General features: G+C 42.0%; 10 protein-coding genes, 2 long non-coding RNA genes, 1 other non-coding gene and 1 pseudogene across 38 annotated transcripts; 6 read left to right on the forward strand and 8 right to left on the reverse strand.

Moving 5' to 3' along the window:
• Positions 1-1,577: 1,577 nt before the first annotated feature.
• On the forward strand, positions 1,578-8,041 carry LOC9269643 (uncharacterized). Of its 21 annotated transcripts, none has more exons than XR_010737582.1 (13): positions 1,578-1,928; positions 1,997-2,201; positions 2,286-2,356; positions 2,424-2,512; positions 2,778-2,876; positions 3,220-3,471; positions 4,510-4,642; positions 5,029-5,153; positions 6,029-6,158; positions 6,302-6,393; positions 6,508-6,565; positions 6,667-6,725; positions 7,798-8,041. It is a non-coding gene; the product is annotated as an uncharacterized lncRNA (long non-coding RNA). The 21 variants fall into 21 exon arrangements; XR_010737591.1 differs by having other exon boundaries at positions 3,225-3,471; positions 6,302-6,332; XR_010737581.1 differs by having other exon boundaries at positions 3,265-3,471; positions 6,503-6,565.
• Positions 8,042-31,994: 23,953 nt separating this feature from the next.
• LOC107279275 (uncharacterized) lies at positions 31,995-33,972 on the reverse strand (annotated as a pseudogene).
• Positions 33,973-36,399: 2,427 nt separating this feature from the next.
• LOC107279431 (uncharacterized) lies at positions 36,400-36,995 on the forward strand. The gene is made up of 2 exons (XR_001541280.3): positions 36,400-36,673; positions 36,787-36,995. It is a non-coding gene; the product is annotated as an uncharacterized lncRNA (long non-coding RNA).
• Positions 36,996-39,991: 2,996 nt separating this feature from the next.
• LOC4349896 (BURP domain-containing protein 17-like) lies at positions 39,992-43,952 on the reverse strand. Its single transcript, NM_001423168.1, is given in 2 exon segments — positions 39,992-41,995; positions 43,855-43,952. Coding segments are annotated over 2 exon segments (1,758 nt in total). The 5' UTR covers positions 43,894-43,952; the 3' UTR covers positions 39,992-40,276.
• A 4,813-nt stretch (positions 43,953-48,765) lies between these two features.
• LOC107278558 (uncharacterized) lies at positions 48,766-49,611 on the reverse strand. The gene is made up of 2 exons (XR_003239204.2): positions 49,476-49,611; positions 48,766-49,037 (listed from the first exon to the last, which is right to left on the reverse strand). It is a non-coding gene; the product is annotated as an uncharacterized protein (transcript).
• Positions 49,612-50,998: 1,387 nt separating this feature from the next.
• Positions 50,999-53,508, reverse strand: LOC136351197 (uncharacterized). Its single transcript, XM_066305413.1, has 2 exons — positions 51,939-53,508; positions 50,999-51,621 (listed from the first exon to the last, which is right to left on the reverse strand). The coding sequence occupies exons 1-2, from the start codon at positions 53,506-53,508 to the stop codon at positions 50,999-51,001; spliced, it is 2,193 nt and encodes a 730-aa protein (XP_066161510.1).
• Positions 53,214-61,372, forward strand: LOC112936831 (uncharacterized). 3 transcript variants are annotated; one of them, XM_066305943.1, is made up of 4 exons: positions 53,214-54,197; positions 54,366-54,431; positions 58,419-59,811; positions 60,313-61,372. In XM_066305943.1, exons 3-4 carry the CDS (start codon positions 58,616-58,618, stop codon positions 60,320-60,322), a joined length of 1,206 nt encoding a protein of 401 aa, XP_066162040.1. In that variant the 5' UTR covers positions 53,214-54,197; positions 54,366-54,431; positions 58,419-58,615; the 3' UTR covers positions 60,323-61,372. The 3 variants fall into 3 exon arrangements, with proteins under 3 accessions (XP_066162040.1, XP_015615989.1, XP_015615990.1); XM_015760503.3 differs by lacking the exons at positions 53,214-54,197; positions 54,366-54,431 and having other exon boundaries at positions 58,263-59,811; XM_015760504.3 differs by lacking the exons at positions 53,214-54,197; positions 54,366-54,431; positions 60,313-61,372 and adding an exon at positions 59,900-60,213 and having other exon boundaries at positions 58,263-59,811.
• Positions 61,373-64,564: 3,192 nt separating this feature from the next.
• Positions 64,565-68,290, reverse strand: LOC4349897 (fructose-bisphosphate aldolase, chloroplastic-like). 2 transcript variants are annotated; one of them, NM_001404448.1, is made up of 6 exons: positions 67,318-67,603; positions 66,417-66,686; positions 66,131-66,240; positions 65,936-66,026; positions 65,565-65,834; positions 64,565-65,226 (listed from the first exon to the last, which is right to left on the reverse strand). In NM_001404448.1, exons 1-6 carry the CDS (start codon positions 67,462-67,464, stop codon positions 64,948-64,950), a joined length of 1,167 nt encoding a protein of 388 aa, NP_001391377.1. In that variant the 5' UTR covers positions 67,465-67,603; the 3' UTR covers positions 64,565-64,947. The 2 variants fall into 2 exon arrangements, with proteins under 2 accessions (NP_001391377.1, XP_066161154.1); XM_066305057.1 differs by having other exon boundaries at positions 64,608-65,226; positions 65,561-65,834; positions 67,318-68,290.
• Positions 68,291-68,411: 121 nt separating this feature from the next.
• Positions 68,412-70,357, reverse strand: LOC4349898 (integrator complex subunit 3 homolog). Its single transcript, NM_001404447.1, has one exon. It carries the CDS (start codon positions 69,938-69,940, stop codon positions 69,212-69,214), a length of 729 nt encoding a protein of 242 aa, NP_001391376.1. The 5' UTR covers positions 69,941-70,357; the 3' UTR covers positions 68,412-69,211.
• Positions 70,358-71,209: 852 nt separating this feature from the next.
• Positions 71,210-75,881, reverse strand: CPK24 (calcium-dependent protein kinase 24-like). Its single transcript, NM_001404449.1, has 8 exons — positions 75,292-75,881; positions 74,528-75,201; positions 73,427-73,570; positions 73,188-73,340; positions 72,962-73,077; positions 72,237-72,404; positions 71,763-71,987; positions 71,210-71,676 (listed from the first exon to the last, which is right to left on the reverse strand). The coding sequence occupies exons 2-8, from the start codon at positions 75,129-75,131 to the stop codon at positions 71,545-71,547; spliced, it is 1,542 nt and encodes a 513-aa protein (NP_001391378.1). The 5' UTR covers positions 75,132-75,201; positions 75,292-75,881; the 3' UTR covers positions 71,210-71,544.
• Positions 75,882-82,768: 6,887 nt separating this feature from the next.
• Positions 82,769-88,731, reverse strand: LOC4349901 (uncharacterized). Its single transcript, XM_015760051.3, has 7 exons — positions 88,226-88,731; positions 87,788-87,984; positions 87,638-87,697; positions 84,680-86,650; positions 84,431-84,581; positions 83,431-83,816; positions 82,769-83,304 (listed from the first exon to the last, which is right to left on the reverse strand). Exons 1-7 carry the CDS (start codon positions 88,509-88,511, stop codon positions 83,017-83,019), a joined length of 3,339 nt encoding a protein of 1,112 aa, XP_015615537.1. The 5' UTR covers positions 88,512-88,731; the 3' UTR covers positions 82,769-83,016.
• A 5,021-nt stretch (positions 88,732-93,752) lies between these two features.
• Positions 93,753-98,163, forward strand: LOC4349902 (probable LRR receptor-like serine/threonine-protein kinase At3g47570). Its single transcript, XM_015759610.3, has 6 exons — positions 93,753-93,951; positions 94,040-94,184; positions 94,364-94,426; positions 94,616-97,305; positions 97,455-97,823; positions 97,906-98,163. Exons 4-6 carry the CDS (start codon positions 94,632-94,634, stop codon positions 97,935-97,937), a joined length of 3,075 nt encoding a protein of 1,024 aa, XP_015615096.1. The 5' UTR covers positions 93,753-93,951; positions 94,040-94,184; positions 94,364-94,426; positions 94,616-94,631; the 3' UTR covers positions 97,938-98,163.
• Positions 98,164-108,120: 9,957 nt separating this feature from the next.
• Positions 108,121-109,924, forward strand: LOC107276962 (pectinesterase). The gene is made up of 2 exons (XM_015760630.3): positions 108,121-109,003; positions 109,085-109,924. The coding sequence occupies exons 1-2, from the start codon at positions 108,193-108,195 to the stop codon at positions 109,792-109,794; spliced, it is 1,521 nt and encodes a 506-aa protein (XP_015616116.2). The 5' UTR covers positions 108,121-108,192; the 3' UTR covers positions 109,795-109,924.
• Positions 109,925-111,353: 1,429 nt separating this feature from the next.
• On the forward strand, positions 111,354-118,293 carry LOC9270785 (receptor kinase-like protein Xa21). Of its 3 annotated transcripts, none has more exons than XM_015761875.3 (7): positions 111,354-111,635; positions 111,941-112,283; positions 112,553-115,346; positions 115,436-115,805; positions 117,042-117,124; positions 117,833-117,933; positions 118,117-118,293. In XM_015761875.3, exons 3-5 carry the CDS (start codon positions 112,676-112,678, stop codon positions 117,082-117,084), a joined length of 3,084 nt encoding a protein of 1,027 aa, XP_015617361.1. In that variant the 5' UTR covers positions 111,354-111,635; positions 111,941-112,283; positions 112,553-112,675; the 3' UTR covers positions 117,085-117,124; positions 117,833-117,933; positions 118,117-118,293. The 3 variants fall into 3 exon arrangements, with proteins under 3 accessions (XP_015617361.1, XP_015617363.1, XP_015617364.1); XM_015761877.3 differs by having other exon boundaries at positions 117,858-117,933; XM_015761878.3 differs by having other exon boundaries at positions 117,858-117,933; positions 118,028-118,156.
• Positions 118,294-122,908: the final 4,615 nt, after the last annotated feature.

Genomic DNA, 122,908 nt, shown 5'->3' on the forward strand with positions numbered 1-122,908 from the left:
GTACAAATTGCGGAGATTCGCACCCGATCGGAAACAGGCCATACGAGAAGAACTCGACAAACTTCTCAAAGCTGGTTTCATCAGAGAAGTCATCAATCCAGAGTGGCTCACCACTCCAGTAATGGTACGCAAAGCCAACAGAAAGTGGAAGTTGTGTGTCAACTTCACCGACCTCAACAAGACGTGTCCCAAGGACTACTTCATTCTTTCCTTGAATAGACCAATCGGTAGATTCAAAAGCCAGTTGTGAGCTCTTAAGTTTTCCTAATGCTTACTCCGGCTACCACCAGATCAGCATGGCAAAGGAGGACGAGGAGAAAACAGCGTTCATCACACCCTTTAGTGTGTTCTGTTATATGAAGATGCCGTTTGGATTAATAAGTGCAGGCAACACATACCAGCGCGGGATCCAAGGAGCACTTGGCGATCAGCTTGGACGAAACGTCGAAGCATATGTGGACGACATCATCGTCAAGATCAAGACAGGCGAATAACTGATCGATGACCTAAGGGAAACGTTCGACAACCTCTGAAAAAAAAAGATATTCGAAGTCATACTTTAGTATGATTTATCACTCACCTGTAGTCATTGTTAAGAACCTTCGGTTTTCTTAGAAAGCGGAAGAAACTAATATTCTGATGTGCTCAGATTCATATGTGACGGGTGATTAGAGAAGGTTCTAGTTTTAGCAGGATTGAGATCAAATGCAGTAGCTACTAGGACTGCACGGTAACTACTGCACACAATCTGAGCCCTCTATGTCAAAATCTAACGGCCAAAACGGATTTGGCACAGTAAAATCAGAACAGTACCTTTCCATCACTACAGTGTTTTGCTACAGTGCTCGGATATATCTGGGACGTCCATTTTAAATCATGCGATGCTAGTTTGACTGCTTATTTTGCAGTCCCACTGGCTACTGCACCTGAATCGGATCCGTTTTAGCATGCAATATGTAAAAGTGAAAAGAAAATGAAATAGTGCTTTGTTTTATAAGCTCTTTATTGGTTGGTAGATATGCTGCTTAAATAAAATTGTTACGGTGGTAATATACTACCTCCGTCCCAAAATAAGTGCAGTTTTGCACTATTCACGTTCAACGTTTGACCGTCCGTCTTATTTGAAAAATTTATGAAAAAATTAAAAACATTTAGTAACACATAAAGTACTATTCATGTTTTATCATCTAATAGCAATAAAAATACTAATCATAAACAATTTTCAAATAAGACGGACGGTCAAACGTTGAACGTGAATAGTGCAAAACTGCACTTATTTTGGGACGGAGGGAGTATTAGATATCTTAAAGGTGCTGGATTAGCTGCCCTCCTAGCGATTTGGGAAGCCAGCGCCCACTGCGACATCGACATGTCATAACAAGCAAAAAAAATTTAATAAGCGTTAGATTAACTGCAGGCCCCGCCGACCCACTCATTGATTTTTGCAGAAATCCCCTCATTATTTCGGTATTTCCAGTCGAGTCCACTGAATCAGAGCCGTTCAACCCCACGCGTGGACACAATCTGACCATTCGTCTCCTATCTAGATGGCTCCGTCCTTACCTACCCGTGGAATCGGTCGTCGCTCATCTCCCCACGTTGCATCCCGTCATCCCCATCGAGCGATCCCCTTCCTCCTGATTTCTGTCTAGAGGCGGCATCGATGCTCCTCGCCTCCTCCAAGATCTTCCATCGTAGGTCGTCACCCACGACGGCTTGCCATCTGCTATCCCGTGCCCAGATGTTGGATGCATGATCTCCTCCGTCGGCACAATCCGTGTAGCCGCATCCATCGGCGTTCGTCTCCCCGTACGGTGGCGACCGGATTGGCCACTGACCAGTGCCTCATCTCCGTACACGGGAGTGGGGTTTTCTTCTGTTCAAGCTCCCTCCTCGGCTGCTCCGTTCATCTTCTCTGGATTTCTCTGGTGAGTCTGCTACATTCTTTGCCTTCTTTTATCCCCTTCCTTCACCCTTCTCTGGTCAACTACATCAGTGGCTGCAAGCCTGCAAGATGGAGCTGAGTTGGGAGGCTGAGCAAGCAGCAACAGGAGGAATCAAGGAACAAGGGGGAAAATGTGAGGGAGGAGGAAACTGGGATACCTAAGTAATTTGCTAATGCGTTTTTAGGCTACCTATTCCAATCCCTCATCGTATGGTGTACATTCAGATTCAGATATGATTGGCTTGATATTTAGGAGGTAGGTTCGTGCTTTGTCCTAATTTCAGTTATTTGTTTTTATTTTCACAAAATTGTTCAATTTGGATATACCTAACTTTTTCAGTCTTTAGAGGCCAAATCAAGGAATGCAAATAACTATAGAGTTGTACAGGGTTCCTTAAGCCCTCTATTAAGGTAAAGAACATGGAAATCTACCAAGTAGAATAGAAGTTATCACAATCTGAACTCTGTTGTATTGCAGTTCAACCATAACTCGAGCTGTCAACTTGCAAGGGTTTTCATCCTGTCTATATGGTCAAATATTGCCACTCTGTAACTAAATGTTGTAAGGTATGTGATCCTCAATCCAATGTTTGCGTATTAATTTACTTATTGTATCAAGCTTTTCTATTAACAGAGTTGTGGTTTCTTGTTTTTCTTGTTCTGTATATATTGCAATTCAATATTTTTATATCAGCTACTGGATGACAATGATTTTCGAAAACTGACATGGCACCTCACTTGGTCGCATTAACGAATCTAGAGTCATGTTCTACTTAATTTCAGCGATATGTGCAGTTCATTATGATTTTCTCTAATATATGATGTGTCTCAGCCTGTGAGATAGTTGCCAGACACTTATAATCGGTAGGTCATCCAAGATACAAGTACAAAGCAAGAGATATTCATCAAAGGGTACACAACAATTTTGTAGGTAAGTGGCTTTCAGTTTTGTTGTAAAAAAAACTTATGGGAAATTTTAGATGTGCTACTTTATTCGCTGAAGTGTTATCTGTATAGATTAGTTTCACCTCATTATACACGAGTTCATGCAGGACCAACACAAATTATTGCCATGCATTCTCTATATTCTTCACTGTGTATGATACATAACGATATAAGTGATATGATGGCATTAAACTATTGAGAACTGCGGTTTGGTATTATGTGCCAGATTACCCATTTCAAAATTATACAAATGAAACATCCTATTGCAATAGCTATTGTTCGGCTTTAAATATCTGAAGAGGATTTTACCAAATTGTTCTTTCGTCCAGGACAGCCATGGTATCTGATTATTCTCAATTGTTCTTGATCTTCAGACAAGTGAAAAATCGTTGGTCAGTTTGAAGGAACAAATTTCCTCTTGCAAAATACCTATTCCTGTCTAGAGGGCCAATGCACTATCCTCAGCTCAGGAAAACATAATGGATGAAGCTGTCAATTGTTCCACTGAGAAACAAACACAAGATAAGATAATAGTGAACATTCATACTGCATTGATCTCTGCTCTGAGTTCTGAGCAAGAGGTAAACCTTATGAACTTTCTTATTTGATTTATTTCTGAGATGTGCTTATTAAATTTTTGCATGGTGGCATTAGTAATGTTATATGGACTATCAGGTCAATCTTGACGCTTCTTGAATTGAATCAATGCAAAAAAAACACGATAATTATTTTTGCCCTTTGTATCATGGAGAATTAGTAGACATTTTATGTTCAGATATTATAGTCATATGTGTTTACTTAAAAGCCGTGGGATTGGTTGAAGGTTAGGGCCGCCACGTCAGCAAATTTTACAAAAAAGACCCTGTGTTTTTGTTAATTACATACTGGTTCCCACCAACATCGTCCGTTCGATCTCGCGGTAGAGCCGATCTAACCGTCCACGTGTCCACTGTGGCGGCCCTTTCTCAGCCGTGGGATCGTCGAATTGGCAATCAACGGCATAGATTTCGTCCGGCCGGACCAAACCCTAGCCCCATCGCCCGTCTCGGACGCAGCCTGGCGCACGCCTCTCCCTTCTACGCGACTACGCCGCCACGCCGTCGCCTCTCGCCGCCGCCTCGCCCTTCTTCCTTTGCGCGCGCCGTCGCCGCTGCATCCTCGCCCTCCTCCGGCCATCCTCGCCCTAGCCGCACTACCAAGCCCCGCGTGTGTGACCTCGCCTGTCGCCGCCGCCGCTCGACTGCCGCCTCCGCCGCCGATCGCCTGCCGCCGCCGCCGCCGCCGCGGCTGCTCGCCTGCCGCCGTGCCGCTCCCCTCGCTCCGCACACCAGGCCACCTTCTCCCCTCTTCTCCCCTCTCATCTCCAGGCCACCCACCGCCTCCCTCTTCCTCTCCCTATCCTCGGTGAGCTACAGATCCGGTTCGGGGGTCATCGGAATCGATGGTCTCGGCCATTGGTCTCCTCGTTGGTGAATCATTTTGATACCCCTTTCAGCCACAATTGTTTTGTGCATACATTTAGCACAAAATCCACAAGGTAAGGCAATGGTTTTGACTCGCCATTGAGCATTTCCATTGCGTTTGCTGGTGTTTTTACATGATCCCACATCTTGCCTTAGGTTCTGTGGAGAAATTGATGGGCTAGGATGAGGTGTTGGTCGCAGATTACAGAGAGGACGACTTTTATGCTGCGCATCTACAGTCATACTGAGCAAATCCTCTCTTAAGCAGGGCTGCGATATTTAGATTATGGTGAGTTTTTCTTGGGTTCAGATTATTTCATATGAATTTAGCTGTCAGAAGTTCCATGGTTATTGGTTTTGTTGCTGCATTGTATGGCACCCCTTGATAGAATGACGTCAGGAAGGAAAAAGAAAACCATGCTAGGTACTACAAGGCTATAAGTATAAGGTTATATGAGAGTATTCTGCAAACAGGATATGCAATGGAAGGATATTCTTTTTATTAACTTTGCTAAATACCTGCCAATAGCCCAATACTGACATCAAAACCCCCTAGCTCTAATACTGGGAGCATAACACGCCGATAGACAGTGTGCAAAGCTTTTACTGATGTCTAATTTGTTGCAACAAAATTATTACTACACCGGATTTATGTGGTTTGTTGTGTTTGTCCAGTTCAACAAAGAAAGTTGGTAGGATCATGGAGGAAATGAATCTTATGGTTATTTTTTCATTGCTTGGTGGTGTTTCAGACAACTCAGTCTGCTGCCATATATCCATAAAACAAAACGTTCCGACAGGTAGTTATTTAGTACTATCCTACAAACTTACATTCTGCCAAAAAAAAATAACTTTCAGCGTGCCTGTTATTTTTATAATTTAATGTGTAAATGATGAAGAGTGCAAGCATCTTTCTCCTCTGCCTTGACACAAGAGTTTAGGCCTCTAGAATGTCCTAGCAGCACTGAAAGTACTCTATGCATATAAGCATATAAATTTTCCATGTTGCAAGTCACAGTTATGCCAGTTTGCTTCTGGTTATGTCCACAACATATTCAATGTTGCAAAATAAATATAATGTAGCCATGCTTCAGGTTACAGCTTCCAATCCACTCTTTTAATATTATGTAGTGTGGCATATGCTTATGAAAGTAATCCATAATACTACTATCTTCTGTTAGGCTTTCACATTTAACTATTTTATTTTGTTGACATCGTTTAACCTGGTTTTTTTTCCCCTTTTCCTAAGTGGTTGGTTGATACTATTCCAATAGTATAGGTGCATACCGCTTATTGGTTTATTTTGGGTAATCACATACGCGATGTGCCTACTTCTACATTTGACTATTAGACCATGGTTTAAAATGCTATTTACTTGCTTACTTCTACATTTAAATTATCAGGAATTGTGTTCATCTTTTAGAAATAACATTCTGTCAGGTCAGAGATTTCGGATGGTAGTTTGCAGTTTGCTCATGAATTTGCTTTGTACTTCCTCCGTCCCATAAAAACCAACCCTAGGGAACCAAACCTAGGGACGTCCTAGGGATGAATCCGTCCAGATTCATCCCTAGGTTTGGTTTTTATGGGACGAAGGGAGTATAAATTAAGACTGTCATTTTACTGCAGTTGGCCTGCATTCATATTGAAAGATTTAACACCATCTTACCCTTAGGATCTGTCGAGTGACTGATGAATTACGATGAGGTGTTGTTCATAGATAAGAGAGATGTCTTGTGTGGTACCACTCTGTTGTGCCATCCTGCCGAGGGACCCATCTAGCTTTGTCCTCACTCTTAAGCATGGTATGTACTATGCAATATTCAATCGATAATCTCCTTGTGAAATTTGTCAACAATATTAGATGCACTACTAGACCCCAACAATTTCCTTCTTTTTTTTTGTTTTTAACTACAACCCAGTGATTCCTTTTATTGCTTCCATGTAGTATGGGGAAGAATATTCTTTCATGCAGTAAGGCAAGAAATCATTCTGTCATAAGTTAATACAATTCTCTTATGATTATGTAGTATGCACTAGGTTAGTTCATTCTCTCTCGACTAGATTGTTCGCTGTCTAGGATTAACTAGGATTAAAAGGGATATCATATTCCTTAAATTAATGTTTGCTTCTTTTGGTTTGTGGCAAGATCAGATTCATGTTCATGCTCAGTTTTGTGGATTCAAGTTTGAAGAACACAAACAATATGCAGGTGCATCGTTTTTTATTTATTTCCATATTGTTCATGTACAACATTGTTTAATTTTAGGAAACACTAACTGCTTCATGTTGTTCCTACCTCTATTCTGAAAGAGGTACAGTTTCAGCAGGGAGATTCATCTTGCAGGACACAATTCATCTTCTTTACCACAGTACGGTTAACAAAAGCTTAATTATATTATAATGATCATATACAATTATGCTTCACTTCTATTAAGGGAATTTTTCTTTACTTCAGATTATTTCATATGAATTCAGTTGTCAGAAATTCCATGTTTATTGCTTCTACTGCTACATTATATATGGTATGATATGGTGGTGCCACCTTACCTAGCTTGATAGAATGACATCGATGGCAAAAAAAAAAAAAAAAAAAAAAAAAAAAACATACTAGGCATCACTACAAGGCTATCAATAGAAAGCTTATATGAAAGCATTCTGCCAACAGGATATGCATTGAAAGGATATACTTTTTATTAAGATTGCTAAGGTTTCTGCCAGAAATGACATGATGCGTACAATGCAGATATTATAGATGATGTACATGCTATTGTTGATGCGCGATTAGATTAGTTTATGGGGTTTGTTGTGTCGGTCCAGTTCAATAAGGAAGGTTGATAAGATCATGGAGGAAATGAAGCCTATGATTGTTTTATCATTGCTTGGTGGTGTTTTAGATGACTTTGCTGCTCCATGTTTGACAAATAGGACATAAGCAGGTAGTTATGTAATGCTGTCCTACAAACTTATATTCTGCCCAACAAAAAAAATTTTAGAAGATAGCTCTTATTTTTATAATGTAATGTGCAAATGATGAAGACTACATGCAACTTATTTGTCTTTGCACCACTGTCTTTGCCTTGATCCAAGGGTTTGGCCGGGCCTCTAGAATATGCTAGCTGCACCAGGAATGTTCTATGCATATAAATTCTCCATGTTGCCGGTCACCAGCAATTGCAATTATAAGATTCTATCTTAAGTTCATGACGGAATACTTCTCTTATGCTTACTGTTTGTGCCACTTCTTAATCCATGGCCATCATGTGTTGATAGATGCCATATTTCTCTTTTCTTCTCTCTTCGTATAAAGTAGCCTCTAACGCTGGAAGTACACATCCCAGTAACCTATTGTTGTGTGTATATTATTCCCACAATTTTCATTAATTTTTGCAATAACATTGCATCATCTTTTGCAAATCAGTTTTGACTATTCTTTTTTTTCAGGAGATTCCTTTCTGATGTATATAATGGTGAATAGAGAAACTCATGCAAGAGCAATACCACCTCAGTTACTGCCAAAAGATCAGAGAATCGCCTTTCAAAAGCTGAGCCAGCATTGCTGCTCTTGAAAAACACATCTATTTCTACTATTTTTGTTTGGTGATATTTGTATCCCAAAACCTATATTTAGACTATATCATGGTGTGTATTTTTGTGCCGTTTTGGTAATTGAGACATTTTTTCTCTATTGGTCATGATTTATGCTACATAAAAGAGACTGTACATGGGAGGCCTCTCTATATACGATATTACTTCTCTTATTTTGTCATTAAAATCATTAGTACAGTTGTAAGTTACTCCTTGGCAAACTCCAATGGTTTATCGGCTTTACAAACACTGTACAACAAACATTGCATAATCTTTATGATCTTCTGCTTAGGTAGTGTATCAGATACTGAAATATGCTTACGCATATTCTTTGTTCTGCTAATGCATTATAATAATACTTTTTATATAAAACAATATGTTTTCTCAATAAAGTTATATTCATGTGTATGTGGCCAGGTGCTATTTTATACGCTTAGTGCATGACATTGTAGCATAATGGTGGCATGTGCATCATCTTCAAACGGCGCAGCGTAGTGCGCATTTCTTTCTAGTATCTTTGGAATGGCAAGACAAACCTATACCCTTTTAGGTGCTAAGCTATACATAATTACTTTTATGTTACTTCAAAGATGCAATTCACAATATTTTAGGTTTTGAAAATTGGACATACTAGAGTGCTTAGGATGCAATAACATACAAAACCTTCGTTAGCCGCATATGATATATAATATAATTATGTTTTCAGATGGGCCAAATGACATGCATCTGTAGCTCATCTCCTGATGAAGGTGGTCATCCCAGAGCTTCAGTATTGTGCGAGCTATTCTGAGATACACTGCCACTGGAGTCGCTCAAATGTAAGTAATTATTTTAAACAGTTATGTTCTACTTGTTTGGTTATTTGTTTAAACAAGTACTAACTGCCCATTCACTTTATATTTGGGGCTCCCATGTAATATTATCCCACCTACCATGGCAAGAGGCTGTCTCAAATATAGCAATGCTCACGCTTCGGCCACTCTTTGTTTTGTGGTGGGAAGATAAGACCAAGGATATGTTCTTCTGTATTGGCCTGGGGATCAACCAACTGATGTTCTAGCTATTGCTAGCTCACCATGTCTAATAGGCAAACACTAAATGATTCGTATCGCCGATTCATAATATTGAGCTTCTAAAAATTATCCCTACAAAGGATTGTGCATATTCAGTCAATGGTGCTTGCCATTTCTGAAACCTGCAGGCTACTTTCACTAAATGGCACAAAATGCCCCTTTGTGTTATTTGCTATAGCTGCAACTGTTGTGATCGGAGATGTTTTGCGATATAGTTACTACATGTATTGATTCTTCCATGCTATATATCCCAGCATGGCACATCACTCTGTAAGGATATAATGCACCTCCAACAGACTGTATGTAATCTAAGCATGAGAACATGCTTACTTACTGAGTGCCTGAATCTAACAGGAGGTGTACATCCTTAAATCATAGCAGTACGTCTATAAGAGCCTAAATTTAAACATAAAACCAATCAAGCTCATTACAGCTTGAAATGAGCTACTTGTTCTGTTGTCCCACACAGGCTAAATTGCCAGCTAAATATAACACTTTCAGTAAGCTCCAATAACATGCGTCTTAGGCTCTTTTAGACACGTCTATTACACCCGCGCGGCGTAGCGCGCGAGACCTTTCTAGTGTAGTCAAAGTGTCCAGGCATTTCAAGTTTGCCATCATTCGAGTTACAAGCTTCTAATTATGTACCTAATACATTTGATATTACCTTTTCAAATCAAATGAACGAAGGGAAACACTCAATCAATAAAAACTATTTGGAATTAAATTTTTTCTTAAACCGTATTTGTTTTGTATGCACAGCTGACCGCAGCGTTACGCCGCACATCCCCTTCTAGTTGGTATTAATCTAGTAGTAAATCCAATCACCGGTCCCTAAACTTGTATACTTGTACTGTTGTGTTATCTCGGTCCCTAAACTCGCAAATCGACCGTTCAGGTTCTCAAACTTGTTCGACTGTGTCATCTCGGTCCCTAAACTTGCAGATCACTTGTTTAGGTCCTCCAACTTGTTCAGTTGTGTCACCCCGGTCCCTAAACAGGACGGTCTAAAAACTTTATATCAAAAAATAATTCATAACTTTTTTATGTGAACTCTAATGAAAATAAACTTTATATCAAAATTGTAGCCCTCGACGCGACCGACAACTTTATAGTTGAAAAGTTTTTGAATTAAAACTGTTTAGGGTCCCAAAATATTGTTGCATGTTTATAGATTTTGAAATTTTAATTAAATTACATTTTGGGACAAAAAATGACTTAAAATTAAAAAAAAAATTCAACTACAAAGTTGTAGATCGCGTCGAGGGCTACAAGTTTGATATAAAGTTTGTCTTCATTAGAGTTCACATGAAAAAGTTATAAATTATTTTTAAATATAAAGTCTTTAGATCGTCCTATTTGACCCAGATGATATTCAAATCCAAGTTTAGGGACCGGGGTGACACAACTGAATAAGTTGGAGGACCTAAACGAGTGATCTGCAAGTTTAGAGACCGGGATGACACAATCAAATAAGTTTGAGGACCTGAACGGTCGATTTGCGAGTTTAGGGACCGGATGACACAACGGTACAAGTTTAGAGACCGGTGATGAACTTTACTCTTAATCTAGATTTGTTCAGCTCTTCAGAGACATCATCTGGCTTGCTGGAGCTGTGCTGATACGCGAGCTTATGGGAGAAACTGAACTTCTTTCAAGGCCGGGCTGCGGACGGCAGAGTTCGAGGAGAGTTTGCCCACGCCGTGCTCACCAACGACCGACGTTCTTGACTCGCCGTCAATTCCAGCCATTGCTGTCCAGGTGCTTTATTTTTTTTAAGACAGCTAGGAAGGAAACCCGCGCACATGCGCGGGCACTTATTTAATGGGTTTGAAATTTTCTTATGAATGTTTTATGGGTAACCTTTTTATTGAAATGTTTTCTACTCTATTCTAAACATGTTTTTTTTGTCAATGAATTATTTTTCCTAATTATCCTTGCGGCATATAAATTATAAACTAAAATTACATGGAACTTTTTGGTTTTTAATTTATGAGAAAATATTGTGTCGTAATAACCTACTCCCTTGAGTTTTAAAATTATTGACGTCTTAGGCTTTGACATTAAAGTTGCCAGTTCTTGACGTTCTAAACTTAGCCTACTTATAAGCCATTAAAGAGCATGTGCTGCATGCATGTTTTCTCATTGCTACAGCACAGCTGCTTTGCCTTCCTCTATTCGTGCTTGCCTGCTTGCATTCTCGTGTGTTTTTCTTTTTTTTTTTGAATATTTGGCATACCTTGATATTTTTAGTTTCTAAACTAACATTTTTTTCTTTGTATATTATATATGTCCTTATGGATTTTAGGATATATTAATTGAAGATTTTTCTATTCAAAATATGGCTAGTAAGACTACTTAGGCCCCCTTTGAATTGGAGGAAAAACAAAGGAATTGAAATCCTACACTATTCATGCCTTTGATTCGTAGGAATGAGAAAAAGAAAAACGTAGGAAACTTTCCTATTCCTACAATTCTAGAGCAAAAACGTAGGAAATTTAACATCCACTCTAACCTCTTGGAAAACTTTCCCAGAGTCTATCTCTCTCATCTAATTCCTGCATTTTTCCTGTGGTCTAATCAAACGGTCATTCCTATATTTTTCCTGTGTTTTGCAATCCTCTGTTTTTACACTTGCATTCCTACCAAAATCCTGTGTTTTTCCTATTCCTCCGTTTTTTCAATCCTACGATTCAAAGGGGCCCTTAATGTCACTAAAGATAGACTTATATTTATTTCGATTCCCTCCTGCGCAACAAATTCGAGAATCCAAATTTTTGTCTCAAGATGTTAAGGGTTGAGTACCACATGTCACATCTACAAACATATATTGTTTATTACCCAATCTTATTCCAACCACCTTACCCAATCTTATTACGGATATCATAGTACTTTTCCTTCCTCCTTAGTTGCTCCTAAAATCCTAGTATCCCTTATATTATATGATATAGATGGTAATTACCAAGAGCATTATTTATAGGCATTGACATAGCCATTTATGTTGGCAATAATAGACACTTCTTTACTAAGTCTACTCTCATCACTCCAAAGTGATTTCCATGGATCCCACCATGCCTGTTTAAAAGAAGTCAAAATGACAGGTGGCGTTAGTGATCGGAGGTCCCTGGAGCTGAGATATATAGATGATGCGAGAGAGAGAGAGAGGATGATCGATCCTATATGTCTGATGCGGTGTGATTGTCACAATAAAGGTGGACGATAGACCTCAAATTTAGGAGTGGTGGGAGTTGATATTGGGGCATACTATAGCAAAGGAGTTGACTACGTCAGCTCTTCAATTGTGCCTTTTGAACTTTGGATGTCATGTGCTATAATAAATTAAAATTAAGGATATAAATATGTATTTTATAAAATTATAGATTTGGATAACACCCATTTGAGAAGAAAAGAGAGGGGAAGAAACACATGATGGTGGAGGCTTGAGGGATAGGGCAATGACTATACTTTGGCTTTTTAATGGCCCACAAACTTAATTATGGTTTTAGTTGTTAGAGAGGGAAAAAAAAAAGGAAAGATGTGTGTGTCGTGGAAGGGCGCAAGCTGCATGGAGGAGGGTGGGGAGGACAGAAATCTTCACTTGTTGAAATAATTGGTCCGCCAATTTGATTTAATATTAAGGGTTAGATGTTGTTTTTCTTCAGAATTTTCAGAATTTGTACAATCTTTTCTAATCTTTACAGCTCGATGGCATTACAGGGCGTTCTTGTTTTTATGAAAGTCCTTTTCCAGCAATGTTGATTAATAATTAAACTAACAATAAATGTGGTTAGTGTCATGTATGTGATATCCTTATGTTCATATTTGAAAACAATCCAGCTTATGTTAATTTGGTACTCAATACAGGTCTTTAATTGTTCATTCAATTAATAGAAATACAGTGGTTGAAACCAATTATAAATTGCATGTACAATTAAAAGTTGTGGTAAAAGAATCAAATCATCAATACCACATAAAATCCTCGTATGCATGCCATTAAATCTTTAATATCTTAAAATTAAATATTTTTAAAGTCATTAATAGTTAAATTTATAAAAGTTTGACCACAACATTGTTCAAAACGTCAAGAATTATGGAACCGAAGGTAGTAAACTTTATTGTTGAACATTGTAAAGCAAATTTTGATAGAGTCATATGATATATATATATATATATATATATATATATATATATATATATATATATATATATATATATATATATATATATATATATATATATATATATATATATATATATATATATATATATATATATATATATATATATATATATATATATATATATATATATATATATATATATATATATATATATATATATATATATATATATATATATATATATATATATATATATATATATATATATATATATATATATATATATATATATATATATATATATATATATATATATATATATATATATATATATATATATATATATATATATATATATATATATATATATATATATATATATATATATATATATATATATATATATATATAGTAAATTTGTTTGGTGCTCCATGGTGCCCGGGCACCATTGTTGAAATTGAGTATATACCTAATTCAAATGAGTATGAAACTTTTTCAATTACTTAGATATTAACATTAGCTACTTTACTAACTAGTTCAAAGCAAGTTTGAACTGAATTTGAACTTGTTTTTGTTAGATTTTGATTCTAGGTATATAGCATCCATACATATAATTAGTTAGGTATGTAATCATGGATTGTGAAATAAAGTTAAATTTGAGTTGTTTTGTTGTTAGGTATAGGTATGAATCGAGTTATTATAACTAGGTATATACTCACAATTTGAAAATTTTGAAAAATTTGAGTGATTTTGTGTATTTGATATCATGGTGCCCGGGCACCATGGTGCCCCATATGAGTAAGAATTAGTATAATTATTTAAAATTTATTATCACTAATATTAATTGTTATCTCACCTGTACTCATGGAGAAAAGAATGAAAAAGAGGGAAGAAAAAGTATTTATGGTTTTCATGGTTTTCTCGGCTTTATCCTCATTTAATTTCCAATCGTACTTTACGTTTGTAAAAGTAGAGTAGTCTGCATAGATATGCATCGGATCCATATTAAAAGGAATGATTCTTTTTTTTTTTGCGAGTAGTACGTACATACATACCTTGATCACCATCCATATGCATCGGATCCATATTAGTAGGAAATATTTTAATAGATTTAATCTAATGGTCTAAAATATCGGGTCCACCAATTTAAGTGAAAATATGTTTTGCTTTTTTCTTAGAATTTATTTGATTTCTCTAATTTATTAGAGCGCCAAGTGGCGGCTTAGGAGCGTTTATAGGAAGTTTAATGGACTTTTAGTATATAATAGATAGATAGATAGAAGATAGATAGATAGATAGATAGATAGATAGATAGAAGATAGATAGATAGAAGATAGATATATCATTCTGTTCATGTGAAATTTTGGAATTATCTTGCGTAGTAGTAATCCTGTTGCTTAAAATACAGTTCTTGTATGAGCTTTCAAGTCTTAGTTTGCTATGCCATGATGCTTTTATTTGATCTAATAAAGTTGAGAGGTTCCACTGGATTTTCTAGGCAAGTATTTTTGTTCTTTTTTTTTATAATGTTCCATAATACTCTTTTATATGCTCTATATATGCAAATACTGTAAGTTTTTTCATGCTTTACTTATGTTTTTTTTTTCAACCAGGATGCTTTACTCATGTATAAGATAATCCCTTATATGCTACTGAAAATTGGTCTGATCCCTTATATGCCACTGAAAATTGGCTCTTCCCTTATATGCCATTGGTTCAAATTTATGCACCATCTCATGCCACTACCGTCAGTTGACCGTGTGTTGACCGTTAACTCTCAAGTAAAAAAGACATTTTTGCCCTCTCTGAGTTGTTAGGCATGCCCTATACTCAGAAGGGTAAATACGTCTTTTTTCCTTGAGAGTTAATGGTCAACACACGGTCAACTGACGGGAGTGGCATGAGAGGGTATACAAATTTGGATCAATGGCATATAAGGGAAGAGCCAATTTTCAATGGCATATAAGGGATCAAATCAATTTTCAGTGGTATATAAGGGATTCTCTCTATGTTATATGAAATACCTTTCACGTTATGGCCCTAGGAAGAAATAGGGGACCTCAAGCAACAGTTATATATGTAGGTCTTTTTTTTTTGCATCCTTAGTTAAGGGAAATTGATTGGCAGACTGGGGCTTATTATACATCTGAAATCAGCAAACAAAAATATAATGAAGTAATAGTGGTATTATTTGGGTTAATAGTTTGGTGTGAAAGTTTTTTTACTAATATAAGATGGATGGTTTTTTTCTTCGAAATTACTAATAAAAGATGGTTGCCACTTAAATAAGGTACTAGATCCAATCAATCTGGTGTTTGATATTTATTCTTGCTGAGCTTGGTAGTTTTATTTTCATGTATTTTTTTCCCTCTAAGATCGAATGATTTGTGCTAATTGTTCGATATATGCCATAAATAATGTGTACATCATTACGGACTAAAGAATTATCTTCTGTCATCATAAATGCAGTAAAAGCAGATTAAGTCTAACGGCGATCAGGAATTTCTCAGTTTTTAAAAAAAATCTGGGTGCATGTATGAGTAGCGTCGAGCGAGAGATTTCTCGGTATCCACATCAAACTCTGGGTGCATATATTAGTCTTCTCTGTGCTTTTAGTTTTTCTATATAGGTTGAGAAGTTGTTTGTATCCTACTTGGTCATGTAATTCCTATGTTTGGACTCCATGTAATTCTTGGGTTGGACTCTATGTAATTCATGAGCTGTGGGCCCCAAAAAAACCTTATGCGGGAACTGGAGATGGACAACTCAAAAAAACAGAAATACTAAAGAACGGTGTACCGTTCTTCAACGGGATAGTCTAGCATGGCATGCTTCCATCCGCATAGGCCGTCACCTTTGGTGAAGACTCCTATACATACACACATCGGTACGTGGCCAGCTAGACTAGACTAAGGCCCTGTTTAGATGGGACTAAAACTTTTAAGTCCCTATCACATCGGATGTTTGAATATTAATTATAAATATTAAACGTAGACTATTAATAAAACCCATCCATAATCTTGGACTAATTCACGAGACGAATCTATTGAGCCTAACTAATCCATGATTAGCCTATATGATGCTACAGTAAACATTCTCTAATTATGGATTAATTAGGCTTAAAAAATTTGTCTCGTGAATTAGCTTTCATTTATGTAATTAGTTTTGTAAGTAGTCTATATTTAATACTCTAAATTAGTGTCTAAAGACAGGGACTAAAGTTAAGTCCCTGATCCAAACACCACCTAACTCCTACACTTGCACATCCGTACGTGGTAGGCCAGCTAGCCCAGTAGTGCTGTTGCGCTGTCATGTCTTGGGCCACGGCCCAATCATACCTATTTTTTTTCCTTTTGACTATTCTTTTCCTTTCTTTGAAATTATATTTTTTTTATTTAAGTCACTTGAGATCTCTTTCCAGAGCATAGAGACTAAATGAATCACTGTAACAAACCTAATACCTAGAAATTCCCTATGTATAACTTGAGGACCAGTGATACGTTGAGAACACTATAGGTGATACTTTGAGGGTACCGGATGAAACCTCGAGGATACTAGATGTATCATGGTACCTCCAACGTACCAGATGATACCTTGAGGTACCAGGTGTATCATGATACATCGAGGACCACGGGTGATACCTTGAGGATACCGTAGGTGATACTTTGAGGGTACTGGATGATACCTCGACGGTACCAGATGTATCATGGTATCTCGAGCGCACCAGATGATTTCTTGAGGTATCAGGTGTATCATGGTACCTCGAGAACCACGGGAGGTATTGGGTGTATCATAATACCTCGAGAACCACGGGTGATACCAAATAATACGTTAATGATACTGTAGGTGATACTTTAAGGTTATGGCATGATACCTCGAAATACCAGGTGTATCATGATACCTCGAGGACCATGGGTAATACCTTGAGGGTACCAAATGGTACCTCGAGGGTACCGTGGTGATACTTTGAGAGGATCGGATGATACCTCGAGGGTATCAGATGATACTTTGTGGGTACCAGATGTATCATAAATATTGGCTCGAGGATATATTCCACATCGTACCTCGAAATACTAAACATTTCAAGGTATCGAGGATCATATGATATTAAAATGTATCACAGAGATCTCATTATGATATTGCACTAGTATCGATTAATCGTTTTAGCACAAACGTTTAGCCTATAATCGTCAAACCAAAGCACACGGCCCAAAACTTAGATATATGCTTTGTGTTTCACGATCACATCATATCAGAGACGTGTATTTACTGAAAATTTGAGAGAGAGAAAAAGTCAAAAGAAGATAAACTAGTCCAAATAAATTATCCAACCTACCTCCTCGTGACTCGTGAGCACACCTGATCATGTACACAAGCCCAACCAACACACTAGGTACAATCACGGCTAGTAAAGACATGTATGCATGCATTGTTGCGCTAGGTGACAGGTGACTGTCAAGAAAAGGCACTACTCTGATGTAGGCCTCGCAGAGGTGAGCAAAGATGGTAAGGAAGGCGAAGGAGTTGGGGTTGAGGTGCAAGAGAGAAAGGCCGTAAAAGTTCAGGATCAACAGGAGGAACTCTGAAGGAGGAGGGAGAAAACCGCAGCAGACAAAATCCTCTACCGCTACCATGCACCCTAGAATGGGGGAAGGATCCATACCTCCTGCTTCCCAGGCCATGGTCTGCTTCGGAGGGATAGCCCCCTCCGTGTACAGCTTCTTCAGGGCGGCAGCGTCGGTGGTGGATTCGTTGAGGTCCGCCATCGGTTGGGGATCGCCGGAAGAAGGTTGGGGATTCTGGGATGTGAAAGGTGCAAGGAAGCCAAGGAACAGTGAGGGTTCTGGGCAAACGGACTTAAAATGAATCCCAGAATTCCTTTAAATAGGCACACTATCTGACGGTTCGTATTTTGAGGAAGGAGAGAGATTGCCGCCGAAAATTTTGGAGACCCGTTGCGGGTGGCTGTTTGACTTCGATTTAAATTCATATCTTAACCGTTGAACTTCCTTCAGCGTTGTCGACAACCTCATGTCTCTACGGTTTTACATCGGGATCGATCAAATGGGTACGACAAGACGCTATCAGGTGAAGTCGCGGACGACAACATGAATTCATTTAAGTTGAAGCCGGGGGTTACTGTCAAGGTTACGGATAAGGCATGCCTCCTATTGTAACGTCCTGAAAATTCCTAACAATAAAAATCACTAAAATTTTGAATTTTTTTAAAACTTTTGCATCATGCTGGTTGTTATGATTGCTATTGCTTGCCAAACCGTAAAATATCACAAAGAAAGTAAAGAAAAGATCTAAATTTAAGCAATAGATATAATTTACGAGAATATGTTATTTATTAATAACCCTACAAATATTAGTGCACAAGAAAGCAAGCCAAACCAAGTATAAGTCAAATATTAATTTCTATTATAAATCACAGATCAAATATTAAATATTCGAACCATGATTGATAGCTTGATGTCACAATTAGCTAAAGAAATAGTAAGATTAAATCCAATTCATTTGAATCCAATCTCACATGAAATATAAGAACACATGAAATGATGATCACCACCCACTATAATGATCGTGTTTATAAATAAGTAATTCACCGGAATATATAGATTGATACTTACAACATTTCGCCGAGCTCCTCATAACATGAAAATCACTCATATAAAATAATGGTCATATAAATAAAATAAGCTTTATATATAAATAAGATTATGTGAGTTTTAATTAAACAATTAGATTAATAATGTACCGAGTCTCAATTTACTATTTATAGAATAAATGGATTAAACCTATTTGTGTAAAATGTATTGCTATACAAATAAACTCGACCAATCTACCATTGTATTATTAAGGACACAACGTTATATTAAATAGAATATTACCCCCAAAATCTTCAAAAATATATAAGTTCACTTTAGGGCCAATAATATAAAAAGAAATTATTTGTGAGATATATAAATAAAATATGGGTAATATTAATCTTGGGTGAATCCATTGGTTGGAATAACATAAATATTGAGTAAACCTCATTTATGCAAAAATTAGGATTTATAGAATAGAATTTATATGGAAAATAGGCTAAAATTGGGATAAATAGGAAAATACACTGCTCATTGCACTCTAGGTGCTCGACGAGGTCCCTAGCCCTACCCCCTTCTCTGCCGTGCCCCCTCGCGTCCCCTGCCCCGCGCGCACGCCGCCCCGAGCCCCGTGCCGCCGATGCTGCGCCGTCGCCGTCAGCCGCCTGCCGCCGCTGCCACGCCGACGCTGCCTCGAGCCCCGTGCCGCCGCTGCCGCGCTGACGCCGCCTCGCGCCGCGCGCCCGTCCTGTCGCCGTCGCCCGTCGCGTCGCCACTGCCGCGCCGCGCCAACGTCGCCGCGCCGCGCGCCCGTCCCACCGCCGCGCCGCGCGCCCGTCCCGTCGCCGCGCCGTCGCCAACGTCGCCCGTCGCGTCGCCGCCTCGCGCCCCGCGCCCGCGCGCCGCTCGCTCGTCGCGTCGCCGCCTCGCGCCCCGCGCTGCTGTCGCGCCGCGTCGTCGTCGCGTCGCCGTCGCCGTCGCGCCGAGCCCCGCGCCGCGCCGCCCGCCCGTCGCCATCGCCGCCTGCCGCGCCGCGCGCCGCCCGTCGCATCGCCATAAGGCCGCCCGGCCGTCGCCCGCGCCCTATAAAACCCCGGCCCCCCTCCTCTTCTCCACCCCACACCCTCCTCCCCATTTCTCTCTTCCTCCCCTCTTTCCCCTCCACAGCGCCGCCGCTTTCGTGCCGTCGCGCCGCCGCCTTAGTGCCGCCGCGCCGCGCCGTGTGCTGCGCCGAGCGTCGCCGCCGCCACCTTCGCCGCAGCCGCCATCGGTAAGTCGCCGCCCCCTTTCCCCTTTGCTTGGTCGCCATCGCCGCCCCGGGGGAGCCAAGAGCCGAGAGAGAGAGGAAAGGAGAAGCCGGTAAGGAGAGAGAGAAGGAAAGAAAAAGAAAAGAAAAAGAAAAGAAGGAAAAAGAAAACAGAAAAGAGAAGAGAGAAAAAAAAAGAAAGAAAAGAAAAGAGAAAAGAGAGGAGAGATTAGAGTGGGCCCCACGTGATTAGAGAGTAGTAATCCCCTTCTTAATCTTCATTAGTTGAGTATTACATGTGGGTCCGGGTGGTTAGAAATCTAATTAAGGGAGGTTCTGTAGTCTCGGGTCTATGACAAGCGGGCCCTACCGGGTTTAATGGCCGGTTTGACCCTAGTCAAAGGAGTCGGGCCCACCTGTCATTTGCCCATATGGAATTCCTTTAGAAAGAAAAGTAAAATAAAAGAAAAGAAAATAGGAAGACCCCACCTGTCAGTCACTATAGCTTGTGGATAAGGTTGTATTATAAATAAATGAATTAGGAACAGTACCATTTCGCAATTATTAGAATTAATTCAAATTGGAATCTTTACACTAGCATAACTTATTCATTTTAGCTCCGATTTGAGTGAAACTTGAACCTAAATTAATCTAAATTCATAAGCTTTCCAATGGTATATAATTCACTATTTGATAAAATATATTTATAATTATTAAATAATTAATATCAAGATGATGCATAATAGTTAACTTAAAAATGTGCTAATAAATAAAATTGATATTGTACTGTAAAGTAGATGTGAGAATATTTGTCTCTAGCATGTCTTGACATTGTAGCAAACATGTAAATTAATTATAATTAATGTTTCAAATTAATAGGAGCATAGGAAATATTAGTGCCATTAACTAATAGATGTCCATATATAATTATACCCATAACGTCCAAACTATATATAAATAATGTTTAGCCTCATATTTTGTGACTAAAACATGAACACACGTTGATGAGTCTTTAACTTGTTTATGAGAAATAATAGCAGAGCTTGTATGATTAAATCACCAATATGAAATTAATTAACGACATCTCCTATACAGTAGTATATGTTTTGGGATGGAAATCGACCCTTAAGTTGTATAGGCAGTAACTCACTCATAAATCCACTTAAAATCACATGTACTATATAGCTTAAAGTAAATAGCAGCTGTTTAAATAAATGATTCAATATTAAGATATTGTGCACTCACATATACTGTACAGTCCATTATAGCTATACGTTGTAGTATTAAATCGCTTGATTGCATATATTAAAATTAAAGAGGATATATGACAAACATGTATGGTGGATAAATACTAATTATAAACCTTGACCTAATATAACCCAAGTTCAATTGTAGATTAGGATTATTCATTGTAAAATTATGTGATGGGATAATCTGTAACCATAATATGATTAACCTAAACAACTCTAACATACAAAGCATGGATAAATATTAACCTTTTATAATTTATTGTGACAAGTAAAATAGGTTCATAATTAAAGTAAAGCCTCCATCAAGTAAATAATAATACAAATGATTCACTGTAATTATTTGATTGATCCTAAATCCATTCGACAACAGAACCTCTAGTATATGACCATTTTGTTTAGATAAATGCATGTGTAGCCATAATCCTTCCATAGCCATTTGATAGACTAAACCACCGATTAGCCAAATATATATGTATCCCATAAATGCTATGTTGGTTAACTCCTAAATAGACCACGATGACAATAGAAAGATTAAGAAATCTTAGCCCTTAGCATGATTGGAATCCATTAGCAAACACGAATAGTACATTTTGTTGTGCATATTTGATTGTTGTTTGAATATTGGTTTTTCTCGCGTATTATAGACCTTGTGTATCGGTTAGTCGTGAGGCAACGTCTGCAACTTCTAGGAGGTGAAGGTTGATCAAGATTATATCAATAATAAGAATTATCCTGAGCAGGCAAGTCATCACTATTCTTTGAACATGTTGATCCCAATTGCGAAATTATTTTGTTTACAAATAAAATTGCATGCAATGATGAACATCCTACTTGTGATTATGCCATGCCTTGATTATTGTTTACCCCTTATGCCTTCGTAACCATGTTTACGTATGAGTCCCTAGTCAATTATGACAATTGCTTAGAAATGTTATTCTAGAATCATGCATACTCATATTTATCAAATGCTATATGCTTGGGCAATTACCTTTGGGAAGGTAATTGAGATGCGGCATGTGGAGACATGAGCGCCACATTGCCATGATATTGATGACATGATTTGTGAAAGGAAAATAAAGTAAAACAACTGTTTTCGACTGGGGCGGCTTTGAGGATTTGGGTGGTGTCCGGAAAAGGCTAGTGCCGTCCCTGGTCAATTAAGGACCGAGCCATGAAGTTAAGCATGAAACGACCCCCGTACAACCGCACTTCTCGTATGGGTATAGACCTAGCGGAGTAGATAGCTGAGCGGAGGCAGTATCCATGCATAGTGGTTTTCTTTAGGTGTGTGATGCGGCAAGCAGTCTGCTGGCGGATGCCCGGTTCGGGTGGCCAGGTAGATGGCGGACGCCGTTCCGGATGGTCAGAGGCTGGCTTGGCAATACTACATGAGGACACCCATAAGAGAACAATCATGATGGACTGGGTTCAACGACAAGAAGCAATGTAGGAATGTGTGTGTTTTTCCCTTCCCGGGTGCGCCAGAACTCCTCTCACTGCTAGAAACTGTGTACGCCTAGAGTGCATGAGGATGAAAAGTTCATGGAGCGGGTACTGCCAATGCGAGGTTATCGAAAAGCTTTGCCGTGACGCGTCTCATGTGTTGGGACGAGGCTCATGTGTTGGGCAGTGTGGAGTGCGGGTAAAGTGTACATCCACTGCAGTGTGAGTAAAACAAATCTATTCGAATAGCCGTGCTCGCGGTTATTGAGCACCGGGACATGTATTACACTTGGCTAGACTCTAAATTCTTAACTTGTGTGGGATGGGATATTGCATGATGGATTTTATGCTGATGGAGCCACTTCCTGAGAGGAGGGAAGGTGGACGTTCTCAGAAAACCATGACGACTCAATGGCGGGAAGCTATCCTTGGGATTACAATGGATGGTGGACAGAACCGTCGTTGTTTAATGTGAACACTGGTATTAAAACTTGATCAGTCCATGCTAGGTCTTAGGCTTGTGAAAAGAATTGCAAAACTAGCTTTATGCAAAAAAACCTGAAGCCATTCCTTGAAATACCTCATATCATACGCATTGTTGTTGTGGTGGCTTGCTGAGTACGGTTGGTACTCACCCTTGCTATTTATATATCTTTTAGGAGAGTGTTGAAGAGAAGCCCTTGTCGGTACGCTTGCGTATCCAACAAGATGATCAGAGTGCGGTCTTGTTCTAGGTCTCATTCCCCAGTCGACTGCCTGTGGCATGTTAACCGGGCCTTTATATTATTTTGTCTTCCGCTGTTGATCTCTGATAGTTGTTGGCCTACCTGGCCCTAATGTAAGTATTTAACTCTTTTAGCCTGAATTCATTCGTGATATGTTGTGATCCAACTATGTATATGTGTACCAACTACTGATCCAGGGATTGGTACGGATAAACACAGAAGATTTCCGATTTCCAAAATTGGGGGTCTACACCTATCCTACGACTTATGGAATATACAGATACGGTATACCTTCGCGCATACGGTTCGTTTTTGTACGCGTTAAGGAAATTTATCTCTAATTATGGAAAATATCTCCACGAGTCAAGTGATTTCCAAAGTCCTACTCGGAGGGGATAAGATTTCTGTTATATCGTACCAGATCCGATGTCTCCAGGTTTGACTTGGAGATCAAGATGATCCACGCTATAAAAGGGATCCCTAGGCGGGGGTGGAGGAGATCGACCAAAACCGCCAACACACCCACCATAGTTTACGAAGCCGGAGTACTCGGAGCCAAGTCGCCGTGAGATCTCGTCGATCCTCATCGATTACGATCTCGTCGGAATCGTCAGTTTCGTCTACTTCTTTGTAATCTGTGGTATTCTCATATAATCCCATACTAATTGGACTAGGGCTATTACCCATCGAGGTGCCTGAACCAATATAATCTTTGTTTCTTTTGCTTGTTCGATGTCGTACAACGCAGATCCCTGTTCCAACGTAACCCAATACCCAAATCATCCGGTCCGCGAGTATCACTCGTCGACAATTATTTTTAATGTTGTGTTTCTTTTTTCACACGCGATAAGAATTTGTTTTTTACTTTTTTGGTCGCCGGGCCGAACCCACCATGTATCTGTCTCCCGATGCGTTCCCTCCTCCAATTGATTGTAAAAATTGATTCCTCACTACTCCCTCATTATTTTTTTCATGATTTTTCCTTTTAATTCTGCTTAATTTATGTCTGGTCCCAAAACTAATGATTCGGTAACCGACATATTAAAACTGTATCAAGCCCTGGATCAGTAGATTGATACAGGTTCAACAATCTGGATCTTCATTGCATATATTTGATCAATGCTCCAAAGAAGATTTCTTTACATAAAGTAATAGGGTATTTACAAGATTGTGGCTAACTATTACAGTAGAAGCTATAGGATGAGCCAACTCTAATGTTTTGCTATAGACTTAAACCATCTATCTAATCTATACTTGAAAACTAGGTTTAAAGGGAACTAACTTATGTGATTGAACTCCCGGCTTCGATAAGAACTCCAAAATGACTCTGAAAAAGGTGGGGTAAAGCAAGGGTGAGTACAACGTACTCAGCAAGCTATTATATTAATCAACAATGAATGCATGGAATGGTAATATCTGTGTAGAGCTAGGTTTACTTGCAGAAAGCAAAGAATATAGAGGAAGAAAGCCTGTAATGTTTTAAATGCAACAATATTTAATAAAGTTTGGACTTATGTTTCTAACCAAATACCATATGAGTGCCAATGCTCAAATCCGTGAGCACGGCTATTCGAATAGATTCATTTATACTTTACTGTAGTAAATGTACGCTTTACCCACGGCCCACGACTTGTCGATAATCATCAGCTTTAGTCATAGCCCAGCATTAGGTTACTAACAATAGTGGCACCTGTTCCATGAACTCTAGTCCCCATATGCTCTGAACGTAACGTTATCAGCAGCGATAGGAGTTCTGGCGTTCCCGGGGTATTTAGAGAGGACTGATTGTATGACACCATGTCATCGCAATTAGGGTTTACAAACAAGTCATATGACATCATAATTTATCTCAAACAAATATTTACTTGCGCCTCGGTAAATATCACAATTGCCCTGCTCGGCATAAGTTTTCCTCCTGCGCGAGGACTTAAAAAGAACCACTGTCCCCATCCTAGAACTGTGGTCGTACTCGTTTGTTCTTCACAAGTATTTGGGCAGTCTTATGTCGGTTGGAACAGTACTAGCCACCCGGAAATCAACCAATTCTACCATACTGTTCCAATCTAAGTTCATTATATTTTATACAGTCTAACTAGGTAGGGCTAAGCAAAAGCTAGCATATCTGGTTTGCTATATGTTCAGGTTATGCATTCAAAATCATGAATGACTAATGCATGAGATAATGGAGATATAGAATATAGCATAATTATGCTCAAAGGGGAGGAATAATAACTTGCCTTGCTCCAACGCAAATAAATCCGAGATAGGCAACTTGATTATCCGATGCTCGAAATACCACAGGCTGCCATCCAAATATAATAGACTCTACTGAAGAAGAAGAAGAACCAAATTCAATAAAAGCTATAAAATAGAAAGAAAGAGATAAACGGTTAGGAGGGCTAGGGTTTAGGGTATAGCCTATCTCTTTTATAGGGTATATGGATTACTGGGCTGATATTTTATGTGTAGGTTCTAAAGGGTTGGAGGCTAGAGGGGATTAAGCAACTACTGTCGCTTATATTTCATGTGTGGGTTTGATTAGTAGGAGGATGAGAAGTAACTAGTTTGGATAATGGTATTGGTTAAGAGGGTATGTGACTGGTATTGGTTGGTGGTAGCTAGGTTTAGGTCGTATGGAAACTAAGGTTTAGTTGTTCTCGAGTCGATACTGAAATAGGATAGCATTTCAGCTCGGCTCTATAATTTATGTATATGTTGTAGGTAGGTGGAGAATATATGGTGGGGGTGAGGAAGATTATGGAAAGTGGTATATAGGTAATATTGTAGCTGATATGGAGCTTGGAAGACGAGTGGAATTTGACTAGCAAGGTATTGACTAGGATTTGGTTGTGTACTAGTCGATGCTAGAGTTGAGTAGCATAACGACTAGGTTTGGTATCTTCTCTAGCCGATGTCGACGAATATCAACACGGCTAGAGGAATAGGAAGTTTGTGTAGGTTTAGCGGGATGGAAGTATTACTCCGACAACCGTGAGTGGCGGCGGAGCGGCTAGGATCACACGGAGCCCGAATTTGGGTTTTGCCGGGCTTTACAACTAATTGTTCGACGTCGGGGCCAGTAGACCATACGGACGTCCACATAGAAGGTGCAAAGTTCTAACCGACGGATTTTATTGGCTAAAGGGTATTTTGAAAATAAAAGGAAATATTTGAAAGGCAAATATAAGTTTAACTCAAATATTTATTAAAATGGTATTTGAATAAATTAAGGAAATTCAAATAAAATCTTAAAATAGAAAATTTGGCATCAAAATGTAGATTTTGAATTTAGATGAATTTAGGTCCAAATTTCATCGGAATCGGATCTACGGTTTAGGAGATATGGGCTTCTAAAGAATAGGATTTGAATTAAATAGGAAAAAGTGAAATAGTACTGTACAGGGCCCACCTGTCAGTCTTTCTTTTCCTTTTTCTTTTCTCCTTCTTCCTTCTTCTCGTCTTCCTCCTCTGTCACAGGGAGACGAGAGAGGGATTTTGGACAATTTGCCATTCATTTCGATGTAGCATTCCCAAATGCCATCTTCTCAAATAACTTGGACAATTTACCCCAGGTCCCCACAAACCAGCTCTCCTATGCCATTTTACACTCAATTTCGGGTCCCATGGCTGCCACATCACCAACCAAGGTGGCAATGGAACACGAAATGTCCATCTTGCCCCTGCCCCTCCTCAACTGTCATGTTTGTAACATAAAAATTACACAAAATTGCCACTGACACTAAAATTGAACAGCTGGTCTCGTAGGAGCACCGTTAACACATCCTAGCCAAAATCCCTTGTTCATGACATCCCAAGTTCCCAACCCAAATTGCACAACCTGATCAAATATATCAGCCATATTGCACCAAAATTTTATAAATTGAGAAAACCACAACCCAAAATACCAGCCACACCAAAATAACAAGTATTGGGTTTCAAATAGCATAGGTTTCAAATATTGTTTTCTGCATTCCCACATAGCACGTCTAGTAGCAAGCATGGCTGGCCTTAACATTGTTCTTTGCTGCCATTAAATACATAAATAACCCCATCTTTCTTGAGTCCAGTTTTTTGTAACAAAGAGAAAAAGACAACATCAATTCTTCTGTTCTTTCTTCGAAGTCAATTTCTTCTTGGTTGGTGGTAGTGGTTGTGATGGAGCTGCTTCAGTCATAGCCAAACGCCTCCTTGTCACCGGTCCAGGTGAATCTTGTGAGCATCCTTCTCCAGCAACAGTTGGTGTTCTAGCTACTCTTGTTGTTTGACTGAAGAAGAGAAGGGGAAAACAGATTTATCTCATACCTCGTTGGCCGTTGCAGTGCTGCCGCCGGTGAATCGACAGCGCCACCGCCGCCGCAGGAGTGAGACCAGAATGGGACGAGTGAAAATGAGAGTGGAGAGGGATCTGTGGTTGAGGCTGTGTTATGAATGAGAGGGGCAGGGGCAAGATGGACATTTCGCATTCCATTGCCACCTTGGTTGGTGATGGGGTAGCCGTGGGCCCTGAATTTGGGTGTAAAATGGTAGAGGAGAGCTGATTTGTGGGGACCTGGGGCAAATTATCTAAGTTATTTGGGAAGATGGCATTTGAGAATGCTACATCAAAGTGAATGGCAAATTGTCCAAAATCCCGACGAGGGAATAGACAGGAGAAGGCGAGCGAGACGGCGGCGCTTCAGTGGCCAGGAGGCGACGACGTCGGTGGTGGATTGTGTTCCCGAGCGACGTGCACCCGGGGAGGGTGGTGGTCGGCAGAGGGAGTGGGAGAGGAGGCCAGAACGGTGGATGGAAGAGCTCTACTCCGGCCGGTGTAGCAGTGATGGTGGTGGCTTGATTCAAAGGGGAAAAGAAGGGGGAAAGGGGTAAAATGGGTTCTCTGTCAGGAATCACCCAACCAATCGGCGAGCCAAACACACGCGACACTTTGGACGAACACCTTTGTGGAACACTGTACACCGTCTGAAAACGCGAAGAACAGAGCAAACATAGGAGTTTGGCGCTACGAACTGCTTGCAGCTTTTCAGGTTTTTTCTTCTCCTTATTTATAGCAAATACAAGGATGCAAAGAAGGGAAACGTGTGCTTCAGAAACATTCCCACGTCGCGGATTTGATCGTGTCCATCCCCACGGATCCGCAGAACGCGTGCACGCCCCCGTCGCCAGCGCCACGCCGAGCTATTCTCGTGCCATGACATCTATTCGCACGGCTTCCACAAACCGGGGCTCGCGCGCATGCAAAACAGAAAGAGAAACATGCAAACACGCAAGGTTTATCTACTAACAAATCTCCCCCTAAACCTTGCGTGGAGTTTTGATTTCGATGAGGCCAATCCGAGAACGAAGTTCGATGAATCTGTCGCGCCCGAGTGCCTTCGTCAGGATGTCCGCCAACTGCCCGTCAGTGCCGATGAACTCGGCCTTCACCCTGCCCTCCTCGATGCATTCCCTGATGTAGTGGTATCTTGTGTCTATATGTTTGCTGCGATCATGGAAGATAGGGTTCTTACTGAGCATGATTGCGGATTGGTTGTCAATCTTCAACGTGACGGCGTCGGCCTCCTCTCCCCGGAGCTCAGCAAGGAGACGCGCCAGCCACACGCCTTGGCAGGCCACCGTTGTCGCTGCGATGTACTCAGCTTCGCATGACGACAATGCCACAACCTTCTGTTTCTGCGACTGCCAGGTGATTGGGTTGTCGCCGAGGAAGAAGAAAACGCCGGAGGTGCTCTTGCGAGTGTCGAGGTCGCCGGCGAGATCACTGTCACTGAAGCCGACGAGACTTGCAGCCTCCTTCTTCCTCATGTAGTGGCAGCCGTAGCCGATAGTGCTAGCGATGTATCGCAGCACACGCTTCACGGCCGCCAGGTGTTCGACGGTGGGTTTCTCCATGAATCTGCTGACATAGCCCACATAGTACGCCAAGTCTGGTCTCAAATTCACCAGATAGCGCAAAGAGCCCACAATTCGCCGATAATCAGTGGCATCAACAGCAGGAGCAGTACTTGACTTACTCAATTTCAGGCGCGTCTCCATGGGAGTCAGGCTTGGATTGCTCCCGGCCATGCCAGCCACCTCAAGAATCTTCTGAGCGTAGGCACTCTGGCACACCGTGATCCCGTCCTCAGACTGGTTCACCTCCAAGCCGAGATAGTATTTCAACAGCCCGAGATCGCTCATCTGAAAAGTGCCCTTCATCTCCTCCTTGAACTGCATGAGCTCGCCGGAGTGGCCGCCCGTGATGATGAGGTCGTTGATGTACACCCCGACCACCAGCCGATGCACACCCATGCCACGCATGTACACAGCGTGTTCCGAGTCGCTCCGGTGAAAACCGAGCATTAGCAGCGACGCGTCGAGCTTGGCGTACCAAGCGCGCTGTGCCTGACGCAGCCCATAGAGCGCCTTGTCAAGGTGGAGCACCTTGTGCTCTTGCCCGTCGACGACGAATCCCGGCGGCTGCGCGACATAGACCTCCTCCAGAAGCTCGTTCAAGAACGCCGATTTGACGTCCATGTGATGCACGGCCCTGCCCTCACACGCCGCATGCGCCAGCAGCAAGCGGACGGACTTGAGCCGCGCCACCGGTGCGAACACCTCGTCGAAGTCGATGCCCTGCCGCTGCACGTACCCCTTCGCGACCAGGCATGCTTTGTACTTGGTGATGTTGCCGGCGGCGTCTTTCTTGGCCTTATAGACCCACTTGAGCCCGATCGGATGTTGGCGAGCCGGCGGATCAACGAGCCGCCACGTCTTGTTTGCTTCAATGGAGCGCATCTCCTTGATCATCGATTGTCGCCAGTAGCTGTGCTGCTCTGCTTCAGCGAACGACGCCGGCTCCTCCGCTGTTACCGCGAACAGTTCCTCGCTCAGCTCGCGAACGGCCTGTCCCGGCGGCGTCGCGGGCCCAAGCACGTCGTCAATGCGATGGAAACGAAGTGGCGCGTCATCGTGGTCCGCGTCGAGATCATCCTCCACGTCAGGCGGAGGAGAGACGAACTCCACCGGCGGCTCTTCGGCCAGAGGCGGAGTTGGCGGAGTCGAGCCTGATGCAGGCGAGCGCGGCGAGGCCGGAGCTCCCCCGTGCTCCGTGCCGATTTGCGTCGGGGCCGCCGTCGCTAGGTGGTACACCGTGGTGTACTCGATGGTGAAGCCGGAGTCGACGTTGGCGGCCGCCTCGCCATCCCAATTCCACTGCGCCTCCTTGTCGAACACCACGTCTCGGGAGACGTGGACGCGCCGCGTCGCCGGGTCGTAGACACGGTACGCCTTGGAGCCAGGCTCATAGCCGACGAAAATCATCGGCCGGCTGCGGTCGTCCAGCTTCTTCATGTTCGGCGCCGTGACCTTCACATGTGCCACACACCGGAACGCGCAGGTGGTGCACGGCCAGTGGGACTCCATTCCAAAGCTCGTATGGGGTCTTGCCACCAATGCTCTTGGACGAGCTCCTGTTCAACAGATACACAGCCGTGTTCATCGCCTCCCCCCAAAACATACCTAGGAGTCCTTTGGCCTTAAGCATGCTTCGCGCCGTGCCCACAACGGACTGGTTCCGGCGTTCGACGACGCCGTTTTGTTGCGGCGAGTAGGGAGCCGTCAGCTCGCGTTGCACCCCGAGCTCCGCACAATACTCGGTGAAGTGGCCGACGGTGAACTCGCCCCCGCGATCGGTGCGGAGTGCCCAAAGCTTGCGGCCGCTCTTGCGTTCGGCCGCCGCCTGAACGCGCTTGATGGCAGCCGGTGCACCGTCTTTGGTGGCGAGGAGCGTCAGCCACATGTAGCGGCTGTAGTCGTCGACGAGCAGGAGGAAGTAGCGGTTGCCGCTGGGTGTCGCCGGTGTGATCGGACCACAAAGATCGCCATGGATCAGCGCGAGCAGCTCAGTGGCGTTGTGGAGTGCCTCTTGCGCGAAGGGGGCACGCCGGTGCTTGCCGGCGAGGCACGCCTCGCATACCCGTTCGACCTGCGACAAGACAGGCAAACCACGTACCAGGGACTCACGGCCCATCTTGCGCAATGCAGCGAAGTTGATGTGGCCGAAACGAGCATGCCAACGCCACGCGTCCTCCCCCGCGCGCGCCATCAGGCAGACCGGCCGTGCAAGGTTGATGTCGAGCAAGTAAAGCCGGCCCGGGCTGCGAGCTATGCAAGCGAGCAGACGACGCCGCTCATCCCACACGCGCATGACGCCATCCTCGACCACCACCTTGAAGCCCGTCTCATCCAGCTGCCCCACACTTATGATGTTGGCGGCGAGACGCGGAAGGTAGTATGTGTTGTGCAGCATGCGGTGTTCGCTGTTCTTGCAGGCAAACAGTACCGTCCCGCGTCCTCCGATGCGGACGAGTAAGCTGTCCCCGAGCCAGACATTGCCAGCGACATTGGTGTCGATGTCAGAGAACGCCGCCCTCGAGCCGGTCATGTGGTTCGACGCGCCGGTGTCGAGGATCCAGCACTTGTTGTCGTGGTCGGTGGCGTCGTCCAGCGCGGTGAACACCTTTTGCTCAACCAGCTCGATGACGTCTGGGCGAGGCTGCGGCGCGAGCGGCGATGGCGTCGCGCACTGCGCGCCCGTCTCCTCCACCTCATCAATGCAGCTGCCTGTCATGAGCATGAGCGTGGGCTCATCCTCGTCCTGGACCACGTGGGCCTGCTCCTGCTTGGGCTTGCTCCTGCAATCCTTGGCACAGTGGCCAAGTTTGCCACAGTTGCGGCACTTGTCGGTCTTGCGAGCTGGGCCAACGCCAGTGCTGTCCGCGTTCCCGACGCCACCGCCGCCGCCGCTAGTGTGCCCTTGTCCGCCGCGGCGCTTGCCACGGCCGTTCCCTCCGCCATTCCTCTTCTTGGCCTCCTGCTGCTTCTTCTTGTGACGTTCAAGCCACTCCTCCTCAGTGAGGTAGAGCTTGGCCCCGGCACCTGGTGAAGACGAGGACGACGACTGGCCGGAGTCCTCAACCGCCTTGAGGCGTCCAGTGACTTCCTCCAGCGTCAAAGTGGAGATGTCAAGTAGGGTTTCAATGGAGAGAACTAGCTGGGAGAACCTGGGACGCGCGACGCAGAGATATTTCTCGACGACTTTGTCATCTGGCTCGGGATCCCCCAATGTGGACAGCTGCGTCACGACGGTGTTGAGGCGCATGGCGAAATCCTCGACCGACTCCCCGTCGCGAAACGCGAGAGCCTCGTATTCCGAGCGCAGCTTCTGTGCACTCGCCTTGCGAATGCGGTCGTTGACGACGCGCATGGTCTTGATGCAGTCCCACGCCGCCTTCGCCGTCTCCTTGGTCGCCAGCGTGGAGATCATCTCCGCGGGGACCACGCTGCAGATGGCATCGAGTGTCATCCGATCTTCATGGAGCTCAACCTCTCCTGGGTCGATTGCTCCCCACAAGCAGCGAGCTTGCAACTTGATCTTCATCAACAGTGACCATACGTTGTAATTCGTCTTCATGAGCACCGGGTTGTTTGCCGGACCTCCCGCCTCCTTGACCACGCGGTGAATCAACAGCCCGCGATCATTCCCGCCACTGCCCATGGCGCGGCCGCCGGAACTTCCTAGAGTATGCCCGATCGGGGACGACGAGCGACGGCGAGGCATGAATGCTGCTTCTAGTGCGCGATCACGTGTCCACGCCCTAAACCTCGCTCTGATACCAATTGTCAGGAATCACCCAACCAATCGGCGAGCCGAACACACGCGACACTTTGGACGAACACCTTTGTGGAACACTGTACACCGTCTGAAAACGCGAAGAACAGAGCAAACAGAGGAGTTTGGCGCTGCAAACTGCTTGCAGCTTTTCAGGTTTTTTCTTCTCCTTATTTATAGCAAATACAAGGATGCAAAGAAGGGAAACGTGTGCTTCAGAAACGTTCCCACGTCGCGGATTTGATCGTGTCCACCCCCACGGATCCGCAGAATGCGTGCACACCCCCGTCGCCTGCGCCACGCCGAGCTATTCTCGCGCCATGACATCTATTCGCACAGCTTCCACAAACCGGGGCTCGCACGCATGCAAAACAGAAAGAGAAACATGCAAACACACAAGGTTTATCTACTAACATTCTCCTCGGCGAGGCGAGGCTGGTGGTGAGAGGGAACTGGAAGAGGAGCTACGGAGGAGGAGATCGACTGGTGGTGATGATGGCCAGACAAGGGAAGAGAGAGAGAAGCAGAGCTTCAAGCTCTGTTGATGTAGGGAAAAAGAGGGGACCTTGCCGTCAATTTATAGGCGGCAAGAGGTCGGTTCGAAGAAGAGGAGGTCAAGAAGGACATGGTGACGGCGGCGTGGAGAAGAGGAGCATGGCGCCGGCTCTGTCCGTTGATTGGCCGGTGATGGCAATTCGGCTCGGAAACAAATTGCGGCTGACGTTGGTGATGTGAGGTGGTGGCTGACGTCGGCGGTGGTTCCTTGGTGTCGACGGCAAGACAACGGCGGCGGCACCGAGCTGTGGGCGGCGGTGGGGGCGGCGCAAATTACGGCGATGGCGGCGGTGGCATGTGCGCATGCCACGCACGCCCATAGGTGAGGAGAGAGCGGTGGCTCGGCTAGAATAGATGGGCCGGCTTGCGCTGTGGGGAGAATAAAAAGGAGGCCCAAAGTGAATAGAAACTGTTTCTGAATTTTGAAGGGGATTTGGGTAATGGAATTGAATAGGATTTATATTTGGAGAGAATTTGAATAGGAAAGTTTGAGAGTGTCACGCCCTGAAGTTTTCCCCCTTTTTTCTTGCTTTAAAAATTTATTAAATAAATCGTCTGAAGAAATTGTTTTAATTAACCTAGAGCTAATTCCTTAATTAATAAATGCAATTAATAATTGGAAATGGCATTGTGGGATTTTTCTTGGGTTCCACATGTCACAATTGATTAACAGGATTTTTAGTGGAATTTTCAGAGCCTTAGAAATAATTTTAACCAATTAAAAACATCAAAGTGCAATATTTAATCCTTGGGGAAAATCCTTTCTTCTTTTTCCTCTTTATTTTCCCTATTTTCCTTTTTCTTGGGCCGCCGGCCCACCTCTTCTCGCGCCGGCCTGCTCCTCCCTCCCCCTCCGAAGTTCACCCGGTCTCCCTCTCTCTCGGGCGCTGACAGGTAGGGCCCACCTGTCAGCCCTTTCCCTTACCTCCAGCCGCCGCTCCTCAAGCCGGCAACCGCCGCCCGCGCACGTCGCCGCCCATGCCGCCGCTTTCCTCGCCCTTCCCCACACCCACGCACCTCCCCACGTTGCCGACCATGTCCCGTCGTTTCCCGCCCTCGCGCACGCCCGAGAATGGGCGGGATTCGTTTCGAATCCCCTCCCCCCTCTCTCTCTCCCTCCACTCCCCCACGTCGCCAGCCAAATCAACCACCCTCCCAGCCACGTTCTCCCCTCCCATGCCCATAAAATCCTTCCCCCGAGCCTCCTCTCCCGTTTTCCACATTCGCCGCGCCCTCCCGTGCTTCCTACCGCCGCCGCGCCGTCACACCGAGCTCCGCCCCCTGCCACCGCACTCCGAACGAGCGCCACCGCCGCTAGAGCTGCCGCCGCACCGTGAAGTCGTCGTCATCGCGCTCGCGGGTGCCGCCCGCTCCTCGGCCGCCGCTTGGTTGCCACCAATCACCCCCGAAGCCCTGTTTCCCTCGCTCACCGGTGAGCTCTCCATTTTCATCCATCTCCGGCCGGCCACTTTGGTCGTCGCGGTCGTCCTCTCCATCCCTAACTCCTCTCCTCCCCTTCTCTAGGTGTCGCCACTGCCCGTCCGCGCCTCGGCATCGCCGGTCGTCGCCGCCACCCTCGTTTTCTGCACCGGTCGCCGCCACCCCCTCCGGTGAGGACTCCCTCCCCCTCCCTTTTCTCCCCTTCCCGCGTGCGCCGCCGCCCTTGGCTGTGCCGCCACTCCGGCCGTCCGCCGCCGCCTTTCGCGCTGTCTGCCGCCGCCTCGCTCCGCCGGTCGCCGCCGTCGGCGGCCATGCACCGCCGCCGCTTGCCATGGCCGGCCAGCAGGCTTTGTGCCGAGCCGTGCCGTGCCTCGCCGCCGCCGCACCGTCCTATCGGCCTCGGGGCTGATCTGGACCGTCGGTCCCGTGGACCGGGGGTGGACCACCCGTGTGGTCCCGGTCCACGGTGGACCGGCGCCCTTTGTGCCTTTGACCCGTGGGGCCCACCTGTCGGCGCCCCCGCCCCTTGGATAATGTCAGCCCTGGGTATTATTGCGCAATAAATCGAATAAGGATTTTTTTATTAGTAAAAACACATATTATCTTCTAAAATTTATATCTAATTCATCCGAGCTCCACTTAAGTCCATTCAAGTCTCAGTAGATCAAGAAAAATGCAAAGAATCCATTAAAAATGGTTTTGTATTCTGTTTCAGTAGTCTTATAGCATGTTTTGCTTGTGTGCTTTGTTTGTCGCGTAGATTTCGGCAGTTTTGTCGATCTGCGGTTTCTCGAAGACGTTGCTGTGGTCTCATCAGTGCGAGAGCAAGGCAAGTCATGCATTACAATTAATCATATTGTACCCAATTTACAAATATCCCGCATTTCTATTAAATTTTGTATTCTTTTACAATGTCATGTGGGATGGGTCCTACTACTCAGCCATATATTGTTTACCTTATGCCATTGATAACTTGGGCATCAAAATGATTAGATGTTGGTTTAGGAAATACTTAGCCATGCTTAGTTCAACTAGTACATAAATAGGGATCACATTATTACATAGACTTTGACTATTAGCATAGCTTCGGATTGGTGCCACCGCAAGGGTGTTAGTTAATTAAAGGGGCAATTGTGTTCTTGCCCCTACTTTGCAGTTCAATTGTGATTTTACCCCTGTTTTTAGGGTTTGTGATTTTGCCCCTACTTTTTTGAAATGAAGCACCCGTTTGCCCCTTTTTTTTGACGGTAGTTTGATGGGCCCGAAATTTCCCAATAAAGCGAAGAAAGAAAATGATATTATAATTTGTGAATGACCATTCTACCCTTGGTTTACTAAAAGGGCTTACCATTAACCACTTCTCTTGCTGGAACGATTTCCCCAAATCGAAAACCTAGCGACAAGCGGCGGCGGCGGCGGCGACGGGCGCGGCAGGGAGGCGCGGCGGCCCCGCGGGCCAGCGCGCGGCAGGGAGACGTGGCGGCCCGGTGGTCCAACTGCCATGGGCCAGCGCGCAGGAGGGCGCAGCGCGGCGGGCGCACGCGCAGGGATCAAGACTTTTGTAATTCAGGGGGAGGAGGACACCTGCAGCTTCGTCTTCCTCTGTCAGTGCCTTCGCTACCGCCTCCGATTCGCAGAGGTGATTTGATCGATTCAGCTTGGAGTTGCATTGAGCCATTGGTTGGGGACGCTGATTTCATCTTCTTGATTGCGAATCGGGGATGGATGTGAATGTGATTTGCGGGTTTGTAGGCTAGCCGGGAAGGTCGTCGTCATCACCGGCGGCGCCAGCGGCATCGGCAGGGCGACGGCGGAGGAGTTTATTGTCCCAAATAATGTGTTCTAATCATATGACGGAGAGGGTGTACATATTGTCCCAAATAATGTGTTCTGTCATCTTTTTTAAATTATGTCAAAATTATTGCTAAAATTCTGTCAAAACTATCCTAAATATTGTGTTCTGTCAACTTGTACAAAATTTATCAACATTTAGGTCCCATATGAAAAATACGCACGAATTTAACTTGAAACATGTCCAATGTTCATGCCAAAATTATAGTAGGGGTATATTTGTCCATTCACCACATATTTAACACCATTATAATGAGGTAACAGAGTAGGGGCAAGCGGCTGCTTCATTTAAAAAAAGCAGGGGCAAAATCACAAACCCTAAAAAGTAGGGGTAAAATCACAATTGAACTGTAAAGCAAGGGTAAGAACACAATTGCCCCTTGATTAAAATATACTGAATGGTGGGCTGTGGGTGCATGGTTTTGATGGTCGCACCCATTGCAATTAAGGACCGGTTCACGGGAAACCCTGGGAGACTTACCGTGCTTACCACAAGCGGGAGTGGGTAACTACTTGATCTGAAGTATAGCTCGACCCTTTCCTAGGCACCGGTGGCGAGCGTGGGCGTGATGGAGTTGGGTCAGCCGGGGTGTCCGGTTGTCCAGCTGCCGGATTCACCACGGCGCACGAGGGGACTGCCCACTGCTTTTTGAGGGGTGAGGGTGAAACCTTAGCGTGGTGTGGATGGTTAGGGGCGGGTTATGCGAAGGGTCTTGTCACGAATTCCCCCTTTGCAGTGCCATGGTGGTACTTCGGGGCATGGCGACATGTGTGGAATCGTGTCTTGTGGGTACAGTTGTGCACCTCTGGCCAGAGTAAAACTATTCGAATAGCCGTGCCCACGGTTATGGGCGATCAACCAGATTCACCGTGATTAGTCTCACCCCTAGTTTAGCTTAATGAACTGGTGTAGTTCAGGTGGTTGGTTGGGCCTGTTGCAACGTGGTGTAGCGTTGGACAGTGATTGGTTAATATTGCTTAATCTACTGCAATTGTTTTATTGTTTTCAACTACTATTTTTAAATGCCTGCTTTATGCAAATGAACCTTTAGCCTCCTTTGGTTATATCCTGCATCATACCTCCTCTTCCGGTATGACTTGCTGAGTACAGTGGGTAGTACTCAGTCTTGCTCTCTTTCCCCCCACACCAGAGCGGAAGTTCTTCCCAGTTGGAGCTGTCTCAAAAAGGTTGGTTTCGTCGCTACCGTCAAGGATGCCTGTGGAGTGGAGTCGCCCCGCTGCAGAAGTCAAGTTTCCAAGTTTAGCTCGTTTTATCTTTTCCGCTGCATTTGTAATCTTTTACTTTTTTGTAAGACGTGGACTGTATGTCAACAATTGTCGTTTGTGTACCCTGGCTGGTCCTGGACAGGGGTTTAATGCACATCCAGCTTAGAAATTCTGGTTCGTAAATTTCTGGGCGTGACAGAAAGGAAATTATATTTGAATATAATTTCTAAAAGAGATATTTTCTAGTTTGAGTGCAATATTCTTAGAAGTGGAATATGGTGGAATCTATTGATGCACTCAAATGGGAGAGAGATATATATATTATTGCATGAGTACTATGATTCCTAAAATTGAACCTATATATTGTTGGGAATGTGGGAGGGAAATAAATGGAGGAAGATAAACAAGATTTTTAGCCCCGAAATATATGGCATGGGTTTCAAAGAATTGTTTGAGGCTAATAAGAAATTTGGATGACAAGGATATAATCTATTTTCTTAGCACAAGAGCAATTATTCACAATATTTGTAATAATATTATTCTTGTGCTGAAAAGGAAATCAAGCCACAGGAAATAAATGAGCGGCTAGATCAAAAGGAGGAATTCAGATATTTGGATCAAGAACTAAGGATAGGTCTAAGATCAAAGGATAGGTTAACAATTAATTCCAATAAAATTGGAATTGCTTTGGTTTAGGTTCTAGCACAATATAGGAAGGTTTCTTGGACCATAATTCATAATAGGTAAGAAGGGTTTTCAAACTAAATTTAAATAAAGAAAGTTTTAGACGAAAGAAGGTTTTTAGATTAAAACCAAATCAAGAAATACCTCAAGATAAATCTTAAATGAAAATCATAAAAGAAATTAAATACCAAAGAGAAATTTTATATAAGTTAGTTTTAGGAGGTCTCTCTAATCATATTTTCCTAGGTTTAGAAGGATATTAAGAACATAAGAATATGCATGATGCAAGACTAGAAAAATAGTTAATTTTCAGGATGTTACAATTTACCAGATTTAATCTTCATTTAAAAGTGACCGTTTTTATTCCGAGTTTTATGGATTTACTCATTTTGATAAAAACGAAAAGAGTTGATCAAGTGTATCAAACAACCTCAACCAATTTTGGAAGATCGAGAAAGATTCGATCCGTTCGAGCATCATACGGACACTCTTCCGGCCGGAGTTTAAAGATGGCAGTCGGCTATGCAAGAAGACTTTGTATATATACGTATACAAAGTTGGTATATTTTGTATATACACATATATATACAAAGTTTGTATATGTATGGGTACAAACTTTGTATGTGTACGTATACAAACTTTGTGTATGATATATTTTTATACATTAAAAAAATATACATATAAAAAAGATATATTTGTATATACGTATGTATAAACTTTGTGTACGTGTATAAAAAGTTTATACGTACCATATACATACGTACATACAGTAGAGGTCGTGTATTAGCGATACCCGGGTCTACAGCTCCACTTGACCACTTGTGGACTAGGTAAAAAAGAGGCAGGCTAAGCAGAGAGGTAGCGGGCTACACTGAAACTGAAAAGAAATGAAGAAATGAGCTTTTGGCCTAAAACAAAGTGTATGATGTATGCGATTCAAAAATGTTTTTGCCCATTACAACGCACGGGCATTTTTTATAGTCTCTTAATAATCCAAATTATGAATGTAGCCTAAACATAGCATGAAAATCAGTCCCTGTCACTGGTGCCTCTCTCCTCGTATGGATATATTATAACAGAAACTTTAACTAAACTGATTTAAGATGGATGTATATATATTTTTCAATTTACTCAATTCAATATATATCGACGTGACTTGCATGTGCAAGCTGACTAGTGTAGGTAGATAAGCAAGTAGTACTAGACAACGATATTATATTATTATATATCACTGGGATTGGTGGTACATATGGTCCATATGGATGAAGCAACATATCACGAAACTTATTACAGACACACGTACGTACTGCATCCCCAAATGCTACAAGTATATAACCTTCGACACACGATAGAAGTGACGAGTATATAAGTGCTGGATATTAATTATATATCTCCAGCAGCAAGGTATGCAAAGCAGCTGGCAGCATGCGTACGCAGTACAGTACGATGAAGTAGGTACTATATGGCATACATACATACATCAGCCCCTGCGGGTCCAGACGACAGCGTCAGGCTGCATGAAGTGGCAGACAGGCACAGTCCCAGGCTTGACGCCGAGCACATGGAAGGCAGCGTGCTCTGGGTTCCAGTCCGACGTGTCGGTGTGGCACACGGCGACCGCCTCCACCGCAGTACCATCTTTGCCGACCAATGAGGCCTTGTACGCCCTCGTCGTCGCCTCTGTGAGGTGGCACATGAACACAGCGTACGGGTACGACTCCGGATGGCAAGCGATGAGCTGGCCGGTTCCGGCCATTCGCCTCACGCCGCTCACCGTGTAGTCCTGCGCCAGCGAAGAAGACTCCACCGCCTTACTGAGCACAACGGTGGAGGCGGCGTCGACGTCACTGGCCCCAAAGCTGGATGTGACGAAGTCGACTATAGACTCCAGCGACGTGGCGCAGGCCTTCTTCTCTCCCTTATTCGCCGGCAGCTCGCAGTCCTGCAGCGTAGCACTCATCTCAGCCGCGTCGTCGGAGCCCGGCCGCACCCCGAACCGGTCCAGGATCTCGGGTAGTTCTTTAGAGGAGAACGGGATGGAGTCCGCCTTGCCTCGTGGCAGGAACTTGGAGTTCGTAGTGGCCAACAAGTTGGCGAAGTGGAGGGCGTTATTAATTTTTTTACCTTGTTGAAGATTCTTCTCAAGGAAGAAGAGCGCCATGTCGGGGTCTTTGAGAAGTTCTGGCGTCTCCAAAACTGATGACTTGTAATTGCGTTGACCATCTGTATAGTGAACTAGTTCAGTGGCAGGTAAAACTGATAACTTGTAATTGCGTTGACCATCATCTACACGGTGAGGTAGTTCAGCAGCAGGTGAAACTGATAACTTGTAGTTGCGTTGACCATCATCTGCACGGTGAGGTAGTTCAGCCATAGGTGAAACTGATGACTTGTAGTTGCGTTGACCAGCATCTATACGGTGAGGTAGTTCATTAGTGGCAGGTAAAGCTGATAACTTGTAGTTGCGTTGGCCATCATCTACACGGTGAGGTAGTTCAGCCACAGGTGAAACTGATGACTTGTAGTTGCGTTGACCAGCATCCGTACGGTGAGGTAGTTCATTAGTGGCAGGTAAAGCTGATAACTTGTAGTTGCGTTGACCATCATCTACACGGTGAGGTAGTTCAGCCACAGGTGAAACTGATGACTTGTAGTTGCGTTGACCAGCATCCGTATGGTGAGGTAGTTCATTAGTGGCAGGTAAAGCTGATAACTTGTAGTTGCGTTGACCATCATCTACACGGTGAGATAGTTCAGCCATAGGTGAAACTGATGACTTGTAGTTGCGTTGACCAGCATCCGTACGGTGAGGTAGTTCATTAGTGGCAGGTAAAGCTGATAACTTGTAGTTGCGTTGGCCATCATCTACACGGTGAGGTAGTTCAGCCACAGGTGAAACTGATGACTTGTAGTTGCGTTGACCAGCATCCGTACGGTGAGGTAGTTCATTAGTGGCAGGTAAAGCTGATAACTTGTAGTTGCGTTGGCCATCATCTACACGGTGAGATCGTTCAGCCACATGTGAAACTGATGATTTGTAGTTGCGCTGACCAGCATCCGTACGGCGAGGTAATCTAACAGCAGGCAAGTAAGGGTAGTTAAGAAGTTGGGAGATGGAGCTTGGCATTGGGGTGTTAGGGAGGATGGATCGCCAGTATTGCTCGGGGGACAGATCAGCTGCATGGCTTACTGCCGCAATCTACACACATAAAACTTCAAAATTATGCAAGACCTTTTTAATTAAGATGCTTTCAAAATTATGCAAGACCTTTTTAATTAAGATGCTCCACCTAGCTAGGGTGGTATAAGAGCTTACAGTAAATCTTAACCATTAATTTTGGTTTTATTTATTTATTAACCAATATATTTGAAACTTTTATTACTACTCCCTTCAATTTTTTTAATACATGACACGCTAATTTTTTACATGACGTTTCACTACTCGTCGTATTAAAAAAATAGCGTAAATATGCTAAAGCATAAGTCGTACTTAAAGTTTTTTTAATGATAAAACATGTCACAACAAAATAAGTATTATTTATATAAATTTCTTTTGAATAGGAAAAATAGTTAAATATTATTTAAAAGTCAACCACGTCATCCATTAAAAAACTGATGTAGTAAATCATAGCAACACAAGAAAAGTACTAATTCCCACGATAATTGTACATGTCAAAATTGCGTTATTCAATTCTTATACTTTACAAAACAAGATGTCTCACATTTTACAAAACATTACTGTAGTGTTTTAAAATTACAAGTTCTAGTAAATAAGAGAATAAAACTAAAATGTGTTTCAGATTGTTTGGTCAAAAAATATGATTCAGATTTCAAACTATTCAAATTGCTATAAGCATTTAAATACACGAATTATTTATGAATATGTATATTTCAATATTTTATATTTTTATTCAGATCGATGATCATAGGTACAAATAATAGGTAAAATTCGTTTGTATTTATATACGAGCAGATATATATCTCTGTAGATATATACGTTTGTAGATAAGTTTTTGACAGGCCATTTTGTGATCCCGAGACAATCCTTTATCTCCTAACTATTTACTTTTGTATGATTTAATCCTCTGCCTACCACTTTTGTACTAATTTAATTCTTACCTAATAAATTTTGTATTTATTCTTTCTCCTGTCACCTTTTGTACGATCACCTGTATATTTTTTTACTTCTTTAATCTTTGCAAAAGAAAAGGAATAATCCACTATTAAAAAAGAGAATATATATCGGACTCTACTTTGAGCGCATATGCCATAAGTTAAAGTGGGATAAATTCTCTTAGCTAGGTAATACATGTCATTTAGAGATAATCATCTAGCAACAGTTAAAGATAGTAAAGACTCTAAATATAAACCCTTCAAAATATTTTTAGGGACATTATTACTTTTCTTTCCTTTTTTCCTCCTAACTTCATGCAATAAAAAAAATCTTTTCATAGAAGGTAAGAGCCAATCTCAAGCGAATGTTAAGATAAGATCGATGTTTCCCTCTCCTCTATTCTCTCTTCCATAGCAGCAAATTCTTGGATTGAGATCCCATAACAGCAAATTTACCTAGCTAGTTCGTATGACTAATAGCCTCCTCTTAATTTGATTCAGTTGAACATATATCCTAATATATAGACGGTCTAAATTAAACAAACTTGGAGCACCATAAAAAATTTCATATAAATATCATATAAACTTGGAGTAACATGCAATTTAAATAATTACAGGAACAATGGATCAGTTAAGTTAGAATGTGCGTGATTGTCATTGTATTTAATTAAATCTATTAATAAATTTATCTGATCGAATTTGAAATTATTTGCTTTCTGAAAATGAAACTTGCAATACTAGCTTGCCCCCTCTGACATGATCTGTTCTCAACATATGTAACATAAATTATATCGAAAGAAGAAGAAAATAAAAGAAAATGTTGGTTGAAACAGTAATATAATGCTATATGAGATATGTGTGTGTCTATATATATATATATATATATATATATATATATATATATATATATGTCTATTATATGGTAAGAACTGATGGAAAACAAACCAGTAGGAAGCAAAAGAAACGGGCGAAGATCCTATCCATTGTAGAAGGCAATAAACTAATTAAACTCCGTGTATAAGTGAATTGCACTACGAAGGATGCATATGCCAACCGTGCAAAGTTGGTATTTATAGCCAAATGGCAGCAAGTTGCGTAGTGGAAGATAGCACTGAATTCGGACAATACATATATATGTGACCTTCTCAGACAAGCGTTCAACAAGGATTGGGATCACATGCAGTGGCTATAGCAACTTATGCAGTCCTAAGGACACCATTGGATTATAAATTAACGTTCTAGATCTTTCCTTGATACTGTTCACAAATGACCGTACAAAGTTCGTTCCTGTAGCAGGTGCTGTAGCAATTATTGTTTAAAACAACCGTAGCATTTGTTTCAGCCGTTGATTGCCTTGATCCAATGATGAAAAATGGTTCCAACTGCTAAACCTGCAGTCTCTTCTATGACTGCACCGGATCTGGATTCGTTCAACAGAGAAAATTTGCTAGCGTCTCACGCAACATCAAGAAACATGCATGCGACTCCATAGACCACACATATGAATATCTATACATTGCCAAACAATTATTGCCGTTCATATACTAGATACCAAGAAACTAGACAGTATGAGTCAATTATTGAGATCGAGATAACAGTCAAAGAAAACGTTTACACAGTATAGCGCAGACACTCACAACAGACGCACACTCACTCCTATGATTGAAATCCTGAAAAATTCTCTCATGGAAAATTTGCTCCCATGGGGAGTCGAATCCAGGATCTAAGGTGCTACTGAGACTCTTGTAACCACTAGGCTACATGCCCTTTTGCATCCATAGCAAACTTTGATCATTCAGTACCCATTTTGGTTTTTAAGAGATGATATTGTTGACTCATATGTCGACGGGGGATACCCGTGGACCATATTATGAGGTTATTGGGGTATGTTGGTATAAGGATCTACACGATACGATATTAAGCATATAAAAAGACAAGGATTATACTGGTTTAGATTCCTCGTAAGATAATAGCCCTAATCCTGTTTATATGATATTATAGAGAAAATCACAGAGTACAAAAGAGAACAACTAAACTCCGAAATTACCGAAAAGATCCTTGTCGAGAGAGACTCGACGAGATCTATCGGCGAATAGGCTTCAAATCCTCCGGATTGCTTTTGTCGTGGCGGGTGTCTTACACTTAGGATTCGGATTCGATGACCTGTACCTCCTAGGTAGCCTATATTTATACTGCAAATCGCCTTAGTCTGCAAATATAACTCGGAGACAACGGACCCCGCACGGTAATATAGTTTCCTAATCTTTTTCGAGTAGAACTCTATTATTTCCCCTTTCATGAACACTATTTTCTTAATCTAGCAAACTCTTTCCATATACTCATAGATATATTGTATTCGTAGGGTCTGTTTGCTACAGCTCTAACTCCTAAATTTAGCTCTAGAAGTTGGGTCTAGAGTGGAGTTGTGGAGCTGCCTAAACCCAGCTCCACAACTCTAGTATATTTTGTGAGAGAGCTCCACCCAACTCCACTCCTAGTTTTGGTGGAGCTGAAACTGTTTGGCTGGAGCTGTGCCAAACAGGCCCGTATATCACATGACTCCAACGATAGAGGGTATACCTTATCCATAACCCTGACATCATTACTGGGTCGTATTAAAATTTTAAATGAGTAACTTTTAGATAATGAAGATATTACGAAACAAATGACACAACTGAAGAAACCATCTTTACTGGGTTGGCCAAAAACCACAATAATCCCATTTTAAATAGAAACCAGGACTTAATATGGTTTTTTTGTCCCGGTTTAAAACTCTATCGCCTATCGCCCTTGGATAATCTTTAATCCCGGTTCATTTACTGTCAGAGGCTATCAGGGGGCTGGCGATCTTTAGTCCTGGTTGGTAACACCAACCAGGACTAAAAACCGATGCACCATATATAATCCTTTGGACTTATCCTCCCAAATTCCTCATCTTTCTATTCTTGATCTCTCTCTTATCCTTTTCTTTAATCTCTCTCTTCTCTTCTTCTTATCCTCTCCTTCTTCCTTTCGCTGCAGATTGAGGAGCGAGGAGCAGGAGCGAGCGAGGCCGACAGAGGGCCGCGGCGGCCTGCGTGTCGGGCGACGGCGGCCTGCGCGCGCCGGAGCCGGGAGGGCAGGCGGTCGGGCGGGGTCGGCGGTGGGAGAAGCGGTGGCGGCCGCCGGGTGGGGATGGCGGCGGCTGGGCTGGGGAGGCGGCGGCCTCGCCCTCCCCTCCCCTAGATCCGGCGGGAGGGGAGGCGGCGGCGGCGGAGCAACGGCGGCTGGACCGGAGGAGGATTTATTTTTAAAAGATTTGTGATGAATTTGTTTTTGAGAATATGTGATGTATTTGATTTGTGTGAGATGTGAATATGTGATGTATTTGTAATGTTTTTTTAGAATTTGTGATGTATTTGGAGATGATTGATTTGGAGATTTGGAAATGATTCCTTTTGTTTTGTGATGATTGATTTGGGGATGTAGTGAAATTAACATTCAAAGTTAAAAACAATGAAAAAAAGAAAAAAAACTACCAACCGGACCTGGCCTGGCTCCATCTTACCAACCGAGACTAAAAAATTTAATCCTAGTTATTTTAATCGGAACTAAAATAAACCTAGATTCATATAACTGGGACTACAGGAAGTTACGAACCAGCATTAAAGATGGGTACCACATTAATTCATATATGTACTTTGGCGATATTGTTTATATACGCACTTGCCTATCCCTTCAACTATGCAACTTGCTGGCATTTGTCCGTAGGAAAGAGATAAGATTTACGAGGAGGCCTCTATCACAGCATTAATTCACTGTTCATGGCATTAGTTCACTATAGCTACAGCGAAATGACACTGTTTATATGGCATTAATCCGCTGTTTCTCTCACATAAACAGGACTTCTCTGCAGTGCGTGCTATATACGAATATACGATCCTGATCCGTATTGTCCACTTACGAGAACAATTGCTAGTTGACACAGCAATCCATATTCGCTCCTGACGGTGATGGGCATCTGAACATCCAAAAGATGACAAAACAGAAAAGCAAAGACGTCCACGATTAAAGAAACAACAGTCTGTAAACCCTTATCTCTAATGATGACAGCACACTGTACAAGCACGCATAAAAAATCATGCCAAAAATATCAATAATTTAAATAGGCAAAGAGTTCAAATACTGAAATAAGAGTAAGCATTTGTTAATGGTATCGCAATGGGCATATACACATGGTAAACAAGAAAATGATTTTGTTGATGATATATATAGATATATGTAAATTGTTATTTGGCAGAAAAGGGTGACAAACACGTATAGCTCTCGCCATTTAATGCTTTTGACCTCTTTCCTTGATAATTAATTTTAAGATCATAGTGACTAGTTCCTGGACACCTAAATGAGATACAGGTATATATATGGGCCATTCAACTATATTTGGCAATGAGAGTGTCATAGATTTCAGGTCACTGAATTTTTCATAATTGTGGTAAGGAATTTCAGTTACTTTTCACACCATGTCGATTCTGAAAATTGGCAATGACAAAAAAAAGGTAGCACATGAAACTTAAAAGTAGATGAATGTGAAACATAAGGGTTTAGGTAGGTTCAGTCCCTCTTGATAAGAGGTAATACCCTACTACTGTTTGGGATTGTATTCACCAGATGTTGCATTGATTTGACGATCTGATAGTTGTTATGCCCTTCGAGGCTCCCTGCCCACCTTATATATTACATGGTAGTATTCAACCGGGACTCTAGGCCCTGCCATAGAACACACGGCAATACTGCGACCGAGTCTTAATCTGCACTCCTTAAGAGTAAATTTCACAAAACTACAAGTACTTTGGTCAAATTATCATAAAACTACAGATTTAACGTAATATATCATAAAACTACAGATTTAGCACTAATTTTATCACAAAACTACAGATTTAAGGTAAAATATCGTAAAACTATAGGTCCAGTAACAAAATTATAAAAAAACTTCAGGTTTAATATCAATTTAATCATAAAACTTAGACATTTACAACTCAAACATAACATTAGTGCAAAGAATTTAACCCCCAAAATATGTAGTTTAGTGATAATTTTATTATTAGATATGTAGTTTTGTGATATTTAGTCTTAAATATGTAGTTTTGTGATAAATTTGTTGTAAATATGTAGTTCTATGATATATGACCTTAAATCTGTAGCTTATATAATGTGGAGTATTAGTTATCCCCAAGTACACACTACAATTTGTGCGACGTTTCGTGTTCTTGGGTTTTGATGTGTGCATTATTACATCTGTTAAAATTTTTAGTAGAAAATTTGTCAAAAATTTTTGTAGGGTTGAAAGTTGAAACAACCAGCTAATGATATCGGGTTAAGGATCGGAGAGGGGGAGGGGTGGTGGATTCGATTCGAGTCTAGTAAACCACTGGTAGTGCCACAAATTGGCACCGGAGAAGTGCTAACAGATATGAAATTCCACCTGAATTATTATCTTTTCGGAAAATGGAAAGGGAGCAGAAATTCTGTTGCAATTCTTGCGAATGCAAAAGCCTGCATCACCTTCAGTTAATGGAGATATTGGTTCAGTAACTTCAGGTGAGAGCTACATCACTGCATTTCAGTTCACTGCACTTTAACTTAGGAATAAACGAAAAAAAAAGTGGGAGCTCCGAGCCTCCGAAGCTGTCGACTCACAAATGTTCTATGTTATATACTTCTATATAATGTACAATATCGCTGGGAGTTTGACGGTAACACAAAGATAATAAAGAAGAGCAATTCATAGAAAGGGGTCGACTTAATTCCAATCTGCTATCAATCCCATGCAGGACGTAGGACAAGCAAAATACATATAGGTATTCAAATACATCACAATAAACGAAGGGAAAATAGAGGACTTCTCCAATTGAGTGTGAAAATCATGACAACATAAAAAGACCACAAACATGTAAACGGCAAGTAGGGACCAACCAAGAGGCTTTCAAAGTTTCAAGGATACATCTGTGTACTTGACTTATTCAAAGAGCCCCCCCAAAAGGACTAACTTTATTCAAATAGCTTCTGTGTATTTCTTTTGAAAAAATCTTTCCAGTTTCCAGGCACGGGAAGGCAGTAGTTGAACTAGATCCAGCTTGCTCTTGTAAATTCTGAAAAAAAAAACCACAGCGTTAGAATTCAGGTACATGTTAAAAGTACATACAGAAAGGAAGTATATGGAGTCATGCGCTCTGAAAGACCAAGAACGGCTATAGAGGGGGGTGAATATAGCAATTCAAATCTTGCCCCCGAAAATACTTATCAAGCCGGATTTCTCAAAATCCTTACTGGAACCGCGGCTATTAGAGAAGCCGGATCTAGAAAAGAAGAGAGAAGGAATTCCCGACACTAGAAGAGGAAGAGAAAAGGAATTCCCGAAACTAGAAGAGAGGTGAGGAGGAGTGAGCAAAACTCATCATCGCAAAGTTCAAATTGCAAGTGGAATTTAAATTGCGGAATTTAAATGAACAAGACAAAAACGAAATCCTTCAAATCATTTCATTCATAGGTGATGCAAAATAATCGCTCAACTAGGAGCAAACATACACCTTCAGAGGAACATTAACACAGACTTAAAATCTCTCGGACAAACACACTCCAAACTAATCCTAATACAAAAGCCTCTCAGGCAAACACACTCCAAACTCACACCATAACTCTCTCACCGAGCATCTCAAAAGGATTACGAAAGGAGCAACCTCCACCCTTGCATCCATCTCTCTATTTATAGCCTAAGACCCCTAAGACATTGTCTCAAATACCCCTAGGGCGAAAACCTAACTCAGAACAGATCTGTTCCATCCATTGTTCCTTCTACTCAAAGGAAGCTCCAGATCGCTGCCACCTAGTCAATCCAAAAACTCCTCGCACTCCCGATCCGTGTGATCCCAATCCAAACCAATCCATGCACGCCACGTCGCCAGCCGTGCCGCACGCGCGTCCCTCACGCGAGCTCGTGCTCCCGGCCGGGCCCACTTGACAGCGAGGGAGAGCGCCATCTCCCGCGCGCGCGCGGAGTCGCTTGGGTCCCACGCCCGCGCGCGAAACCGATGCTGCCACGTCGCCCAGCCGCTCCCGCGCACCTTCTCCTCCCGCGCACGCCATCTGAATTTGGCATGGGTCCCGCATGTAGTCGATCTCCCGCGCGAGAGCGCGCAGTCGAGTCCGCGCCTGCCGCGTGTCCCTCACGCGCGCGTCGTCGCCGAGACCTCCTGCCTTGACGCCCTTGCTTGCCGAGCTGGGCCGTCGTTGCTTGGATCATGCTGGCCTCTGCTCCATCTTGGACTGGGCCAGTCCGGTCCAGCCGTGTGGCATCCTGGCCGAGCCCATGATCACGATGGATTGGTGGCCTCCCTACCAACCAATCACAACACACATGCACATCACCTTGTCCATGCATGCACTGCTCAAACCAATGCACACACATGCACAGCTTGCATGCTAGCTTGCTTGACCAAGTCTTCCAACCAAGTGCATGCACGTGCACTTTTCTCATTGGCTGCATGCTACAGTACCACGTGTACTGTAGCACTGCTTGCTCCTTTCATCCGTCGGCTTTCTTCGCGAATCCCGGCACTTGCACTTGACCTTGCGAAGCCCGTCGCAAAGTCTTCCCGACACGGTGTTCGTCCACCATGTGTCACCTTGATCTTAACCTTGTCACACAGCTTCGTCGATCATTCTGGACCTCAACTCCCCCTCAGTCTAGTCCCGATCCGCCGTCGACCTAGGTTGACCATCAGGGATCATGACGTCAGTCCCACCTTGTCACATGGCCTCTTGACCGTGCCGGACCTATGCTCCTCCCTGAGCATAGTCCCGGTCCTCGCCATTGACCGAGGTTGACTTCGATCACCTGCACACACGTAAACCAAACATCCGATTCTGGGCACAGATATCGCAACCTGACCCACATTAGTCATAAGCACTGATGCCTAAAATCGCCAACAATCCAAAGCAAATTTCTCACTCAAAACCAACTCATGGTTATATATTTCGTTGCCAATTTTCCATCACAAATAAACCAAAACCACACTTGGTTTTACACGCTCACCATAGTATTTGTGGCACATTAACTCCTGAAGCTGCTGGAAGATATGCCATTCTTTTCTTCATTCTCACCATGTGATTGCTTTGCTGTATCTTTTGGACCATTTCTGCTCTCCTTTCCCCTCCTAAAGCTTCTTGTCTTGAGCTCTTCTGAACTCTCGATTCCATCCTCATTAGCTGGCTCATCCATAGGTATAACATTTCTGGTTTCAGTACTGCTTTCTTGAGGTACTTGAGAATTGTTTTCAAATGCTTCATCCTTGTGCCACAGGCTGCTCTTTTCGATGCCACAGTGCCAAAGCAATGCCCAGATTAGAGTAATGAACTCGCCTCCAGACTCGAGATTATTCTTATGATCTGATGCATTCCAGCTTGGGGCGATGTGCACAAGTAAATCAGCCCAAACCTCAGCTAGGATCTTCCAACAGGCTTCATCATCCTTCATTCCGATCAGGTCCTTGGCTAGAGTAACACCTTGCTGCAGTATGTTCATTTTCAATTTCTCATCTACACTGCTTGGTGTTGCTTGCAGTGCAATTCCCATGAGTTTGTTATATCTACACCATTTCAGGTTACAATCCTTGAGTTGTTCGCGGGCATGCTTTAAGGTTTCCACAAATAGCACTTCAGGGACAAGAAAACTATCTGGTAACAGTTCAGAACGAAAAACCTGTAGATAAGCGCAATACCGTGACAAGCTGATCGCGATATGGTAGTTTGTTTTGAGCCCAGCAGACAGGCCACTGTTCTCGCCTATAAGGTATGGGTAGGAAGAGAAGCAGCAGAGCTTTTTTTTCATGTACGACCAGGCAGAACACAAGAACCCAGGTTTGGTTAAGTCAATTTTCTTGTCATGCGCAAGCTTGATCTCGCAGAGGCTGGTTGCGATGTGCCACACTAGAATGACTTGAGAGCATGTACGTAGCTTCTCAGTGATGGGATTTCTCTCGGTAACGGTCTACTGGTGAGGCCGATGCGGCGGATTGCCTGTAGGATTGCTAGCTTTACACATTGAGGGATCTTGATGGCTTCACCAGTTTTTTTCCCATCCAATTTGCCTTTAATCTTTCCCAGGGTGATGACATTTGCCAGTTTCCATAATGTTGGCTTGTAAGTAATTTGCTGCAAGAAGTCATACTGATCGATACGTCCATGCCATGGTTCGCCAATTTTTGACTCGAAAAATGACCTTACTAGATGCTTCGTGAGTCGTTCACTCACAAACCAAGCCTGGTCCTGCACATACTTGCACAGGACAAGTAATCTTGTCCAGTTTGATACCAGGTATGTGACTATTTCCCAGATCTCCTTGAACATCACACAGAACATGAACACCCATGTCATGATGATGTCAAAATTACATCCATCCACCCAGAGCACAAGATTGCCCTCTGGGGGTTGATAGACCTTGCGGATTCCTACGGCCAGCCAGAAGGCAATGGCGAAAGTTGCAGCGGACAGGAGCAGACTCAAACAGAGAGAACCAAGCCCTTCCCAGAAGACCAATGGGTAGAGGGTGTAGAAGTAGTCTCTGACAAATGCAAGCTCCAACTCAAGGATCCTGAATGTCCGCTCAGCCTCGACAGCCTGGTGCCCGTCCACCTTCTCCTCCTGCCGTTGTCCTCGGCTGTCAGGAATGAACTCCGAGATGATTAGATGCTGCATGTCGTTAATGCTATCTTTGTTCAGTGTCACATCTTCAAGCCTGCACCGAAGCAGCCTTGACAGTGAGAAGGCCATGCTCAAGTCTTTAAACTTACTGTCTCCATCTCTGTTGTTCATCCCCTTCCAATTGTACTCCTGAATCTTGCCCAGTGTGACCAGTGACTGAGCGCTGCTGTTGCTGATATTTATAGTGTATTGAGGCTTCTTTAAGGTGATGTCTTTGTTGGACTCTCCGCAGATCAGATATTTTTTGCCTGGCATCATAGTTGATGTGTTTCTATCATCATGATTGACGCCTGTCTCCTGGTCCTCAGGAATGAAGGTGCGCATGTACTCAGGAATAAACTCTGAGCTCCGGCCATGCCACAAGGATTCGTTTGCCATGCCATGTGCGAAGAACCGGTACATGCTCTTCAGTTGCAGGATGGCCCAAAATGACCAGAGTGGCCTTGCATACTTCAAGCCACGAGTGCCAGCCAAGACCCCTGCCCCTATGAACTTGATCACATTTGCCAGCTCCATGAATTGTCGATCACGGTCTGAGATGCCATACCCAGAGAGATAGCCGAGGCTGGTACGGAGACTCACCAGCACGATGGCCCAGACCGGGAACAGCTCATTCTCAAACCTCGCGGATTGCATGGCTCCAATGAGGTACACTACTATCTGATCAGATAATTCGTCGATGCTTTCAAGAATGGTGGTCAAGATTGAGCTACGAGTTCGGCAGCGGTAGAAGTCTATGATGAACATTGCAAGGAATATCAATGTCACCAGTGCCACCAAGGACTCAATGCGGATCAAGACATAGATGTTCTCTTTCAGCATGACAAAAAATGATTCAATCACAGCACGGACGTCCACCATTTTCAATTTTTAAGCTTGTTCGATGGCCCTGTTTGTTAATTTATTGATGATGAGCAAGTAAAAGATAAACAGGAAATTTACAGTTATTACTCCTACACTAGGGACCATTTTATTATTAACTTTTTTTTTTCATTTTGGCAAGCAACAACTCATGATACGGAGAATGCATCAAGCAAACAGTATATGAGTTTACATTTTGGACAATTTTCATCTCGCTGGTAGCACATAGTGTGTACATGATATATGCTGCTCTTATTCTTTTGCAACAAGATACATAATAATTTGAAGTGCAGAAATAACATCTATCTAACTACTACTGCATTTGTCAAGGGATCTGTAGAGACTTGTTTTTGTGCTAGTTTTGTTTTAGGTTGTAAGAGTTGGGCTTTCTAGGTTTGTTTTTTTAGACAATAGATCTTTCGATGAATGAACCCAGCTAGCTTTATAAAGAACTAAGGAAGCCCATGGTTTTTTTTTTGAGAAATGGGATTAATTTTCGTACGCACAGTGAATCAAGAATCAAAGAAAAATGCAATGAGCAGCCATACATATGTAAGAACTTTCCATGTCTACATGCTGCAGGGCATGAGTGTATTCCCAGACATTACTGACTGTGCTAGCTGCAGGTGCATGCGTACCTGAGGGTAACTGGATTCAGAAGCTGCCGCTGCTGCCCGCTCACTACCAAGGTATCACTGGCAGAAGGAAAGCTTAAGCTTTAGTAAATCGGTACTCATATATCCCAATCGGAAAGATTAATGAGGACTAATAAAGTATTTTTCCTTGACCAAAGGAGGTCATTTCCTTTATTGTCTCTTTTCTTATTTCCTTTTTCCTTTTATCATTGCACCCTTCAGGTAGTTGCGCCGGCTGGAAAGATGCATTAGCTGCAGGCAGCAGTCAACTTGCTTCACAGAGTCATGGTCAGTGGTCTTCTACTAATTATATTCCACAACTACCTTTTGCACTAAGTAGTGCCAATTAATCATGCATCCACATGTCATTGGAATAAAGCTTAGAACTGTCAGTTTGCATTCACCCTTCACAGGAGTAAAGCTTAGCACCAGTATTCTAAAAGTCGGCCCTCAGGTGGCTAACCTGCCTTGGGACTCTTGTGCTGGTCCTGCTATTTGAGTGTCCTATTGTCTAACTTGCCATTAGAATTTAGAAATATACTCTACACTTTAGTTTCTGTACTTGACATTTTTTTTGAAAGCTTACATAGTTAGATTGAAACAAGCATCCCACATCTTACAATGAGTCGTCTGTCCGCCTTCTCCTCCCATCACAGGGAACACGCAACCACTGTCTTACCCCTAGAGAACCAGGAAAAAAATGAGTAATGAAATCTCTGTTGGATTTTGGATGGATTGAACACACCCTAGTAATACGAATCTAGATAGGGAAGAAGTCTATCTAGATTTGTATATGTCCAGATTTGTAGTTATAGGATGTGTCCCATCCATATAAAATCCCTTGTATTTTGGGACGCAGGGAGTACAACCTACCAGCTATTAATTCCAAAATTTTTAATTATTAAATCAAGTGAAAACTATAACTGAGACTCCTAACATAGCACAACTAGATGTTTATTAATTTGGAATCAAGAACCTATTAAATCATGAAAAAACCACTCTATAATTGAGACTTGAAGCCAAGTGAAACTCCAACACAAATGCAAACATTAAGTTATAAAGCATACTAAATTGTGACTCTAGCACAAATGCAACTAAATACTTATTTACTTTTGGATTTTTTAAATATTAAATTAAAAATGAAAGTAACTGAATATTAGGATGGACTCTACATATGATTTTGCAATCATTATTAAGTTTGATATCATTTTGTCCTTAGTAATTTTAAAAAAAATTAGGAGTAAAGTAGATAAAAATGCCCATGCAATGCGGACTAATGAATTATAATTGGTTGCTAATAGTCCTAGGGAAAATCCCAGATATGCCATTAACAAGCGCCCAATTCCAAGAAATGACATCGACAAGCGCGAGTTTCATGAAATGCCATCGTACAAGTGACTTTGTTCTAGAAATATCATCGCCGTTAGGTCCTGTTAGCAGCCCTCCGTTAGGTGCTATAGGATGAACATTGCATTTAATGGCGTGGGATGGACGGAACCATAACGACGATGATATTTTTGGGACAAAGTCGCTTGTACGATGATATTTTGTGGAACTTGCACTTGTCGATGGTATTTCTTGTAATTGGGTGCTTGTCAATGGTGTTTCTTGGATTTTCTTATAATCTTATCATAGATATCTTGTATTTACTAGCCAATGTCATCTAAATATATTTATGATTAAGCTATCAAACAGCTATGGCCTTACTTCAACATCAGTAGACTGTCAAAAACCGCTGTGTAATACTTCCCTTCGATACCAAATGTAACTTATTTAGTATTCTCAACTTTTTCCTAAATTTGATTCATTTCGAAACTTTGAATAACTTTTTCCACTTTTCTCCCATATGTGCTCTTAGGAAATAACGATATTCCTCAAATAAATTAGGAAATCCATATATTTGAAACGTCAATAAATGAAGCCAAAAAGAAAGTCAATCAAGTTATTTTCTTAAAATTTGTACACAAGTCTAAGATGGTTTATATTGAAGTTAGAGAAATCATCATGAAAGTTTGTATTTGGCTCATAAAGCTCGAAGGAAAGTTTGTATTTGGCTCATAAAGCTCGAAGGCTTGTGGCGGCGTTGTCGGATGGCCATATGATGATGTGTTGTTTAGTTTAACGTTTAAGGATAATGCATGATCATTCCAGAATTCTGGTGGGGTTGATGATGGTCTAACCCACCTTACCATTCTTAAATAAATTATGTGGTGGGGGTTGGTGATGGCCTAACCAACCTTACCATTCTTAAACAAGTATGTGCTTCTCCCTTTTGGCTTTTAGTTAGATGCAAAAGATTCTAGTCTTCGTCATCGCATCATCATGTATGCCTAATGCATCTTGTGCGTGTCTTCTCTTAATTTGTTATCTGGTGGACACACTGCAAATAAATAATACTGGCCAAAGCCCTAGACCTTGATTATATCAAGAGCTAAATAGTTGCAGCTACTTTTTTGCAACTTTTTGTGAGTGCGGTCATATTGTAGAAGGCCTTTTTTTCTGGAAAAAAAGGATGTCGGGAATCTAGTTGCGCGTGCGTCCTAGCTCTAATTTATGCAAAGGTCTCCTTAGAACCCAGGAATGCAAAAAACATGGGAAAAATGCATATGTAAAACAGAGGATTAAAAACGTGATAAATTTAGGAATGATCATACGTTCACATAATTGGTGAGGAAAATGCAGGAATACCCTGTAGTAAGTAAATGTAAATCAGACTTGAATGTTTTAATCCATGCATCTTGAGGCCAAGTACATAGAACAGTGAGTGCTTTGCCTCAATCCTATGTGCATGAATAGAAAAAAGAGCTCTATGTTTTCCTATGAATTTCCTTTGGAAACATATCCAAAGGAATTTTTTCTATGTTTCTCCTTTGCTCCATTCGTACAAACCAAATGGATGAAACGTGCAGGAATTTTTTCTATTTCTATAGAATTCTTGTTACTATGTTTTTTTCTCCATTTTTCCTACAAACCAAAGGGGGTGGGTTAGGACAACCTTCACGCATATGTTGCCTCCCCAAGTTTTGTAACCTCATTTTGTATGTGCCATTAAGGCGTCTAGATATTCAATAATTTCTGGATGAATACAATACAGACCGAGGAAAGGGATGGTGAAAGACTGAAACTGTTCCCACCACTGTTTTTGACTAGCGCTATATTGGTAGAAATCAGAAATGAGCCTTAGTCAGTGTGGAATTCTCGACCATTTCCACACCTACTTGTGGGAGTAAGACTGCAAATAATTGTAGTATTTCAATATAGCCTTAATAGTTATAAAGTTTTCTTAAAAATATGACAACATAGACTATTGTCTCATACACCCTCCATAATATTTAATCTAGAGTGAATCTATGTAGAGAGAAGTAAAAATAACAAAATAGAATAGTGCAATCTCATTTATGGTTGGATTTACAATTTTTATTTCTCGATAAAAGGTGTAATCTCACTCACAGTTAGATGTGTGCAGCGGATTTAATTTTGAATATTTATAGAGGAATATCTAAGACAATAGTATATGTTCTCTAATTTAGTAATTTTCATAGGCTACTATTGTCTGCCCAACTTTGTATGATTGGACTCATTGTATGATACTCCCTCCTTTCCTAAATGTTTGACGCCATTGACTTTTTAAAATATGTTTGACCGTTCGTCTTATTTAAAAACTTTTGTGAAATATGTAAAACTATATGTATACATAAAAGTATATTTAACAATAAATTAAATGGTAGGAAAAGAATTAATAATTGCTTAAATTTTTTGAATAAAACGAACGGTCAAACATGTTTAAAAAAGTCAACGGCGTCAAACATTTAGGGATGGAGGGAGTATCATTTAAAGGAATGAGGGCATCCAGTGCTCAGGACTTAAAACAGTTTCCCATTTGAAAATGCTATATTGCGATAACCATGTGATAGATAACATTTTTCATTGACGCAATAAGTCATGGCAGCAACTTTTCTTTATAAAGTCATTAAAATTCTATGGGAACGCGACAACCATATACTAGCGTTATGTCTTTTTTTAAAGTAAGCATCTTGACTTGACGTCAAAACCAGTGAGTTGAGCTTATCATTTTGGGATGAGCTAATTAACTAGCTAAGTTGCTATACCAAAGTTTTCAGTTCAAGCAGTGTTAATGTGTTTGGCTAGCTTGCTAGTTAAGTTGCTAATGTGTGTTTAGCTTGCTAAGTAGGCTTCGTCAGACGGCAGTAGTGTGCAAATGCAAGATGGCTAATATTGTTCTGACGATCCTCCACTTGATCTCCACAACTGTAGGAGGGTTGTTCCGTCATGACAGCACCACTGGTGCAGCCAGTGTCGAGTTCTGGGTGGCGGCGGCGACAACGCTGCTGCTGATCAAGTTCGCCGTCGATTCCATCGGCCCCCGCTTCTCCTCCCAGAAGTACATCAACCCTGCTGTCCAGCTCCTGCGGATACTGAACCATTATGCTGTGAGCTACACCCTGGGGCTCATGCCGCCGTCGTCCTCCCATCAAGGTACCGTGGCGAACGCCTTCTTCAAGGTGTGGGCCGTCCTCATCGTCACCATGCAGGACAGCATCCGCATCGGCCGGCCGTACCAGCCCAAGGAGATGACCCTCGTCGACATGCTCACCTCGCTGTGGTCGGCCAACCAGCTTCGGGCGAAGACGGCGATACACCTCAGGGTGCCTCTCTGGCTCATGTGGTCCATCCACGCCTCGCGCATCGTCTGGTACTACATCACCTCCAGCGCGGCTGCCAGAGCTAGAGATGATGACATGAAGCTTGTCAGTGACTACATGGCGATGCCGACGCAGCACACGTCCAACGATGCCAACCCGGCCACCATGGCGGGGTACAAGTACATCGTTCTCGGGGAGGAGAAGCTGAAGCAGCAGATAAAGGTCGAACCACCCAGCTTCACACAGACGCAACTTGCGCAGGAGGAGGTCATCACTGTGGAGAAGGTCTGGAGCCAAGGGAGCAGCGATGCCCTGCTCGGTGAGGCCGGCGACAGCAGCAACCGGTTCAAGGACGTGTGCCTCTCCTTCGCCCTGTACAAGCTGCTGCGCCGTCGGTTCTTCAACTTCCCCATACATGAGGCCAGCCATGCAGGCACCCGGCAGCTCGTTGTGGACGCCATCCTAGATGACAAGAAGGGCTACGAGAGGGCGTTCCGTGTGACGGAGGTAGAGCTGTCCTTCCTCCAGGACTTCTTCTACAGCAAGCACGCTGATGTCTTCGCCAGTGGCTTCCCTTGCGTGAGGTTGCTGCTATCGCTTCTGATGACAGCAGCTGCCTCATACCTGGCCTACGCAGTGCATGATATGCCTAGTGTTAGCACAGGCCTCACTGCCAAGGGCCGCCTCGCTAGGATCAGCCATGGAGTGTTCGTCACCCACTGCATCATCGCCATACTTGTCATTAGAGAGCTCTGGGAGATTATCGTGCACGTCTTCTCGCAGTGGACCAATGTCTTGATCATCTGCAGCTACATCAGGTTGCGAGGACGTCAAGGCTGCTGGATCCAGGGGCTGCGGCTTTGGATGATGGAGAAGGTGGCGAGGATCATGTTCTGGCTCATCGGGAGGGGACGAAGCCGACGGGACCGCAATATTCGCCAGTGCAACCTAGTGATGTCGGCTCGGACTGGAAGCATAGCCCGCGTTACAAGAGTTATCTTTAGGTAAACAATTTATCGATCTCTTCTAAATAAATTGAATCCATTTTCGTTATTCATCAGTGCACTGAGAAGAGTTCCCCTAAAATCTTAGTTGACCAATGAATATAATGTTGATCAAGATCCACGGCATAGCAACCGTCTTCTACCTGAATTGAGCATGAGGGAGGGAGACGGTGAGAATGGTGGTGTGTTGGGTTGTGGGCCTCAACGATGCTGACAAGGGAAAGGATGGTGGTGCGTTGGGTTGGGGAGCAGTATAAGCGGGTTGGGTCATGTAGGCAAGGGAGAGGGAGAGGGTCGGAGGTTTGCACCATTGTATTGAAAAGTGGCTTATTGAAAAGAGTGTGTCGAACTTTTAAAAATCAGTTAATTGATGAATAGATGACCCCTTTATTAGTCATCAATCACCATGCTATTTTGATCATGATTATCAACGGATGACCAATTTGTAGTTCTCCTATATATTATATATAATTCAAATCAATTTTTCACCTTGGCATACAGAACAAGGTAGCTGCGGAGGGAGGTGAAGATGGAACTGTTTTCGTCAATCAAGGCCCTCCTGAATTCTCAAGAGGCGGCAGCGTCAGTGGCGGCTGGAAGGACGAGGAGTTCACCAGAGGAGTTGGCGCAGAAAAAGAACGAGCTATTGCGGTCTTACCTTGGGAATGCCTTCGCCGACATCGAACACCTTGTCAGTCAGATCGAGCATATCCAAAGAGAGATCAAGGGCGAGGGCGAGACCCACAAGATTCTAGCCTGGCACATCGCCACCAGCCTCTGCCAGATCAAACTACTGGAACAACAAGCCACCGGTCGCTGGCGAGACGACCTGTATAACCTCACTCTGCCCGAGGGCGGTGGTGATGGTGAACTCGCAGATGTGTGGCCGCATTATGTCACCGCCGTCACCCTGTCCAACTACCGTGCGTACCTGGTCAGGCAGGCACTGGTGCCGGACAATGGCCTCGTCGCCTACAAGGTCCTCCATGAAGTGAGGAGGGAGGCCGCACAATCCATGCGCGGGTGCAACGCGATGCAAGGGCTTCCGCATCAGCTCATCCTAAACTCCAACAGGCCGCGGTGCAATGGGGACGACGGTGAGAGGGCATCATTGACATTGGCGCGCTGCTATCGGAGGAGCTCGTGGCGGCGTTCGGTGGCGGCGCCGAGGTCGAGCTATGGAAGAGGCTGGGCAAGTTCTGGGCGGGTTTCCTGCTGCACCTGTCGGCATCGACGAGGGCGGCGAAGCATCAGGTGCACCTGCGCGGGAGCGGGGAGCTCACCACGCACCTGTGGGTGCTCCTTTCGCACGCCGGCTTCCTTGGTGAGACCAGCCATGGCGATCAAATGCTCGACCCGGCTGACCTCACCAACTCCTAATTATGCTGAAGCATCGTATATAGATTTATTAACATCTATATGAATGTGAGCAATGCTAGAAAGTTTTATAACCTGAAACAGAGGGAGTAGCTTGTATCATCATATCATAGGCAGATTGTACTTTTAAGCATATATTGCAAGCTAATAAACTTGGGTTTAAGAGCAAATTATGACATATCTTTGTCATTCCCCATTGGGCCACTACCACTCTATAAATACTACACAAACTGAGGTAGCTTAGCTTCTTTTTTTTTTAGATATAATGGGCAGTACCGAAATGACCACCACTTAAACAGTTCCAACCCTTACAAAAGAAGAGAAACAAAGATTAAGCTTGTAATCTTCCCCTGAAGTTCCATCCTTGCCTAGAGAAGAAGCTCATCACACTCTGGCCTCCAACATCTTGCAGCCTCTCTTCATCAAATATAAAAAAAAGAGAAAATTCCCTATATACCCCTGAAAATTTACTCAATCCCTTCAATACCCCTGAATTTGACATTATCCCTTATATACCCCTGAGTTTTCATTTTGATCTCCTCTATACCCATCTCCGTTAGTTGACCATTAGTTGACCGTTAAATATTTTAAAATGACTATATTACCCATCCTATACATATGTGTGGTACCTACCCAATAAATTTTCATATGAAAAATAAACTTATACAAAATACAAGCAATATAATCATTTAATGCCCAACTTAAAAAATAAAACTTATTATTTTTTATTTTTTAAAAATTATGATTAAATCCATACATTAGTTTCACCAGAAAATTAAGAGCAAAAACTAAATGTTATTTAGGTTTAAATTTTTGGGAAGATATACGAAATTCATCAAATTTGATCTGAAATTTATTTAAAAATTTTAAATTTGTTTTCTAATTTGTGATAAACTAATTATATCCCCTTTGTTTTTTCACAACGAATCTTTTTTCACTAAATATTTGTTGAAAAGTAATTTTCAAATCTTATGCAGAACTTTTTTTTACAATAAATCTTTTTTTATTTTAATGAAATAATGTTTTATTTTCAAAAATTCATCACAAATATTTAGTAATTTATTCCTTATTGGTTTTCACAACTCAAATAATTTACACATAAAACATTTCTAGCTTTTAACAATATAACAAGGACAATAAAGTAATTTCTACAATAACTAACGGTCAAACTAATGGTCAACTAACGGAATGGGTATGTAAGGGATCCAAATAAAAACTCAGGGGTATATAAGAGATCAAACAAATTTCAGGGGCGTAGAAGGGATTGGGTGAAATTACATGGGCATATAGGGAATTGGCCCAAAAAAGATACGGCACTCCACATGTTTTTGGCTACTTGACATTCAAAAAAGAGATGCTGTATAGTCTCATTAGCATTACATAAACAATATCAGTGATCCCTTTTCATTTCCTTTTAACTAGAATGTCTTTTGTCAACATGACATCTTCTCCCATATACCATAGAAATGTCTTTATATTTAACGGAAATCTAGGCTTCCAGATAATAGAATTGTATGATATCTCGATACATGAGCACCTTATACATGGAGTTAACCGTGAAGATTCCATTCTTTTGAACTTTCCATTTAAAAAGATCATCTTGTTCAGATAGATTAAATGCACAAACTCTTGAGACCAGTTTATACCAATCCTTTAGAGGTGTTGTACTAAGCCTCTGCCACTATTGTGTTCCTTTTCCTTGCCAAAGAATACAAGGAAGAATATAGTAAGTTGAATGGCCTATCACCACACCAGTAATCCTCCCAAAATCTCACTTGAGAACCCTTCCTAATCTCCTAGGATCCCAATGGCAGAAAGGATTTCTTAGCCTCCATGAACCTTGCCCAAAATGAGAGCCCACTCGTCGCTTTTCTACTTCAGTGATATTCTTTTTGGACACATACTTTCTTCTAAGAAGATCATGCCACAGCCCCTCTTCATTAATTAACTTTGCTTAGCAAATATTTCTTCTGTACCTCGAGGTTAATATTCTGAGACCCCCCACATTCTTTAGGTCTGCATAAGACACTCCATTTAGCAAGTCTATGGCCCTGTTTGGGGGAGCTTGTCTGCTAGAAACTGCCCCAAACAGTCCACAACTTCTGAGAATCTGTAGTTACAGATTCTGAAAAATGAACTAAGAAGTCAGAAGTTGGGTTTCAGAGCTTTTCCAGATTCTCAGAAGCTGGCTACCAAACAACTACTTCTCAGAATCTAAAGCTCCCCCAAACAGGCCCTATATTTCTTTTTATGCTCATCACACTGCAAAAGAATCTAGACCAGTAATTACCTAGATTCTTGAGTGTACCTTTAGGTGCCTCAATTAAAGGAGATCATAAATATAGCTAGGCTACTTAAAACTTAATGGGACTACCTATATTTATGTCGCCATATTTCTTATGAAAAATAGTGCCATATTTCTTATGAAAAATAGTTAGCATGTATTTATACATTGTAAGTCCCTAAATTACATATGTAATTTTAGTGTATTGCAATGTAAGTTCCAAAGTTACATTTGTAAGTTTCTAAATTATATATGTAATTTTAGCTTCACGTACTGTCATTTTAAGTTGAGAAATGCTATTATTCAAACATTTTTGGCCTCGCCATTTTAATGGGCCTGCCAACGTGACAAGGAACTGGATATGGACATGATGATATGGGTTCCTGGGTCTATGTCAGCACAAATCGCAAAACCAATCGAACGATTAGAAATTTGACTGTAATGAGGGAAGAAAACTGTTGCCACAAATATAGCGATTCCGAAGCTTAATTGATCAAAATCAACCTTCCTCCAATAGACAAAAAATTTCCTTTCCAACTACTCAGTTTCTTTTGGAATATGTCCTTGATCGCCTACCAAATCCTTGTTTGATAGTCTCTTGTGAAGTTGTGATGCATCAGGATACCAATATATCTGAATGGATGTTTTCCCATCCCGCACCCAAAATTAACGTGCTTATAGGCCAAAATTGCATGCACTTATGCACTGAAATTGTGCCACTTATGGGCCGAAATGATAACCACTTTGGGATCAAATATGCAACTTATGGACATGACCACACGAGTTCTATTTAAGCATGTTCACGAGAAACTTAAAAAGAATAACACATTTATGCATTTTTAATGGAAGTTATCAAACAAAAAAAAAATCAGCATTTGGTCATGATCTTCAGTTTTCACGCTTTTTATAAATCTTTTCATGCCAAAATAGAAATTTGGACTAGAGGAACACAAAGAAAGCAACATATATACGCATCGTATTCAGAGTTAACACAGAATAAATCATAGTGAAGGGCATGAGTCAGCGAAGTGAGTACAATTTTTGCTTCAATTTATGTGGTGCCAGAGCAGGGAACAGATTGTGAAGCAAGGCTAAGGGGGTAACCAGAATAATTCCAGAATCACAAGCATGTATATATACGCAAAACTTTGCAGTAACCAAATCGATTCACAGGCCACACATACAGGTAGTATACAGATTCGTCTACACACAAGGTTATTGCAGAGGCAAAACACGAGGTATGTATATCAAACGCTCTAGAAAAGATTCATGTGATGAAATACATGATGAACCACGTATGTTCTCAAGGTAAAATTAATTAATGCAGTATAGTTTTAACTTTGTCCATCGATCTCAACCTGTAACTGTGACGACACACTGGCTACAGTGCCCTCGAGGTACTAGCAGTATAGCAGTAGCTGTAGTACGTAGCAGCAGCAGCAGCAGGTTCACTGTCTTGATTGGATTGGATCGGATTAGTAGACGTAGTTCTTGACGAACATGCCCTCCTTGGCCTCGGCGGCCTCGCCGTCGCTGGTGTACTTGCCGAGCTGCGCCAGCGAGTTGGCCTTGGCGCGGAGGAGCAGCGCGTCCTGCGCCGCCTTCACGTTCTCCGGCTGCCCGCCCCACGTCTTGAGGCACGTGTTCTGCAGCGCCCTCGCGTACGAGAACGACACGTGCCACGGGTTGGGCCCCTGGTTCATCGCGTTCAGGTTCTGCGTCGCCTCCACCTCCGACTGCCCACCCGACAAGAACTGCACCAAACAACAATCAATCAATATTATCGATCAGCTCTACTTTCAGGTTTATTCTTGATCATCTACATCTGCAGAGACAGTTAGTAGTATCGTTGTGCAAGAAGAATCATGTCAGAATTAGCAGATCAACATTTGCAGTGGCAGTTTCTTGATCAACATTTCCAGTCAGGTTAAGCCATTTTGCAAGAAGAATCAGGTTAAGCTTTTAACATTTGCAGCGGCAGTTTCTTGATCAACATTCCAAGTCAGGTTAAGCCATTTTGCAAGAAGTAAAGCAATATTAGTAGCTTCCTAAGCTTTAGTTTCAGTTTCTTTATCAGTGGTAGAATGCTGACCATGATGCCGGGGACGGCAGGGGGGATCCTTCTGTGGAGGAGCTTGAGGGTGTAGTCAGATACTTGCTCAGGGGTGGCCCTGTCCTTGCACTCGGCACCGGGTGTCACCATGCTTGGCTTGAGGAGGATGCCCTCGAACATCACATTGTTCTCGGCCATGTAGAAGAAGGTCTCCGCCCACACCTTCTGCGCCACCTCGAAGGTCCTGTCGATGCCATGCTCACCGTCGAGGAGGATCTCAGGCTCGACAATCGGCACCAGCCCGTTGTCCTAGTATTATTCAAGAAAATTGTTCATGCTTGCAGCATCATCAGGAAAGAGATTTATTATGTTCTTGCAGTTTTTGTTCTGTAATCAAGTTTGATATGTACCTGAGAAATGGCGGCGTAGCGGGCAAGGCCCCAGGCAGCCTCCTTCACGGCGAGTTCAGATGGGCCGTTGGGGATGCTGACAACAGTGCGCCTGAAGATGAAGAACTTCATGTCAGACACTGGAATGATATCCACAAATGATAGTATGTGAAAGGTAACTGGCCATTATATTTGTAGGTGAAAAATTTGTCTCACCACTTGGCGAAGCGAGCGCCCTGCTGGTAGTATGCCGCCTCGCGCGAGGCAAGGCCGTCGAGACCTTGGCACCATGACTCGTTGTTGGAGCCAGCAAGGGGCACAAGACCCTGACATCGAGCACAAATTCAGAAGAATTAATGTTGTAGTTCCTTCAATCTAGAACAATGATTTTCTCTAGTAATAACAACTCTAACACATTCAGTTCTTTAACAGCTTTAATAAATTTGATACTACTTTGAATGAGCAACAAGGATCAGGGGTCAGTTTGGAGTGAAATTCATACCTTGTCGACCTTGATACCTGGAACGATTTTCTGCTCAGTGAGGATGTCGACAATCTTCTTGCCATCTACAGTTGACTGGTACAGAGTCTCCTCGAAGAGGATAGCACCGGAGATGTACTGTCCCAAGCCCGGTGCGGTGACAAGGAGGGTCCGGTAAGCCTGGCGGTTGGCCTCGGTGTTCTCAAGGCCAATTGACGCAAGCCTCTTACCGCAGGTCGCGTTCGACTCATCCATGGCAAGGATACCCCTTCCTGGTGATGCAATGGTTTTCTACAGCAAGAAGGATAAAGTTTTTAATCTTCTAGTTCTGAACCATAATTGAATGAAAAACTCATCTTAAGAATTTATTATCCAAAGTTGATAAAAGTATGCTTGTTATGTTGTAGGATTAGAAGTTCCAAACTTTTCTTCTGAATTATGACCTGCAGATGGTTCATAGAACATAAGCAGGACACATGAATGCTTCATGCTTTATCCTTACAACTGCTAGTGGTTAACCCATGTCATGTCTTGATGCAGATGTCGAGTTTACAAATGTATTACTAGTATATTTTGAGTCTCTAAGTTCATTTGGTATACACAAATCATATCTATTTTGCTTTCTGTGAAGTTGAAGATAGAAATTTTCCTTCAAATGCATTATATAACTTTGAAGAGTAGATTTGAACTAGAGATGCCAGTATATTTGAATCATGTTATATCAAAACAAGTGTTTTATGTTCACTGAATTCTGCTATATATAACTTAGCTTGACTGCACATCCTATTTGATTTCCTGACGATAAAGTGCTTATATCTATCATAAAACTACATAAAGTTCCTTCACTTGTCATTGATATAAAGAGGAAACAAATGCATGCCAAAAACCATAGAACAGTACGGATGATATTCAGAAAGCATACCGCGGTCTTGACAAGCTCATCGTCGTAGGCACCAGCGCGGACAACCATGGAGACAGTCACCGGCTTGGGGGCGGCAGCCTGGCGGGTGGCACCCCATTCAGACTTCTTGGGAAGGAAAGATGACTTGAGGAGAGTAGCAGACGCCATTGCTTCCGGTTTCTCTGAAGGCAAAGGAGAGCAAGGTGCTACTACCCTCTCCTTGACACAGGCCTTTTCTTTGCAGTCTTTCCTTAGAGGGGGGGTGAGAAGTGCAGCAACTTCTCAGATTTAAGGGCAAAAGGGATATGAGTTGTGAGGTGGAGGTTGGCCTCCTGGATATGAATGGCTCTGCTTTGGTTGCTCCAATCCTCTTGCCACCACCTCCTTTGTCCTGACCCTGGCAACATGATTTCCTCCCCATGATTTTCCTTTCCCTTTTTTTTGTGTACCATGTAAAAACAGAGTTTTTTCTTCTTCGCGATACGCGGTCCATAAATAAGGATCATCCCTGGCTGGATGATGAAGAATTCTGGCTTTCTGTGGGTGCATTTCACCAGGAACTGTTGCCCATAGGCGTCTTTCGAGTTTCGACGGTGGAGATGTCCTGATATATGACATCCATGAACCTGTCCTGACCATTGAAATTCACAAGAATTTCCTGTTGGTGTTTGGGTGATAACAACTCCAGCAGTGAGTTGTTTGTTGTATGCTGGGTCCCTTCTGTGGCACACATTGTTCTAGTAGATCAGGAGACAGATGGCTGCAGAAGACATATTCACCACTAATTTGACAAGTCTATGCCAAGAGTGCCTTCAAACAATTCCAGCCATGTAGTAGTCTTGCAGATCATCTGTGGTAGCACTTGATATGATAATCACAATTAGGATAGATATGCCTTTCCCTAGCTCCACTAATATGTCTGAAGCTACTGAATGTAATACAAGGATGGGAGAAATCATGCACATAATCAGAGTGAAAGATGATTGAGAAAATTGAAGGCCAAAAAACAAACATAAATGACATATTATTCTACTACCCACCAAAAACATTGATATCAGAGATCCAAGTTGGTAGATGGCACCTATTGGTCTCAATGAAAAGGAAAGAGACAAAGTACCATGAAAGAGATTTTACTATTGAATAACAAAAGCTGGGATAGTTACAAAATATTTACAAGTGCATAATTGTGGCCTACTTAAATCGGATGAACTCCTATAACTCAGGAGAAATTCATCCACACATACACCTGTGGCTATGTTTCTGAAGAAAATATATCACGCCCACACAAAAACGTTCAGCATCACAAGGATGCAGTGCATGTTGTCTCTGCAGCACATTTGAACATAAGATCTGTATATTTTTGTCTTAGGCTTGTAGCATCCAAAAGCTCATATTGAGGTTTCTTCAATCAGTTCAGGCAGATTGTAAATTTGTATGAAGACCTAGTTTTCTGCTGTACATGAATTTGTTATATTTAAAACAAAGGTAAATACATGGCATGAAGCACATATTGTGTCCAGTTAAATGTATTCCATTTCCATCCTTCAGGTGAGAAACCAATGCCAAGGCCAGTTCATTATCTCCATAACCATGAATATGAGTATGCTAACAAGGTTGTGTAGTTCACTGGATGGGTTAGACTGTAACTCTGTAAACAAATGTGTCTGTGATGCGATGTAACATGTCAGCAGAGATTTAGTATGCGTAGCTCTGCTCATATGACCAGCTGTTGGTAAGCCACATTCTACAATCCGTATTCTTCCACCTTCAAAGCATGCGTTCACCTCTACACGTGATGCCATACAATCTTCAAGTCCTCTTTCCAGGTCTTCCTGAAGATCCCAAAAGGAGAAATTGCGGGCAAGTGGTGTTGAGTTCATTCCTAACATGCTACTCTGTTGAACAGTAAAAGGGTCTAGTTTGAGCAAACTCTGTTGTTCAAATCCATTGCTTTAGAAGCCTCATCAATGGGTTGCCCACAAGTTTTTTCGGTTTCTTCAGGACTAGCAGAAGATAAAAATGCCACAAGTTTCTGCCTCAGCATCGGTGAAAGCTTCTCACAGCATGTCAATATATCCAAGGAAGGGACCACTCCTTTCTTCACCAGTACCGCAAATGCGTTCCTTACACACTCAGCAATCGCCTCCTTCCTCCGCACGTCATAGTTCTCGACAAGAAGAAACAAGAACTCAAGTAGCATGTTTGTGATATCAGTATACTGAGACACTGAGTTTACCATCAGGAGCATTGCAGGCTCAATATTCATGAGATTGCCCTTACCCTCGTCGAAAAACAACCAGTCATAGAACAGCGCAACCTTTGCATTCGCCTGCACATAGCTCTTATTGCAGCTTGTCAGCAGCCAACCTATGACCGCCCATCGGGCAATGACACCAGACTGCATAACCTTATTTGTTGGGTGATACCCGCAACAGATGAACCGGACAATGTCGGGTATCCTCTCCTCCCCTCCAGGCACCATCAAATGCTTCCTCGCAAACCACAGCTGGTACCTCTTCTGATTCCCCCACCTCACATTGTTCATCATGAACAGCAGCTGCGTCTCCATCTCCGGTGAGACGGCCATCGCGGTGCACCAACCCGGCATGCCAATGCGGCAGATCTCCGCCGCACGGCCCAGCATCGAGTCCTTCCACAGTTCATGGAACTCCTGCACGAGCACCAGTTCATGGAGACACCTCACGAGGTCCCTCCCGATCAGCTCACACACTTGGGTGTGATCCCGCAACACGGAGGCGCAAAACGACACCAGATTCTCCCTGCATCCTGCAAGATTCTTCGCGTTCTTGCACTCGCCACAGTCGCTGCACTCGAGACACTGCGGGGCCGGATCGAGGCGGTTCTTGGCGAGGAGGCGGAGGAAGGCGAAGACGGCGGAGGCGAGGAGCTGGGGCTCTTCGTCGGCGAGGAAGGAGGCGTGCTCGTGGAAGATATCGAGCAGGCGGGCGTCGCCGGGGAAGGGGAGGCGGCGGAGGAGCGAGACGAGCAATGGCGCGAACCCCGGCGCCGCCGCGCGGGCGAGCTCGGAGGCGGCGAGGAGGAGGCGGTTGCGCGGGTGGGGGAGGAGGAGCGGGAAGGGGAGGGAGAGAAGCGCGGAGGCGAAGGCGTGGTAGAAGGCGGGGTAGCGGCCGCCGGCGGCGTGGAGCACGACGAGGAGGCGGCGGGGGAGGGGGGAAGGGTCGGCGAGGAAGGAGAAGGCGAGGGCGAGAGGGAGGTGAAGGGAGGGGAGGTCGGAGGGGGAGGGGGAAGGGAGGAGGAGGTGGGCGGAGAGGAACGGGTGCTCCGGCGAGGACGCGGAGGTGGGTGACGGGTGGTGGTCGCCGCCGGCGAGAAGCCGCGGCGGCGGCGGCGGCGGCGGCATTTGGGAAGGGAGAGGATTTTGGATGGATTCCCTCTCCTCACCTTCTTATCCAGATTTGGGCCCCACAATGCGCGGCCCATTTTCGTTGATGGGCCGTGATTTTGGAGTAAAATACAGGCCCGTTTCAGAATCAATAAGAGGGGCCTTCTATATAGCGGTTAGGATTAAGCTAGTTAAACCATTAATATATAATTAATAAAGTATTATATATTGTAAACTTCAATTGATTTTTAAGAAACTTCTCTATATGAGGTTTTAGCACGAAACATATCGTTTAGCAGTTTGAAAAGCGTGCTTACGTTAAACGAGTGATTAACCTAGCCTAAACCCAATTTAGAACACAGCATTTGAAAGCTATTTAAACATTGTTTTCTGACATTTACTATAATTTTTATAAAACTGTTTAAGAATACTGGCTCATATTTTAAGCATAAGTTTAAGATTGCTCAATAGCAGAGCCTGAAAATTATGTTTAGAACTTGGAGTGACATTTAACATCAACAACCTGTACTAACGATAGAATAATAGATAGAAGAGACAGAATTGATGCCAAGAGCATTCCCCAACTATCAACAATGTTCAGTCTACAAGGACAGGAATACATATAAGCTGTTCATTGTACTATCATCTCCAGCATCATCTAAGATCAGTTACACTGATAGGATATTACGATCACATAACGCCAATTTCTCTTACACTCTAGTAGCTGTAGCTATTACTGCTACGAAAATTCTTCAGCGTCTCATGTAACGCCAAAGCACAATTCACTCAACGGCTTTGCCCTCTTAGAGATTAGTCCAGCTGATGAGGCGTGCAGAGATTCAGACAATGATGGCATGTAACAGCCATGGCCTTCCTGTAGGAGTTTAGCTGTTGCTGGGGTTCAAGATCTCACCAAGATTCAACTGCAAGCTGTTCCTCATGGTTCTCCTTCCAGCTCCACCAGCATTGCCCTTTCTCATCATCGCCGTGAACTCGCTGTAGTCAATTTGTCCGTCCTGAAAACGGGTGAAGAAATCAATTGGTGAACAAACAAGTCAAAAATTGGACAAACTACAGAATGCAGAGTATAAGAACAACTCACATTGTTTTGATCAACATCTTTAATCATATCCTCAAGGTGAAGATCATCAAGGCCAAATTCGCGGCATGCTTGTGACAGCTCATCAATAGTTATGAAACCACTTCCATCTTTGTCGAAAAATGAGAATGCTGATACTAAGTTTTCCTCCCTCTCTAGCTTATTCATGTGGAGAGTAGCAGCAATGAATTCACCATAGTCGATGGTTCCACTGTTGTCGATATCAGCCTGAAACAAATGAACATATTACAATTTAGCAAAAGCAGCAAGACATGCTATCTTAAATCTTAATACAAAACACCTTTCTTTCCTAGTGAAGGATTTTTCTTTTCCATTTTAGCAAAGGCAAGAGAGATGCCGAGATGTAAATTACGAGACATAAAAATTACAGCATGCAAGAAATACAAAATGCTGAGGATCAGAAGGCCCCTGCAAGTTACATTTCCCTGAAGGATCAACTAACAAAGAAGCACTTACCGCTTCCATTAAAGCCTGGATTTCATGTTCTGTTAATTCTGAACCCACCCTTTTCAAGCCCTCTTTCAGCTCATCAAAAGTTATAGTTCCACTATCGTCAGTATCAATCATTTTGAATAGCTCCTTTAGTCCTCCAATCTCTTCCTCAGACAGGCTTTCAGCAATAACCTGCAAAATGAAAGATACTTAACAATATGTAAAGAGCTCAAGATGATCATTGCATGTTTCACAAGCTAGATCGAGCATTTCAAAAGAAAAGAAAAACTACGATGCCTATAATGCATTAAGTGTCTGGGCTGCCAAGGAAACAGGTTTCGTGTAGCCCCAAACAAATGTCAGAAAGAATCAGTTTGCTACATCATCTTAGTTAACATTGACCTGAACAGAATAGTTACTGGATATATTCCAAATGAACCTGGGTTCAAACAAAGGTGGTGTCAATGGATGAAAAGAGGCATCATGATTCAAGAGATCAGATAGCTCTCTCTACTAAAAATGCACATGGTTGTAGAATATATCAACACTTAATTATTTTTTGAATTCCACAGATGCAAGACTTTTATAAGTAAATGAAGTTAACAGTGAGATTCATTTCCTACAAACAAATCAGGGGAGAAAATGAGACTTGTCAGGTGCCTTTCATATATGAGGCAAACAAGGTCAACCTGAGAGTAATTGAAATAAGCAAATAATTGAATCACAAACTTATAGACAAATCTCCGTACCCTCAATGCCATCTTCTTGAGCTTGTTCATTGCCGAAAAGTGCTTCAGTCTTGACAAAACAGCAGAATCAATAGGCTTGTCAGGTGCCACAGCATCATCAACAATCCATGGATGACCTGGAATAGGCAATGCCATCACAAGGAGAAAAAAGAAGACATCCTACCTATGTCATATTTAAGCAAAGCAGACCTATGGCGAGTAAGAGTAGGAAACAGGGTTGACTTACAGAGAACCTCATGGGCTGTAAGTCTCTTTGTAGGATCCCGGCAAAGCATATTACGGACTAGATCTTTAGCACTGTCAGAGATGCTAGGCCAGGGTTCAGATTCAAAATCAAGTTTGCCTCGTAGAATCTGCCTGAAAATTCCAGCTTCAGTTTCTGCAAGGCAAGAGACAATATGACAATGGAAACGTGAGAATTTGGAGGGACCTACTAATTTAGTTGTTTAGTGGCAAATAATTTACCTGCCCAAAATGGTGGAACACCACATAGCAAAATGTAAAGAATTACCCCAGCACTCCAGACATCAGATTCTGGACCATAGCATTTCTGAAGTACCTCAGGTGCAACATAATAGGGGCTCCCAACAACATCAGAGAACTTATCACCTGAGGAAATGAAAATCAGAGTTTCATAAACTTAACATGACTCATACAGCATTCCTGACAAGATCCAAGTCAAAATACACAGTACAGATACAAACAAATAAGGAACAACAACAATGGCGATGGTGGTAGCAGTAGGTATGACACTGCATTTCACATCATCTTCCTAAATTAGGCAATTTGCAACCAATCTCATGTCCAACAATACATAACACTACCATTGAACTAGACTTAGCTGAATAGTGACTACATGGAGACAAAGATACCTCTTCCCTACCCATTTTAAGGTTACATAACGTAATCATAAGAGCACTTAAATACTTAATGGTTCCTTGCGAAAATTACCAGCTGGCAACTATCACAATATCATAAAAAATATTTGACATGCATTAAAAAGTTCAAATGAGATAAACCACAAAAGCAGTACTATTGCCATTTACATCAAAGTTACTAGTACTAGGATGTAGGAACTGTTTGTGGTATTCCTTTTCTCAAAAATGGACTAACTTGCACAGATTGAGTTTCCAGCTAGAACCCAAGAACGTTTCAATTCCCTCTCCCATTATCATATCAATGTCATACCACACACATATCTCAGCCTCATTTATTCAAACCCAAAACCCAATGTATGAGTGCAGACCAGGGTGTAACAGAAGGACAGATGGGCCACAAGTAAGTAAGAATCTAGCAGACAAGTAAGCTGTCTTCCAGCAAAATGAACAATGTATGCAAGAACTATTGCTGAGTTCAATTAATCTGAAGACAGCCAAATGAACAATGTATGAAAGAACTATTACTAAGCTTAATTGATTCAACCAAGGCAAGCTATAAACAAAGCTCCGACTTAGTCATTTGAATGCAACATAAGCAGTACACAATTTTAATGCAAACACATGAACAATAACAACAACGAATTGCTTACCAAAATGAGCAAATGTGAAACTAAGAAACCACACATACCAGGCTTGTAGAACATGGAGAGGCCGAAATCAGTGGCCTTGAGGGGGGCGTCCTCGGCGGCGCTGGCGAAGAGGAAGTTCTCGGGCTTGAGGTCCCGGTGCATGACGCCGAGCGAGTGGCATCCCTCGACGACGGCGACGATGGTGCGGATGAGCTGCGCGGCGGCGCGCTCGGTGTAGTGGCCCTTGGCGACGATGCGGTCGAAGAGCTCGCCGCCGGCGCAGAGCTCCATGACGATGTGGACGAACAGCGCGTCCTCGTAGGCGCCGCGGATGCGGACGACGTTGGGGTGCTCGGAGAGGTGGTGCATGATCTGGATCTCGCGCCACACGTCCTCGTAGTCCTCCCGGCACAGCAGCTTCCGCTTGGGGATGGACTTGCACGCGAACTCGCCGCCGCTCGCCTTGTCCACGCACAGGTACGTCGTCCCGAACTGCCCCTGCCCGAGCTTCTTCCCGATGCGGTAGTGGTCGCGCACGTTCGCCGTCTTGTGCGGCAGCACCGACACCGGCCGACCTCCCGCCGCCGTCACCGGCGGCGGCGCCAGCTTCGCCTTCGCATTGGCGTTGCCGTCGCCGCCGCTCCCGCTCGGGTCCGGCTGCATTGGCGGCGACCCCAGATCAAGAACCGTACGGACTACGGACACCCAAGCTTCTTGCCTTGTAGCGCTCTCCCTGAAATCAAAGAATCGAAGAGAAGCTAATGAATTCGAGAGAGAGAGGAGACGCGATCAAGAACCAATCGAGAAACGGAAGCTCATTTACCCCTCTCCAGAAATCCCACCGCTTTGCCCACCCCGGGATTTCTACGGAAGAAGAAGAAGACACGGAATTCGGGATCTTGGATTTCACACTCGGGCGATTCTCGAAGGAGAGGAAGAAAGAAAGAAAAAACGAACCAAGAAACCGAGCTTTATGGGAGGTTTATGGCCAAAAAGAGGAACAAAAAAACCGAAGAAAATCTCGCTCTCGCTATCTCAGGTGTCACTCACTCCTCGGAGGAAGAAGAAGAAGATGCAAATCTTGCAGAAACGAAACGAAAAAGAAAAGAAGATGGGGGGATTTGGGTGTTGATCCTGCGTGGAGGTGGAGCTACAGGTTGCGCACACAAGAGGACAGGATCTTGGCGGCGTTGGGTGATGGCTCAATCCATTTCTTTATAGGATTTTTTTCTCTCGGGTGTGTGCTGGTGATGACGATGACGAGGAGGAGGAGGAGGAGATGATAAGAGTTGGAAAATCTCCGCTTTTTGGTTGGATTTTTTTTGGGGGTTGGAACTTGGAAATGGTAAAGGGGGAGGAGGAGGAGGGTGGTTTGGTGAAGTATTTTTGTGAGGGCAGCCAGGTCGTATCTATGCCTTTTTCTCCTCCTCCATGGGTGTGACAAGACAAGAACGAAGGCAGGAGGAAGGAGAAGGAGAAGATGGTATGCTTGGTTGGAACCTTCTCTTCGAATTTCTATTTTCTTTCTTGTTTGTTTTTTTTTTTTTTTTTTGCTGTTCCTTACATTTTTCTTTGTGTCAACCTATTTTCTACTCACTCCGTTTGTAAATATTACGAGTCATTTTGAATTTTTTTTCTAGTCAAGCTTATTTAGGTTTAACTAAGTTTATTTAAAAAATTGACAATATTTATAATATCAAGTTAGTTTTATTAAATATAACATTGAATATATTTTGATGATATGAGAAAATCCTTTAGCTGGATAAGGGACGGATGTAGCCAAGTTGATCAAGGCAGTGGATTGTGAATCCACCATGCGCGGGTTCAATTCCCGTCGTTCGCCCATCCTATTTATTTTTGTTAGAGATATTGCTATACTTTTTTTATAGATTTAATCAAACTTAAAAAATTTGACAAAAAAAAGTCAAAGCTTTTATAATATGAAGTGAAAAGCGTTGTCCTAAAAAGATTCAAATCGAGTAGGTTTTGTGTATGAAATTTTTAGCATTTGCTATGTAAGTTATTTTTGTCTATATCAAATTTTATAATCCTATAAAGTTTCGTTGGAATGCCTTAAGGAAGCCGATTATAAACCGTAATGCGTATTTACGATAAAAAACAGTATGGGTAAACTTTTATATATGTGTTATTAGCAATTTAAAAGACAATATTAAAAAATAAAGTACGGTAAAAATAAAATTAACTCTAAAATTTAAATTTTGGTTACGACGGATAAGCTGAATAGCAAATAATGGAGCTGACCTTGTGAAATATTTTTCTCTGAGTCTCTATTTCTCCATAAATTCATGTATTTTTTCTATAATCTATCTATAAAGTTATTCATATGCTTTCCCTATGCTCTATGCTCTTTTATTTTGTAATTGCATTTCCAATAAACTGCTTCTCTTGGTCCTGTATATTATCAATATTATGTCCTCTCGAAAAGAGTCTTTTATGCGGAGAACAAATTTCTTTTAGTCACTGCTAGTTTTCTTCATATTTCAGCTATACTTTACTGGAATCTCGGATTTGGAATATTTCTTCAGACAATGGGTACAAACGATTTTTTTTTCTTTTCTCTGAACATGAGTTCACGGGAAATTGTTGCTGTATAAGGTTAGGACGACAGAGACAACAGTAGGAATCCAAAGGTTTTTTTTTTTAGATAATGTCCAAAGGTTTCATTGGATCCATTAGCTCTTTCTTTGTTTCGTACACTTCCCTTCTTCTTGTTTATTCTTTCCATTCCATTGCATCTTGACTCATTCCTTTGGGCAGGTGCATCTTCCTTGCCAAATGTTAATTTTCTTCAACTTTTTGTACACCAGATAAGAGCTTCAACATTTTGTACACGGTTTTCAGTAAATCAGGTATCCATCCTGTCATCATTCTGCATTTTGTGTGATTAAAAAATAGCTAAAAAAAAGCCTACTTGACAGTACTTCTTCCAGTTTTGAAAACATTATTTTGAACATCCATATGGCCTTCAAAATGCAACCTTGACTGCTAATTTTACAGTATGTTTATATACTAGCATGTTGAAATTATAATAATCAAAATACGTCTGTACTTATAATTTTCATACTTTCAGTATAAGATGTACTAGATGTTTAGAGTTTTTTTAAGTTTAACCTGAAACATGCTCAAAACGATGTATTTTCAAAACCGAAGTTAGTAGCACCATCCTATGATTCCTTTGAAGTCTGCTTTCGAATTTGTTTTAGAATTTTGAAGCAGTGCTATCAGACAGACATGTCATGGTTGAATGGCCGACCAACTGGTCCAAGTGTGTTTTCTTCTAGCACTGGCCCCTCTAAATAACTGTTAGTTCGTACTATTGTACTAATCAAGACCGATTAAGACCCTGTTTAGATGGGACTAAAACTTTCCCTATCACATCGGATGTTTAGACAATCCATCCATAATCTTAGACTAATTCGCGAGACGAATCTATTAAGCCTAATTAATCCATGATTAGTCTACGTGATGCTACAATAAACATTCTCTAATTATAGATTAATTAGGCTTAAAAAATTTGTCTCACAAATTAGCTTTCATTTATGTAATTAGTTTTGTAAGTAGTCTATATTTAATACTCTAAATTAGTGTCTAAATACAGAGACTAAAGTTAAGTCCCTGATCCAAACACCACCTAGACACGAATTTGTTGGGTCGGTAGGTGGGAGCTCCGATCAGAATTCAGGACCACCTAACACTATCCCAAATTCCAAATCCATGTGCAATGATAAGTTCTATTCCTCCACAAATGAATTATTTCAATCCTATGTTTTCACTAACTTCGTCATGATTTTGATGTGAAAAAAAGAAATATATCTGAAATACTAGTACATAGGCATTTGCTGACATTAACCACTGAAGCAAATTAATCACACAATTGTGTACTCGTGCTAACTTTCACCCACGATTTGGCGTTCAAAATGGCAAGCTTGACAACTTTCCATGTCACAAAAATTCCTAAATAATAGCTTGACATGAATTTGTCCAAGGCTCAGTCCATCTTTCAGGGGGTGTTTGGGAGACATAAGTCCCTCCCCTAAGGACTTATTGTTTCCCTCTCTCCCAAACACCCCCTCAGTACTCTCTTGTTGAAATGAAGTGGCTACTAATGATAGCTTGCAAGAAAGGAGGAGATGATGAAATCATGGTGCCCACAAATGGTGATAGAGATTGTGTGAGACAGTGGATGAGGACACTGAGCATGGCATTGGATTGGACCCCATTTCCATCACTGTCAACTTTGTGATCATCTACCAAACCTGCAAGGATAAACTCATGTTTTAATCAGGGATGATATATGTTCTTTGTTTATGGGAGATGATATGTATGCCTGTTAATAACTTGAGATGTTGCAAGAGGTGTGATCATCAGATCATGGACTCATTGGTGGGGTGGTTACTGTTAACCACCCTTGGTTTTCACTGAAACTGACTGATGAGTTTTCTGAGAATGAGACCTTGAGTTGCCTCTGCAACTGTTGGCAATTTCAATTTATAATGGCACAACTGAAGAAAGTGTGATGTTGAGAGATTCAGTGTAGGAACAAGCTTTAAACTTTACTTCGCACCATCTGACCACCTTTATTATTCCCTAAATTTAAAATTTAAACTGAAATTCAACTATGCATGCCATCCGTCTTACGGTTCGTCGAAACCGACTTCGTCTAACGTGACAAAACTTGAAGATATTCAGAATGATTAAGGATTTGTCGCTTTTGAAATGCGCAATCAAGGGCAACTAATATTTACACGTGTAAAGTAGATCAAAAGCTTGAAAACTACGGGTTTTTTTTTAAAGATCAGCATCCGAATTTTATGGCCAGTGCAGTCCTCTTCCATGTCTGAGACATCGTTCTCCTTCAGAGAAAATGACCCTGTACGTAATGGCCATTCATGATGCTTTTCCGCGTTACACTTGGTCAGTCACTCAAGCTAAGCAGTTGTGAATGAACACAGAAAACTTTGAAGTCAAGTAACAAGTGGTGGATCGATCTATATTCTACTTCCCGTCCCACAAAGACACTATTTTTCAGTTTTTAGATACAACGTTTGATTCTTCGTCTTATTAAAAGTTTTCTATGATTAGTATTTTTATTGTTATTAGATGATAAAATATGAATATTACTTAATACATGACTATTTTTTTTAAAAAAAATTCATAAATCCTTTAAAAGAAAATCCAAGAAATGTCATTGACAAGCGTCCAAGTCCCAAAAATATCATCGGCAAGTGTTAGTTCCAAGAAATGTCATCATACAAACGACTTTGTCCCAAAAATGCCATCGTCGTTAGGGTTCCGTCCATCCTGTGCCATTAAGTTCTATATGATGAACAGTGTATTTAACGGTGTAAAATAAATGAAACCCTAACGGCGATGACATTTTTGGGACAAAATCGTTTGTATGATAGTATTTCTTAGAACTCACACTTGTGTCAATGGTATTTCTGAAGTTGGACGCTTGTCAATGGCATTTATTGGATTATCTCTTTCTTTAAATAAGACGGACGATCAGAAATAAAAAATGCAGTCTTCGTGGGACTGAGGAAGTAGACTTCAAAAGTTGAGAGTTCCAAGCTTGTTCCTGTGGGGATTGTTTAGTTGGTCAATTCAATTCCTAATCACAGTCAAACCGTGTGAGCACATTGATAAGCTTTTGACCAAACAAGTAGTGGTTTTCATAGCACTACTAGTACTTATTTTGAATTCATGTCGACAATTTACAATTTACCCAGATGTGCAAATCTAGCAATGATGGAAAAAGTGTAATCAACAGAATTTTTTTTTTACCTACTCTTCCTTGTCAGTCATGTACAGAAGGATACAAAATATGACACAGAACAATAATCGAGGGTGTAACGAGCACCACTATTTCTCACTAATTCCTGAACAGCTAAAAGAAAATGTAAGCTCAACAGATATCATAACTATGCATGCCAACTCAGAAACTGTCTGTTTCTTGAAATATACCTCTAGGACAGGGAATCAACAGGAGACAGAGTCAAGAACACACCCATCTTTTTCTGTGACATTGTTATCTTTTATTCCTTTTTGCACATGGAAGAACAGTCTGATGGATGAAATAAACTTTTTTTTCCAGCTAGAAAGAAACTTCACAAGAAATATCTTGCATCGCTGTTCTCAAAATAGCATAAACAGGAGCCAACTTTTAACATGGTCAAGATGGCATCGCTGTTCTCAAAATAGCATAAACAGGAGCCAACTTTTAACATGGTCAAGATGGTGACCAGAGAGAAAAGGTGAGTGCTACTGCTACACATGTTAGTAGCACTTAGCACCATCTGCCACGCACGTCTACAGCTAACCTGAAGCACTCCGCGTGGGCTAATTAAACTGAGCAGCATCTAATCTAGTCTTGTGACCCGTTCAACACGGTCATCTAGTCTTCAAAAAACTTGATCAATTTTATGCTGTCAAATATAATGAAAGGGAAAAAAAAACTCCATCCACACACACAACCAATGATCCCAGGTTTCATCTCCTGAACTTTGAAACCGTTCGAGTTGCCTACTCCATCTGTTCTATAAAAAATAACCATGTTGACATATCGTTCGAGTTGCCTACTCCATCTGTTCTATAAAAAATAACCATGTTGACATATCATAGTATTACGAATCTGGACATGTCTCTGTCTAGATATCTAGTACTAATTGGCTTTTTATGGAACCGAGTGAGTACCTTAAAGATATATTTGTGTCTAGCTTGCATAGGCTGTGTTTAGTTCACGTCAAAATTTGAAGTTTAGTTGAAATTGGAACGATGTGATGGAAAAGTTAGAAGTTTAAGTGTGTAAGAAAGTTTTGATGTGATGGAAAAGTTGAAAGTTTGAAGAAAAAGTTTGGAACTAAACACGACCATAGTTCCACGAATGTAACTCAAACAATTAAAAAAATTAGGCCCCCCTTAAATCGTAGGAATGAGAAAAACGGGCAAAACAAAGGATTACAAAAACATATGAATGACCGGAAAGGAAATTTTCTATGAGGTTAGAGCTCTTGCTAATTTTCCTCCAAATTTTTATAGGATTGTTCATTCCATAGAAATTTTAAAAGATATGATAGGATTCAATCTTTTGTTTCAAAGATCTTCCTAAGATTTTTTTTCCTATAGGATTAAAATCTTCCAAAATTTCTATGTTTTTCCTATAAATCAAAGGAGCAGTGAACTTAGACCATTGGCATAGTTGAGGGATAAAATACAAGGTTTTTTTAAAGAAAAATTGAAGTGTAGATAGATTCTCTCTTCTATGAAGTCAACGTTACGAATCAAGTTCAGTTGACGTGGTACACATAAACATCTCATTAGCTCAGAAAAAAAATGGAGTTTAAATTATTGCCCTAAACAATATACTCCTATCCTACCAAAATATAGCAACCTAATTGATTATACAACACCTAACAACACAAATTTTAGCCATATTCATTAACTCCGGGACAGGGGCAACGCTACAGTCGAATCATTGGGGTTAGTCGACCCTGACGATTTTGTGAACATCTCGTAGTTATTTTTAGTTTGTATCAGGGTTCACCTCTTCGACTTAGTATTGGATTCCGAACCATTGTGGTATGACTTTTCTTTTCCAAAATTTGATAAATTTTGGTCAAATTTTACTGTTTCAAATTTGAATTCTCAAAATGAAACTTAATTTGGAATCTACTTTTGTCCCATATCAAAACATCGAAATTGTGTGGTTTCCAACATGTTTTGGTTGAAAACATAAACTTTAGTTAGTACTGACCCCGGATAGTGCTCCATGGAAAGGTAACTTTTTACAGGACAGTGCTGAACCCACGGCTGATATATATACTCCATTTGTCCATAAAAAATAATCTAGTACCGGATGTAATATATTCTAGTACCACGTCTGAACAAAAGCCTATCTAAATTTGTAGTATTATGATGTATCACATTCGGTACTAGATTGATTTTTATGGGCGGGAGGGAGTATTTTATTGCATGTAAACATTCCTGAGCAGTAGAGTAAGATTCTGTTCCCAGCAAAGAGAGCTTGGTCACTATTCTATTGCTGTCCAGTTTAGCTATCTGCTCAGAATCTACAGACTGATAATATATAAGAATCCAGAGTTCTTGAGTAGTAATGAGTAAGTACATCTGAACCTCACCAGCCGGCTCATCATCATATCCATGTGAGCCATTGCAGGTTTTCCATCCTGAGCGCTGCTTTGGAACCAAATTTTATCAGCTAATAGGATGGGATCAACTTGCAGATAAGATGCCTCTGACCATATCACCACCACCACCACTAGTGTGAAATGGAGACTTTAAACAGCCATTCCATGTTCCAACTTTCACAGGTCATACTAGTTTCTTTCAGACTTTCATTAGGCATGGAAATCATACCAACAGAAATGTAGCCACCGCCCTCAAAATCCACCTCACAAGTCCAGCGGTGTTACTCTAATCACATACCAAGAAGAAGAAGAAATCCAATATCTATATACAAAGGCACACAAGGCCTAACTGAGCCCAATGGCATCGTGCCATCGTCAGTTCACCACGAGGCCATTGGAGCCAATGGCCGATTCTCGACGAAGTTCGTCGCCTGCCCATAGTGAGAATTGTGCAGCAGGATCAGCTTCAGGCCCTTGGCGGGCTCCATGGGCCTTGGGATCCTCCTCCTGGCTCCATGGTGGCTGTTGTAGTAGTTCTCCTCCAGGGTAGTCTCGTCCAGGCACGACCAGGCTGAACCTCTCGGCGCGCTGGCCGCCCACATGAACCTGCTGGAGCACGGGTTCACCAGGGTCTCCCTGAATTCCTTTGCTCCCTCGCAAGGGAATCCCTTCAATAAGACAGAAACACAATGAACTCAATTTTAAATGGGTGGAGTATGGTTTATACTCTGGTTCAGTGGCTCTAATTTGCATGAACTGCAAGGACCGAGTCAAGTTAAGGAGTTTAAGGTTACCTCTGCCATAGCTTTGATCTTAAGCGTGACGCTGTTGGACAGGATGACGATGTTCTGGTTTCCTTTTAGTTTGTTGAAAAGGAGGGCGCAGTCAAGAACGCGATCTTCTGTTTTCGGGGAGACGATATCTGAGAAGCTTCTCGGGGAGAACAAGGCTATCGGATTGAAGGTGCCGGCAGAGATTTCTCTTTCTCCATTGTTGCATAGCGCTGTAGGGGTTGCAGGTGGAGTTGGTGCTACTGGCAGCATCTCGGTTGAACTCTGAACATGGATCCACCAGCTCTCCTTTTCCATGCACTCATTGATCCATTGGAGCATGGAGGTGGCCTTTGATAACATTCTGAACAATCTCTCCCGCTTTTTCAAGCACTCAAGCTCCCTGATCACTGACAAAAGGGTAAACAAGCTTTCAGCTAACAAACAAGAAGCATAGCATGGAAGATGCAGTCGGTTCAGTTAAAAACAAGGGTATGGATTACAAGTGACAACTGCACTAAACTCAATAAAGCATATTGCACTGTGAGCGACAAACATAGTGAGAAATGCAATGCAATGGACCACTTTATACATAGGTGAGCGTGCGCATGCTAAACAGCACAAGAACCAAACATACAAGGTTAATTGCATCTATTTAGTACTATCTCCATCCCAAAATATAAGGGCTTTTGGCAATATAAATGCATAGCCAAAAGCCCTTATATTTTGGGGCAGAGGTTGTAAGAGAATAGCAAGACAGTTAAAGCTACAGAAGCAACTTGTCATTCACTCAACATCACAAAATCCATGGATTACAGGTAGTAAAATCTAGCATGGCATATTTGTTAGAACTAAGCAGCACGACAGAATGACAGATCATGAATTCAGATATAAACAGTACATAAAAAGAATATACGCTGGAAGATATTGCAGGCAACCAAGTTAAAGCATTGGTTAAATGTCTAGTAGACCGAAAGGTAGGTGGACGGGTGAAAAATTTACTATGATAAAGCTCTTAACTTACCAATCATTGGTATGACCAATTGAGTTCCTTTTAAGCCTCTTAGCAGCATGATGGACTTCCTAGATTCATCATCAAGAAGACATTCCATATCAGTTACCATGGTCCAGACTTTCATTCCTTCTTTGGTCTTTTCAGACTCTTGTCCTTTGTGCTGTTCAGCAACAAAAATTAACTTAGTTCAGATTCCTTATCAGAAGAAAAAAAGGGAAAAAATATGTAAAAAATGGAATATTATTGACAAGAACTTACTGGAACATTATTCAGTTCACCCTCCAACTTCATTGCCACATCAACTGCTCTAGGATTAACCTGGGTACTATCAAGTGAACTAGTGTGTCTTAAGGGAGAATTCGACAAGAGTGTCTGGAAGGGGAGCCTATCAACCACCCTTTTCTTTGTGATAGTACTTTCCATTCGTGCACGGTTTTCAGACAAATCCTTTGTTTTCCGAGAAGCAGAAGATACTGGCGTCAAGTTCTCTTTGTCAGAGTAGAAGGCCTCTTGATCTTGGTCAGCATCCACTGTGAGGCTCTTTGGAAGACATCTCCTTGCTTTAATGCCTCCTGAAGATATAGGTGTCAAATTTTCCTTATCAGAATAGAAAACATCATCATCTACTGCGTGACAAACTTTGGACTTTGCTGATAATTCATTGGGTTCTTGTCTATGGATCCTCCTTTTTGAAGTGCATTCTACAGACAGCGAATTATCCACCCTTGGTCCAAGAACCTTCCTACCAATGATGGGCTTCAGATCCCTGGAGGCTGGTGTCACATTCTCTTTGTCTGGGAACAGGTTTCCTTGTCTCACAGGGGATATAGTATCATACTTTTCAGGAGAAAGCACTGAGGTTTCCTCGTCTGTAAGGATGCTATCTTTGAAATCTAGATGTGCAATTGTCATAAACCCTGCATGGCTCTTCTGCATATTTGCATCAACTGAAGTTAGCGGGATAAGATTCTTGGCGATAAGTTCATTTGAATTCATCTGTTCTCCAATGCTCAATATGGAACTTTCATCATCTGAAAAGTCGTTATGTTCCAAATTAAGAGGGGAAATGGAATCCATCAATTCTTGGGAAATGGTAGTGGGCTTCAACCTTAGCTGACTTCTCTCCACTATTATATCTCCTGAGACAAAGGGGGTGATGTTCTCCTTGTCCCATGGACTGTTCTCTTCATTTTCTTCATTTCCTTTCATGTTCGAAATTTCAAATAGATTCTCACTGATTGTGCCTTCACTCTCAGAGTCCTCAGGAGCCACAAAAATCTTACTTTGAGCAAAATTCTCATTGCTTGTGAGAGTTGCATCCAAGTTAAGAAGGGTTAAACCTTCATGCCCTGTGTCTTTGTTGCTGTTTGTATTTTCATCAGATATGTCTTGCATGAATGGATTTTCTAAGATGGGCCCAGACAACTCCTTATGTACAGAAGCACAAAGCTGTAGGATTTTGCTGTCAGTGAAGTCATCGCCTTTGAAAACCAGAGGGGAAACAAAATGCAATAATTCTGATATCTTCTGTGGATTTTCACAAACTGAATCTTGTGAGATACAATTCACAGAGTTGAAATCATTATGCTCTGTCTCCTTAGCAACACTCAGCACGCAGTTTTCATTATCTGAAAATGTTTCATAGTCCAAATTCAGAGGGGCAACATAATGCACAAATTCTTTGGATTGAAGATGATTTGTCTGTTCCTGATTCTCCTCCATCATAATTCTGTCCAAGATATTCATCTTTTCCTTTTCTTCAGCTTCTCCGACATAAGAATTATTAAACAAAACCATGCAGGCTTCACATTCTATCCCACAGTTCTGAGAACATATAGGATTCTCATTTTGGTTTTCTTCTTTCTGATAGCTGTAACTCAAAGGAGTAATTCTTTCCTTGCTTCTGCCAGTCTCAATGCGGAGGGTTTTGACTGACTTCAACTTGGACCTCCTGGCATTTGAAGTGTCCTTTTCGCCTGACTTGACTGATCTTCCAGCATCTTCCACTGTGGCAAGCATTGGTTGTGTAATCGAAGATTCAACAGAATATATAACATGGTTCTCTTCAATCAAATTTCCCTCAATCCTTCCCTCTCTGCTGTCATCAAATTCTGGAACTGAAGATTCTTCCAGAGCAAATAAATCAGCGAACTCAGGTATAGGTGGTGCTGAGGGAATCACATTAGCATGAAAATCAATTTGTTCTGACACAACTTGTTGGCTTGTCTCCTGAGAATTATATCAGATAGTTAGCCTTCCAGAATATGAACTCAAAATTCCAAAGGGAAAGAAAGAAAATCAAGTAGTAGAACCTAAGTCAACAGTGCGATTAGTATTTGACTGTAAGCAATGGAGATTTTGATTTGGTAGGATTTAACTTCAACATGCAAAATATATACCATGCATCCAGTGCAACACATGGGCGTATAACATTCAGACAAATAGCCAAACTAATTGTTTAGCTTGAGATGAAAGTTATTTTTATAATCAATGCATCTAAAGTAACAACCATTCGCAAGCCATATGAAATCACTTTGGAGCAATTTAGATAGTGCACAATATAATCAGCAGCTCCCAATATAACACATAGATTTTTACCCTAATCTGCTCACATGCACAACGCATTTAGGCCATTATGAAGTGGCCGAGATTTTCAAAACCACAACGCAGAAGATTTCTATAGATGGTAAAAGCATCACTAAAATAGCATTAGGCAGAACTCCAGAACGACAGTGTATAGCAAAAGCAGCTAAAAGTCATCGTTTATTAGAAACTTGACATTTCCAATGAAAGGGGCAGGGGCACTACTCTAAGCAACTACTAATTCAAAATTGCTGGGTACTGGATTATTTAGTTATCAGTTAAGAATTAACAGAGCAGAGCAAATAGGGAATCCAGTAGCACATATTAGACTTCAAAATAGTTTGTAATGCATTTCATAAAACTGTGAGCATAGAGTATCAATAAAGTGGATGAGCTAATAGTCATTTGCCATGAAAGAATTTAGCATGTATTTTATTATTTTGGCAATCAGCAGCAGCCAAGGACATTTCTATCGCCTGCATCATATGAATTTCGGCAATCAAGCCTATTGCTTAGCGTTTCAAAACGCTCAACACATATGTCCAGAATTCTACCAAACTATAGAACATGATAACATGACAAAACACACTGATAATTTCAGCATCCAGTTACATGAGTTTACGGGGATCAGACCTGATGAGTCTCAGTATCCGCTGACTCCTTTTGATCAGGCTCCAACTGCTTGCTTGCCTCCTGAGCATTTCAACAAACACTTATATTGCAACAACCATGCCCCCAAAATAATCACAGCTATGGCACTGATCAGAATAGAGAATCTGCTACCTGACAAGTACTAAGCTCCTCCTTATCCTCCTCCAGCAGCGGTGGCAGCAGATCCTCCATGTCAAATGCTTCCGGGAGCGACAGCCAGTGAAGCCGGTATTCCCTCCTCGAGCTCCCAAGCCGCAGTACATCACCGGCTGTCAGCTCCACCGGAGTGTTCGGTGGGATCCTTCGTCCCGAGATCCAAGTCCCATGCACTGTGTAAAATTCACAGGACAAAAATGGGTCAATGCCATGTTAGCTTTTGCCTCATTTTGATCCAAATCGCAAGCAAATATTCGCCATCATCGCAGGAGCTAATCGAGTGATAATCGAAATGAGCTAACGCACGCGTCCACCAAAAATCCCCAAATGAAGCCTCAATCAAAACCAGCCACGCGCACAGGGAGATCGAGGGAGAGGCGGAGCGAGAGGCGCGGGGGAGGAGCGGAATCTCACCGGAGGAGAGGTCGGTGACGGTGATCCGCCGCTGGCGGCGGCGGGAGCGGACCTCGAGGTGGAACCTGCTGACGCTGGGGTGGTCGACGAGGACGTGGCACTCCGGGTGCCGCCCGAACATCACCGGCGGATCCTCCTCCTCCCCACCCCGCCCCCGCGCCGCCTCCTCCACAGGCAGCGGCGACGGGGGCGCGTTGAGGAAGATGTTCTTCAGCACGACTCCCCCCTTGGACACCGCGAACGCCGCGATCGGGGCCTCCTCCCCCTCCGCCGCCGCCGACGCCATGCTGCAGGCAGGGCTAGCGATCTGCGCGTGCGCCGCGATCGGAGACGAGGCGGCGGCGCGACTCGCTGGGTTTGAAGCGTTGGGATTTTTTGGGGGATACGAAATCTGTGGAGACTAGTAGTAGTAGAGGCGGGGGATCTCGCGATCGAGGAGACGTTGGAGGAGGGGAGAGGAGGCGCCGGGTGGGTTCGGATTTGGAAGCTTCGGAAATGCAACGGCTAGAAATTTTATTCTAGAAAAAGATAGAGATAAGGACAAACGTGCGCGTTCCGTTGGGCCGGGCCTGTAAGATGTTTGGCCCAATCAGCATTGGCTCATACGAGGCCTAGCCCATTTATAGGGTTGGGATTATTTTTGTTGGTAATAAGTTTAGGTATCTTAATTTGTTGCCGAGTCTAAATTTCGTCCCTGAACCACAATACTAGATAGATAGGATGCGTCACTCAACTCCCATAACCAGTTGAAATAAGGTCCTTATGCGGTTTGCACAATGATTTTGGTTGACGTGACTTATTTGATTAGGTCTTCGTTCCACGTGGGATTGACGTGACGCTTATGTGGTAATTCAATCCGGAAAAATAATAAAATCATGGGGCCCACATGCCAATTACACCACAAAACAATAAAAAATGGTGGGGGTCCACGTGGACCCTATTGTCATCCTCTCACCTTCCCTCTTCTCTCTCCTCTCTCTTCCACATTATAATTTTTAAATATTATAATATAATTACAATGCAAGTGTATGTAATTTACATTTGACTATTTTTTAAAAGAAAAAATTGTGGCACCATAAATATAAGCAGTCCCTTCTCTTTTTTCTTTCCTTTTTCCTCTTCCAAATTTCTCTCATCATAAATATTTTTATTTTAAAATTATCATCGTTTAAGGTGTATATGCTGTGAGATTGTTACTTCGCAAATGCTTTTCATCTATAGTTAAAAAATTTTACTAATTAAATAACCAAAATTTAATCTTTGGTTGATGAGGTATAGCAAAATGTTTTAACTTATGGAATAGATACTAGATCAATACTTCAACACTTCCCATCAGCCGACGAGGATGCCTGACGATGAACCCAAGTGTCTGTGTCACCGACGCGGCGCCACGTTGAAGTTCATCGACATCGGCAACACCTGCGACACCACCCAGGGTTGGAAATTTTGGACCAAAATTTCGGTCATTTCGGTCCCCTCCGATACGATATTACTTCGGCCGAAATTTTTAAATTTTTAAATTTTTTCATGAATTTTGGTAATATTTGTTCAAATTCAACTAAATTTTGTTCACAATTTCAGAAATTTCGGTGACCTCCGATCAAAGTGAACCCTGACACCACCCTCTGCGACCATTCCAGTGGCGCCTTCATCGTCAAGACATGGACACTAAGGATGAACGACGACGACAACATGGCGTGGACCATGGACACCATGATTGATGCCACCAACGCCTACGCTACCACCAGCGCATCCCACGTGTCAATCCGGAGTACCCCGTCGCGAGCACAGACGACGCTGGACATCGAGAAAATTGACATTTTGCCGTTGTCAAGATAGAGTTTCACTAGAATGCCATCCCACAAGTTAGCTTCGTTAAAATACCACTTTCAAACTAGACTAACACGGTACAATGCCATTTTTTCAACTTCTTCACAATTAAACGATTTTTCCATATTTTGTTTCGTGAAGGTGACCAAAATACCCTTCTCTCCCTCTCTTTCGTTCCCATCTTCCCCTGGCATAGTAGCCGCCGGCGCCGCCAGGGTGGGACACAGCTCAAGCGGGACGGGGAGAGTGACCAGGAGACAGTGTGCCGCCGCGCCCCTTCCCTGCCAGCTCCTCGGCGGCGCAAGCAAGGAGTCCATGGTCGAGCGCGCTGGCCCGCCAGCCGAGCAAAGGAGAACCAATCTGCGGACGACATCAGTTGGATAAGCATAGTATCATACATACACCAATATACAGGCTTGCTACTTCGCGTGACACACAGGGAGCTACCAAGTACCAACAATCAGCAGTACGCACATCCTGGCCAGAGGAGCAAGGTCGACCTCCTCGGTGTCAATAGTGGCCGACGGCAAGCAGCACATGCACAACAGAAGGGAGGCGTCGGGGCAGTGCGCGGCCGCGGACTGCGACGAAGGGCGAACTGGAAATGGCTGCAGGAGAACAAAGACCAGTGGAGGGCGGAACTTGTTGCTTCTTTCGGCAGGAGAACGAAGAACAGGACTCGGCAGGTTCGATCGATTTATCCAGGGGCATTTTGGTGAGTCAAGTTATGAAATTATAGCAAAATAATTTTAATTAGGAAGAAACGGAGAAAATGGCATTGTAGCGAATACCACTTGGTTGAGAGTGGTATTTTAATGAAACCATATTTAAAGATGGTATTTCAGCGAAACCCATTTTTAAGGAGGGCATAATCTCTATTTTCTCCGCTGACATCACCTGAGATACCGGGGTTGGCCTGTGATGATTTAATTTGTTGAGGGCCTATATGCATTCTTTGCCATGACAATTAACGATTTGTTTAGGGCTCCCTATGAGTTTGAGAAAGAAATGACTGTTGATGGAAATTAAGGCCGGTGAAACTTCTTCTGTCTGCTCTGTGCGACAGACATAAAAAAAATGCATGAGATACTTTGTTGTAAATTACTTCTGGTAGTACTACACTGTGCGCTTTTGATATTGGTATACCAATGGTAGAGATCCTAATTACTTGCAAAAAGAACCTTGTTGTAAATATTATATGTATTCTACAATATAATAAATCATATAATAAGCTACATAGTCACAAAACTACACACCCTGTTTGAGGAGCTCGAGATCCTGATAAGTAGGTTATAACAATATAAAAATATTGGGTTTTTCAACTACTGACTTTTAATTTATTTTTTAGATTATATGACTACATACTCTCAAAATATAGGTGAGAACCTATACCGTTTAGAAAGCTAAAGATTCTAGAAGTTGTAGCTACCATAAACTCCCCAAACAAAGGCAAAGTTTGATGTTGAAAATTTAAGGATGAATAGTCAGTTCACTCCTTCAACTTTTGCTCAGAGGTCGAATTAGTCCTTCATGTTTTATAATGTCCAAACAGGACCCTAAAGATTATCATGCGGCTTAATATAGTCCTTACACCCACTTAAAACGCCACATGGACATGCCACGTCATTCGTGCATGTAAGATAACATTTAAATGTCCATTTTAACCTTCAATTTTCTATCAAATAAAGAAAAGAAAAACAAAAAGAAGCAATCATAAAACAAAAAATGTTAATTTTTTTTTATCTATCAATGCTACATATTTTTGCCAATGGTCAAAAGCTTTTTTTTGTGTGTTTTCTCAATAGTTTTTCTTTATTTCATATGAAAACATAAGGGTGTAAAGAACATTTAAATATTGAATTTGCATGCATAGATGATGTGGCATGTACACATGACATGTTTAGAGGGTCTAAGGACCATATTGAATCACACAATGAACTTAAGGTACTTGTTTGGACAACACGAAATGTTAGGGACTAAATTGATCCTTAAGCGAAAGTTCAAGGATCATGTTGGGTATTCACCCAAAATTTAACACAAATTTATGTACTTAAGCCATGAAGCTGTGAAATTATGGATTTAGCATTGAATTTATTGCAAAAGGACAGCATTGTTGTCCCGTTGAAACTTTGAAATATGTGTATTGTAATGAAATTGGCACCAAAACTATAGTTTTCATATACTATGATTCAATATATAGTTTTATGATAAATTTGATGGTTAACATGTAGTATTATAATATTGTGATTGACATATCTACTTAACATATCCAGCAGAACTTCAATCATCGTTTCTTAAAAGAATTACTCATCTACTTTTGGTTCGAATTTATGTAATCAAATTCAATAAGTCAAATTATAGTTTTGTCTGAAGTAACTCCTCTCAGTTCTATTGTGTTGGTGCTTTCATCTTTAAGGGTGATGTACATCATTGTCAATTTTCTTTGCGGAGAAACTTACGATTCTTTATAAAGTACTTTAAGGTATCTAAATTTTACACTAAAAATTTTGATACCTCGAAAAACCTATAGTATCTAGAGATACTAAGTTTTACAATAAAAGATGATTATATTAGGTCACCGTGCATGGAAAGCCCCATTGACTAGTTGCTCTGGAAAGAATGGTACTGAAGGTGAAAGTCACTAGTACAAGAATAAGGCTTCAGGATACAAAGCTGATTTTTTTTTTCGGTGCGCTTGCACCAAATCAATATTTTCCTGATGGAATTTATCATTAGTGACGGGCATGCGAGCACTGACAAGAAAACAGGATTATCTATTCTTGGCGTGACAGTTATCTCTGTGTATAAAATTACATAGTAGCTTTTGTTTCAAACATGGTTAGATATCTACATCGATGGTTTGGTTGCTCAGCCTATAAATGAATTGAAGAGTTGTAGATTAAGGAATTTTGTGAAATGAGTGGCATGAATGAACTGAAGTGCGTGATGCAGCTAGCTAGCCAGACCGGCCGCTCTCTGGTGTTCTCTCTCTAGCGCAGTTGTGAGTTTGAGCTTCTCCTGTCGCTTGTGTTCCTGTTTAATTTTGCTATTAAAATTTGAATTGCATTTGTTCATTTGGCCTCCTGGTAAGTATGGAATTCATCTAATTATATCATTTTCCTCCATACTAGCTCCATAAAAACTGATCAGAAACATGAATCTTGTCTTCTAGAATAGATTTGATCATCAGTTGACACGTGCTATATACTCCCTCGATGTCTCTGTCCCAAAATAAATGCGCACTTCTAGTTCAAATTTGAATAGAGGAGCCTATTTTTTGTTTGGGTTAGTTGGAAAATCCATATCATTATAAATTTCACGGTTTAGAAATATACTATTATTATTCACCTATTTGTAATTATATCATTTCAATTTTAAAGTATTAGAGATATGCCACTATATATCTTTTTACTGTACTCCCTCCATCCCTAAATGTTTGACGCCGTTGACTTTTTTAAACATGTTTGACCATTCATTTTATTCAAAAACTTTTGTGAAATATGTAAAACTATATATATACATAAAAGTATATTTAACAATGAATCAAATGATAGGAAAAAAATAATAATTACTTAAATTCTTTTGAATAAGACGAATAGTCAAACATATTTTAAAAAGTCAACGTAGTCACACAATAAGAGACGGAGGGAGTATTTTCTAACCTTTTAGGACAAATCTACCCCTGTCTTCTCCATTCAATCGTTCATCCTTTCTTTCCTCTGATCCTCTCTACTGTCCCCTTTCAACCTGTCATCGCCGCGTCCACCGCAGCGTCGCACCCCGCCGTTGCGCTACGGCTCCTCGGCCTCCTCGCCGGACATCGCTCTCCGGATGTGAGGACTGAGGCGCCGCCGGATCCAACAGCAGCAAGCAAGCCCTGTCTACAGCCTTCCAATGTTGAAATACTTTATTTTGCTGCAACCCTCTAGCATCCTGCTCCAACCTTGTAGCGCACAAATTACAAATACTTTGTTCTTGTTGCAGCCTTACTGCGTCCTGGCATCCTGCTTGTCTAGGGATTGTTCTTGCTGTATGCCAGAGCTGAGAGGAGAGAGAAAGGGAGGGGAAGAAAGAAGAGGATGAGGAGGAACAAGAGAAGGTAATTTGGTTTGGAAATCGAAGTGAAAGGGTAAGTAGTGGTATATCCCAAATACTTGTTAAATTATAATGGTACGGATCCAATTAGCCCTATTTTTAAACAGAGGGAGTATCTAATATGTCTTGACGCCCATTCTGCAAAATTAATATAGCTATCATGCAAGGGCAAAAGATTTCACATGCTTGTTTTGACTTGTATTTTTGGTGTAGGAGCAATTAAGAAAGGCAAGTCCTCAGAAAAAGGAAATACCTGATTATTAATTTTTCATGCAGGTAATTCTTAACAAAATTAGAATGAATATTTGCTAGGACATTTTTGAACACCTTTACTATTAAAGTAGTAGGTGACACTTCCATTTTTGTCCAGAAAAGAATGCTTGGTTCACACTTAGTATTTATAACTATTCAGAGTTTCTTGCTTTTATTATCTATATGAATATAACTAAGACATAAATTCGGCAGAGTTGGTTAATTGGTCATGAAGTTTACCACAATCCGGCAGTATCTGTTGGTGCTTATGGCTAGCAGTATAATCAAAATCATGTGCAGCTCATTATATGGGAACGAGACAGATCGACTCTCACTACTTGAGTTCAAGAAGGCAATCAGTATGGATCCACAGCAAGCCCTGATGTCCTGGAATGACAGTAATTACTTTTGCAGCTGGGAAGGTGTCTCCTGCAGGGTGAAAACTCCACATCGCGTTATCTCTCTAAACCTCACAAATAGAGGATTAATTGGGCAGATGTCTCCTTCTCTTGGAAACCTAACATTCCTCAAATTTCTCTTTCTACCTGCAAATTCATTTACTGGAGAGATCCCTCAGTCCCTTGGCAATATGCATCACCTGCAAATTATCTACTTGAGCAACAACACATTGCAAGGAAAGATACCTAATCTTGCAAACTGTTCCAACCTCAAGGTGCTATGGCTGAATGGAAACAATCTGGTAGGACAAATCCCTGCAGATTTGCCTCAACGCTTTCAAAGCTTGCAACTCTCAATCAACAGTCTTACTGGACCCATCCCTGTTTATGTTGCCAATATCACAACGCTGAAAAGGTTTAGTTGTCTGTATAATAACATCGATGGCAACATACCAGATGATTTTGCAAAGTTACCTGTGTTAGTATACTTGCATCTGGGTGCAAATAAATTGGCAGGTCAGTTTCCACAAGCTATCCTGAATCTTTCTACTCTTGTTGAACTTACCCTTGCTTCCAATCATCTGAGCGGAGAGTTGCCGTCCAATATTGGTGACTCTGTACCAAATCTCCAAAAGTTCCAATTGGGCGGCAACTTCTTTTATGGGCATATCCCAAATTCATTGACAAATGCTTCCAAGTTAAATCTGATCGATATATCAATCAATAGTTTCACTGGGGTTGTGCCTAGATCCATTGGCAAACTTACCAAACTGTCTTGGTTAAATCTTGAGCTGAATAAATTCCATGCACATAGCCAGAAAGATCTGGAGTTTATGAACAGCTTAGCCAACTGCACTGAGCTACAAATGTTCTCCATATATGGTAATCGCTTTGAAGGCAATGTGCCAAATTCTTTTGGAAACCATTCCACTCAACTGCAGTACATACACATGGGATTAAATCAGTTCTCAGGATTAATTCCTTCTGGTATAGCAAACATTCCCAACTTGATTGCTTTAGAATTGGGTGGTAATCTGTTTACAACTGTGATTCCAGATTGGCTTGGAGGTCTCAAAAGCTTGCAGACCCTAAGTTTATTTAACAATTTATTCACTGGACCCATTCCACCATCTCTGTCCAATTTATCTAATTTGGTAGAACTTGGTCTAAGCACAAACCAGCTCGATGGGTACATACCACCAAGCTTGGGATACCTCCAAGTGCTTGAGGAATTTACTATTTCCCATAACAATATTAATGGTTGGGTACCAAACGAAATCTTCGGTATTCCAACAATATCATTAATTTGGCTATCATTCAACTATTTAGAGGGAGAACTTCCTTCTGAAGTAGGCAATGCCAAGCAGCTCATGTACTTGCACCTTACATCTAATAAACTGTCTGGAGATATTCCAAGTACTTTGGGTAACTGCGAAAGTTTGGTAGACATCAAGTTGGACCAGAATGTTTTTACTGGAAACATTCCCATAACATTAGGCAACATAAGTAGCCTAAGAGGGCTTAACTTGTCTCACAATAACTTAAGTGGGACAATACCAGTGTCTCTTGGTGACCTAGAACTTCTTCAACAACTAGATTTGTCTTTCAACCATCTTACAGGTCATGTCCCAACAAAAGGAGTGTTCAAGAATACGACTGCCATACAAATTGATGGGAATCAGGGGCTTTGTGGTGGTATACCAGAGTTACACCTGCTTGAATGTCCTGTCATGCCTTTGAATTCAACCAAGCACAAGCATTCTGTTGGACTGAAAGTAGTGATCCCATTAGCCACAACAGTGTCACTTGCTGTAACAATAGTATTTGCCTTGTTTTTCTGGAGAGAAAAACAGAAGAGGAAATCTGTATCTTTGCCCTCATTTGATAGCAGCTTTCCCAAAGTCTCTTACCACGATCTTGCTAGAGCAACAGATGGATTCTCGGCATCTAATTTAATTGGCAGGGGAAGATACGGTTCTGTATATAAAGCACAACTGTTTCAGGGTAGAAATGTTGTTGCTGTCAAAGTCTTCAGTCTAGAGACAAAGGGAGCACAAAAGAGCTTCATTGCAGAATGTAATGCTTTGAGAAATGTGCGGCATCGCAATCTAGTTCCTATCCTTACTGCGTGCTCAACTATTGATTCCAGGGGAAATGATTTCAAAGCCTTAGTGTATAAGTTCATGACACGTGGTGACTTGTATGAGTTACTATACTCAACTGGTGATGATGAGAACACTTCAACTTCAAATCATATTACACTGGCTCAGAGGTTAAGCATTATAGTGGATGTAGCAGATGCATTGGAGTACCTCCATCACAATAACCAAGGAACTATTGTCCATTGTGATCTTAAGCCTAGCAATATTCTCTTGGATGATAATATGACAGCTCATGTTGGGGATTTTGGGCTTGCAAGATTGAAAATTGATTCAACAGCATCAACTTCTGCTGATTCAACTTCTTCAATTGCAATAAAGGGCACAATTGGATACATTGCTCCAGGTGCCGCCCATTTTCATACAGCACTATACTTTTTTTTTCCATTTTCAATTGAGAATTGTTCATGCAAGTTTCATTAACATTTTTTTAATTGAAGTTTCATTAACATTTGGAATAATTCAATAAACTCTCCTTTTCTAAATGGTCTATAGAGTGTGCATCAGGTGGTGGTCAAGTTTCAACTGTTGCAGATGTTTATAGCTTTGGGATTATTCTTCTTGAAATATTTCTACGGAAGAGACCAACAGATAATATGTTCAAGGATGGTCTGGACATCGCAAAATATGTTGAGATGAACTCTCCAGATAGAACACTAAATATTGTTGATCCAGAATTACTAGACGACAAACAATTGCAAGAAATTCCTGTAACCATGAAGGAAAAATGCATTGAGTGTTTAGTTTCAGTGCTAAACACAGGACTTTGCTGCGTTAAGATATCCCCTAATGAGCGCATGGCAATGCAAGAAGTGGCTGCAAGGTTACATGTCATTAAGGAGGCATATGCCAAAGCAATCTCTGGTAATAATGGCATTATTTGTATCATACGGAGTACTATATAAATAAGTATGCAAACAGCTGATGCTTGAGGCTTGCATTGCAGATTCGCAGGCAGTTATCAGCGACAAAACTTAGTCGCTGACGAAGTAGAACATCCGGCACATGAGGTTGCATGCTGTTTTTTTCTCTCGTATTTATTGTAAGGATTCTGACGTAATCTGATGGAGAAAGCAGGCATGCATGCTTGCAGTAGCAAATATGTTATGCTTTTTCCACTGAAAGTTATAAATAAATTTGGCTTTGTGACATTATTGAATTATAATTATGAGAAACTGGATATATTTTGTATTGTTGCCAAAAATGATGACATTTTCCTCCCACAATTTATTCTAAAGGTTGCCAGTAACTTCTCCAGAATGACCACAATATAACATAATCTTCCAGATCAAACGCATGCAAGAAAGGGTAGAGATATGATATTCTTGTAATTTCTAATGCATTTATATAAGAAAAGGATGCAGTTCTTGCAGTATTATCAGACGGCATGGAACAGAACATTTTCAGCAGGGACTCTCAGGGCGTCCTGATCCTATTTAATTATGAAATGATGCAAGATGCAAGGAAGAATGTAGTGTATACCTCCAATTTTGTCCTAACTTTTACTGTTCCATCCTCTCTGCCACAAAGAATTAGGCAATAGATCTGCTCAGCTCTGCACAGAAAAAAATTGGGGAGGGGTTGGATGGACGTGAGGCAGTGGCTCGGCGGCAGGCACCAGCGCTGGCAAGAGAGGCTGGGAAGCAGCGGCGCCGGCGCCGGTGAAGAAGGTGGGCGAGGAGGAAGAAGGAGGGCGGCCGACTAGGCTAGGGAGAAAGTAAGTGCACATCCAGAAAATCATTTTGTTGGTGTTATAATATATCTATACTAATTATACTTAGATCATGGTGTTATAATATATGGATAAGCAGTTTCAGTACATGTTTTTCTTCTGCTGTAGATCCGCCTCTGGGAGGAGGAGAAAGAGGTGGCCATGGGAGGTTAGGGTAGGGAGGTATTAGTTGCCGGCGTAGCGTAGCGCTGGGGTGGTACAAGGCGGCGCGGAGATCTCCGGCGACTGGCCGGCGACAAGTTTCGCCGGGGAAGGGGATGCATTTTGCAGGAAGGTCCTTAATATTTTTGTGAAAAAAATGACACTTACTAATGGTCCTGTTTTGCAAAATAGCCCCTGCCTCGTTGCTGGTGGGCTGACATGTCCACATCCAGCCTGGCCCAAATTAACTGCTGATAGGGCCGGGCCGATAGAGTATGAGAAACAGAATTACGAGCCCATTGTCAGTGTAGTTAACGATGAAACTGTTTGGAAATGCCATCGCTCTGCCCATCAACCGTGAATAATTTTCCGAATCGAACCATCGATTTTATTAATTGGGTATTGTAGATCTCTTGGAATTCGACGGATAGATCGATCGAGCTAGGAACTCGAAAATATTAATGCGTCCAAATAAACAGAAATTTCAAAGTGCTCTCGAGAAATTAAAATTATCTAAATTTCATAGTGCCATCCGTTGATTCCTAGTCAAACTCATCTAAATCCGCTAGCCGCGGCCATGGAAACCCAACCGGAGATGGCGGTACCCACGGTGGCCGGTAATGCTCGAGCACATCGGCGAACTCGAGGTCGATCACGAGGATTCCTACTCCAACTCCTGCACAGCCGACGCCGTCGCCGCCAACACCGCGGCGGTGACCTCGCTCGCTGTCAGACCCCGGATATTCAGAGAAAGAAATGGAACCCAGAAATCGCTTTTGTGTGCGTCGCAAGGACCTAAACTAGGGTTCCTACGCTAGTAATCACCGACTCTCCCCATTGTGTCACATGGTCCTTTTGCTCTGTGATACTGTCAGGTCATAGACAAACAGTATAGCCAGCACAGTAACAAGAACAAGCTAGCATGGTGAACTACGAGTAACAATTTTTTTTCAGGAATAACACAACCCCAAACACCATATCGAAAATTATTAACTTTTAAGCATGAGTCACCAGCCTTCCTCTCCTAGTACTACACATGACAAACAGTAACAAACGGAAACAAGACGATCTCTACGCATACCCTTTGCCCGGCAGTGGCCGCCGCCCCGCGCCGCGTCCTTCCTCCTCGGCCTCCTTGCGCGCCTGCTCGACGCGCTCCTCGACCTCCCCCTCCGTGTACCCTTGCTCCTCGAGCGCGTCCCTCAGCAGGAGCAGCCGCAGCTCCACCTGCCGCTTCCGGTCGTGCTCCAGGATCTCCTTGCTCGGCTTCCGCATCCCGCCGGCGTCGTCGAACCCCGGGGCCGGGGGCGGCGCCTTCGGGGGCCCGCCCGCCGACGACGACCGCGGCTTGATGAAGAACTTGTTGGTCTGCACGTGCCCATTCGTGCCCGACCCCCGCGCGGTCTGGAGACCGATATATGCCGTTGTACATTGCGGCGGCGGCCGGGGAGGTGGTGGTGGTGGTGGGCCGGCGTAACCCTAGCTAGGGTTTCGATCGGTTTGGTTCGTCGCGAGATCGCAAGGCAATGTTTGGCTAATGGGAAATGGAAATGATTTCCACCAACAAAAAGACATCTTTAAATCCTACCCCCATTTCCCATTATCCAAACACACCCCAAATTCGGGAGGGAGACGGGATGAGAGAGAGAGAGAGGAGGAGGAGGAGGAGGCGAGCGTGATCTTATTCGGCGGCGCTTCGTGGGACGGAGAATAATAATTCAAGTCGGTTTCTGCCCCACTCGAATTGATGAAATTTTGGATTAAAGTGTACGCTTTTCAAACTGCTAAACGGTGTATTTTATATGAAAACTTTTGATATGAGAGTTATTCTAAAATATCAGATTAATCCATTTTTTAAGTTTGTAATAATTAAAACTCAATTAATCACATGCTATTACCATCTCGTTTTGCATAGAGCACTTAATCATCTTCATCTATATCTCAGGAGATTCAAACACCACCTACATAGGTTGCTTCGTGGCGAGATGACGCTACATATGGGGTATTTGTCGGCGGAAAGGGAAATATACATGTTTTTTCTTAAAAAAAACTGGAAATATACAGTTCAACCTTCGTTGTTTACTCTATGCTGATAAACAGACAAAAAAAACGAAGAAATCAAAATCAAATTTATAGGTAAAACTTTTATGTTATATATTTTTAAATGTCAATGTAAGAAATAAATTTTAATATAAATACTCAAAACTAACTTAAATTTTGAAAATTGTCTGCACTAATAAACTAACAAGCAAACGATGTTTTCAATCTCACCAGTAAAAAGGTCCACAGGTATGCAATAGGGAGGGTCGACGATACAAACATGCCTTGTCCTCATCGGCTTCTTCTTTTTTTCTTTTATTATACCGTAAGTTTACACATGCACACACCACAGTAAACGCAACACACTCACGTACCCACGAACTGTCTATGCGTAATATTCATGGATAATACTCCCTCCATCTCTAAATATTTGACGCCGTTAACTTTTTTAAATATGTTTGATAGTTCGTCTTATTAAGAAAAATTAATTAATTAATATTTCTTTTCCTATCATTTTGATTAATTGTTAAATATACTTTTATGTATACATATAGTTTTACATATTTCACAAAAAGTTTTTGAATAAGACGAACGGTCAAATATGTTTAAAAAAGTCAACGACGTTATATATTTAGAGACGGAGGGAGTATTATTTAAATCTTATTGGATGAAGTTATACAACCATGAATTCAACATCACACCACTAACGCTTCTCCATGAGTTTTCTCAAGGTGAAATTTGCATGTTTATGAATAGACCTTGATTTATTTAATTTTTTTTCGGGGGAACAGACCTTAACTGCAGCTTTCAAAACATTTAGGACCTCTTTGATTCAAAGGAAAATTCATAGAAATTTTAGATGATTTCAATCCTATAAAAATTTTTCCTATATAAATTTTGGAGAAAATTTAGGGGCAATTGCATCCACACCCCCACTTTCGAAGCCAATTGCTGTTTTACCCCCACTTTTTAGGGTTTGCACTTTTACCCCCTTTTTAATTTGAAGCAGCCGTCTACCCCCATTTGTGACAGCCGTTTGGTGGGTCCCACGATTTTGTGTTAAAAAATACAAAAGGAAATTTAAAAAAGGTTTTAGGAAATATGATATTACGTTTATACCCCTAAGGGAATGGATAGGAATATAGGATGAGTGAGTCTCCTCCCAGGCTGACACCACCATGCGTCGTTTTCCTGGAGATCAAAACCCTAGCGCCGACTGAGACCGGGCGGCGGCGTGCGCGCGGCGCGGAGGCTGCGGATCGAGGGCGCGCGAGAGCGGAGGCGTCGGCCGCAGGAACATTGTTCAGAGAACTCTCAATCGTGTGTAGTGGAGTACTAGTGTGTATGGTCACTGAAATGGCACTTTTAAGGAGGTGTTGCTATTGCCTTTTGCTTCACTACTCGGCTCCATTTATCTAAAAATATTAAGAGTAAATTGTGTCCGCGGTACATAAACTTGTTAGGTGGGTGCAATTTAGTGTAAAAACTTGAAAAACTCTCGTTTTGGTGCACAAACTTGTATAGGTGCGTGCGGACTATGACTAAATAGAATAGCAAATCTAATTTTGCTGAGTTGGATGATGAGTAGACCGCCAACTAAGCATTCACGTAAGAAGGACAGGTTTGCCTGCTCGTAAGCAATGGCCCTGTTTTATCAGAAAACCCCTTCTATTGTTTGGTATTTCGATCATGTATAATTTTTCAGTGAAACGAATCTGAGAGGTGTTCATAGCGGCGGGGAGCTGGGGAGGTCGAATCCGCGGTGGCTGTAGTGATGGGGGTCGAGCCCGATAGCTACGCCGTGGGGGGAGTCGAGTCCGACGGTGGCTACAACGGGTAGGTCAAGTTTGACGGCAGTGGCTGCAACAGTATTGCCGAGACTGACGATAGTGATAGATGGCGAGGAGGTCAAGTTTAGTGGGAGAGCTTAGAAGTTGATGCTGCGGTAGGCATTTGAGTGGCTTGCTTTAGGCCAACATCGGTTATCTCAGACTCTGACAATTCATATAGCAACTTTGAAGCCTAGCTCCAATGCTTCAGTGCAGACATTGAAGCAGCAAGGAATTAAGCCATTGTGCCGTCAGATTAACAGCATGAACATTAAATCCACTGAAGCAACAAGGATATAATGCTTAATTGTACACATTGTGACAAAATCTGAACACAATGAAACACGTGAGTGCATATTTTGAACAGAAACTGAGATCCTGAATAAAATTCAGTGAATAACCTGAATGAAAACTAAATGCATAACTTGACATGAATTTGATTGTGCACTAGTAATGTAGCTCAAAATCGATAACATGGAACCAACTTTATGAATGCATAGTATAAACTACTGTTTCTTTTTCTTGGGAGAGTTTTTCTTCTTGGGTGCTGCACTTCTCTTCCTCAATGTGGCCCTGCCTTGTTTGGTTGATGTGGTTAGTGGTAGTTGAACCCCTTCTCTCCTATTAGTAGCAATGAAAGCAGACTCTGGCACTGCTCCTGGATTCACCCTTTCTTGATGGTTGCTAGCAGCCTGTAAAAGATTATGTACTAATTTTATGATGGTTGCTATTAGCTGACAAAATGCTAGCTTAATGAAGGATTGTTTTTTCTTTGAGAACTTAATGAAGGATTGTCACCTCCTTAATAAAAGCTTCCACCACAGATGAACTCAGATAGTTAGAATTTTGCTGGGGTATGCTAAGCAGGTGCATTTCCTGAAACAAATATATGTTCTGTTTAAAATTCCTTGTTAGTGTAGCTAAACATATACACAAGCAAAATGAGCATCAATAGTACCTGAGTGATGACAGGTTCCTGAAACAAATATACAATGAGTTTAAAATTCATAGTTAGTGGAGATAAACAAATACACAAGCAAAATAAGTATAAATATTACCCGAGTGATGACAAGCTCTTCTGAATCAACAATTGATGAAGTCGCCATTTGCTGCATAGGTTGCTTCTGAAGTTTTAAGTCAGCCTTCCTCTGTTTACAACTAGTTTTGTTGTGACCACCATTTTTGCAGTAGCTACAATGCATCTCTACTCCATGCTTTGAAATTTTAGTCCCACCCTCTAGTTCTTGGGGCTGTTTTCTCCTAGTTTTCTTTGGCCTCCCCACTTTCTTCTCATATACTGGTGGCTTCACCTCTATACCCTGCATCTTCTCCCAGTGGATACTATCTCTCAGTGGCATTATGTTGTAGCTATAAGCTTGTTCATAGCACCTGGTTGAATAGCAAAATGACACTACATCCTCTGGCTTGATTCTTTCATGTCTTAGACAGGAAATGGCATGGTTACAAGGAATCCCAGTGAGCTGCCACCTCCTGCAATCACATCTCTTTACATTAAGTTCAACAATGTATTGAGATCCTCTGTCGCTAACCTGAAATGCTCCCATCCCAGCAGGCAAAACATAGCATGTATTAGCTATCTCTGTATTTTTCTCGACCTTCCGTTTTATTTTTGGGCAGAGGCCACATGGCCAATTCCTTTCTAGTTCTTTTTGCTTGGTGTACAACCTGTTCATGATCTGATTTCTAATCCTCTCAAGCATAGACAAAATAGGCATCTCCCTGGCATCAAGAATGTACTTGTTAAACACTTCTAAGTTATTGTTAAGAAGGATATCACACTTCGGAAAGTCACTGAAAAAGGCTCGACACCATTGGTTTGGAGGAATTTCTTCAAGGTACTTATAAGCTTCACTACTTAATGCCTTCATCTTTTCCATATTGGCATTCCACTCGGGCACAGTGCTAGATCTTGTAATAGCCCAAAGTTGGTTCTTTAGTGTCTCCCTTTATGTAACACTTGAAAATTTTAATATAGATGCCTCACACAGAATCTTTGTTCAGCATGAGAAAACTCCCTTCTCACAGCTGGAACAAGCCCCTGGAAACGAATTATAAAGAATTATAGTTAGGAACTAAAATGTAAGTTATGTATATTATGAAAAATCAGACGAAGTCATACCTTCTGCCTATCAGTCATCACTGTCCATGCAGATGTATTCTCAATGCCAAGGTCTTTTTTTAGAGTGTCAAGAAACCAACTCCAGCTTTTCAAGCTCTCAACTACAACTACTGCAATTGCAATGGGAAAAATGCAGTCATTTGGGTCCATACCAACAGCAGTTAGGATATGGCCACCAAATTTTGTTTTAATATGGCATCCATCAAGACAAATGATAGGTCTACACCCAGACATAAACCCTCTCTTGCAAGCATCGAATGACATATACAAAGTATGGAAGCAACCAAAATGTAGGTTCAGGTAGAATGAGCTCCCTAGGTTAGAGGTTCTCAATTCTTGTCCATAGTCCCATAATTGGTTGTACTGAGATATTTCATCTCCATATATGGCCCTCATAGCCATCCTTCTAGCTCTACCTAGCTTGTGCCTAGATGGTGTTAAGTGGAGTTCCTTCTGAATTTTCTTAGCAAAGCTCATCGGTGTCATTTTGTCATTATCTCTAAATTCCTCAATGTACCTTTTTGCAAGATACTTAGCTGTGACGGCCTTGATCTCCCACTGTTTAGAGCAGGTGTGCTTCTCTATATATTCCCTTACCACTAAGCATTTGACTCTATTATCCATAGATGCAGACAACATCCATGGACAACCTTCAGCACACTTAGCTTCAATTCTTGTTTTGGTATTCCGTGTCTTCTTAATAGCAACTCGGTTCTTTATAGTATATTGATCTATTGCTTTCCTAAGCTCTACAGCATCTGCAAACATCATGCTAACCTTGAACTCAGGTGTCTCCATGTCTACATCAGCCCTAAAACTCTTAAAACTGAACTTGATTTCTTCTTCTTCTTCTTCAGAAATATCTGGCATCATCAACCTTTCATCTTCAGATGAACCATAGTCTGAACCCTCCTCTTTATTATGCGCTAACTCAATTTGCCCTTCAACACAATTATCAAACAAGTCATCATCCTCATGATTAATCTCATAATCACTATCAACAAAATATGGATCTTCAGTTCTTGACTCCTCTTCATCATCAATTTTAGCGTCGGTAGCACGTTTATCTACAATCAACTCCCCACCATCACTCTTAGCCCTAATTATTTTACTTGGTTTCACAGCAGTACGCAAAGGATCTGAACCAATAATTGCCACATCATCTAAGTCACTAGCGTCGACTATGTCTTGATGATCTGCATACAAAACAAATGATCGGACCCTAGGTACAAGAGCGACCATACTATTAGTGTCTGCATCACACTTAACCCTCCTCAACCCATCATTTAATTGTTTGCCAGGAAGCAACCAGTAAATTTTGGTGTTATCAGATTTCTCATATCCTAGTTCTTCAATGAAATCATCAACCCACAACAGTGACCAAGAATCTGACTCACAATGGTCAAACCAGCTTACTCTACCATCAACATAAGCCCGGTTTACACTATCTCCTGATTTATCTCCTTTTGTTGCTAACTCAATTGGCAGTAGGCTATCGTGAAACTGATCTCTAGCATGGGCATCATCGTGGGCTACAACACAAAAGAAGATTCGGAGGAATCGGAAGATGTATGAGGGGTTATTTACAAATATGTGTAGCCAACTCACGCCCCCATAACGTGTGTATGCGCCAATGTGGCATCCTAATCACGAGCCAACTCAATAAGATTGGTGATGAAGTCATGTCTTGGCCTTGGTTCGCACGCACTACGCAAGTTTGTGTACCGAAACGAGAGTTTTTCAAGTTTTTACACTAAATTGCACCCACCTTACAAGTTTGTGTACCGCGGGCGCAATTTACTCAAATATTAACTAAAGTCCCTTTTTCTAATCATGGCTTTCATGAGCCTTAAACCCAAGTTTTTACAGACAAGTGACAGGTCGATGAATCAGGTCACTGTAAGAGCCTGTCAATACATTGTGCAGAGCGTGCAGCATCAGTGCACCTTCAGCCGTGGCTTATTTCTATGGGACACTATGTCAAAATTTTGTCGAAATGCTGTCGTAATTTTATTCAAATTTTGGTCAAATTTTGTATCTGCCTAGTATTTGTGATTTTTATTTGTTAAAATATAAAAACATCACAAGAGATGCTCACATTTGAATTATTTATAACACTCACAAAGCTGAAAAAATGGGGGCAAAATCACACAAAGCTGAAAAAATGAGGGCAAAACTACAATAACCAACAAGGGTATATATGTCATTTTCTCTATAACTAACACCGTTAGTTGTGGCTGTTACAAATGGGGGTCCATGGCTGCTTCAAATTCAAAAAGTGGGGTAAAACAAAGTGGGGGTATGGATGCAATTGCCCCGAAAATTTAACACGAGGTAGAACGTCATGAAAAAAAATCCTTTGGATCTTTATATCTCCTTGAATTTCTGCGTTTTTCCCATGGCTTAATCAAACGGTCATTCATATGTTTTTCTTATGTTTTTCTTGTATTTTGCAATTCTTTATTTTACACTTGCATTCCTATCATAATCATATGTTTTTTCTAATTGTCCGTTTTTGTTCATCTATGTGATTCAAGGAGGCCCTTAAATTAATCCAACAAGCAGTATGCTACTCCCTCCATTTCTAAATATTCGACGTTGTTGACTTTTTTAAATATGTTTGACCGTTGGTCTTATTCAAAAATTTTAAGTAATTATTAATTCTTTTCCTATCATTTGATTCATGGTTAAATATATTTATATGTATACATATAGTTTTATATATTTCGCAAAAGTTATTGAATAAGACGAACGGTAAAATATGTGCTAAAAAGTCAACGGTGCCAAATATTTAAAAACGGAGAGACTAGTATCGGCTGTGTTTAGTTCCAACCAAAGTTTGGAATTTGGTTGAAATTGAAGACGATGTGACTGAAAAGTTATGTGTGTATGAAAGGTTTGATGTGATAGAAAGTTAGAAGTTTGGAAAAAAACTTTGGAACTAAACACACCCATGGATCAGGATCAGTATAGAGACAGATACATGCAATCGATCCAACACTCCCCTGTACGAGGACAAAGCTTAGGTGCAACAGGTTACTTCCCGCGGTGGCCAAATTCACACGAGCAGACAGAAAAACCGCCACGTACGCTTGCCAAGTCACGGGACGATGCTTACCTCCACGCTCATCGTCACCCACCGTGAATGCCTTGCTGCTCGATCTCTGCACCTGCGTTTGCTGCCGCCGACAAGCAAGCCACGGCCACGAGCAGCCATGGATTCCTCCTCGATCGCATCGGTGACCATGTCCTCACGCCATTGCAAGCACTCTGCACTGCAACAACCTATAAAGACTCAGCCGCCATTGACGCCACCGTTGCAATCTCCATGACCAGCAGCAGATCAAGAAAATGGCGGCGGCGACGGCGAGAGCGAGACGGCCTCATGTCCTCTGCTTTCTCCTCCTCGTGATGGTCATGCCATGCGCGATCTCGGCCGCTGATCTGGCGTCGGACGGCCGTGGGAGGTTGTATCAGGTGGCCATGGACCAGGCCGCGCGCGCCCTCGCCGAGGCCCGGGCGGCGCGCCGGGACGACCCGCGCGACGGCGTGGCGCGGCGGGGCGCCGCCCAGGCTTGGGCCGACTGCGACCAGCTCGTGGCGTTCGCCGTCGGGCACCTGAACCGGACGGTCGCCGCGGCGGCGAGGGGGGTTGACGGCGACGACGTGGCGGCGTGGCTCAGCGCCGCGCGCACAACCGTGGGCACGTGCCTCGACGGGTTCGGCGAGCTCGGCGCGTCCCCCGGGCCGGAGTTCGCCGCCGCGCTGGCGAACGTGTCGAGGCTGGTGACCGACGCGCTCGCGGCCACCGCGCTCCGGCGCGGGACGGAGAATGGCGCGCGCGCTGCAACAAACTCAGGCGATGGCGACGGCCGGATGCTCCCGCTCGACATGGCGAGGCCGGGAGACGCCGACGTGGTCGTGGCGAAGGACGGGACGGGCCATTTCTGCACCGTCGGCGAGGCTCTCAAGGCGGCGGCGAGGCGGGCGACGAACGGTGGCGGGAGGACCGTGGTGTACGTCAAGGCGGGCGTGTACAACGAGAACGTCGAGGTGTGGACCACCAACTTGATGCTCGTCGGCGACGGCATTGGCCGGACGGTGATCACCGGAAGCCGCAGCGTCCGGGGAGGCTACACCACCTTCAGCTCCGCCACATTCGGTACGCCACGTTCATCTCTCTCTCTCCTTGCGAGCTGTGAGTGTGAGTGTGTGACACTGACATGGATGGATGTCCATGAAGCCGTGAACGCCGACGGCTTCGTGGCGTGCGGCGTCACGTTCAGGAACGCGGCGGGCGCCGGGTCCGGGCAGGCGGTGGCGCTCCGCGCCAGCGGCGACCGCGTCGCGTTCTACCGGTGCAGTTTCGAGGGACACCAGGACACGCTGTACGCGCACACGCTCCGCCAGTTCTACCGCGAGTGCGCCGTCGCCGGCACCGTCGACTTCGTGTTCGGCAACGCGGCGGCGGTGCTCCAGCGCTGCAGCATCCGCGTCCGCCGCCCGCCGCTCCCGGGGCAGCCCGCCGTGGTCACCGCGCAGGGCCGCGTCGACCGGTACGAGCGCACCGGGTTCGCCATCCACGGCGGCCGCGTCACCGCCGCGGCCAGGTTCGGCGCCCCCGGCGCGGCGGCGTCGGCGCCGTTCGAGGCGTACCTGGGGCGGCCATGGAAGGAGTTCTCCCGGGTGGTGTACATGGAGGCGTACATGGACGCCACGGTGGGCGCGGCGGGGTGGCTGGCGTGGGACGGCACGGCGTTCGCGCAGAGCACGGCGTTCTACGGCGAGTACCGGAACTCCGGCCCCGGGTCCGGCACGGAGGGGAGGGTGAGGTGGGGTGGGTACCATGTCATCACCGATCCCGGCGTCGCGGCGGAGTTCACCGCCGGCGAGATGGTGAACGCCGGCGAGTGGCTGGGCTCCACCGGTGTCCCTTTCACTCCTGGACTCTAGCTCTGTATGTATATTGGCATTTTGTGCTAGGGACTGGTGATTTTGTGTATACAGGGACTAGATTGAGGTCCCCATCATTTGTAAAATCAGCCGCGGATAAAATTTAAATTTTAAATTTAAAGTTGATTTTTTATAGAAGTTTATTTTCCAGCATTGACTTTTAAATCACTAATAACTAATAACGTATATATAAAAGTTTAATTTATAAGTTATACTGTTATTTACTAATATACCGTATACTATGTATTATCCCATTTATCCGTATATGTCCAACTGATGAGGAACTAAAACTACTGACGGTATCCTATCTTATTATAAAGTTATAACCCACTAACTCTAACACTCAACATGCAAATATGCCATCTCATCATCCACTAACAATAATTACATGCAAAACTAATACAAACATGCAACATCATCTATAATTCATTGAATTTACAAGTCAACATCTAATCATCCTCCTTCACATTATTTTTCAGAATATTTTTAACATGTATATATCCAACATTTTTATAATCCTTAACATATATTCATGCATATAATCAAAGTGCGGGATATCATGTATATTTCATTTACAATCTCATACAGAGTCTATTAAATGTATTTATCTTAGAACATAGTTTGACAAACTATTTTTATTTGTTGTTAGTAACTAATATAATTTTTATTTTTATCTCGATTATTAAAAAAATTTAAAAGTCACTTAGGAATTTCCGTAGAAAAGCGCGGGGAATCACCTAGTTATCTCATAGCTGTTCCAAAGATTGAAAGTATATTGTAAGATACACGACGCTAGCAAAAATAGCGGCCCAGAACATGGACCGGCTTGTAAACATACTGGACCAATATGCAAAGGAAAAAGTTCACCTGCCATCCCTTACACCGAGTTTGTTAGACATCCCTTATCCTCAATATCAGAAACCGGCGATGGTCGGCGCTGCTCCAGGTATTATCCGGGACACGATGGAGCGACATGGACGGTGGCGGCGGCCGGAGATGGCGCCGCTGCAAACCCACGCCGCCGACACGAGCCACAGCGACAGCGACAGGAGAAGAAGAACGGCGTGCCGGCGCTGGGGCAGGAGGAGCAGGAGGCGTGCACACCGCGTGTGCCAACTCCCTCTTCGCTGCAGGAGCTCACCAACGACGCCTTCAGCGGCGACGAAAGAAAAAGGAATAAGAGGATGAGAAAAATAACAAGAGAGTATGGGAGATTGACAAGTGGACCCATGGGCAAACTTGTCTTTAACCAATATTTCTCTCTCCGTTTTATAGAAAATAATAAATTAATCCCGCGGGTGTCCAGCAACTAATTACCACATTTTTACAGTGTCCACGAGTAGATTTACTTTATTTAGGTGTCTCACAACAAAGGTCACAAATTTTGAGTTTTCTATAGCAAATTTTGCCTAAACTTTATAGTATTTGCTCTAAGTACGGTCCAAATCCTGTAGTTCTACAGTATTTGTAAAGAAATTCAAATGCAAGGAAGAAAACAGTTAAACAGTTGAAGGTTGTATTTGCAATTTTTGTAGATGAAAGGGGAAACGCTAGTCTGTGTGACACGTCACTCTCGTTCCGGCTCGGCCAGTCGCCGACGGCCAACCTCGCCTCCCAGTCGCTCACCGCCGCTCGCTTCCCGGCGGCTCAGGCGGGCGCGGCGATTTCGCTTTACTCCATATAACGCCGCTGCGGGCCGGCGGCCGCGGGCGTCGGCCATGTCCCCGCATGGGGCTATGGGCGTAGCGGCGGCTGGGACGCCGCTGAAGGCGGAGGAGATGGCCGGCGGGTGTACTGGATGGATCTCCGTCGGCCCGTCGGCGACAGGATGGAACGGCGAGGTGAGGTCCAACCGCCCAAATTTTCTCTTCTTTTTTTACTTTGTCTTCAAATCTATATTGAGAGCACTTACTGTTTCTGCGATTTGCATTCAGTGTCCATCTTGGAGCTACCCTTAGAAATTTTGGGATAAGTTGCTTGATTCATGAGGTTATGCGATTTACAAGAGCATATAATGCAGTTGTTTTCTGTTGTGCATCTGCATCCTAGTCTAAATTAATATAATTGACATGGTTTGCCTTTTTCTTTTTTGAAAGAAAAAGAAGGATAATAGAATTCAGAATAGACATTTGTGTGCACTGTGCAGAATTTGGCAGCAAATTGTTCAGCTGGAATCAATTATTGCAAATGGGGGTCATTCAGCCGCAAAGCCGACTTGTTTGAATGGCCAGATGCAGCGAAAGTCTCTGACAGAGACAAAGAACATGCAAGCAATGAAGTCCACCGAGAACCAAGGACTGTAGTAGAAGTAGCAAAGTCTCTGAAGAAGAAAATGTTAGAACTTAGTCCATGAATCACGGAAGACAAGTTGAGTTTGCTAACCGAGCATCAGATGATTGGCACGCCTATAAATCAGAGAATACGGTGCAGTAGCATACAGTCTGTCAGAGCTTTGCTACTAGATGACTTCAAAATCAGGCTGCCGATCTGTAAGCATTTCCTTGTTTAGTTCATTCCTTTCCATTGTTCAGAATTGAGATATCTTTTCATTAAAGAAGATAAGTATTGAAAACTATAAACTTATAAAGATGGCACTAAGCCAAGAATCCAGTTTAGAATTGGTTCCCTGACAGTGGCTTGTCACTCTAGTATATATTTGATCAGAAACCGCTTGTGTTTTGGAATTGATTAGACCAGGAAAATAGCTGCTAATTCTATGCGTTGTCTGATAAATGATCCATCTGTGCTAAAACTGTAGGGATCAGAAGCGAACTTGAAGTGAACTGAGTGGCAGCTACATCAGTCCAGATTCAAGACAGAGTTCCATTCCTTCTGTCTGGCCACATGATCCAGATCTACATTTGAACATAGCTAGTCAATAATGATGGTTATTACAACTGGAAAGATTATCTTGATTTTCTTAGCTTGCACTGCACATGTCGTCACCTGCAGTTCCTTATATGGAAACGAGACAGATCGAGTGGCACTGCTTGAATTCAAGCAGGCAGTCTGTCTTGATCCAAAACAAACCTTGATGTCCTGGAATGACAGCATCCACTTTTGCAATTGGGAAGGCATCTTGTGCAGCTTGAGGATTCCATATCGTGTCACTTCTCTTAATCTTACAAATCGAGGTTTAGTAGGGCAAATCTCTCCTTCACTTGGAAACCTCACATTTCTATCAATTCTATCCCTTACAGAGAATTCATTCAGTGGACAAATCCCTGCATCCCTTGGCCACTTGAACCACCTCCAAACTCTCTGGTTGAGTAACAACACTCTGCAAGGAGTTATACCAGATTTTACAAATTGTTCCAGTATGAAGGCTCTACGGCTGAATGGCAATAATCTAGTTGGAAAATTTCCGCAGCTGCCTCATCGCCTTCAAAGTCTGCAACTTTCATACAATCATCTTAGTGGAACCATTCCTGCTTCTCTTGCTAATATCACAAGGCTAAATGTGCTTACCTGCACATATAATAACATCCAGGGCGATATCCCACATGAGATCGGAAAGTTATCCAGCCTGCAATTCTTGTATGTAGGTGCAAATAAGTTGGTTGGCAGGTTTCCACAAGCCATCTTAAACCTTTCTACTCTTATTGGTCTTAGCCTTGGGTTTAATAATCTAACTGGAGAGGCACCATCCAATCTTGGTAATTGTCTACCCAACCTTCAGCTACTTGAATTAGAAGACAACTGCTTTCAAGGGCAAATCCCCTCTTCGTTGATAAATGCTTCCAAGCTATATCGTCTTGAGCTAGCAAGCAATAACTTCACCGGTGTGGTGCCTAGATCCATTGGCAAACTAACCAAGCTATCTTGGTTAAATCTTCAGTCCAATAAACTTCAAGCTCGTAACAAGCAAGATTGGGAGTTTCTTGACAGCTTAGCCAACTGCACTGAGCTGAAAGCTTTCTCGATAGCTAGTAATCATCTAGAAGGACATGTGCCAACTTCATTAGGTAACCTTTCTGTTCAGCTTGTACAATTGTTTTTGAGTGGAAATCAATTATCAGGTGGTTTTCCTTCTGGCATAGCAAACCTTCCAAACCTGATTTATATTGGACTGGACAACAACCAGTTTACTGGTGCAGTCCCAAAATGGCTTGGAACTCTCAGTAATTTACAACAGATATTGTTACATGAGAACATGTTTACTGGGTTTATTCCAACATCCCTTTCAAATTTATCTGTACTGGGATCTCTCTGGCTAGACTATAACAAAATTGGAGGACCTTTACCAGCAAGCTTGGGAAACCTGCAAACGCTTGAAACATTGAGCATTTCAAACAACAAACTCCATGGTAGTGTACCAATGGAGATCTTCAGAATCCCAACAATACGGTTAATTGATTTGTCTTTCAACAACTTTGATGGGCAGCTTAGTGCCAGGGTAGGAAATGCTAAGCAACTCATGTATTTATATCTTTCATCCAACAATTTATCTGGAGATATTCCTAGTTCACTGGGCAATTGTGAAAGTTTGGAAGGCATCAAATTGGGCTCGAATATTCTTAGTGGAAGCATTCCTACTTCATTAGGCAACATAAGAAGTCTGAAAGTTCTCAACTTGTCTCACAATAACTTAAGTGGATCAATACATGCTAATCTTGGAAAGTTATGGCTCCTTGAACAAGTAGATTTGTCATTTAACAATCTCAGCGGTGAGATACCAACAGAAGGAATATTCTTGAATGCAACTGCAGTGCACATCAATGGAAATGAGGGTCTTTGTGGCGGGGCACTCAATTTACACCTACCCACATGTTATGTCATGCCTTTGAATTCATCTAGGAGTGAACGATCTATTTTGCTGTATTTGGTGATATTATTTGCTAGCCTGGTGTCAGTTATATTCATATATCTATTATTGCTCTGGAGGGGAAAACAGAAGAAAAAATGTACATCTTTGACCCCATTTGATAGCAAATTTCCCAAAGTTTCTTACAATGATCTCGCCAAGGCAACTGAAGGGTTTTCAGCATCTAATATAATTGGAAGAGGAATATACAGTCATGTTTACAAAGGGGAATTGTTCCAAGGCAGAGATGTGGTTGCTGTTAAAGTTTTCAGCCTGGAGACAGAAGGAGCAGAACATAGTTTTATCACGGAATGCAATGCTTTGAGAAAAGTGCGGCATCGCAATCTAGTTCCTATCTTAACTGTGTGCTCAAGTCTGGATACTAAGGGAAATGATTTCAGAGCCCTGGTGTATAAGTTAATTCCACAAGGAGACTTGTATTCTCTACTGCACTCAACTAGAGATAGTGAGAATGGTTTCACTTCGAACATCATTACATTTTCTCAAAGGCTAAGCATTGTTGTGGACATAGCAGATGCATTGGAATATCTTCACCATAACAACCAAGAAACTGTTGTTCATTGTGACATAAAGCCTAGCAATATTCTTCTGGACAATGATATGAAAGCTTATGTTGGAGATTTCGGTCTTGCGAGGCTCAAAGCTGATGCTGCAGTACCATCTGTCGGTGACTCAAACTCAACTTCTATGATTGCAATAAAAGGAACCATTGGATATGTTGCTCCTGGTATTATTTCCTGTTTTTCAATTTAACTTGAGAATTTTTTGTGCTTCTACCAACATTTGGACTAAGTTATCCTTGATTGATGTCTACAGAGTATGCATCTGGTGGTCAAGTTTCAACTGCTGCGGATGTTTATAGCTTTGGAATTGTTCTCCTTGAAGTATTCTTACGGAAGGGACCGACAGATGATATGTTCAAGGATGGTCTGGATATTGCAAAATTCGTTAGTATGAACTTTCCTGACAAGATACTAGATATTGTTGACCCTGTATTACTACAAGACGAACTGGATTGCTCAAAGGAATCTCCAGTTGCCATGAAGGAAATCTTTTCTGAGGGTTTACATTCAGTGCTAAACATTGGACTTTGCTGCACCAAGCAGTCCCCGTACGAGCGCATGGACATGCGAGAAGTGGCTGCAAAGCTACATGGAACAAGGAGGCATATCTCTGAGGCAACTAGGTAATATAATGTAAGATATGTACCCTGCCTATAGCTGTGAGATACTCTGCTACCTTCTCGCATGGCATGTTTAATATTGTCACTCTCTCTTATATAATGAAATCACAACTCTTGTTATTGCTGTAATAATCCGAGCACTACATTTGGTTTGGAATCTTACACAATTACACTGCAGATACATGGTATTGTTGGAAACTCTGCACTGTTATCATATTCTTTTCTTTTAGAGTAATTGATACCAATATTCAGCCCTCATGCTTTTTGCTGTTGATGGAGATAAGGACTGGTCAGCTTTATATTCACAGAACATTGAAAATTTTCTTGTTAGTTCCTTAATTTGTCAACAATGGAACTTTCTTCTCAGCTACTAGCTGATTTGGGTGATGACTGCCATCTGCGTTGAATTTTGTACTCAGCTGTTTTTTTTCCCCTGTGAATGGACTGGGAAATTGGGTCTCTCGAACGAAACCTTATTTGGTTTGATGTTGTGTTTCATAATCAATTTGATTATATTTAATGGATCGAATTATATATAACACATGTCACATGTGGTACTTGTTCTGGGTTACAACTTACAATGCTTTGAGATTGCTCATGGCATAAAAGAAAAATACAAGGGCCTGCTTGGAAGCCAGCTGGTATTTGACCCGAAACTGGTACTCCCTCCATCCCTAAATGTTTGACGCCGTTGACTTTTTAAAACATGTTTGACCGTTCGTCTTATTTAAAAAATTTAAGTAATTATTAATTCTTTTTCTATCATTTGATTCATTGTTAAATATACTTTTACGTATACATATAGTTTTACATATTTCACAAAAGTTTTTGAATAAGACGAATGGTCAAACATGTTTAAAAAAATCAACGGCGTCAAACATTTAGGGAAGGAGGGAGTACTAAATACAAGGCAGAAAATTTTGACTGGCTGGACAAAAATTTGTGCTGAGAAAATCATCAACTTGCTATGTTGCTATTGCCTTTTGCTTGTCGTCGTCTCAGTTAGACTGGTCTACATGAAATCATACAATAATAAAACTTGGGGGGACCTGACAGTATAATTAAATCCAGTGGCGTCACCATTGCTGCATCAATCAATAGTGTAATCTGCCTCTCATCAAGATAAAACCATGGGCAAAAGTTAGGCACGTCCTCCACTTGCAGTCATGATTAGTATCTTCTCTGGAGAAAAACTGGTGTTTGTTCTGTCGATTAATTCGAAGGTCTTTGCCAAGACAGTGCAGACGCCACGGCTCTACAAAATGAGGCAGCTGATTGCTGATGGCCACTAGACTGCAGGCTGAAGGCTACTCTTCTCGCTGGTAAATAACCTTCTTGAATGAATGTCGATTGATCTTTTAATTTAATTTGTTTATGTTCATCTATTAATTGACTGCTTTGGGGGCTTTTGTGGGATGGGTCTCCATGTATCTACAGGCTTGTTTCTGTTCATGAATTTTATGCATATTTAATACCCCCCCCCTCTCATGTTGCTTTGATTTTTTTTAAAGTCAAACTTCTTGAAAGTTTGATCAAGTTTATAGAAAAATATAGCTAACATTTATAGCACCAAATTAGTTTTATTAAATCTAACATTGAATATATTTTGATAGTTTCTTTGTTTTATGTTGAAAATATTGCTATATTTTTCTGCAAATTTGGTCAAAGCTAAAGTAGTTTGATTTAGAAAGAAAGTTAAAACGACTTATAATATGAAATTGAGATAGTACACATATGATTAGAAAGATACTGTTAGATGATAAGAAATTATTGTTTCTTTGTTACCTAGAACTTGTTTTGCTAGCTTCTGGCTTGCATCCCCTCTTTCAAGTCTTTGACACTAGAGCCCTTCTTTTCAATGACTGGTGATCATATTTCTTTTCTTTTTGTTTTTACGAAACTGCGGGAGTCAGATTCATCATTCATTAACTAGTATAAAAAATATATGCGTAGTAAAAAAACCAAAAGAAAGAAAAATCATAACTGTATGTTTCTGAATAAGTATATCTGCTAACTGTATGTTTCTGAAGCTACTTCTCAACTCTGATTCTGAAGTCTGAAGGACAGTTGCATTCATCAACCTATAGCAGCAAGCAGCTTTCATGTTGTGGAATCTTTCTGACGAAACGAGGTAAAGAAAAATAAAAGCTTTATGGTACTTCACATTTGTCCATTTACCAACATTCCCTAACTTTCTTAAAACACCTTCTCTATTGAAACTTTAGGCTCTTGAATGTTCTTTCAAAAAGAACACTTGCCAGACATGTGTTGACCCCCTTTCTCTTTCTCTGTCTGCATATATGATATAACCAAGACCTAGCACTATTCGACCAAAGAGCTGGCCATGAAGATCACTATAATTGGACTGTTTCAGTTGCTGCTTATGGTGTGCAGTGCAGTCCAAATCATTTGCAGTTCGTTGTATGGAAACGAGACAGATAAGCTCTCACTGCTTGAGTTCAAGAAGGCAATCACTCTTGATCCCCAGCAAGTCCTGATTTCTTGGAATGACAGCAATCACTTTTGCAGCTGGGAAGGAGTCTTGTGCAGAAAGAAGACAACCAATCGTGTCATTTCTCTTAACCTTACGAACCAACGTTTAGTAGGAGTAATCTCCCCTTCTCTTGGAAACCTAACATTCCTAAAATTTCTGTACTTAGACACAAATTCATTCACCGGAGAGATCCCTCTGTCCCTTGGCCACCTGCATCATCTCCAAAACCTCTACTTGAGCAACAACACATTACAAGGAAAAATACCTGATTTTACAAACAGTTCCAACCTCAAGGTGCTACTCCTCAATGGCAATCACCTCATTGGACAATTCAATAATAATTTCCCCCCTCATCTTCAAGGGCTGGACCTTTCATTCAATAATCTTACTGGAACCATCCCCTCTTCTCTTGCCAATATCACGGAGCTATTGGGTGTTGGTTTCATGTCAAACAATATCAAGGGAAACATCCCAAATGATTTCTCAAAGTTCGTCTCGATTGGGTATCTTGCTGCGAGTCAAAACATGTTGTCAGGAAGGTTTCCACAAGCCATCTTAAATCTCTCTACTCTTGATGTTCTTTACCTTGGTTTTAATCATCTAAGTGGAGATTTACCATCAAATCTTCTTGACTCGCTACCCAGCATAGAAATACTTTCATTGGGAGGGAACTTCTTCCAAGGGCATATCCCCTGCTCTGTGGTAAACTCTTCCAACCTAGGTTTACTAGACATTTCATCTAATAATTTTACTGGGCTTGTACCAAGTTCCATTGGAAAACCTACCAAACTGTATCACCTAAATCTTCAGTCCAATCAACTTCAAGCACACAGAAAGCAGGATTGGGACTTTATGAATGGCTTAACCAACTGTACTAGGCTACAAATGATCTCGATAGCTAATAACCGTCTACAAGGCCATCTACCAAGTTCATTAGGTAACCTTTCCTCTCAACTTGGAATGCTACATTTGGGAGGAAATCAAATATCTGGTGTTTTACCTTCGGACATAGAAAACCTCTCCAGCCTTACTTATTTCCGGATTGATACCAATGAAATTACAGGTGTCCTTCCAGAATGGCTTGGTTCTCTTAAACACCTACAAGTATTAGGCTTATTTAACAACAACTTCACGGGGTTTATTCCACCGTCCCTTTCAAATTTGTCTCAGCTGGTATATTTAATTCTAGATTTTAATGAGTTCGATGGACACATACCACATATCTTGAAAAACCTCCATATGCTTTTATCATTCAGTGCTTTCCACAACAATCTTCGAGGTAGCATACCAAATGAGATATTTACAATCCCATCAATAGTTCAAGTTGATTTATCTTTCAACAATCTAGATGGACAACTTCCTGCGGCAATGCAAAACAACTTTCAAAGTTGTCACTTGCATCGAATAAGCTATCTGGAGATATTCCTAACACTTTGGGTGATTTTGAAAGCTTGGAATACATTGACTTATCCTGGAATAATTTCACTGGGATCATCCCTGCTTCCATAGGAAAGATAACAAGTCTAGAGGTTCTCAAATTCTCACACAATAACTTAACTGGGCCAATACCATCATTGCTTGGTGACCTACATTTTCTTGAGCAACTGGATTTGTCATTCAACCATCTTAAAGGTGAGGTTCCGATGAAAGGAATATTCCAGAATGTGACAGCCTTGAGCATTGGTGGAAATGAGGGACTATGTGGTGGATCACGAGAGTTACACTTACTCGCATGCCCTGTCATATCTTTGGTCTCATCTAAGCACAAGAAATCAATTTTACTAAAAATACTAATCCCAGTTGCCTGCTTGGTATCACTTGCTATGGTCATATCTATTTTTTTTACTTGGAGGGGGAAACGGAAGAGAGAATCCCTATCATTACCTTCATTTGGTACAAATTTCCCCAATTTTTCATATAATAATCTATTCAAAGCAACTGAGGGGTTCTCATCATCCAATTTAATCGGCAAAGGAAGATATAGTTATGTCTATGTAGGAAAACTATTTCAAGACAACATTGTTGCTGTTAAAGTCTTCAGTCTAGAGACAAGGGGAGCACACAAGAGCTTCATGGCAGAATGTAATGCCTTGAGAAATGTGCGGCATCGCAATCTACTTCCTATCCTCACTGCATGTTCTAGTATTGATTCTGAAGGCAATGATTTTAAAGCTTTAGTCTATGAGTTCATGTCACAAGGGGACTTGCATAAATTTCTATACACAACCAGAGATGATATAAACTTGTCAAATTTGAATCACATTACATTGGCTCAGAGAATAAGTATTGTGGTGGATGTATCAGACGCATTGGAGTATCTACACCACAACAATCAATGGACTATTGTTCATTGCGATCTGAAGCCTAGTAACATTCTTCTAGATGATGATATGATTGCTCATGTTGGAGATTTTGGCCTTGCAAGTTATAAAACCAATTCGTCAATGCCATCTCTAGGTGATTCAAATTCAACTTCTTCACTCGCAATAAAGGGAACCATTGGATATATTGCTCCAGGTACTGGTTAACTGTTTCTTGTATTGCATTGCACTGCTTCAAATTGTATTTCATTATCTGACATGCTGATGTGAGTGAACTTGAATCTTGTCATATGCAATCTACAGAATGTTCACATGGTGGTCAAGTTTCAACTGCCTCGGATGTTTACAGCTTTGGAGTTGTTGTCTTGGAAATATTTATTCGGAGAAGGCCAACTGACGACATGTTTAAGGATGGATTGAGCATTGCAAAGTATGCGGAGATCAATTTCCCTGATAGGATACTAGAGATTGTTGATCCCCAACTTCAACTAGAGTTGGACGGCCAAGAAACTCCAATGGCAGTCAAGGAGAAAGGCCTACACTACTTGCACTCTGTATTAAACATTGGACTCTGTTGCACCAAGATGACACCGAGTGAACGCATCAGCATGCAGGAGGCAGCTGCCAAGCTGCATGGAATCAGAGATGCATATCTCAGGGGAAACTGAAGAAGCAGTGCAGTTACCTCAATGGTTTTGGTTTTGTCTGAACGCATTATATATTATATATAGCATTATACTAGCATGCATGTGTGCATCTTGTTCTGGTTAAATAGATCGGTATTGCCTTGAATAAAGAAGTGGCCATTGTCCTAGAGCAGCAAATGTTTTTAGATTGCTGTTTGATTCATTTCTAATTTTGAAACGAGGTTACATAAACATCAGGTGTTTTTCGTCGTTCACTGTGTGAGTTAAACTTGAGCTTGTACTGAAGGATGAAATCCTACACAAAACGACATCAATACTCTTGTTTTTTAGCAGTTTGGAGGTTTGGTCATCTCTGGCAGACTGGTACTAATTGAACCTACTCCTATACGGCTAATGGGTTCAATACCGAGATACAGTAAGGGACACAACTATACCGAGAGTGCTAGCTGGATAGTGCTATAGAGAGACACCCTTCTTTCAAAAAAAAAAAAAGCTCACTCAATATTTATGTATTTTTTTTCTTCTTAGAGAAGTTTCTCTTAAATTACTTATCCGATTTATAATTCGATTATACCGTTGTGTTCGTTGCAATTAAATCTTTACAACAAGATCTTACATAATTATATTTTGATGAAAAATTATATATTACTTTTATCATATATCTAAATTACCTTTAGATTTCACTAAATTACTTCTTAGGCATATAAAAGTAATTCAATAAAACCTAAAAGTAATTTATATATATTATAGAAGTAACTTATAACAAAAGGAAAGTAACTTTAATGAATACCTTTTTCCATAGGACATGAAGTCATATTTTATCCATACAACGAATTTACTTCTAATGTCGTGACAAAGTTACGTCCGTTTTATTTTAAGTTATTTTTATAATATATGTAAATTACTTTTAGACTTTATTTAATTTACTTTTATATGTCTAAGAAGTAATTTAGTTAAATCTAAAAGTAACTTATATATATGATAAAAGTAAATTATGTATATAATAAAAGTAATTTACAAATATAAATATGTTTTCATCATAATATAATTATGTAAGATCTTGTTATGAAGATTTAATTGTAACGAACACAATTGTGTAATCGGATTGTAGATCGGATAAGTAATTTGAGAGAAAACTTTGTTTGAAGAGGAAAAAGGGCATGCATGCATGTCGTACGAGTACGATGTAGTAGACTCCATGTCTTCTCCATATTTAGGTGTCGCTGGTTAAGATAAAAACGAGAGGCCTCTCCAAATAGATTTCACGTACAATAAGCTATTAGGCTAAGCATTATTTTCAAAAATACCTAAAATACCCTTGCAGACATACAAAATTAACAATTGATTTATTTCATTAGAAGTTTAAAAAAATATGAAAATTTTTACGTGGCCTCATTACACAACATGGGAGTTTGTATAGATGTTTCAAGTTTTTTTCTGGTATATTTAATTTTTAGAATTTTTTTTGTGGTATATGAGAGAAAATTTGCTTATACGAGAGAAATATCTTGTGTAGTGTATGAAAGATGATTTATATTAAAAACATCAATAAAAAATATTTTATACAGCATATAACATATAAGTTATACTTTTTCTAAAAAAATATAAATGTAAAATAACCTATATACAAACTTCCATGTTTTG

The sequence above is a fragment of the Oryza sativa genome, chromosome 11 (assembly GCF_034140825.1).
Source record: "Oryza sativa Japonica Group chromosome 11, ASM3414082v1".
NCBI lineage: Eukaryota > Viridiplantae > Streptophyta > Magnoliopsida > Poales > Poaceae > Oryza > Oryza sativa.

Bases quoted from the DNA above. Each gene is read 5' to 3' on its own strand.
- LOC136351197 (XM_066305413.1), bottom strand. From the start codon at position 53,508: ATGGTGGACGTCCGTGCTGTGATTGAATCATTTTTTGTCATGCTGAAA. The intron at 51,622-51,938 runs GTAGACCGTTAC...AACTGTTACCAG, and splicing joins CCGCCGCATCGGCCTCACCA to ATAGTTTTCTTGTCCCTGAA.
- LOC112936831 (XM_015760503.3), top strand. From the start codon at position 58,370: ATGGCTAATATTGTTCTGACGATCCTCCACTTGATCTCCACAACTGTA.
- LOC4349897 (XM_066305057.1), bottom strand. From the start codon at position 67,464: ATGGCGTCTGCTACTCTCCTCAAGTCATCTTTCCTTCCCAAGAAGTCT. The intron at 66,687-67,317 runs GTATGCTTTCTG...TTCTTGCTGTAG, and splicing joins ATGAGCTTGTCAAGACCGCG to AAAACCATTGCATCACCAGG. The intron at 66,241-66,416 runs GTATGAATTTCA...GCTCGATGTCAG, and splicing joins CAGGTATCAAGGTCGACAAG to GGTCTTGTGCCCCTTGCTGG.
- LOC4349898 (NM_001404447.1), bottom strand. From the start codon at position 69,940: ATGCTGGGCCGTGCGGCGGAGATCTGCCGCATTGGCATGCCGGGTTGG.
- CPK24 (NM_001404449.1), bottom strand. From the start codon at position 75,131: ATGCAGCCGGACCCGAGCGGGAGCGGCGGCGACGGCAACGCCAATGCG. The intron at 73,571-74,527 runs GTATGTGTGGTT...TCATTTCCTCAG, and splicing joins CTCCATGTTCTACAAGCCTG to GTGATAAGTTCTCTGATGTT. The intron at 71,677-71,762 runs GTGAGTTGTTCT...ACCCGTTTTCAG, and splicing joins AAGATGTTGATCAAAACAAT to GACGGACAAATTGACTACAG.
- LOC4349901 (XM_015760051.3), bottom strand. From the start codon at position 88,511: ATGGCGTCGGCGGCGGCGGAGGGGGAGGAGGCCCCGATCGCGGCGTTC. The intron at 87,985-88,225 runs GTGAGATTCCGC...AATTTTACACAG, and splicing joins CGTCACCGACCTCTCCTCCG to TGCATGGGACTTGGATCTCG. The intron at 87,698-87,787 runs GTAGCAGATTCT...TGAAATGCTCAG, and splicing joins AGGAGCTTAGTACTTGTCAG to GAGGCAAGCAAGCAGTTGGA.
- LOC4349902 (XM_015759610.3), top strand. From the start codon at position 94,632: ATGAAGTTTACCACAATCCGGCAGTATCTGTTGGTGCTTATGGCTAGC. The intron at 97,306-97,454 runs GTGCCGCCCATT...AATGGTCTATAG, and splicing joins AATTGGATACATTGCTCCAG to AGTGTGCATCAGGTGGTGGT. The intron at 97,824-97,905 runs GTAATAATGGCA...CTTGCATTGCAG, and splicing joins ATATGCCAAAGCAATCTCTG to ATTCGCAGGCAGTTATCAGC.
- LOC107276962 (XM_015760630.3), top strand. From the start codon at position 108,193: ATGGCGGCGGCGACGGCGAGAGCGAGACGGCCTCATGTCCTCTGCTTT. The intron at 109,004-109,084 runs GTACGCCACGTT...ATGTCCATGAAG, and splicing joins CTTCAGCTCCGCCACATTCG to CCGTGAACGCCGACGGCTTC.
- LOC9270785 (XM_015761875.3), top strand. From the start codon at position 112,676: ATGATGGTTATTACAACTGGAAAGATTATCTTGATTTTCTTAGCTTGC. The intron at 115,347-115,435 runs GTATTATTTCCT...TGATGTCTACAG, and splicing joins CATTGGATATGTTGCTCCTG to AGTATGCATCTGGTGGTCAA. The intron at 115,806-117,041 runs GTAATATAATGT...TTGCCAAGACAG, and splicing joins CATATCTCTGAGGCAACTAG to TGCAGACGCCACGGCTCTAC.